General features: G+C 41.6%; 2 protein-coding genes across 3 annotated transcripts; one reads left to right on the top strand and one right to left on the bottom strand.

Annotated features, from left to right (window-relative positions):
* Positions 1–35,236: 35,236 nt before the first annotated feature.
* On the bottom strand, positions 35,237–50,557 carry cunh5orf22 (chromosome unknown C5orf22 homolog). 2 transcript variants are annotated; one of them, XM_007895465.2, is made up of 9 exons: positions 50,435–50,557; positions 48,129–48,274; positions 46,396–46,545; positions 43,718–44,204; positions 40,801–40,866; positions 39,795–39,916; positions 37,654–37,720; positions 35,550–35,689; positions 35,237–35,450 (listed from the first exon to the last, which is right to left on the bottom strand). In XM_007895465.2, the coding sequence occupies exons 1-9, from the start codon at positions 50,501–50,503 to the stop codon at positions 35,339–35,341; spliced, it is 1,359 nt and encodes a 452-aa protein (XP_007893656.1). In that variant the 5' UTR covers positions 50,504–50,557; the 3' UTR covers positions 35,237–35,338. The 2 variants fall into 2 exon arrangements, with proteins under 2 accessions (XP_007893656.1, XP_007893658.1); XM_007895467.2 differs by lacking the exons at positions 48,129–48,274; positions 50,435–50,557 and adding an exon at positions 47,603–47,701.
* A 1,687-nt stretch (positions 50,558–52,244) lies between these two features.
* Positions 52,245–134,492, top strand: drosha (drosha ribonuclease III). The gene is made up of 32 exons (XM_007895464.2): positions 52,245–52,451; positions 54,100–55,219; positions 59,509–59,589; positions 60,740–60,986; positions 62,066–62,207; positions 62,640–62,803; positions 63,986–64,066; positions 65,960–66,046; positions 66,133–66,219; positions 68,033–68,104; positions 68,433–68,514; positions 69,767–69,841; positions 71,342–71,511; positions 74,168–74,292; positions 79,643–79,742; positions 82,981–83,088; positions 89,593–89,700; positions 93,205–93,343; positions 94,226–94,286; positions 97,206–97,265; positions 98,301–98,400; positions 99,228–99,330; positions 100,651–100,721; positions 102,262–102,306; positions 107,117–107,274; positions 110,646–110,751; positions 112,023–112,164; positions 113,758–113,840; positions 115,646–115,749; positions 116,910–117,002; positions 122,655–122,701; positions 133,908–134,492. The coding sequence occupies exons 2-32, from the start codon at positions 54,108–54,110 to the stop codon at positions 134,036–134,038; spliced, it is 4,284 nt and encodes a 1,427-aa protein (XP_007893655.2). The 5' UTR covers positions 52,245–52,451; positions 54,100–54,107; the 3' UTR covers positions 134,039–134,492.
* The last annotated feature ends 9,687 nt before the right edge of the window (positions 134,493–144,179 follow it).

The following is a 144,179-nucleotide window of genomic DNA, read 5'->3' as shown; positions in this document are numbered from 1 at the left end:
ATCTCAAATATGTTATAAATAATGAGCTGATTATGCTTTGGAGCTATGATTTGATATAACCCATTGATCTGTGAAACAGAATGTAGTCTTTGTCTGAACACACACATATTGTCTGTGGAATTGCACACAATGCTTTAAAATTAAAGCAGAGTTTGCCTGGTGAAGGATCAACATATAATGTCAGATTCCTTACTGGCAAACCATCCCAGCAATGATATTCACTGTAACTTATCCATATAAAGACACAATGTATGTATGCATAACAGGCAGAATGACCTCCTTATGTCCAGAACATTTTCTTTAGCCTGTACTCAGTTTACGTTAACATCACAAGATTGATTTGGATGAAGAAGGTCCTTTGGCCCAATGACTCATCGTTCTGAAATATTCTCTCTACCATCTTCCCAGCACATTATCAAGCTGTTTTTATAAATTAGTCTAAAGTAATACTGAGTAAACCAGCATGTAGTAGCCGTGCCTCTGGACTTTAAGTGATTGAAGGGCGTAACTTCAGAACAAATCTGTGGAAGCACTTTTTCAGTGAGCAAGTAGTAATTGCATGGAACAGGTTCCTTCGGGAGATGATGGAAGTAGGAAGTGTTGATTCTTTCAAAAGCAAATTAGATAGATTTGTTTTAGGAAATAATATGTGGGATGCAGTATATAGTTTGGGACATGACATGTTATGCGACTGCCAGGATGGTGGGAGGTGAACTGGATGGACTTTGGTCTGCTTTTGTCTAGCAATTCTTATGTTCTTAAGTTCTTATGGTTGGTTCTATTCCGGGTCCTAGTGCCTGACAAATTTTGAATCTAGACGTGTTTTACAACTAGAAAAACAACAACTTGATTTATATAGCACCCTTATTTCTCAGAGTGCTTCACAGGGACAGGTTACTTGCTGAACAAGGGAGACGAGGGGAGAGGGAAGTGACTATAGACAAGTTTGAAGAGGTAGGATTTGAGGCAGAAGTTAGACAGAAAGAAAGAGGCAAGATGGAATAAGAGGTGTAAGGGTTAATTTAAATTTGTGACCGTGCAGTGACGTAAGGACTGATACAAATAATGTACAAAAATATAGATGTTTATTAATTCAGATTAGTAATAGTTATAAGTTATTAAAAGAATACATCACAATAATGCTTACATATGCACGTATAGTTCACAATGATTTAAATTGATCTAACCAAATGCTGCGGAAGAGATAGAGTAGCAATGTCCAACTTAATGTCCATTTTAATGTGTCCTTTTTAATTCAAATATAGATATGTCCATCTAAAGGTATCCAAGTATTGTTGTACATTTCTCAGTTCGATTACCCAAAATTATCCAGGTGTTATTGGATGTTCAAATCACTCGAAAGTGTCCAGGTATCATGGCACATCCAATTCTATCCCTCTCCTTCTCCAATTCTTTCTTCTGATTCTGAATTGATCTCTGTTTATACAACTCATTAGGTGACCTTTAATGAGGTGACATTTTAATGTAAACTCTATATAAAGGCAAAATAACAATAGTCAATCTCGCACGTTTCTTATGGGAGTGATCGTTTATTATTAGAATCGAAGATTTTAATTTAAATAAGTTACACTGGCTCAAAATCTCACTTAAGAACAGTATGCTGCAATGGTGTCTGCTATCTCCATTTTCTCACAAAACAGGCTCCATTCACAGTGAATCTGGCTGCAAAACCTATAGTTTCTGACAGTTGAATGTGAACAAGATGAAAGCCATCTTCCTTGGCTCCCGCTAATGTCTTCTTATAATAATAATAATCCTTGATTTGATATAGCGCTTTTTACATCTTCTCAACGTCTCAAAGCACTTCACAGAATAGACTGTAAAGTGAATTGACTGCATATTTGTGGGTGAAATATATATGTGAAATATATATGCTTATATGCTGCTCTGACCTCCTTAATCGCAACAGTTTATCCCTCAGATTTACTGAATTTGTGTGTTGGGTTCAATCCACATTTGTCCTTCCTACCCCACATCTGGTCATCTGGTCATCCAGTCCCTGACCAGGATCACTCTTCTCCACCTACGCTACATCGCCTGCCTCTGTACATACTTTACATCCAATGCAGTTGAAATCCTTATCCACGCTTTTGTCACCTTGATTTTTATAGTAGCCTACTCACTTGTCTCTGCAGCTCCACTGCTCATAAAATCCAATATTCATTCAAAATTTCGTCATCTATAATCTTAACCATACTAAACTCTGGAACCCCATCATTCTGATTCAATCCCCTTGCCCCTCCACTCTACCACTAGCAGTCATAATCTCAGTCACTATACCCCAAAACTTTGGAACTTCCTGCTTCAATCCCTCCACCTTGCCCATTCCGTGCTCATCTTCCTCCCCACGTCTTCCTCTTTAGCCACGCCTATGACCATCTACCTTTTCAACCATCCCCTCTCTCCGCAGCTCAGCGTCAAGATTCGCCACAGTTAAGCACTCCAAAATGCTACCCCACATAAAGGACATATAAATTCAAGTTGTTGTTGTTGGTCATAGAAAGGTAAGCAGGGCCTGTCTTGGAGTTGAGCTGGTTCCAAGGTGACATGCTTGGCAACAGACTGTTGGAATCGAGTCAACCCTCTGTAGTGTTCTTGGTAGTCCACTGCCAGAGCTAGGTGGGCCCACAGTACTCCAGGGCACAGCCAGAGTGTGTCTCTGGGGAGAGAGTGTCCATTCCAGACACAAGGAAATTTCCAACTGTACATATATGTGCACCTCCCAATCTGGTTTGGACACTGTTAAGCACGATGATGGGTTTCTTTATATGTCAAGATACCAGTTGACCCCAAACAACAACAGTATGCATTTACATAGTGCCCTTCATGCAGGTAGTGTCTCAGAGCGCTTAACAGTGGTGGTACCTGATACCGAGTTGTGGGGAGAGGGAGGTGATGTAAGAACGGTTGAAGAAGAAGGTCTTCAGGTGTGATCTGAAAATGGGGAGGGAAGGGGCAAGGCGGACGGATTGAGAGAGAGTTCCAAAGTTTTGGGGCATAGTGGCTGAAAGCATGACCATCGATCAGGTGGGGGGAAAGGGACATGCAGAAGGCCGAAACCAGCCAAGCGGAGGCAGCAGGTAGTGTGTTGGGGAGTAAGCAGAATGAAGAGGTATGGAGGTGCTGCGGCATGAAGGGATTTGTAGACGAGTGAGAGGATTGTAAAATCAATCTGCTCTGTGATGGAGAGCCAGTGGAATCTGTCAAGGACTGGTATGGTTGGGTTACAGAGTTTGGAGCAGGTGAGTATATGGCCAATGCAGTTTTAATTAATTGGATTTTGTGGATGTGGATCTCGGGAGACTGGTGAGGAGGACATTGGAAAAATCGAGGTGGGAGGTGACAAAAGCACGAACAAGAGTTTTGTTTGCATTGGCTGTGAGGTATAGTCAGAATTTGGCAATGTGAAGGAGGTGGAGGAAAGTGGTCCTGGTTAGGGACTGGATGTGGGGTAGGAACTTGATGCCTAGGTTACTCACAGTTTCAGTAAATTCTTAGGGATAAGCTGGGAAGGTTGAGGAGGTCAGGACCGCAGGAGAGATGACTTTGATGGGAGCCAAGGAGTATGGCTTCTGTCTTGATGACATTTAACAGCAGGAAGTTTGCGCTCATCCAGGCTTCGATGTTTAACAAGCTGATAGAATATCAGGAGACACACCTGGAGGAAGGGAATTAGATTTGGGTGTCATCCACATACTTGTGGAATAGGCGGGAAAAAATGGCTTTTTACTATCCAGCGAATCTTGACGGATGGTGCATGTATATGGACAGTAATAACAAAATCAAGCTAAATTTAACAGTTGAATAGACTGCTGACTCAATGTCCAGAATCACATTAAGCAGTGTTGCTTAGGTAAGGCATTGGAAGGTAGTTGAGTTAGCAACTATGAATTATACTTATGCAAAGAGTCAATGCCTTCAGATAACAAAAAGGGGAGAAACCTACCAAAATGTGAAAAAATATAGTTTAAATGAAATAGAAAGTAAAGATATCTCCAATGAGTTGAAGTGTTGTAAGTTATTTTGACTAACACGTGAAAAGCTCTATATCAAAAAAAGCAAGGATTATTATTATTATTATTATTGTTATTATCGTCATTATTATTATTATTATTATTATTATTATTAATACATTGATATATCATCCCTTTGGAATTATTGTGCATTCTAGTTTTGACTGTAATTTGAAATTAATAAAACAAACCTCTAAATGGAGTTCACGTATCAATTCCTAAGTATTATAAATGAGTTTAAATGAGTTCAATGAATGGCAAAAGCTTTTGATATTGATTACATTAAGTCACTTTCAAAATAGATGGAGGATGTTAATTTTGTTGTTGACAGATTAATCTATTGTTCTCATGGATAATGCCATGGAGCAGTGTTTTATTAGATAGGTTTATTTCAAGACAATTAATTGCTTATTTTTCTTGGACCATTTGTCAACTAAATGTTAATCTTTTTTTTCTTATCTATTAATATTAATCATAGTCAAACAGGTGTTTCAGCCCTTCAGACAAATTAGATTGGTTTCTTATAAGACTCTGTGGGGTGAAGAATGTGTCTTTGCTGTGATAATGGTTAGAGTCCAGTAGTACCCAAAAGCACACTCTTGGGTCCCCAAACCTTGGCTCTTGACAACCTGCACCTAATACTTTCCGGAATTAGGTAAGCAGGGTGTGTCCCTCCAGAGAGAGATTGAGCACTTCATTCCAATAATTCTCTCTGGAATTTCTATGTTTAAGTGTGATGCATGGAACGTTATTTGGTTTGGATACTCTTAAACAAGGTGATGGGTTTCCATATGTGTCAGACACCTGGCTGGTCGTCCAAAATGGAATGAAGCCAGTATTTCACTGAAGAGTGTCTGTGCAGAGCAGTGGGTTGAATGGTTCTGGCAGGCCAGCTCAATGAGCTAGCTCACACACTAGTAGGAGGCTCCTGGCATCCAGTTAGACAGCAGTGAGGAAGAAACAAAAACAGAAGTCGTTGGGAACATTCAGCAGGTCAGGCAGCATTTATGGAGAAAGGAAAGTGAGTCAACGTTTCGGGTCCACAACCCTTCGTCAGAACTGGGGCATGTTAGGAGGTCGAGGCTTTTAAGGGTTAATAGAGAGGGGGGAGGCAGAGCAAAGAAGACAAAGGAGAAAATGGGTAGAGGACAGAGGAAAAGGAGTGAGGAAGATTTCATCATCAGCCAGAAACTAACTGAGACTGAGGTCAACATGTAAGACATCAACTCACTTTGCCCATCTAGTTGAATATTGCTTTTCACTCCATATTTTATACTGTCAGACTTCGATGGCATATGGGGGAGGGAGAACTCCTCTCGGAGTATAAGGTTCCAGTTTGTTCCTATGGAGCACAGGCCTACCTTTGCCCTATTGTTCACAATATATTCAACAAAAATCATTTTAAATTGCTGTAGCTGCGCAATGTGGGAGAAAGTGACCAAGAGAAAGTAATTGAAAAGAAAGGGCTTAAGATGGGTTCAACAAGGGCTGAAGCAGAAGAACTCCAACATGGAATTCCAGAGAGCGTGGGGGTGGGGGGGCAGTGGGTCTGTAAGCTCACCCACTAATGGTGGGCCGAGATGGGTGGGGAGCCAAGCAAGCATGGGGTAATGGGTTCAAATGTACAAGGTGTGATCCAGGAGAAACCCAGCAGTCAACTACTGGGCAAATGAATAGCAGGTTGTAGTGAAAGAGTTAAAATCGCTGATGGTCAAAGAAGATGACTGCATCCACAGTCTCTGGACTGTGAAGGAGAGGTCATGAGAGTTCATGCGGAGGATGGAAAGATGTACAACAAAAACAACTTGCATTTATATAGTGCCCTTCATGCAGGGCAGGGTCTTGGTACAAAAATACAGTTTAAATGAATGACCATCTGGGTTTGGTATGTGCTTAAGCAAATGGTTCACATCTTGAAGTGGGATAATTAATAATAATAATAATCCTTCATTCGATATAGTGCCTTAAATGATGTTTTGAGACATCTCAAAGCGCTTCACAGAATATACTGTAAACTGAACTGTATTTATTGTGGGTGAAATGCGGCAGCCAATTACCTGATTAATTAGGATAGAGATACCTCACTGACTCCAATCCAAAAGAAGCTGCTGTCGGACTGGAACAGAGCTCCATCTGAGAATGTTTCTTGATTTTTAGGGTGTCATAAAAAAGTAATGGATTATTGATTTTACCTCTAAATTGTAATCATATGATACAGGAATTGGCATACTTTGGTGTAAGAACATGACTGACACAGGTAATAAATGAGGTAAATGAGACAGTCAGTGTTTTGGACCTGAGCTGGGGGTTGGGATTGGGAACAAGAACAACAAGATTGCATTTATAAAGCGCCTTTCACGTCGGGAGGACGTCCCAAGGCACTGGACAGTTGAGTCGAAACCCGAGCAGGGGGAAATGGTCAGGGAAGGGTCTGAACCAGTCAAGGACAGAACTGTGAAGGTTGAAGTGAGAGGAGAGACGGTGGAGGAGGATTAAGTGGTCGACAGTGTTGAAGGCAGCAGAGAGGTCAAGGATGATGAGGAGGCAGAGGGAGCTCTGGTCGCAGATGGACAGAATGTCATTTGTCACTTTGACCAGGGCTGTTTCTGTGCTGCGGGCGGCTCCGAATCCTGATTGGAGGGGTTCGTGAAGGGAACGGCAGGAGAGGAAGGAGTGAAGCTGGGAAGCATGACTCGTTCCAGGACCTTGCCCAACCCCCTCCAGTGCATAACTAATGAGACTGCACCACAATGACAGGCTCTTCACTGCTGCGGGGCATCTCCTACTCACTGTTTCTGGGGGAAGTGATACAGAGTTCGAGCTGGATCCCACCCTGTATTCTATGTGTAACACTGGGAGTCTGAAGTGTAGGGAAAACATTAAATTGAAATACGAAATGTCTCTTTTTTTAATCGAAGGTCATTGATTTATTTTTTAAAAAAGGTATTTGTACTTTGACTTTCTTGGGTCAGCCGGCACCTCAGCCCATTCCCCAACGAGAGGCCAAACCGCAGACATCCTCCAAAGCCACCAATGCTTTTTTACCAAAATTAGCTAGGATTAACAAAGCTATTTTTAAAACTCTTAACTACCTAAAACAAATCAATACTCAACTTTAAAGAGGCAACATTTAGGGAGCCTTTATCGACTTGGGAGAAGAAATATCCTGCTTCTGATCTCCTATGTGTCACAGCTGTGATGCTTTCCTTGGTGAAATCACCTACAACCATTTAAATACTGCATCCACATGTGAAGAAGAGGCACTTAGATGAACCTCAGAGAGCACTCGGCACCAGTGGATCTGTGATCCTACCTGAAGATTGGGGAGGAAGGGGGAGGAAACTGGAAGGAAAATTTAAGGAGAAAACAAAAACAATGAATATAGAGGAAACAAGATGTATTTGTGCTTCAATTAAATAAAGTATAATTGTATATTATATAATTAATATAATTGTACATTTGTCATGGTCACCCCTTTGTTTTCTATGCCTATCTGTTGTTTAAAATATGTTCTGCAAAGTTTATGTGTTCGATAAAAGCATTAACCAGTGTGAGTGTGGTTAGTAATTACCGAATGGCTCTGGGAAACTCGGAAAATTTTGTTTTGGAAGCCGAAGTTCAGTAGAACTGGCGTATGCAAGTTACAAATAGATTAAGTCGCCCTTTAAATACAGTTTATCCAGGAAGTGGCTTTTCTTCATGTGTGAATATGGAAAGTGATTGTTTGTAGGTTATTTAACCAGAAAATGTCCTGAAGGTGTGACTGATCCCATCCTTACGCGTGCGTGAGCCCCACGATCCTCCAAACACCCCGCCCTGTGCCCCCACATACTTTCCAAGACATTCCTTTCCAACAATCTATCTCTGGGATTTCCAAGTGGACGCGGGATGTCTGGAAATCCCATCTTGGTTTGGAGACATGGTGATTGGGTTCCACATGTGTCAGCCACCCCGCTGAACCGAGAGCATCAGGAGCCTGGCTGTTCCTACTGGTTCCTCACAGCATCATCTGTGTTGCTGAGTCTGTTAGGCACTTGCGACCGGTTTGAACGAGCCTCGGGGACCAAGTTCAACTGCCAGAAAAGCGAGGTGATGTATTTTGGAGACTGGAAAGAACGCAGTCTCATGCCCTTTGCGGTGAAGCTAAACTACATCAAAGTCCTCGACATCTGGTTCGGGGCTGCCGGAACATGCTGAAAAACCTGTGAGGAGCTTCGAGGTGTAGTGAGGAAGAAACTGGTGATGTGGCGCCAGCGGTCGCTGTCCATCACCGGGAAAAATCTGGTGATAAAGTGTGAGGCGCTCTTGGTGTTACTGTATGTGGCCCAGGTCTGGCCTGTGACCAGGAACAATGCCACTGCAGTTACCAGAGAGTCTTCCAACTGATCTGGGGATCCAAGATGGATTGTGTCCACAGAGACACAATGCACAAAACCCCGGAAAAGGAGGGACAGGAGTCCCTAATGTTGCCCTGATCCTCATGGCTACCTTTATGTGCAGCTGCCTGAGGCTGTGCCTGGAGCCCCGCTACGCCAGCAACGAATGCCGCCACGTGATGGGTTTCTACCTGCACCCGGTGCTAAGAATGGTGGGTCTGGCAGAACTGCCTCAAAACATTCCACACAGTTGGAGCTGATCCACCTATCCTATGTTGAGAAATTCCTCAAGAACACCATCCCAGAACCCCGCGCAATCTCCGAGTGGTCCTAACGGCAGGTAGTCGTAACAGTTCGAAAGGGGGAGAGGGCAGACCCGATCGGGAGGTAACCACATCCCCTGCTCACACAGTCACTGTGGGCGTTGGGCGGGGCTCCCGCCCCATTTTGGGGGCCTGGGGCAATTCCGGTGGGAACAGCCAAGCTCCCTGGCGCACCCAGTGTCTCTCATTGAATTCCCGGGGGAGGGGCCCATTCGCTTAGGCATCTTTATAATGATACATATTAATTTACAAATTGTTAATCATTGGGATATCCTCCCGAGATGAGATGCTTTACAAATGTGTTGTTGTTGTTGTGTCTTGTTCCCACCGCATGGCTTCGTATGAGTGCATGCGTACGTGCTCTCTGACTCACTATGTCGTAGCACCACTGGGGTAACTGCAGCGCAAAACTGCCATACTTGTTTGATGAGCTTGTTTAGGTCGTAGCTCATCAAAGATAGGAGATCCCCGAAAACAAATATGCCCATGGCACTCTCAGTAGCAAGACCTTTCTGATGAGGTATGAATCATGTCTCTATGTCAATCGCAAAATTAAATTTGCAAAGTGCCTTTCACGTTGAGAGGACGTCCCAAGGCGCTGAACAGTCAATCGGTTATTGAGATCTTGTTTTATTAGTACAGATAGATGCTGCATGTATTCTGTACTCTTTCACACTGCATGCTTTTCCCGGGAATTATCATTACTTTGTGTGCAGTTCACTGTGAGATGTAAAATGTAAAGCCCAGCACAACAGTCACAGGCCTATCCCCCTCCCCCCCACCCCTTCCCTGGAGGAAGTGGTCTCAGGAGTACTTCAATTTGACATCCTAATATCTGACTGCAACGGGTATAAATTTAGTCTGTCTTTGCCTCCCAATGGTACTTGAAAGCTTTCAGGCTGTTCATTGGTAGTCCAAGAACTGCCAATAGAACGTTTTTCATGGTATATTTTATATTTATATATTTTATATTTATATATTTATATACTTATATTTATAAGAATATATTATAAAATGGAAACTAACAAGAACTCATTAGGAAAGCATCTTGTACTTGCCATCCACCTAACAAGAGCTCAAATTCATGCTTGTTGGATATCGAAGACCAACTAGTGATCTTGTAATGTTGTGATCTTGTGAAGGATGAAGAGGACGAGTGAAGGGGAGGAGAGGAAAGTGATCAAGACAAATTGTCAGAGAGAAAAAAACAATTAAAACCTTAACACATTATCAGAATGAAGTGCAAATTAAACTTGACAAATCTTGCTTTAAATATTAATTGCTTTCTTTCATCCAGTGCTGCAGAGTATCGAGCACTAGCAGAAAACCCCAAAACATTCAATATTCTGTTTTTGTTTACAGCCTCTATTGTCAAACAATCTGTACAACACTAATCAAGTAATCCAAACAGGAAAGAAGACAACTCCTTAAGTGATATCGCCTCCCAGAAAAGACTCAAAGCTTCTAGACTATCTCTTTGGAGTGTTAAAAAATCAACATGCTATTTCAAAGTTCAGAAAAGATTCAAAAGCTTTACTCAAATGTACACTATATTGCCTGGAAAGATAGCTTTGGACCCAGATGATATCAGCCCCTACACTTCAGCTAAAATGCTGCAGGAATCTCAGATATCATCATACTTGAAGAACGTTAAGAATACAGAGTTCATACTGTACACACACCTTCACAAATCTAATTCCAGGCAAGACAACTATTTCTTAAGCAGTTCCATACAGATTACATTTCTGCTTTAGCACACTTGTCACTTTGTAGCCATATTCCTGCCACCCATAGTTTTCTGTGGACCTGTACTATTGGTGTTTTAACAGATTGCTTCGGAATAACATGTGACTTACAGCTAACATTCTGCACTGTTAACGGTATATTTGGGATAGGCTAATGCTGCACTTTGTAACAGGATACAAGTTCAAGTGGGGACACATTCCTATAACCTGAGGTTACGACTGCCACCTGGGTGTTTTTCCTACTGCCTTGCAGTTTGCTGGCTTTTTGCAATGCCGCTATGCGGACTTGTGGTTGAGAGTCTTGGGACATCCTCCAGACATGAAAGATGCTATACAAATTTAATTAGTTGTCGTTATTGTAAGAGAGAGAGCGTGCCCAGGAGGGAGGTGAGAGCGCAGGTGCCGAGCAGCACATGACGCAAGGCTGGCAGAGAATGTGGCAACACATGTGCAAGGCTTTGTGGTGGGAAGGAAGGTCTTCGGTTGAAAGTTAAATTAATATTTGAAATTTCCTTACCTCATGTCCCTTTATTTCGGAGTTCTTTCTTCTTTAACTATTTAAGTATTTATGTTAGTACCTGCCTCCCACCAACATTCAAGCCACTGTGAAATTCACTGAATGTTGGTGGGAGGCAGGTACTAACATAAATGTAAATAAACCATGAAGCATATTGTTTGATTGAAACTTTTTGTCACAACACATGCAGCTACAATATGAGTGAGCTTCAAACTCAAGCTCGTACAGTGGCTGCATGTGTTGTGACCAAAGGTTTCAATCAAGCGAAGTGCTTCATTTAGTACCATAGTGCTCAAGGAAATAAGTCAAAAACTTTTGAGGAGAGGAGTTATGTGGTGGCAACCCCCAGTGATTTATGTCCATATGGCCAAAATGGGCTCAGCAAGGAGGCATTTTTTGAGTTGGTGCCCATTTTTTTTACTACTGGGCTGGGGTTTTTTTTGCATCTCGGATGTGGCCCTATCTGAGGTCTATCATGCCGAGTCCTGGGAGATCTACCCAAACAGCAGACTGTACCTGCTGGAAAAGATCAGATTGAGATGAGACATTATTGCTGTTTTTAAGATTCTAAAGGGGCTAAACAATCTAGATCATGACAGGCTGTTTCAACTTGTCCAGAATAGTAAAACCAGAGGACACGGCTTGCGATTGAAGGAGGGCAAATTCAAAACGAATCTACGGAACACTATTTCAGTGAGCAAGTAGTATACCTGTGGAACAGGCTCCCTAGGGAGACTGTTGAAGCAGGAAATGTTGATTCCTTCAAACACTGATTAGATAGTTTTCTTTTAGGAAATAACATTATGGGATACAGTACATAGGTAATTCGGGACATATGTGCATGCAACCGCCAGGAAGGTGGAAGGTGAACGAGATGGAACATTTTTTCATCCAGCATTTCTTATGTTCTTATCTGATTCTCATGTATTATACATGCAGTTAGAGTAAGTTAATGATGCATTCACCATACCAATATATATTTCTCAATTTAAGCAATCTCTTAAAATACAATATTGTGTTTATTCCATGGATGGTTTGTGCACTCACCTATTTTGAAAAAAGAAATTTGCATTTTTATTTGCAGATGAAATCCACAGGAATCAATTACCTATTACTTTGCATTCAGCAGTGCATAGAGCTACCCATCCAATTGGCATTGTTAAAATTCATTTTATAGCAGATTCTGCTCACCCTATTTATCAGATGAAGCAAATACGTGTGCCATCTGTGGGCACTGACATTGAGTTCAATTTGCAAAATTTAGTTTTCTTTTGTCAATGGCAGGAAATCTATGAGTGAATAATTAACATTAAATTGAAGATATTGCATTTCATTCACATCCATCCATCCAAAGAAGTAGTTAAATCCAATGAATACATAATTTCTCAAATATTTGCATTCTATCAACCAAGTCATCGCAAAGTTAGCCCAAGCTCTAGAATCCAAAGATTTTCCTTGGCTGATATATGGTTCCAAGACACTTCCCCAAATAGTCAGATTGGGGCAATGTATGATTAATAATCCTTGCATTTGATATAGCACCACAATCTACTAATGGTTTAAAACTATGGTCAATACATGAGGTACTTACTCTGATAGCAGCACCAGGACTCTAGGAGTTCCCACACTAGCAAACCAGGATACCCACTCTCAATTATTGCCCATAAATGTCTGCTAGAAGAATCCCTGCCCCCCGTGACTGGTCTGCCCTTCCAAGTCATGCCGATGTGCCAGCTTGGCTGTATTGTCATTAGCAGGGGTCCACAGTAATCCTCTGGTCATTCACTCCATGGCTGTTTGTGGAATGTTGCTGTGCGAAACTAGCTGCCGCATTTCCCCCCCAAAATACACAGTTAATTTACTTTACGCTATATTCTGTGAAGCACATGTCACTTTGGAGCCAGTTCAGCTCCAAAGAGTCCCCACTTATCTCCCCCCATTCCAGGAGGATAGTCATTAGTTAGTCATTTGATATCTGACAAGCGCAGGTTTACTGCTAGTACATGTAATGTTACGTAGGGCAGTGGTGACCAAACTTTTTGATCGGTCAACAAATTTTTTTTTCTTTGTTGAATTGTTTTTCATTCATGGTTGTGCCATGGGTATCATGGTACAACCACAACCACAATACCCAACTCAATAACTTCTGAAAAAAGGGAATTGGATAACTACTTGAAAAGGAAACATTTGCAACGATATGGGGAAAAAGCAGGGGAGTGGAACTGATTAGGTAGCTCTTCCAAAGAGCCAGCCTAGGCACAATAGACCAAATGCTGCAATATACCATGATTCTGTGTAGTGACTGTGTATTTTGTAGGCAATCATGACAAACAATTTGCTCACAGCTGTGTCCCACAAACAGTCATGAAGTCAATTATCATTTTTTATCTGGGCAATTGTTGGTCAGGATATCAGGATAAACTCTGTTCTGTTTTCAAATAGTGCCAAGGGATCATTATTGTCCTGCTGAACTGGCAAATGAACCCTCAGTTTAACATTAATTTAAAGGACAGCATCTCCAACAATACAGTGCACACCCAGCACTGCACTGGAAGCTGAGCTCAAAGTGCCTACTAACTTAGTCTAGTCTGCGCTCATCCACCTTCTCAGCCAGTAAAGCTAAAACAGGGACTTGTAGCCTGGAGAAACACTAAACACAGAAATCCAAGGAAAAGAAAGGAGAACAAAAGACACTCAAACGCATGCAATTAAACTTTTAGCTTATTGATTGAAGCCCTATGTAAAACTATGGTGAATCAACTTTAATGTACTGCCATATATCTGAAGTTAAGATAATGGCGCATCACAAATGAAATATGTAAATCCACTGTCAAAGAAAGACTGCATTAATGGATTTCCAGTTGCAGAAATGTCCTAATATTGTGACATTGACCAATATATGCTTCTGTTTACCATGAATCATGTTTAATGGATTCTATGTCCAACATTCTCTTCAGTGAAACATTTCACTGGCCACGAAAAAGCCTTTTTGTAATTGCTTTTTATGTTAATTTGAAGATTTATTCTCTTGCTATTGTTCGAAATTTAACCTTTAAACCATATATATTAATTAATGTTGTATGTTCAGGCAAAGAACATGTCTTCGGGATGGAAAATGTATCTGATGAGACTAACCTTGCAAATACATCTTGCACACCAACCGGCCCCTCTGCCCACCCTCTCATGCCTCGCCCATGCTCTCCTCCAATGCCAATTGCAGGTGATGCTGAAATTCCTCGAAATTTACTTTACGTTATAAAGTGGGGATCCGCTCAGCTGCCTCTGCCCTTCCGTCTGACTGTGCAGGGCCTTGGGACGTTCTCCTGACGTGAAAGGCGCTATACAAATGTAATGTTGTTGTTGTTGTTGTCTATTATCCCCTCCCTATCTTCCCCCTCGCACCCCGGCCCCTACCCATCCCTCCCTCCACACTTTCAAACCTGTCTCCCACTCCTCTCCCATTACCACTGTAACCTGCTTGAAACCAACCACTTGCTCCCTCAACCCCATCCCTACCCCTCTCCTTAACGCCCAGCTCCACCTCCTTGCCCCTTTACTCACAGACATCATAAACCTCTCCCTGTCCACTGGCACTGTTCCCACCTACTTTAAAAATGGCTGTCATCACTCCTATCCTTAAAAAATCCTCCTGGACCCTGGACTCAAATTACTGCCCCAACTCCAACCTCCTTTTCTTTTCCAAGCACCAGAAAAGAATTGTTGATTACCAGGTTCGCTCCTTCCTCTCCCACCACTCCCTTCACATACCCCACCAATCGGGTTTCTGTGCCGCACACAGCACAGAAACAGCTTTGTTCAAAGAAACAAATGACATTTTGTCCATGTGCAACCAGGGCTCCCTCTGCCTCCTTGTCCTCCTTGACCTCTCTGCTGCTTTCGATACCATTGACCACTCGCTACCCCATTCACTACCTCTCCTCACCTCAACCTTCATGATTCTGTCCTTGAATGGTTCAGTTCCTAACTCTCACACCATCTCCGCATTATCTCCATAGATGGCTTCTCCTATAGCCTTCGCACTGTCTCGTGCGGCGTTCCTCAGGGCTCTGTCCTTGATCCCCTCCTCTTCAATATCTATATACTCCCTCTTGGTGACATCATCTTTAGACATGGGGTCAACTTACTTCTACATGTATGCGGTGGACACCCAACTGTTCCTCACTGTCTTCACCCTTGACTCCAGGTCCACTGCTAACAGACACCAAGCCCTGGATGAGAGCTAACCTTCTTCAGTTGAACATTCACAAGGCCGAGGCTCTCCTGATTAGCGCCCGTCAGCGACTCCTCACCACAGGCGCTGACAGCATCACCATCCATGGTTGGACACTCCACCTTACTAAGCCAGTGCGGAACCTTGGCGTTTTGTTTGACCCACAACTATCCTTCCTAACCCACATCCGTGCCATGATCCGCTCTGCCTTCCCCCACCTCCACAACATTGCCAGGCTATGCTACTGTCTCATACCGCAGGCCGGCTAAACCTTCACACATGCATTCATAACATCCAGGCTCGACTTTGCAAATTCCCCACTTGTCAGCCTCCCCAACTCCTCCTCCATAGGCTGCAGATCATCCACAACTTTTCAGCTTGTATCCTCTCCCCCACGAGGCACCCTGACCCTATCACCCCCATCTTCGCCCGACTCCACTGGCTTCCCATCACACAGAGTTCAAGTTCCTGGTCCTCACCTTCAAAGCCCTCCATGGCCTTGCTCTCCCCTACCCTCTGTGACCTCCTAAACCCCTACCAACCTGCCAGCTCCCTCTGTTCAGTGGGCTCCGGCCTGCTTTACATTCCCCGCCTCACCATTGGTGGGTGTCCTTCAGCCTCTGCCCCCACCCTCTGGAACTCCATCCCACAGTCCCTCTGCCTCGCCCCCTCCCTTGCCTCCTTCAATACCCATCTCAAGACCCTCCTCTTCAACCATGCCTTCGATCACCATCCTTCCCCCCACTGTCCGCCACCCTCCCTGATCACAGCCCCCAGCTCAGATCCGAAACACTGACTGTCCAGCACTTTGGTACGTTCTCTCGACGTGAAAGGCGCTATACAAATGTAATTTTGTTGTTGTTGAACAGATTGCCTTAAAGAATCACAAGCTCCCCCTATACCTCATTGTGATTTTATTGTAAATCCCCAAATTACTGATAGCATCGGCTTTGGATTAAGTTTATACTTGCCTTCAGGCACTGTTGATTGATGATAATTTCTGACCAGCAGTGAAGTCAGAGTCATTTGAGCATATGGCTCCATCTGAGGTATTGTGCTAATGGGATCTGACAGAAACTCTACATTTAGAACTGCACAAGGCCTGGCTGACTCTTTGGGAATGATTCACGAGTAGGTGTAAAATGTAATCAGAGTGGATTCAGCTGTTAAACAGTCCTTTGGGTGTGATATTCATCCTTAGTTGTGTCATTTTAAGATGGTTAGTTGTCCGATGATCAAGGGTAATGATATTTTAGTTCTAAAATCAAACTGTTACAGGAACAGGTACTGAGACATTCATTACTTTAAGAAAAGAGATAAAAGCCACGGGAGATAAAAATGAAGGGATTTAAAAAAAGACTGGATTGTAGTATTTTAGCAGTGAGACTCCTAGACCTGATTGTATGACTCTGAAGACTCAGGAAAGTGGATCCTACCCATTGTGACTTGAGAGGTAATGAAACTATTTCCTGTGCAGTGATTCCAGATACACTTAGCATGGAGTTGACTGCAGTATGATCAAAAGAAAAACTATGAATCCTAAGTATCTAATACAGAAGTGAACATGGCACTCGGTGCTGTACAGCCTCTGTCTGGGCATTCACAGCAAAACCTACATCGAGTGTGCCTGGAAGATCATAAACTCAGTAATTTCCAAAACCAGGTGTTCTTCTGGCAGACCAAGGGGATGGTGAGGACTTGCCTCAGGCTCACACACACTAGGGTCTGGGACTAGATACTGAGGGACAAGCTGGAGTTCAGCTCAACCACGGCAAAGGCCAGATGGGGCCTGACCCCGGCAGGATCTGCTCCGGCGTAACCTGCTCAGGGAGCACTCACCGGGTAGCCCATGAGGCACCAAAAACTGACTGAAGTAAGGGTACAGAAGGACGCTTGAGATGTAACCAAAGAGCATCCCAAAAATGTATGTACAGTAAACATGTGCACGTACGGTACACACCGGGTGCCTTCCCAAAGCGGCAAGTGCGCCTTATCAGGGTGTGTGTGGGCGCGCACATGGATGTGGTGAACATGGGGGCGACTCCCGACTGTGTTAAAGGGAAGGGATGCACCGTAAACAACAGAATGTGTTTTTGTATCAGGAGAAAAGGAAAAAATTGTAACAGAAGATGTTATGTTTGTTTTGGATTTCTGTTGTACTGAATATTATATTTGTAAATAAATATACATTTTCAAAAAAAAGTATTAGGGCATTGGAAGAGAAGAGAAGAGACAGAAGTGGGAAAAGATTGACAAGCTAGGCCCAAGAAAAGAAATGGCTGATGGGGAGGAACTCAACCACCATAATGGTTTTGGAAAAAGAGAGAAATAACTTTTTATAGCATTTTATTATGTCAAAGCATTTCACAGGCAATTTCTGTCTAATATAGTCACTCTATCCTGGGCAAACACAGCAGCCATTTGTATCAACAAAGTCTCACAAAACAGTGATGAGGTGAAGGATCATTGATCTGGAGGACAAACAGCCAGTGATAGTTTAGTAGAGTGGAGACAGAAGACATGTTTATGTTCATCAATGCTCAGTGCTTTACGTGTGAGGTAATAAGATTAGCAGAAAAACTGCAATGTTTCCAATTTCAAAATTGGGAATGCAAAAAAAATACGGTCGAAGACCTGAAGATGAGGAAGGAGGGGACAAGGTGAATGGGTTGAGGGAGGGAGTTCCAAACTTTCGGGCCATAATGGCTGAAGGCACGGCTGCCGATGGTGGAGCAGAGGATTCGGGGGACACGGAGGAGGCTGGACCCAGTAGAGCAGAGGCAGCGGGTACCTCTGTGGGGAGAGAGGAGATTTAGAGAGATAGGGGGATGCCAAGGAATGGAGGGATTTAAACACTAGAGTGAGGATCTTGAAGTTGATCCACTCTGTGACAGGGAGCCAGTGGAGATTGGCAAGGACTGGAGGAATCGGGGTACGAAGTTTGGTGAGGGTGAGAATGAAGCGGCAGAGTTTTGAATGAGCTGAATTTTGTGAATAGTGGAGGAGGGGAGACCGGCGAGGAGGGCGTTAGAGTAGTCTTCAGCCGAGAGGTGACAAAGGCATGGACAAGGGTTTCAGCAGCTTTTGGGGTGAGGTATTGTCGGAGATGGGCAATGTGGCAGAGGTGGAAGAAAGCAGTGCTGGTCAGTGACTGGATGTGGGGGAGGAAGGATAACTTGATATCCAAGTTGCACACGGGTTCGGAAAGTCTTAAGGACAGGTCGGGTAGATTGGGGAGGTCAGAATGGGACAGAAGTTGTCGATGGAAGCCAAAGAGTAGTAGGCTTCCATCTTCTTGACATTTAACTGCAGGAAAATTGTGCTCATCCAGCTTTTGATGTCATAGATAGAGAGAATATTGTTTGTGACCTTCTCAAGCACTGTCTCTGTACTGAGTGGAGGGTGGAAACCGGCCTGAAGGGGATTGAGTAGTATGTGGAGGAAGAGGTGTGAGCGAAGTTGGTTGGCAACAATGCATTGCAGAGCTTTGGCAAGGAAGGGTAAGGTTTGAGATAGAGTGGTAGTGGCCGAGATTGGAGGGATTGAGGGTAGGTTATTTTAAGGAGGGGGCTGATGGCTGCAGTTTTGAGGGTGATTAGGACTGATCCTGAGGAGAGAGACTGGTTAATAGTGTCTGCCAGCAGTAGGCAGAGGAGGGGGAGCTGAATGATCGGCAGTTGGGTGGGGAGGAGATCGAGACAACAGGTGGTGGGATTCATTGTGGTGATGGTGGATGAGAGGGAGGAAGGAGAGATGGGGGCAAATGAATATAGGATGGGGGCTGTGGTAGGATCTGAGGGCGGGGTGGGTAAGAGAGACAGAATGGGGGTGGTGGTAGGCGACATGGGGCAGAAGGATCAAGCTGTCAGGGAGATTTTGTAAATTTTAGAGGTAAGGAAATCCATGACCTCTTCGCACTTGGGTTTAGATGTGATGATTGAGGGTGCTTGAGGAAGCGCACAGAGGAGGTGGTGGACAGTGGAGAATAGGATTTTGGAGTTATTGTTGGCCTCCAATATGATGTTTGAGTAGTGCGCAGTTTTTGCTCACGACAGGGATGGTGGTAGGTGTGAAGATGTTCGAACCACAGCTGGTGGTGAACTGTGAGGCTGATTTCTGCCACCTGCCTCGAGCAACTGGGTTTGGGAGCGGAGATGGCTTTTATACCAGGGGGAGCGGGTGGGTTTGATGATGGTCCTGGATTTCAGAGGAATGAGGGAGTTGAAGATGAGGCGAGGCGATCATGGAGCAGCTTAATGGCTGCTTGAGGGTCGCTGTGGGTGGAAGGCCGGAGAGATAGGAGGTCTGAGCATGAGACCCTTTGTGAGGATCTCGCGGGAAGCCTTTTCCATGGGTGGAAAAGTATGGTTGAGGGCTTGATGGAGGGGAGAGGGATGCAAGAGGAGAAGGAGATGAGGAAGTGGTCCAAGTTGGCCTTGTCCATGATGCACAGAGGAATAAGGGGATTAACTGAGGGAATAATAATAATATTAATAATAATTATAATCCTTGCATTTGATATAGTGTTTTTCACATCTTCTAGACGTCTCAAAGCTTCACAGAATATACTGTAAAGTGAATTGACTATATTTGTGGTCGAAATTATTATTAGGTGTGAGGAGTAAGGAAACTTGCCCAAGGTTTTGCCCTGCCTTGAATTGAACCCAGGTGTCTCACTTGCAAGGCGAGTGCGCTAACTACAAAATTAATACTTGCATTTTGATACAGGGCCTTATCACGTCTTCGAGAAGTCTCAAAGTGCTTCACAGAATATAGTGTAAATTGCCTGTATATTTTGTGGGAGGAACATGGCAGTGTCCCACAAACAGTCAGGGATTGAGTAACCAAANTTTTTTAAATATTTATTTTCTTAAGGGAATATTATCCCTGGAAAAGCAATCCGCCAATCGACTAATAACCAGGTTTCTACTTACTATTGGGTAAACAGAGGCATGTGAAGTAAGGACACTTGCCTAAGATTGGAAGCTTGGGAGATGAAGGCCACCCCGCTGGCATGTTGGTTAGGGCGGGGGCTGTGGTGGAAGGTGTAGCCAGAAGGGGAGGCTTCAACCAGGTCCTTCCGCTTGTGAGGCGAGTGCTCTAACCACTGAGCTACATGAATCCAAGCTAAGTGAACTTAACTTGGAGTCCTCTAACATATAGAGTTACAATAGGTGGAACAAGATATAGACAGGAGAATAGTAAAAATAAAATTAAAACAAGAAATAGGGCAGTGAGAATTGTACATACCTGAAAAATCCTAAAAAAATTACGAAAGAGTGGTACTGTATATGCAGGTTTTAACTGAGTCATGGCTTTAGTCCTGCGATCTGAGCATAGAATGTATAATTTTGCCTGTTCCCCAAGGGGATACAAGACTCTATTGAGAACATTTTAGTCTAAGCCTTTCATTGCCTTTGCCTGATTAATTGGACTCAACAGCAAACAGAAACTACATACAATGCCTTTCCAATTTGCATATAATTAACTGGTAACACGTTGTGAATGTACAAAGCCTTAAGTGACCATTTTTCACATTCACTGTTTTGTCTGGCACAGGTGCAATGCCCCCCCCCCCTCCCCCCCCATCCGTGCAGTAAATCTCAACATTTCTCTGTAACCAATGATCCCTTGGAACAGCCAAAGCCACATCTGTTTTTTTAATGCCATACGTGAGATTGATTTGGGGATGTTGCAAAGCATGTTTAGCATAAAATGAATAATATAATGAGTTGGAAAGTGAGTGGTGCAATTGGTAAAGCACCTTTTGTCCTTACTAATAAGGTAAGATGCTATCAGCGTATAGATTCCAAATGTGTGTTTGAGCTTCCAATTAGGATCCAGTGAATACAAGCCCACAGCATAAAATGGTGCACATATTTCATTAAGTGCACTTTGTAGACCTGTATGTATTAAATGTACTCCATAGAATGTACTGTACTTCATTAAATGTACCAGACAAATCTACACTATACAAGTAGTAATTAACAGGGCTCATTTGCATAGAAATTTCAGATGATCCAGGACAGAGACATCCCATTTCAAGCAACTTGCCCAAATAGTCAGGCTGGTAACAAGGAATCAAAGTGCTATTGGAGCCTGATCTAAATATAACATAATATCAGCCTCCCTGACATTCCTGAACAATCAATATGTAGGTCAGGACAATGCAGATTGGAAGAAGTTGAATAAAGTATCAGACTTGTCAGATCCAACTTCTCATGATGCTGCTGTGAGGCCCTGGAGATAGTTAATGGTTCTGATGTGCTACTTCAGACATCCTCCCCATGTGAAAGGTGCTATATAAACGTAAATTATATACACCATCTCCACTTCATCTCCACAAACGGTTTCTCCTCTAACCCGCACACCTTCTCGTGTAGCGTTCCTCAGGGCTCTGTCCTCTTGGTGACATCCTCCGCAGACATGGGGTCAAATTCCACATGAATGACACCCAACCTTCCCTCTCTGCCTCCACCGATGATCCAGGACCACTGCTGTCCTGACAGAATGTCTGTCAGGCATCAAGTCCTGGATGAGAGTTAACTTTCTTCAGTTGAACATCAACAAGACTGAGGCTCTCCTGATTGGCTCCCGTCAGCGCCTCCTCACCTCAGGAGCTGACAGCATCACCATCCATGGTTACACACTCCACCTTGCTAAGCCAGTCCGAACCTTGGGGTCTTGTTTGACCCTCAACTATCCTTTCTACCCCACATCTGCATCATGACCCGGTCTGCCTTCCCCCACCTTCGCAACATCACCCGACTCCGCTACTGTCTCATAGCACAGGTCGCCGAAACTCTCATTCACGCCTTCATTACATCGAGACTTGACTATGCAAACTCCTTGCTTGTCAGCCTCCCCAACCACTGTGTGCCAGGCTGATACACAAATATGGATAAACTTAAAGAGACTCATTTCATCTACTGCCTTTTCATTGGTTAGCATGAGGATATTACCAAGGAGTACCAACCTGGACAATGAACTCAATGTGAGATTTGAAGCCGCAATCTTCTGACTCAGACCCGAGAGTACTACAAACTGGATAGATGCAGGCTGATAACCAGATATCTAAAGAATAATAATCTGCAAGGTTATGGGGAAAGGCAGGTAAATAAGATTTTCAAAGAGCCAGCATAAAGATATGGACAAAATACAATCTTTTGTGCTGGAAATTTCTATTATTTTATCATTATTATTTGTGGTAGCCAGCTCTCACCCCTGCCCCCAGTTAAAAAAAAACAGAGGACTAAAAGGTCAGTAATGCAGTAGAGATAACTGCATTCTGCACATTGAGCAATGTTTGCGAAGGAAAAGTGTTATCTACATGATATTTGCTGAGTTGAGTAAGAAAAAATATTGTTAATTATCAAGCTTGTTATGAAATGTCTCATTTTTCAACTTAATGTGAAACAAATATCCCTCATTCCATTTAACCCTTCCTAGATTAATAATAACTTTGAACAAAATGCTGAATATGATTCTTACTTGAATTATAATTGCAATATCTAGCCTACCTAGTCATTAATGTAATGTACATCAGACAAAGAGTGGACATGGTTTCATTGTGAGTCCATTACATATTTTGCTTTGTGCACTGCATTTGCATTGCATATGTAATATCAAGATTCCAAAACATTAGGCTAATTAATATTTTATGAATCAAAAACAATAGAACAGGATATTTCTAGTGTTGCTCCCCAAGCAATTATGTAAATTCAGCAGTATTCTGAGGAGAACCTATTATTTTAATTTATTTATTTTTAGATTTTGAACAAGAGGCTTCTACTTTTTGTTTGAGTTTTTTTCTTTGCAAGAGGGCACAGGAGAATAAAACAAAACTGAATTCTCTTTGCACTCAAACCTGTGTGAAGTACTGAGTTTGTTTTGCATTTAAATCTACAAAATGCACAATCATAGCACCTTATATTAATCCTATGAAGTGTTTTAAGACAACCTCCTGAAAGATGCTATATCAACAACAACAACAAATTACATTTATATAGCATCTTTCAAGTCAGGATGACATCATAAAAAAAGCAAATAATAACAATAATGATAATCCTTGTAGTCTGTCCTTTTGACTCCAGAAGTTTGTGGGGGAATTTGTCAGGGACTTTGAACATCTCGTTTAGGCTGAAACTGAGGATGTGCTACAAGGTTGGAGGTGTCGTCCTTTGGTGAGATGTTAAATCCTTGCATTTGATATAGCGCTTTTCACGTCTTTTAAACGTCTCAAAGCGCTTCACAGAATATACTGTAAAGTGAATTGACTGTATATTTGTGGGTGAAACACGGCAGCCAATTGTGCACAGCAGTGTCCCACAAACGTGCATTGAAAAGGACCAATTTATTATTGTTTTTTATTTTGGAGGGATTATTATCAGGCGTGTGGAGTAAGGAAACTTGCCCAAGGTTTCACCCTGGCTGGAACTGAACCCAGGTATCTCGCTTGCAAGGCTAACCACTGAGCTACAGGACTCCACGGTTGTCTTGGTTGTTTGGTTCCTGAGCCAGGTGAGTCTGCAGTACCAATCCAGTCTGCTCATTGGCAGGACTAGGAAGGGCAGACTGGTCATTGGGAGCAGGAATTCTTCCCACTCGCCCTGACAGGACAAACAGCAGGAAGTTTACACAGTAATTTCAATGTCAAGATATGGAGTTTTAGTTGGTTAAACTCTGGCAGTACGCCAACACATAACCTGGGGTCCCCAAGTCTTGATTCTTGCTAATCTACGCCTTGCGAATTCACGCAAGGATGACATGCAAATTTGTGAAGTGTTCCACATTTTTACTAGGTTGTTAGTCGATTGATGGATCCCTATCTGGGGTTAATAATCCCCTGAAAAAAATAATAGTAATTTTTACACTCAATTCACGACTGTTTGTGGGACACTACTGTTCGCAATTGGCTGCCGGGTTTTGCCCACAAAATATACAGTCAATTCACTGTTATATCAAATGCAAGGATTATTATTATTATTACTATTAATACTCTCCAGAAATAGGTAAGTAGGGTGCGTCCCTCATGGAAGAGGGTGCACATTCTATTCCAGACACGGAAATGTCCATGTGTCGGTGGCAAGCTTTCATTCTGGTTTCGTGGTGATGGATTTCCGTATATGTATCAGACACCCAGCTGACCAAAATACATTCAAAGGATGTCAATGCTGCAAAACGGAAAATATTCAATCTTTTTATCCAGAGTCAACATTAAACACTCAGACCACAAGTTCATCACATCCAAATGCACAGTAAAGCTCTCCTAACTCTTTGCCTCAGAAGATCAATTCCTTGACAATCATTGTGAATTTATCTCTTCTGGCCTTTGTACCTTTACCTTTGTAGCCTTTTTGAATGAACATTGTCAAATGTACAATAACAACACCAACAAAATTACATTTGTATAGCGCCTTTCAAGTTGGGAGGCATTGCTTTTTGGCAGAGGAATTCATGCACATATTCCTTGTAACAACAGGATCATTCTGACTGAAATGCAGATCTGTTTCATCAAAAACAGTACCACAAGCAAACAACAACAACAACAAAATTAAATTTGTATAGCGCCTTTCACGTTGGGAGGATGTCCCAAAGTGCTGGACAAACAGTGTTTCAAACCTAAGCTGGAGGTTGGGATCGGGGAGGGTGGTGAGCAGGGGGAAGGAGGATGATCGAAGGCATGATCAAAGAAGAGGGTTTTGAGATGGGTCTTCAAGGAGGCAAGGGAGGGGGCGAGGTGGAGTGACTGCGAGATGGAGTTCTAGAGGGTGGGGGCAGAGTGGCTGAAGGCCCGCCCGCCAATAATGGGTCAAGCGAGGCAGGGAACGTGAAGCAGGCCGGAGCCCGCTGAGTGGAGGGAGCGGACAGGCTGGTAGGGGGTTAGGAGGTTGCAGAGTAGGAGTGAGAAAGGCCGAGGAGAACTTTGAAGATGAGGACCAGATCTTGAACTGTATCCTCTGTGTGATGGGAAATCAGTGGAGTATGGGGCGAGGATGGGTGATAGGGTCATGGAGCCTAGTGCGGGAGAGGACACAGGCTGCAGAGTTCTGGATGATCAGCAGTCTATGGAGGGAGGAGTTGGGGAGGCCGACAAGCAGGGAGTTTGCATAGTTAAGCCATAGAGTTGATTTGTGTCTTGAATGTCAGCCCATAATAATTAAATAATAATAATCCTTGCATTTGATATAGCGCCTTTTCATGTCTTACAGACGTCTCAAAGCATTTCACAGAATATACTGCAAAGTGAATTGACTGTATATTTTGTTTTGTGGGTGAAACGTGGCACAACAAACAGTTGTGGATTCAGTGAACAAATTATTCTTTTTTTCTTGAGGGATTGTTATCAGGCGTGTGGAGTAAGGAAACTTGCCCAAGGTTTCGCCTTGCAGGGAATCAAACCCAGGTCTCTCACTTGTGAGGCAAGTGCTCTTACCACCAAACTACAGGACTCCGTGTCAACCATAAACCTATTAAGTATCCTCGTTGCTTTTATAATGTTTGTTGAAGCTTGGAGTAGAGTTTCTTTTTTTTTAGCGAGTTGTTTGCCTAATGATGTATCAAATAGCTGGTGTGAAGTTCAAATTAATAATCTAAGTTTGTGATAAAGAGCTTTGCATGAATTAATCTGCTAAATAGAACATTCCAAAGAATGCCAACCCAGATGAATGTTAAACTTAATTCATTTTATTTGTTCAGTTCCAACTCAATCTTCACTGGAGGTGCGTGCAATTGAGATAGAGTCTTTATGTGGCAGTCTTGCTCTGTTGAGTGCACTCTCACCACTGAGTCAGAAGGTTGTGTGTTCAAGCCCTATATTGAGAATTTGAGCTCAATGTCTTAAGTGTTTCACCTGAGTGAACATTTTAGATCTATGCTTTTTCTCGCCTTTGCATTATCGCTTGCCTCTGTCACTATCTCTTCCTCATGCTGCTGAGACCCTCTCCACCTCATTATCACTTCCAGGCTCAATTATTCCAATACTCCAGGTTTCTAAGAATGTTCTCGCCTAGCTATAGATAATGAGAATCTCATAAGCACTAACAGGATCTTTTATGCTAGTAACATTTTTACAGAATACAGTTTAGGGTTAGAGATAATGATATTTTCTTTATTTCCTTCTGTCCCCCCTTACTTGGTGATCCCTGTGAAGTGCTCTGAGGTTCTATACTATGCGAAGGGGGCTATTTAAATACAAATTGCTGTTATTGTAGAGACAGATATAAAGTTAGCGAGATTTAGACTAAGACTCAGTGAGAAGGGATGGCATAGTGTACTAGCACAGTGACATAAAGATTCTTGATGGTACAATATTTCAATTGGTGCTATAACTAATTTGTATTTTGTGTACACAATACAAATTTACATTTAGAATGCACCTTTCACATTGGGAGGATGTCCTAAGGCACTTAACAGTCCTGGCTTGGCACCCAAGTTGGAGGTGGGAGCTAAAGGCAGTGAGCAGGGGAAAGTTGACCGACTGTGCGGTTAAAGAGGTAGGTCTTGAATTATCCATTGATGTTTATCTATACTGTTTGTTAATCCACAAAGAAGCCAACAACAACAGCAAATTTATATAGCACCTTTCATGTCGGAAGGCTGTCCCAAGGTGCTGGACAGTTAAGGATTTGCACCCAAGCTGGGGTATTAATTAGTGTCAGTCTCTATTAGTGTGGATAACAGTTCTCTTCTGTATTAGTTATTTCCTTGGCTGGGTTTAGGGAAGAACAGTGAAATTTTGTCTCTCTCAGGCCAGGAACAAAGCCTTTAATAGGGAAAGGGAGGACATTACCAGCATGTGGTCATTTACTGTACTATACCAGGATAAGTTAGATTCTTAGACACCTTCAATTGTGGCAAGAAATAACACTGGTGTTAATTCACAGCGTCACTAATAAAGAACACGGCAAATTTGACCTGATTAAGTGCCATTCTGTTCATATATGTTCATCTTCTGTTGAAATTACTTTATGCCTCATTGGGTTTATGCTCAAGTGATGAAGAGAATGGAAGGTCTTCATGCTAAGAATTGGAATTTTGACCTTTCCAACCTGCAACCTGAAGATGTATTCAAAACTGATGATAACTAACAACTGAGATTCTTTTTAGTTTAAACAGCAACTTGAAACTTCCTTGTCAGTGCTTAACTTCAAATTGAACAGATTTCTTCAAAGCTTGTTTCATATTCAGAATTCATCCCTCAGTCTGATAAGTAAAAATATCCTTGGATAATTCTCCAAGGATCTGATAATTTTGTGTATTTTGCGGATCAGCAGTTCCAGCAGCAGATCTGTCAAAGAATTTTCAAAATTACTTGGAAAGCTACTTCTTTGATGTGTAGAAAGTCAATGATGCTGTCTAAGGAGAACTGTCTCTTTCAAGGGAAAGTAAACACAGATGGGCTGGCAAGCTGTTATATATAACATCCTTATCTAAAATTGTGTCATGAAACTTGGCTCTAATTCATTGCTTCCTTTCATATGATGCATTCTGTTTATGATAACAATACAGGGATCTTTATTTGCTCTCCCTATGCTTGTCTCCAGTAGTTTCAGTGGCATCACCTGGTTCACAATCAATGCTAAGATCATGAAACAATAATAAATTGGTCATTTTCAATCTACGACTGTTTGTGGGACATTGCTGTGCGCAATTGGCTGCCGCGTTCGCCCACAAATATACAATCAATTCACTTTACAGTGTGTTCTGTGAAGCGCTTTGGTTCGTCCTCCCGACGTGAAAAGCGCTATATCAAATGCAAGGATTATTATTATTATTATGAGCTGGGTTATAACCTTTGACTCATTTTCATGTAGATATCACATACATATCACATACAACAAGACAGTTTTATATTGAAATCTTGTTTATCATAAAACATTTCGCTTCATCAGTTGATTCACTGTATCATGAGTCATTGACAAATGTTACTGTCCCACAATTTTGATAGTGTCTCAGCCATTCCAACGTAAAATTCCTACATTCTTTACACGGACTCAAATTGTGCTTGAATCACTCTAAAGACAGTGCCTAAATACTGTATGTGCTTCATTTTGATTCTTCAAGTAGACAGCCTCCTCTGAAATAAAGCACAGGTTTTGCCTTTATTGATGGCAAACACTTCATTTATAAATGATCTTATCAAAACCTACCGCTCCTCTCTAACCTCGGATAATCCTGGAGGCAAAGAACAACCCCAGGCTTCTATTCTCTACCACATCCCGACTCCTCCGCCCCCCCGCCACCCCGCGCAGATCATCTCCTCCAACCTTCACTGTGAGGAGATGCTGGATTTCCTTGATTTCCAAAATCAAGGGAATTCGCTCCGCGGTCACTGCCCCTCTAACCTCCACCCACCCCCTCCCTCCCACACTCCTACCCATCCTCCCCTACACACTTTCGAACCCGTTTCCCGACCCTCTGTCACCAACCTCATCCTGTCCTTGAAACCCACCACCTGCTCCGTGGACCCCATCCACACTCCACTCCTTATCTCCCAGCTCCACCTCCTTGCCCCACTTCTCACAGACACCATTAACCCGTCCCTCTCCTCTGACTCTGTTCCCATTCCCCTCAAAACTGCCACCATCACTCCCACACTGAAAAAACCCCTCCCTTGATGCGTCGCAGCTATCAAGCTACCGACCCATCTCCAACCTCCCCTTCCTGTCCAAGGTTCACGAAAGAGTTGTCGCCTCCCAGCTGTGCTGTTTCCTCTCCATGCATTCACTATTTAAACCCCTCCAGTCAGGTTTCTGTGCTGCCCATAGCACAGAAACTGCCCTGGTCAAGGTCACCAATGACATCTTGACCATCTGCGACCAGGGCTCCCTCTGCCTCCTCGTCCTCCTCGACCTATCCGCCGCATTCGATATGGTCGTCCACGCTATCCTCCTCCACCGCTTGTCCTCCCACCTCAACCTTCAAGGCCCTGTCCTTGAGTGGTTTAGGTCGTACCTCTCCCACCGTCTTCATTTTGTTTCCACTAACGGCTTTTCCTCCGGCCCCCGCACTGTCTCGTGCGGTGTCCCTCAGGGCTCTGTCCTCGGTCCCCTCCTCTTCACCCTCTATATGCTCCCCCTCGGTGACATCATCCGCAGACATGGGGTTAACTTCCACATGTATGCGGATGACACCCAACTCTACCTTTCCTCCTCTACCCTCAACTCCACGACCACCGATGTCCTGACAGCTGCCTGTCCGACATCGAGTCCTGGACGAGAGACAACTTTCTTCAGCTCAACGTGCGCAAAACTGAGGCCCTCCTGATTGGCTCACGTCAGCGCCTCCGCACCTCAGGCGCTGACAGCATCAGCATCCAAGGCTGCACTCTCCACCTCTCAAAGCCAGTCAGGAACCTCGGGTTCTGTTCGACCCTGAGCTGTCCTTTCTTCCTCATATCCGCGACACAACTGGCACCGCCTTCCATCACCTCCGGAACATCGCCAGACTACGGCACTACCTCACCCCTCACGCTGCTGAAACTCTGGTCCACGCCTTTATCACCTCAAGGCTGGACTATGGGAACTCTCTCCTCGCCGGCCTTCCCGGCACCTCCCTCCACAAGCTGCAGGTCATTCAGAACTCTGCAGCTCGTGTACTGTCCCGCACCAGGCTTCGGGACCACATCACTCCCACCCTCGCTCGCCTCCACTGGCTCCCCATCCCCCAGAGGATCGAATTCAAGATCCTCATCCTCACCTACAAGGCCATTCACGGCCTTGCTCCCTCCTACCTCTCCGACCTACTATCCCCCTACCTACCTGCCCGTACCCTCCATTCCTCTGCCTCCGGTCTGCTCCACACCCCCCGCCCCAACCGACCTACCATCGGTGGCCGGGCTTTCAGCCTCTCAGCCCCTAGGCTCTGGAACTCCATCCCCCAGTGCCTTCGCCGCCTCCTCCCTTTCCTCCTTCAAGGCCAGTCTCAAGACCTTTCTCTTCAACCGTGCCTTCACCTCCCCTCTCAACTCTCTACCCCGTCCTCGCTCCCTCCCTTCGACTATATCCCCCCTGCTCGGGTCCCGACCCAACTGTCCAGCGCCTTGGGACGTCCTCCTGTTGTGAAAGGCTCTCTATAAATGCAATCTTGTTGTTGTTGTTGTATTAATCTGGTTCAGTTGCCTCTTAGTCAGAAGGTTCTGGGTCAAAGCTCCACTTCGGACCTTTGAGTTCATAATTTAGGTTGGTACTCCAATACTGTGTTGGGGAAGTGCTGCTGAATTGTCAGGGTTTCTGTCCTTCAGATGAGACGTTAAACTGAGGTCCCATCTGCCTGTTCAGCTGGATGTTAAAGATCCTAAGCACTATTCGAAAAGAGAAGGGAGTTTCTCCTGGTATCCTGGCTAACAATGACCAATAAAATTGGTCATTCACTTCACGGCTGTTTGTAGGACATTATTGTCTGCAAATTGGCTGCCTGGCTCCACTGGCTCCCATCCCCCAGAGGATAGATTTCAAAATCCTCGTCCTTGCCTTCAAGGCCCTCAACGGCCTTGCTCCTGCCTACCTGAGATCTTTTAACCCCATATGAAACTGTCCTCTCCCTCAGCTCAGCAGCCTGCTCCACGTCCCCCACCCGGCCCATCTCACCATTGGCGGTTGAGCCTTCAGCCTCTCTGTACCCACCTTTTGGACCTCCATCCCATAACTTTCACCTCGGTCCCTCCCTTGCCTCCTTCAAGGCACGTCTCAAGATCCTCCTCTTCGACTGCATCTTCGGTCACCCTCCTACCCTCCGTGCCCTCCACACCCACTTGTCCCAAACACCCCTGCTCGGGTCCAAATCCCTGACTGACCAGCGCTTTGGGACATCCTACTGATGTGAAAGACGCTATACAAACGTAATTTTGTATTTTACTACATTCACTTACAAAATGCACAATCACTAGACTTATAGAGTGCTTTGAGATGTCCTCCCAACATGATCAGTTGAGTGTTTTAAACATGAGGAAACCCATCACTTTACTTCAGAGTACCCAAATCAGAGTTCCACATATGTATGCCACCCGCACATGGGAATTTCCTGTGTTTGGAATGGAACACGCACTCTAGCCCTGGAAGGGGTCACCTTGCTTACCTAATTCCAGACAGTATTGGGCGCAGGTTGGTAAAAGCCATAAGTGAATGAAGACATCAGATTTTCTTTCACTATTAATTGGTTTCACTGCAATCTGATTCGCTGGAAGGCGGCTGAACGGTTAACACAATTTGGATTGAAGTTACATTTTCCCAGAAGTTCGGAGAACACAATTGCGTTCACAGGAAACTATTCCACATTTGATGTAATTACCACAGGTTTATATGAAAATAATTAACAAATTACCAATTATTGCACATAAACTTATAATTCCAGTAGAGAACTAGGAGTGTGTAGTAAGACGAACACACCAAAGAATTCAGATGGCACCATAAATTACAAGTTATCTGAACCGCAAGATCTCACATCTTTCTAAATTGCTCTAACTTCATTCTTTGTAATAAAATACCGATCTAATGAAGAAGTTCAGAGGAAATAAAGCTCAACAGTTTGTTCACATATGTCCTAATTTCTACGCTTGAACCAAACTTGTTTGAGGATCGCGGAGATGCCAAACTCGAGTTCCAATAAGATTTTTTTTAAAGAAGTCGGTGTTTTGTGCCCTTGTGTAACAGAAGAACATCTATGCAGAGATATTCCAACCATCATCAAGCACGCCTGAGTTAGTGAAGTTAATTAGATGTATGGTAAAGTTTTTCTACTCTGCGCTAAATGTGGATTTTAAAGATCCCATGAGACTGTTGAAAAAGAGAAGGCTGACAATCCTCAAGATTAATTGACCGTAGTTCTCATAACTGTTTGTGTAAATGGCTGCCACACTTGCCTACAAAAACAATCACTGCCTTGACAGTCTGTGATAGTATGCGTTTTAAGATGTTTGGATGTGATACATAGAATGATAGAATGATAAGAATTTTACAGCACAGAAGGAGGCCATTCGGCCCATCCTGCCTGTGCCGTCTCTTTGAAAGTGCTACGAACTAGTCCCGCTCCCCCGTTCTTACCCTATAGCCCTGCAAATTTTTCTTTTTGAAGTACCTATTGTTGGGATATACCGATCCCGAGGATACGAATAATGACTCAACAATCCTTAATAAAGGTATAATGGTTTATTATTCACAAACAGTTTATGAGTATACAGCAAAAGAGGTAAATAGTCATGCTACCAGTTCTGTGTAGTCTGTAGGCTGATTTCAGTCTTTCGTGTCGGCTTCTCAGGCTCAAGCTTTTGCAATACTCATGTTCTCTCTCTCTCTGCTTCCACACCTCTGTTCGGTGGCACCCCAATTGTACTAAATTCCCCTCTAACCTTTGCTCTGGCCAGATAAGATTATGGTCTCCAGAATTTTATTCTTCCTTTGTCCTGTCTAACCTGATCAACAAGGTTTTTTTCTTTTGGCCATCTATAATTGAGACAGGCTTCACCATATCTCAGTACTGTCCTTGAGAATGTGACTAGTTTACAAGAAACGCTTTCAGACACACATTCCACTGTCCTGGTATCAGGCTCAGGGTCTTCCATTTCAGGATGAGCCTTACCTCATACTCCAGGACTAAAGGTTGTGTCTGCTTTTCCCAGCACCTGGAACCAACAGACTCAGCGTTCTCTTAACGTTTTAAACTAATATTTTATAATTCCTATAATGTGTTATAATTTCTATATATTTTAGTCAATCTAACACTACCCAATTCCCTTTCGAAAGCTATTATCGAATCGGCTTCCACCACGCTTTCAGGCAGTGCATTCCAGACTGTAACAACTCTCTGGGTAAAAAAAATAAAGAACTACAAAAATCCCAAGTCTTTTTCTTTATGTCATGCATTACCCAGAACATCTTCTGCAGCACTGAAGGTGTTCTGGATAATGCATAACATAAAGAAAAAAACTTTTTCAGTGACATTTCTATTTCCCACACCAGGATTCTAGTTCCTATGATGACATTTCCAGTTTAGTCCCAAATACCGCTGTATGTGGAGATTTTTTTTTCCTGTGGGCTACACTCACTGGTAACTCACTGGAGGTTGCTCAAACTCATTTCAAATAGGATTCCTCCTACATGAGCAGACAAATGCAAGCTTGCAGGGCTGGGGTTTGAAGCATTGTCGGAGGTGCCGTCCTTTGGATGAAACATTAATCTGAGGTCCTGTCTGATTCTTCAGGTGGACATTAAAGATCCTGCAGCACTATCTAAAAAACGAAGGGAGTTTCTCGCCCCTAGTGTCCTGACTGCCAAACCCCCAAATAAAATCGGTCACTCACTCCATGGCTGTATTTGGGACATTACTTTGTGCAAACTGGCTGCGGTGTTTCACCCACAAAATACACAGTCACTCCTGTGAAGCGATTTACAGTAAAATGCTGTGAAGCGATTTGAGGCATCTCAACGACATGATATCACCAACAACATGATAAGCGCTGGATCAAATGCTAGGATTATTATTATTAACATGAAGCACAAACTATAAACTAGCCTCCCAGCTCCACATCGCTTGAGTGCTGGAAACTGAATTATCTAATTATAGCAGTATAAATACAGCCTGAAGTACTGGTTCCGGTATTCTAATTCACTGGAGGAATATTATTCATGGAAAAACATGTACTGTACTTTATTCTTAGTTTTTTTTTACTTTAAAAAAAGTGAAAAGGTAAAAATCAGATGAATGGAAAATATTTGCTCAGAAAGTGCCACCTAGTGGATACAGATACCTAGATGTAGTTACAGTATTACAGAGAAGGTCTGATATTAAAAGTAACCTGACAGACAACAACTCCCTCTAGTGTCCTTTTGGTGTCCTTTACAATGCCAGATGATCAGCTCATTGGTATTAAGGCAAAACTAATCCATTAAGACGAGAGGCCTCGGGATACACCAGGGGTAATTGTGCAGAAACAGGGTAATAAGGCATTATGGGAGATGCAGTAACAGGCAGGATTGGAACAATAAATCTACAGAGCCACCAAGGTGGAGCAAGGAAGAGAGATGACGAGGAGAATAGAAGTCAAGTGTGATGTCAGTCGACATCTTGCAACACTGCAACCCTCCCAACCAGCAGGAATGGTTCTCCAGTCTACGCTTACTTCAATGTCTCTGTATGGACATGCTCACATTTTACATACGCTCCTCCAACACTAAACAGCTAAAATAAGAAATGTACAATTGTGAAAATATTTGCTTTAGTGACTATTTAGTTGAAAGAACTAGATAATATTGAAGGCTCAAACCCATGCTTGTTGGATGTCAACCAACCAACTAGTGACTGTCTTCCTGGTGGTGGTGGGGGGAGGTAAGCAGGGTGTCCTTGGAGCTGAAATAGCTCCAAGTTGACATGCTTAATAATGGGATGTCGGAATTGAGCCTCTGTGGCTCTCTGTGGCAGTCTTGATCATCCGGTTCCTGAGTGAGGCAGGTCTGCAGTATTCCAGGGCACTGCTGATGACAGCATAGCCAGCCTGGCTTGTTGGCAGGACAGACCAGTCACTGGGAGCAGGGAATCCTCCCACTCACCTCCTGTTAACCCTGCAAGCCAAAGCCCTAACAGTAGGGTGGTACTAGCTGGACAAGCAGTGGGAAAGCAGTGGTAAGGCTTGCCAAACTGTGCTATCAATAGCAAACTAAATGGTTTTAGTTGGTTAAGACTCCAGTAGTATCCCAACGCACAATCTGGGGTCCCCAAGCCTTGACCCTTGCCAACCTGTGCCTAATACGTTTTAAAAATAAGTAAGGCAGAATGCGTCCCTCCAGGGAGAAAGTGTGCATTCCATTTCAATAATCTATCTCTGCAATTTCCAAGTATATGTGGGATGCATGGAATTCTCAGTTTGGAATTTGGTTTGGTTTGGATACTATTAAGCACGGTGATTGGTTTCTGCAGGTTTCAGGCACCCAGCAAAAACAAACCTTGGAATTGGAAAGGATAATTAAAAGATTTGCTGAATAGAACATTATCAATAACACGCTCACACTAGCACCATTCATTTTAAAACTATAATTTATTCATTAAATAAAATTCTACTTCACCAATTAGAAGATATCAGCAGCAGATATTTTGATGGGGGTGTGAAGATGCTAACAGTCAGTATTCCAAATGGATGTCCAAAGACCCATAGTGGGAGTGCAACACATTTAACATCTTCTCTTGAATGGAGTTTACTTGATCAGAAGGACAGTAATCATCTAAGCTGGACCTGGGATATTAGAACATTGATTAGCAATTGAGATTCACAGAACAAGCATTGTTCATCATTTTAAGCAGAGATTGTATTAAATTAAAAATTCTTTCACACCTTGCAACAGTGACAAGGATTGGCCTGGGCAAGTCTTTAAGCAGTTGTTGTATAGATAACATCAAACTGTTTATCTCCTCCTCAGTGCTAACATGGTGTGGCAGTTCAGAATAATCACAGGTCAATCCAGCTTGATGGATCTGTAAATAGAAACCAAATCAGAAGGTGCTCAATGTAAATTATACCAATACAATATAAATTTACATTTACATGGGTTCTTCCATGTCAGGAGGGCATCCCAAAGCGCTTGACACTGCTAACTGGTAACCTGAGCTGGGGGTGGAAGCAGAGGGGCACAGAGAGGGGAAAGATGTCAGAGATAAGTCGTGAGACAGATCTTGAATTAGGTTTGGGAGGTTTAAATGAGGTTGAATGAGGTTTAAGTCAGAGCTGAAAATCTGCCTGCCGATGGTGGGGTGGATAAGACAGGGCATGAGGCAGTGTTCACTGGGTCACCGCCTCCTCACCTCAGGCGCTGACAGCATCACCATCCATGGTTGCACACTCCACCTTACTAAGCCAGTCCAGAACCTTGGCGTCTTGTTCGACCCTCAGCTATCCCACATCTGCACCATGACCCGCTCTGCCTTCTCCCATGTCCTCAACATCGCCCGGCTCTGCCACTGTCTCACACTACAGGCCGCCAAAACCCTCATACATGCTTTCATTACATTGAGGCTTGACTATGCAAATTCATTGCTTGTCGGCCTCCCCAACTCCTCCCTCCACAGGCTGCAGATTATCCAGAACTCTTCAGCCCACGTCCTCTCCCGCACCTGGCACCATGACCCTATCACTCCCATCCTCGCCCGACTCCACTGGCTTCCCATCAAACAGAGGATACAGTTCAAGATCCTGGTTCTCACCTTCAAAGCTCTCAATGGCCTTGCTCCACCCTACCTCTGTGACCTCCTAATCCCCTACCTTCCTGCTCGCTCCCTCCACTCAGGGGGCTCCGGCCTGCTTCACGTTCCTCCGCCTTGCTCGCCCCATTATTGGCGGGTGGGCCTTCAGCTACTCTATGCTCACCCTCTGGAACTCCACCCCGTAGTTCCTCCTCCTCGCCCCCTCCCTTGCCTCCTTCAAGACCCTACTCTTCGACCGTGCTTTCGATCTCCCTGCTTCTTCCCCTGCCCTCCACCCTCCCCCACCCCGAGCTCGGGTCCGAAACTGTCTGTCCAGTGCCTTGGAATGTCCTCCCGACGTGAAAGGAGCTATACAAATGTTGTTGGGAGGAGGTTGTAGAAGTCGGGTGGAGTGAGACTGTGGAGGGATTGGTAGGTGAGGAAGAGTATATGAACTCAATTTGATGGGGAATGGAACCAGTGGAATGAGCAGAGATGGAGATTATAGGCTCAGGCAACCTGGTGTGTGAGAGGACATGGGCTGCAGGGTCTGGATAATCTACAGCTTGTTTGGGGAGCAGAGAGTTGGCTTAGTAAAGCCTGGTTATGATAAATGATTGGACAAGGGTCTTGGCAGCCCAAGGAGAGAGATAGTGGTGGAGACAACGTTTAGGAAGGACGGAAAGCTGAGCCGGTCAGAGCATATATGTGGGGTTTGAAAGACAGACGTTGATTCTGCCGGCGCGTGAGGTGAGAAGGAGAGCCTCTGTCTTGTCGACATTTAACTGGAGAAAGTTAAACCTCATTCAGGCCTTGCCGTCTCACTGGCAACACAATAAAGTTGCTTGTCTAAGCTTTACTCTAAAAATATCAAGATTATAACCCACGCAAGACGCTATCCCAAGATGTTTTATGAAATCTACATATGAACTACATTAGAGTTACTGAACTCGTTCCCCAGATTGGCTCAGTAAATTAAATATACTGAACCTTGCAGCCAAGCAAACTGCCAGGGTTGTGGAGATTCTGCAATTGACCGCTTATGCCTGGAGTAGGTGAAAAAAACGATCCCCCACATTCTTGCTGCTGATAACTGTCTGGTGATTCTTACTAGAAATGTGAACGTAGAACATGACGGCAGGATTGGATTCTGAATCGAATATCCCCTCCCACATACAACCTGATTACAGTGGTTGATAAAGGTCTGGCCCGATTCTGGTCTGGCTCGACCAACATAGATCAGTGAATGCAGTAATCACCATCTCATAGTCAGGCGACCCCATCCTCTCCTTCAGACTACACACCAGCGGAGCGAGCAACTCCATCCTACAAATAAAGGTGAATTAACAATGAGAAACCAAGAATGAATAGCTCCTAACGCACAGCATCAAAACAAAGTCTCTCCAGACTATAGGCTGCACAGGCCGTCGGCTTGGTGTCCTGAATTTATTTTTAAATGGAAATTGTAGACTGGGGCAGTTACATGCTCATTTTCCTCTTCTAATGTTTGTTTTTCAGGAATGATCTACTGAGGAGGGGGTTAAATCCATGCTCTCCCCGGCTTGTCACAAATTAACAGCAGCTTAGGCCCAAGGGCAACATTTAAATTATGGGCCAGTACAAGGCTTCTTCATGTGTCTGACATCTTGGGACGTCCTCCCGACGTGAAAGGCGCTATACAAATGTCATTTGTTGTTCATGGTTGGAGGGAGTATACGCAAGAAACGCATGCATTAAACAATTAAAATTACAAAACAAGGCCAATTAATTTGTTAAAATCAATATTTATAATCACAGAAGTTATCAAATTTAGACGGCTTAGCATAAGGCGTTCATGTCCAAATAAACACATACAATTATTGAAACAAAAAATATAACTGGTACCGTTGTGAAATAGAACTAATCAGATATAGAGTGCATTACAGCAGCCCTAGCAATGAAGCTTGGAATTCCAACTAGACAAATCTCAACTATATTTTTATTAGACAGTATAATTTGTTAGCTCTCGATGGGCTGCTACAGAATCATAGAAATTTACAACACAGAAGAAGGCTACTTGGCCCATAGTATCTATACTGGCCTTTGGAAAGCAATCCATTCAGTCCCATTTACCTTCTGTTCGCCACAGAAGGTTGAAATTACTCTTTTTTTTAATATCGATCTATCTCATTATCGATCTCATTTCATGTCAAAGCAAAAATGCCAAGATCCTTGCAAATTAACCTTCATGCCTACACAATCTCAATTTCTGTTACAACTTCGTCTGAAAACAAAAATAGTATTAGAAGGTTTTTCTTATGATCAATTCCATTAAATATGCAACATTTCCCATAATACTGACATCTTTTTCGGTTAACTCCATATTCTGTGTCTGAATTGTTCTTGGAATGGCGCAGTGCGACTTTGTTCAGAGCAAAAGCTCCATAAACTACTGCATATCTGTATCACAGAATATAAATATTTGTCTCCTCCCAGATCTTGTTCTCCATTGCATCTGCTCCCACTTGTGACAAAGTCAAGGATCCAAGCACAATAGTAAGAGTCCTAAGTCAGAGATCCATTGATTCTAACCCTGTCTGTCTGTCTGTCTGTCTGTCTGTCTGTCTGTCTGTCTGTCTGTCTGTCTGTCTGTCTGTCTGTCTGTCTGTCTGTCTGTCTGTCTGTCTGTCTGTCTGTCTGTCTGTCTGTCTGTCTGTCTGTCTGTCTGTCTGTCTGTCTGTCTGTCTGTCTGTCTGTCTGTCTGTCTGTCTGTCTGTCTGTCTGTCCTGTCTGTCTGTCTGTCTGGTCTGTCTGTCTGTCTGTCCTGTGTGTCTGTCTGTCTGTCTGTCTGTCTGTCTGTCTGTCTGTCTGTCTGTCTGTCTGTCTGTCTGTCTGTCTGTCTGTCTGTCTGTCTGTCTGTCTGTCTGTCTGTCTGTCTGTCTGTCTGTCTCTGTCTGTCTGTCTGTCTGTCTGTCTGTCTGTCTGTCTGTCTGTCTGTCTGTCTGTCTGTCTGTCTGTCTGTCTGTCTGTCTGTCTGTCTGTCTGTCTGTCTGTCTGTCTGTCTGTCTGTCTGTCTGTCTGTCTGTCTGTCTGTCTGTCTGTCTGTCTGTCTGTCTGTCTGTCTGTCTGTCTGTCTGTCTGTCTGTCTGTCTGTCTGTCTGTCTGTCTGTCTGTCTGTCTGTCTGTCTGTCTGTCTGTCTGTCTGTCTGTCTGTCTGTCTGTCTGTCTGTCTGTCTGTCTGTCTGTCTGTCTGTCTGTCTGTCTGTCTGTCTGTCTGTCTGTCTGTCTGTCTGTCTGTCTGTCTGTCTGTCTGTCTGTCTGTACCTCCCTCTTGAAAGCTGATATGAAAATAAAAATGAAAAATGAAGGGAAACTGATATTGTAGGAGGATAGGTGAGTATTGGTATATATTTATATTTACCCAGGCTTTCCTGCCCATTTCTGTACTGTCTCCTCACTGTCATCATCACAGAGATCTGCAAAGGCAGCTTCCATGTCTTCCAGTTGTCTGGTCCGAGCTTCCACACAATCTACCAAAGCCTCCTAGATGCAACAAACATACAGGTTCACTATTGCTTTTCCACAAAAGGTTTAATTTCATTTATCTTCCTTTCACAACTAGACTTTACAATTTCTTAGCTTAACACTAGTGAACTGGAAAAGGCAGTTTTCGTTAAAAAATTCTTGAATAATAATAACCCTTGTGTTTTGTATTGCACATTTCACAATGGGAGTATGTCTCAAAGTGTTTCACATGATATAGTGTGAAGTGTAGTGACTGTGTTTTACAGGCAAATGTGACAGTCGATTTGCGCACAGCATTGCCCCACAAACAGCCACAAAGTAAATGACCAGTTTTATTTTGGGGAGAAAAACTCCCTTCTCTTTTCGAATAGTGTCATGGGATCTTTAACTTCCACTTGTACAGGAAAATGGGACCTCGGTTTAAAGACTATACGAGTTCCGAGTCCCAACTTGGGGCTTGAACCCACAACCTTCTGACTCAGAAGCAAGAGTGCTCCCAACTGACACACTGGCACATATTCCTTCATTGTAACTTTGATTGAAGTACAGCACTAGCAACTGTGCTTTATACAAAATAGTTGAAACTACTACTTATTCCAGGACATACAGCTTAGATTTTCATCAGGGATAGTCACGAAGAACATTAGTGCCACTGGCTTCTATGGGTATAGCAGCGAGGTTACTCACAAGCAACAGTGGACCAGCAATAATTGCACTGGTGCCAGGATGTTCTACATACGTATTCAGAAAGAACATTAGAGGGCCAGAAGGTACATGTTGCTGATTACTGGCTCAAATTACCTAAGCACAGATCTTGGAACCAAATTATTCCATCGTTGTAACTGGATTTTAAATTAGCTACACATTATCAAAAAAACGTAATTGATTTAATTTCACATTACCTCATCATCTTCATCACATTCAGGCTTGGTGAAACTATATAAATGCTTAAGAATCTCATATTCCTCCTGCAGAAACAAGCACAAAGTGAGCATGATTTACTTACTATAAAAACTGCTAGTGTGGGATTAACCCAGAAATGATGCTGTTAGTCTACAAAAATACTCCACAAATAATAATGCAATTTAACCAAGGTCTGATTCGTGGATTGTGTTTATGTGTGTTAAAAATGAGCCACATAAAACCAGTAATTATATAATTAACCAATAAAAAGTTGGAGAATCATTGGTTAATTTTATAAATTAAAGGCACATGTAATTCTCTCCAGACACATGGTCTAGTCATTAGCATAACCTGTAAATTAGACCTCATTGCCATCTTCCTGCAGTACGCTTTGTCAAGTGTTGATATTTAGACCCAGTATTAAGAGCCCATATGGTTTCTGAAGCAAGCGAGAGGACCCGGGTTAGATTCCCGGGCAGTGTGAAACCTTAAGCAAACTTTTTTTAAAAGGAATTATTACCCCCGGAAAAGTGATCCACCAATCAACTTACAACCGGGTTCTTACTTGCTGCTAGGTAAACAGGCATGTGGAGTAAGGAAACTTGCCCAACATTTCGCCCTGCCGGGAATCAAACCCAGGTCCCTCACTTGCAAGGTGAGTTGCTCTAACCACCACAGTGCCTTTCACGTCATGACATCTCAAAATGTTTGTAGGTAATTATTGTCAAGGGTAGCGACTGGTATTTGTAGGCAGACACTGCACACAGCAATATCCCACAAGATGCTGCAAAGTGAATGAAGAATTTATCTACAGGATAAAAATACAAAAGTGCAGAGAGAGTTGGAGCCTACAAAAAACTCAGTCACGACACTTTTAAGTAAATCCTGCGAAACACTTTGCCACATCCTCCTGACATGAAAGGCGCTATATGAAATGTAAGGATGATTACTATTGATGGTAGACGTAAACCTGATGGCAGTAATCCTAAGAGACCCATTTCATTAAAAAAATGGAGTTTATCCTGCTGGATATCCTGACATATTCCCTCCTCTTTCAAATTCACTCTCAATTCAAATGACTTGTCCAGTCGTCTCACAACTGTAGGATATCGCTGGCGTAAATTAGAGTCTGCATTTACGTTCCCAACATTCACTTTACATCTAACTGATCTCTTTTTGTATAAAGTGCTTTGTTTGAGATGTCGCCTTCTGTGTGAAAAGTGCTGTATAAATTTAAGATATTGAAATTAAGTCCTCCAACTTGAGATGAAGGGGGCGGGGGGGTGTGGGCGGAAGTATGGAGACAAATGTGCAGGAACTCCATGTGCATCAGAAGATGGGAGGACTAGCTCAAAATCATACCGAATGACCACACTCCAAATATATGCCACATATTGCCCCCCTTCATGCAGGAGGAGGTTTACAGGGGTTATGGCTAAAAGGTCAAATGTTCTGCTTGTATGCTAGAGTCCAAAGGTAAGATTATTCCAGATGTCATAACTACTCCAACCTCAGCCAATGTTCCTTAGTACCTCCCACTGCATGCAGGTTGATGAAGCTCCAATGATCGGCAGTAAAGTCATGTCTTCATACTACAGCAAAACATAACTCCTTCCACAGCAGACGAATGAATAGACCATATGGCCCGAGTGGAAATATTGTACCAGGTAATCTGGAGCCCTTTTCTAGAGTTCCAATTGTCACAATCATCCTTCATACGTCTCCACATCACTATAAGAGAGGAACTGATAAACACAGCCAGCGCAGTGAAAGACAGTAACATCCAACCTGGAAGGGGACAAGGGTGGTCCTGCACATTTGTCTCCATTCTTCTCCCCTTCACCTAGTTAGCAGACCTACCCCAGACCCTTTCCTATTAAATCTTACCTTTCTTGCCCTGCTTACCTTTCCTATTGAATCTTAGCAAATAAGCTCCAACTTCCTAAAGCACTATGCTACCTAAGCACATACAGCTTTATAATAATAATCCTTGCATTTGATATAGCGCTTTTCACATCCCAAAGCGCTTCACAGAACACACTGTAAAGTGAATTGACTGTATATTTGTGGGCGAACGCGGCAGCCAATTGCGCACAGCGATGTCCCACAAACAGTCGTAGATTGAAAATGAACAATTTTTATTATTGTTTTTGGTTTTGGAGGGATTATTATTTGTTGACACTCTCAATGTACAATATGTAAGATACCAATGTATGAAGTATAGGATAACAGGGAACATGACTGAATCCAATATATATATAATCCTTGGACTTGATATAGCGCTTTTAAGGTCTTCTAGATGTCTCAAAGCGCTTCACAGAATATACTGTAAAGTGAATTGACTGTATATTTGTGGGTGAAATGCAGCAGCCAATCCCACAAAGCAGTGTCCCTCAAACAGTCATGGATTGAAGTGACCAAATTGATTTTTTTTAATTTTATTTCCTTGAGGGATTATTATCTGGAGTGTGGAGTAAAGAGACTTGCCTAAGGTTTCGCCATGCTGGGAATCGAACCCAGGTTTCTCGCTTGCGAGATGAGTGCTCTAACCACTGAGAGCTACAGGTCTCTGTATGAATCTGATTGTGTAAAATCAATTGGTCGTTAGTCGATTGGCGGGGTTAATAATCCCTTCCAAAAAAATAATAATTTGATCGCTCAATTCAGTCTGTTTGTGGGAACATTGCTATGGACGTCCTACCGACGTGAAAGGTGCTGTACAAATGTAATTTTTGTTGTTGTTGTGCACAATTGGCTGCTACATTTCGCCGACAAAATATACAGTCAATTCGCTTTACAGTATATTCTATGAAGCATTTTGAGACATCGCAACGACGTGATGAGGCACTGTATCAAATGCGAGTATTATTATTATCTTTCTGCCCTTTGCCAAACTAGCCTGAATAATGTAGGTACCTTGGTATACATTTCTTTAAAAGGATTTTGAACGGAAAAGAAATCCAAGTCAATATCAAGCACGTAGGCATCCGTTTCCTCCAAGACATGAAGGATGTCCTTGACGATTTCATCCTGCTGATTTGATCCACTTTCACAAGACACTGTTGCTTTACATAGGTCATTGGATTTCTGAAGGCACTTTCCAAGTGTTGTTGATGTGATGATTTGAGTGCTATTATCAGTGCAAGTTTTACATTTGGACTTTTGATCAGTCACTTTGGATGGCGATGAACAAACAGCATCAGACGAACTTCCTTCAGGAGACATATATTCCTTCTTTATTTTCTTTGCTGAGGTTTCTTCGTTCTCCTCCTCACAGTCTTGGTGCCTTTGCTCTGTGGCCATTACTCTAATGACCTGCAATTCCAATGGCTTCCTGTTCTCTAGCAAGTTCTCAGATACATACAGGCCATCACTAAGGAAGTAGCTCTCTGTGCTGGTAACCCTGATGATGATAAGAAATGCAATACTGTAAAGCAAGGCAACAATAGATACTTTTTATCCTGCAATGCAAATCAAATTCTATTTTAAGTATTTTCTTGGCTATGAAAATGACACATCACCATCAAGGGGCAGGTTAAGGCAATGTTTTTAGTTTTCTTGTCAAAGTATTTCTAATTTCCTTCCCTTCTATAGTATGGACTTTGTCCATCACCACATCAATTTGGATAAAGAAGGCCCTTTGGCCATCTGATTTCATCCCTTCAGAATACTCACCCTACTGTCCCCCCATCACAGCATCAAGCTGCTTTTTAAATGAGTTCAGTATCCTGACCTCTATCATCTTTCCTGGAACCTGTTCCAGTTATTAGTTAACCTCTGCATAAAGAAAAACTTCCTGCTACCTGTTCTGAAATTGCCCTTTACAACTCTACATCTATGTCCTCTTGTTGTACTGTCTTGTTGCATCCTAAATTATTGATCTGGATTTACTTTTCCAATTCCATTTAAAATTTTAAACACATTAATATGGCCAGTAAACACCCTCAGATTCCTCTACAAACTGTGGAAAGATGTCGAAAGGATTCCAAGTTGATTTACTCACCTCTTTACTCTCGTTTTCCTTCTGTTCCTACGTAGGACTGCCATGCCTCTACACTACTCCACAAATCAGGCTTGTAGCTAACCATGTGTGTAATTGTGAGCATGAGCCTGTGATATTTTGTGGCATATCAATTTGATAGATGGTGTACATCATTCCACTCTTACCACTGATTATTATGGAATTGAGCACTCACAGCTCTGGTGGTCAAATCAACAAAACACAGGTATCGGACCTCATGAGAACTCAGTGGGTATGATCTACGAGCATGCACATTATAACTCTGAACTATTATTCCATGAGAAGAGTATGCTTCTCACTGGAGACATAGTTATTTGTTACTATTTAGCTGAAAAAAAATAAAACACAGAAAATTCTAACTAATAAAACAAATTATGGTTGCATTATTTAAAATATAGCGGTGGCTTATTGGCTAGGACACAGGGAGAAACATTGGGGTAAACTGTGGAGTCCTGCATCTTAGTGGTTAGAGCACTTGCCTTGCAAGGGAAGGGACCCGGGTTCGATTCCCGGGCAGAGGGAAAACTTAAGCAAGTCTACTTACTCTACGTGCCTCTGTTTACCTAGCAGTAAGTAGGAACCCAGTAGTTAGTCGATTGGCGGATCGCTTTTCTGGGGTTAATAATCCCTTCTCTCCCCCACACAAAAACATTTTTGTCACTCAATCCACGACTGTTTGTGGGACACTGCTGTGTGCAATTTGACTAATCCTAATCCCTAACATTTAAAATAAATTAAATAAAAATAAATCCTCACACAATAAATAAAATGAATTTTAAATAAATTAGGCAAAAAAACAGAAATCACCACTGACACAATGCAGCCCTGTTGATGCCCTCGGCTAAACCAATCAGTGTCAAGCTGTGGGAATCATGTGGGCTGGCGGGAGGGGGATAACACAGGGTGGATCTTTGAATCGTGGCATCCCGGAACTTTTTTCCGGAGCTGGTCCGGATAGCTGGGGTTTACTGTAATGCATTCTTTTAATAACCACTTGAATAGGAAGACATGGGTCTTGATTTAATGTCTCTTCTGAACGATAGTGCCTCCAGTAGTCTAGCACACACCCAGTAGTGATGGATGTCAATCTAGACTCTGAGTTTGAAGGCCTGATGTGAGCCTTGAGCCCACAACTTCCGACCTCAGAGGTGAGAGGGCTACCAATTGAGCCAAGCTACCACCGGTCACAAGTGCTATTATTCAGATAAAACTGATGTCAGATCCTCCTGTTTATGGGTACATTAAAGATCCATTGGCACTATTCAAAAAGGGGATGTTTTTCATGTGTGTCCTGGCAACAATTCTCCAGATTAAAAAACAGTCATTCACTTTCTAGCCTTATGTATGTGGGATATTCCTGTGAGCAACATTGGTTACTGTGTTTGCCTACAAATATACTGGCAGTACACTTTACCGAGAAGCACAATGAAGGGCTTTGAGGGATTTCAATATGCTAAGGCACTTTATGAAATACAATAATTATTAATATTTATTCACTGAGGCTGTACAAAATCATTATCAGGCCCTCATGGATCGGTAGCTATGAGCATTCACGCTCAAATGGTTGCAATACCTGATTGTTTTAGTTGAAGAATCTCTGCCAACAAAGAAGCTGTGCTTTCCTGCTGTGATCTGTTCAGCCCAAAACGGATGAAGCCAAGCAACATGAGAGAAATGGCCAGCGTAAACCATGGGCATTATCCAATTCTCAATGCTTAAATCTCTGCAGATGTGAAGAAAGATGGAAACAAAAAAAAACACTTCATTTTTAGTCTGTGCAAACAAAAAATTCAGCAATAAACAAACAGTTTGTTTAAACTGGAAGGCAAAGGCAGAGATGGTTCATTGCTGGCTGTGTTACATCAGCAGACAGTTTCTCCTGTAAGATCCTTGCTAAGATCATTGTTTAGCAAGCATTGTCTGAAATGTTGTACTCTGTCCAGTGCCTTGGGACGTCCTCCCGACGTGAAAGGCGCTATAGAAATGTAATCTTGTTGTTGTTTAATACCACACTTTATATAAAAGAATTGATATAGAGACATTTTGCTTGATCTTAAGGAATGTGAGCGAGAGTTCATTTTGAGGTCTGTGTTTTTGGGTTCTGTGACATGTCTGATGGATGGTGTCATCAAGTAAACAGCATGGCGGTTGTGTTGATAAAAGCATTCTACAATCAGCTACGAAAGATCCCATAGGTCAGCATTCACATGTATTATTTCACTTAGAAAGACATTGTCTTGACTAATGTACCTTTTGGTGCCAGCCAGTTTGCTCCAACAGATTTGAAGACAAATTTACAACCTAAAGGTGCCAGACAATTAACTGTCAAAGTGAACTTTTCACACATGGTATCAGAGGCGGAGAAGATTAAACCTTGATAACCTATGGGATTACCCTGAGTAAGGAAAGATGATTGGATGGATCAATTCGGGAATATGATTGGACATCAAACTGTGGAGATGATTGGACAAAACATCCTTTGAACTCCATCTTTGGGTTGTAAGGGTCACATGGGTTAAATTGAGGTACAAACCGACAGGTAAAGTGGTTGGAATTATCGCAGGAGGAACAGCTGTGAACAGCTGGTGGACAGCGATGTCCCCAATGGAATCGGGTAATATCGGTTTGGTTGAATCTTACTGCTTTAATGTAATTTAGCGATATAATAATTGTATGTGTTAAAGCATTAACTTTTGAATTATATGTGATATTAAAAGATCTGCAATTCACAACTCCTGTATTGGGTAAAGTTTCTTTCTGGCGAACCTTACACTACTCACCTGTATCTCCTTTCATACCTCTCTTTGATCGCAAGAAAGGTACAGATGGAAAAAGGTATTCCAGTCTACTTGATCACATCTTTGTAGAGTAGCCAAACTACACATTGGACCTTCAAACACACAGGATCTAAATGAATGTTAAATCGATGTCCTGTCAGCCTGTTCAGATGGATGTTCAAGTCCTTATGGCACTATTTACAAGAGAAGGGTGTTTCTCCCAGTGACCCGGCCTAGAATCTAGAGCCGAGAATCCTTGAGATAAAATGATGGTCATTCACTTCATGGCTGTTTGTGGGTTACCGTTGTACGCAAAAGGACTGCTGAGTTAGCTTACAAAATACCTAGTCACAGAAAAACTGAAGTGCTTGAAAGACACTGACTTGTTGAAGTGCTATATTAAATTGCAAGGCTTATATTTTCAAACATAATAAAATCATCATCGAGAATACCCTTTAATCTTATTACAACGCAAAGAATAACATGAACAATGCAAACATTTGTCTGTCTAGTAATTCTTTTGCATTACCCGAAGAGTGACTCCTTGTCAAACACGTTGTCAGCAGGCATGTCGATGGGGATGAGAAGATCTGGGTGAGAATCCAGATGAACCAAGGCGAGATTTTTGACTGGCAAATGCTTTGAACCAATGGCACGGTAGATGTATGGCAGAACCTGCAGAGCATCCAAATAACAAAGGCATTAAACAACCCTTGAAAGTCAGAGGAAGAAACAAGATGTTTTAAATACTGTGAATATCAGATTCTGTCAACATCTGTCAGTCGCTCTGGAAGTTACAGTAAACCTCCAGATTATTGGACTCCGGGTATCTGGAATTCGAACCTAGCCGGACCGGGCCCGAAACCAAAACATTTTTTTAAAAAAATTCTGTGGGCCAAACATTTCCACGGCCCGAGTGCAGACTCCCACCAGCGCACTCTCCGCACGTGTGGCAAATTTGAACATCCTCACTGGCCGTCACAGTGGCTGGGAATGTCAATTTTGATTCAGATTATTTAAATCCCACAAGCAGAAGATATCTTATTCACTATTTTCTGCTCACATCTTGAAAAATGCTGATACTGACATTGTAACTGCACTTAGCTGGAAATTCCGTTTGCCAGGCTGGATCACCCCCCCATCCCATTAGTCTGGTTAGCCACGGTTTAAGTGTACTTTGTAAATACTGTAACCACAGCTCACTCAAATTTATAAAATAATTATAATCCTGATATTGAAACAATGCCGGTAACATTGAAATGTCTCAATGCACTTCACAGGTAATTGCCGTCAATTGTAGTGACTGTTTTTATCAGCTAACTTGGTCAATTTATACAGCAGATTCTAACTGCACTGAAGTGTTTCAAAGTGTCTCAGATCGTAGAGGCCGAGTCTCAAGTTCCTAACATGGGGCTTGAACCCACAATCTTCTGACATGCAGGTGAGAGTGCTGAGAACTGAGCCAGGCTGACATAATTTCCTCGCGAGGGTGGGGTGGGAAGGGAAAAGAAGAAGAGGAGAAAGATGACACAAACAAGCTGGAACAGAAGCTTATGGGCTTCCTTCACCAAACACAATTCCTCTGCTGCACGAGCAAATTTGTTGTGCGCAGTTAACCTCCCTTAAGCGTTGGTCAGGTCATTCATTCTCTGAGCATGGACGAGCGGCAGTGCTGATGCAGGGCTGTTCGAAATTAGTCAGCTTGAGGTTCCCTTCAGAATACATGGCCACTACACTTTAAAGTAAATCCCGTGATTCACATCGAGACATCTCAATGATGTGACCCAGGTGCTATACCAACTGCAACAATCATCATCATTATCATTATTATTATTACTATTTCTCATCCTCACATTAAAATACCTCACGCTATGTCTGAGAGAGAGTTCTTGTGGCTGACTGCCTCTCTTGAGTCGTCCTACTGCTGTGAGAGACACTAATACAAATACAAACTGTTGCTGAAACAGACAGTTCAGCGAATAGTAATAGCAATCTTATATCTGGTACAGGGCTTTTCAGGTCACGGTGAAGTTTCAAAGCGCTTCACAGGATTGTAAAATGTAGTGACTGTGTGTTGTCTACATCCAATTTTTGCACGAAGCAAATGTCCCACAAACAGCCGTTTCGCCCACAAAATTCAGTCAAACCACTTTAACAGTGCATCCCGTTGATTGCTTTGAGGTGTATCGACAATGTGATAAGGCGCCACATCAAATGTTAAGGATTATTATTATTATGAAGGAAAAGCGTAAAAAATCCCGACTTTTCACTCAGCGCAGCACAACTGCACAAAATCCAGTCACTCCGGAGTACAACACCGGCAGCAACGTGGATGGACATAGCGCTCTCCGCGCCGGACGGCGGCTCAAGAGCCCCCCCCAACCCCCCCCCGATCATCCCGCGCGGCGAATCGAGACGCCTCGACGATGATGCCACGAGGGACGACGACTATCTATCATCACCATCATCATCACCATCATCGTCGTCGTCGTCGGTGCAGCGCTCCACGGCTGTGTGTGTGTGTGTGGGTGCGCCGCTGCGCCCCATCGACGGGCGGCCGCGCCGTTCGCCCACAAAGCCGCACGAGTCGGGTTCACTTCCCTTTTACGGCCAATTCTGCGAAGCGCTTCGAGGCGTCTCGAAGACGAGACGATGGCGCGGCGTCAAATACGAGGATTATTATTATTATTATTATTATATTACTACACAGTGACATGGGGTTCCCTCTGAGATGACGATGGTGGTGATGGTGGAGGGTATTTGCACAGTGATCTCTCTCTCTCTCTCTCTCTCACATTCCCCCCATCACCAGCTGCTGTCCCGGGAGCCACTCACATGGTGATGGTCCTCCACCACCCAGACCGGCAGCTGCGGGTACCGGCGGCGGCGGCCGGAGCTGCTCATGGCGCCGCTCTCAGTCACTCAGTCACTCAGGGACAGCGCCGGGACCGCCCCCTCCCCCCCTCCCTCGCTCTGATTGGGCGGAAACTGTCCGACACCAACAGCGCTCCGGTCTGAGCCGAACCCGGACAGGCGGTCCCCCCCCAACACAACACCCCCACACCCCAACACCCCCACACCCCCTCACCCCAACACCCCCTCAACACCCCACAACCCTCACCCCCCACACCCACACCAACACCCTCACCCCCACACCCCTCACCCCAACACCCTCACCCCACACCCCAACACCCCCCACACCCTCACCCCAACACCCTCACCCAACACCCCCCCACACCCACACCCCCCACCCCAACACCCCCCCAACACCCTCACCCCCTCACCCCACCTACACCCTCACCCCAACACCCCACACCCTCACCCACACCCCAACACCCCCCCTAACACCCACACCCCCTCACCCCAACACCCCCACACCCTCACCAACACCCTCACCCCACACCCCTCACCCAACACCCTCACCCCCACCCCATACCCCCCACACCCACACCAACACCCTCACCCCCCACACCCACACCCCCTCACCCCAACACCCTCACACCCACACCCCAACACCCTCACACCCACACCCCAACACCCCCCCAACACCCCCCCACACCCTCACCAACACCCTCACACCCACACCCCACACCCACACCCCCTCACCCCAACACCCTCACCCCACACCCCCTCACCCCAACACCCTCACCCCCACACCCCAACACCCCCCACACCCACACCCCCTCACCCCAACACCCCCAACACCCTCACACCCACACCCCAACACCCTCACCAACACCCCCACACACCCACACCCCCTCACCCCACACACCCTCACCCCCACACCCCCCACACCCTCACCAACACCCTCACCCCCACACCCACACCCCTCACCCCAACACCCCCCCAACACCCTCACCCCCACACCCCCTCACCCCAACACCCCCCCTCACCCCCCAACACCCTCACCCTCACCCCCCCACACCACACCCCCCCTCACCCCCCCAACACCCTCACCCCCCTCACCCCCCCCAACACCCCTCACCCCACAACCCCCCAACACCCTCACCCTCACCAACACCCTCACCCCACACCCTCACCAACACCCCACACCCTCACCCCAACACCCCCCCTCACCACCCCCCCCACACCACGCCCCCCGTCACCCCCCCCGCACCCAAACACCCCCCCCCACACACCAACCCCCACACCCCCCCCCCACAGCCTCACCCCCCAACAGCCTGACCCCCACCGACACCTCCCACACAGCCCCTCACCCCCAACCGCCCCCACACTCACACAGGCGGTCCCGTCCCCCCCCCCCCACAGGGCACACACAGCAGGAACGCCCCCCCCCCTCTCTCACTCTCTCTCAATTCACATTTATTTTCATATGCAATATCCTTGCAAACAAACCCCCCCCAACACCCCCCCAAACCCCCCAGTGCTGCTGTTGCACTGAAGTCACTCCCTTTGTGGATTTTTTAAAAGAATAATAAAATAAAATCCATCAATTCGTCCCCGTGTCAGTGTGTGACTGCGTCAGTGTGTGACTGTCTCTGTGACTGTTCGGGATGTGTGTAAACCCAGAGGATGATGTGCAGCTGCAGACCTTGGCTGTGACTGGCAGGTGCCTTCACCAGTGGACAGGCAGGGCTGGCAGGACAGGCAGGGCAGGGCAGGGCTGGGCAGGGCAGGGCTGGCACTTCCGTGTGGCTGTGGTGCTGAGTGGCTGTGAGCAGCTCTGCTTCCTGATCCAGCCCCAGCCTCCCCTCCCTCCCCTCCCCCTCACTGTGCAGCAGAGGGGCCACCCCTGGCCCAGGCTGTGAGCCCTCAGTGCTGAGTGAGTGAGTGAGTGAGTGAGTGGAGTGAAGGGGCTGTGACTCCTCTCTGTGCAGAGATTGGTGTGAAGGTGAGGAGACCCAGTGCTGTGGGGAAAGCTGGAGGGAGACATGTGGGGGGTGTGGGGGGGTATCTTTAACAGCTGATGCTTTTTGTTTTGCAAACCCTCTGGTATGAGCTGCTTTCTATTGATGTGATTGTGATTGTTTTTGTTTTCTGTTGAAAGGGGTCCCACAGCAACAGGTTTGTGTACAACTATCTGTGCATATTTTTCTGGGTTGAACTGTATTAGATGCTGAGGTGGTTTGTGTTGTGCTGACAATATGAGAGAGTGTGTAGATGAGAAAAAAAGGCTGTTTGGCCCACAACCTACTCTCCTCCAGACCATGTGCTGTTTACCCCATCATGGAATCCACCCACCAATTCAACCTCGTAGTACAGTATTAATGGCGGTAATGTTTTCCATCCCTTCCCCTCGCCCTCTCGTTTAAGCCCATCTCAAGACCTTACTCTTTGACCGTGACTTTGGTCGTTCTCCCCCCCTCACTCCTCCTTGCCTTCCACTCCTCTTGATTACAACCCCAGTTGCAAACAACTTTCATTTATATTCCCCGATCCTTAAAGTAAATCCTTAAAAGTAAATCAACTTTCATTTATATTCCCCGATCCTTAAAGTAAATCCTTAAAGTAAATCAACCGAAACCCAAGAATGTTCATCCACTAAGATATGGTAACTATTCAGCCCCTGGGGACCTACCCTCAGCAGACTTAAATCTACTTGTTTTTTCTCCTCGCCCACACCCCCAATACAACACTGAAGAATCCAAATTGTTTAAAATCTTAGATTGCAATAGTTTATACTCGTTCCTGTAATAACGGTCTTATTCTCAACTACAGAGGAAACTCGCAATTGAGGACAGCTCGTAGTATAGGCTGGTTTGCCCTGACTAATGAGTTTGTATTTTTGATCATCGTGAGTTTCCGTTAAAAAAACAAGACTTTGAAAAAGAAGCCTGATCGTGAGTCGCTCTGTTACTGAGGTTCCCATGAAGTGAGGTTCTTGTCCATACACTTGGAACTCATATAGTCTAGTCTGACATACCGATTGCTGTCCTTTAAATGAGACGTTAAACCAAGGTCCTCTCTGCAATGTTTAGGTAGCTGTCAAAGATCCCGTGGCACTATTTGAAAAGAGAAGGGAGTTTCTCTTGGTGGTTTCCTGACAACAATTTCTCCCAAATATCCACACGCTCCTTTTTAATATCTAATGCTCCTGCTCGGTGATGTGACTTACACATGTATGCAGGTGACACCCAACTCTTATCTCTCTGCCTCCACCCTCGACTCTAGAACCACCGCTGTCCTAACAGAATGCCTGTCAGACATCAAGTCCTGGATGAGAGGTATTTTTTTCTGCTGCTCAGGTGAATAATCCCTTGACTATCCAGCACCTTGGAACATCCTTCTGATGTGAAAGGAGCTATGGGTGCAATTTGTTATTCTTAGTCATTTATTTCATGGCACCTTCAGTGATCTAGTGGTGGCACCTCCAGCGCTGTACAATCCAAGCCTACAAGGTGATTGCACCTGATGCTGGACAATGTTTACAGTCAGCGTCTTGGGACATCCTCCTGATGTGAAAGGCGCTATACAAATGGAATTTGTTGTTGTTGTTCCAAGCGTTTTTTAAAAAAAAGTAATCAACGTTTTGGTTTCAGATAGCACCATGTCATTTCATTCGGGAAGAGGGGGATCTGCACCCACTGGCCACGGGACGTTCCCTAAAGCTGGAGGGCCTCGGGGTAGAGGTGCGTCAGGGAATAGAATGCCTCAACAAACCTTTCAGCCTCCAAGTTATCGGCCGTCCCATCCTCAGCAGCCCCCACCGCTACTTCTGTGTGACCAGCAGGTTACTCCCCCTCCCAGGTTCACAAGCCCACAAAACACAGGCTACGCTCCTCCCAGAGCAGACTTCATGACCTATCCACCCAGCGTTCCCCAGCCAGGTGAGGTGGATATTAGACAGAATCCTATGCATCAATGCCCTGTAAGGGCGAGGGCACCATTCCCTAGCCCTCCGGTCCGCCAAGGGTTTCCTGGCTTGCCTTGCTATCCTCAGGCCCCTCCTGTGCCCAGTCCCACGCCCGCAGTGTCGGGCACCCCTGACAGGCAGGATAGTTTCCACCACTTGATGCCGTCAGCCCCCACTCAGCCACCTCCCTTGCTTGCCCCACCCCAGCAAATCAACTATCAGGCTCCGTATACCATGAGCTACTCGCAGCATTTTCAGCTGCAGCATTTTGGGAACAGCTACCAGCAGAGTTCTGCAACCAGCTCTTACCAGCAGACCAATCCCTACCAGCAGAGCTGTGGGCCTAGCATTTACCAGCAGAGCTCTGCGACTGGTGTCTACCAGCAAAGTCCCGGGACCAGTCCCTACCAGCAAAGCTCGGCCCCCAGTGTGTACCAGCAGAGCTGTGGGACCAGTGCCTACCAACACAGATCTGCGACGAGCACCTACCAGCAGAGCTCCACATCCAACAGCTGCCACCCCAGCTCAGGATCCTACCAGTCTGACCACTTCAGACACAAGCAGCACTACCCGGCGGTGAAGTCGCAAAGCGAACGGCGCTCACCAGACCGCGGCCGGCACCACGAGCATCACCACAAGGGGCAGGGCTACAGGAGCCACAGCGAGCGACACAGGTCAGACTCCCACGGGGATCGCAGGAACCGGGCCAGGAGCCCCGAACGCAGGAGGTCAGAAAGCAGCCGCCGCAGGTCCAGCCGTGATCGGGGAAGATCTCCGACCCGACACAGAAATCGCGATCACAGCAGGTAAGCAGCTCTCGCACTTCCTCACCGCGACTCTGCTGGTGACATAAGAACCTGGGAATTGCTAGACAATAAAAGACCAAGGTCCATTAAATCCGTTTTCCACCATCCTGGCTGTCGCATGCTACCATAATGCAGATGTTTCTAGCAATTAATTCTGTATGGATTAGTTTACCAACACAGTAGAAAACTTCGGCAACCTTAGATCCGAAGTTGCCTAGTTCATCGAAGCATCCGACACTTGTCATTTCTCAAATTACTCCTAAACTGTATCCCCAAATATCATTTTCTAAAAGAAATCTTATCTCATTCGCATTTGAATGAATTGACACTATCTGCTTCCACCGTCTCCTTAGGGAGCCTGCTCTATAGATTTACCACTTACTCACTGAAATACTCATAGGATTGAGAAGCAAAAGGTGGTGATGGGTATAGCTTGCCTACAAACACTACGCTTTGCAGTGAGTGCTGCAAAGCATCTTGAGACAGCCTCCTGACGGAAAAGGTGCTATATCGAATAGAAGAATTTTTATTCTTATTATTTTGGGCTCCCAATTTTCCGGGGGCAGCAGCCCTGAGAAAGCAGAGCAGTTGGAGTGCATCAAATCAGAGAGGTTGGGTGGACCTAGGGTATGAACGTATTTGAAAGTAAGAACAAGGATCTCAATGTTAAAGTGAGATCAGCCTGTAATGTGTTTTAGAGTTGAGGTGACATTATTAGTAATGAGAATGAATCTTGTGAGGTCTTTTTTGTGTTACCTACTCCCTGAGATGATTTATTTATCTTGGACTATTTTGAATATAATAATAATAATAGTAATCCTTGCATTTGATATCACGTCTCAAAGCGCTTTGCAGAAGAGTACAGTGGTTCCTACTTACTGCTAGGTAGACAGAGATGGGTGGGGTAAGGAAACTTGCCCAAGGTTTTGCCCTACCCGATATGCCTATTTATATACATATATCCTCCTTACGTGAAAGTAATTGTATTGTATAAATGAGAGATTGCTTAACCTTTTGTTTTTTGACGAATATCATGGTGGACAGTGACCAATAAACTCTCAAAATTGAATGGCAGGATGTGATAACTGTTAATCTCAGCGTTTATTCTCATGACTAAGCAGCTAATATCATAGCTTTTTTACAAAAATAATATCTAAAAATCTCTGGCACAGATCTTTGACAATGTGATAAGACGCTCTATCAAATGCAAAGATTATTATTATTATTCTACTCATAGTCATATTCCGTGATTATTGACCAAGAGGATTCCCAGCTTCAGGCTTTTTTCATTTATGAAAATGTATCCATGTGGCTTTAAATGTTTTTCGTAGGTTATACTGAAAGAGTCTAGTACTATTGACACTTGGGTACTGAGGCAGCCCCGATGGTCCAGTGCAGGGGTCTCCAACCGGTCGATCGCTGTTGGCTGGTACTCTCGCTCATGATCAAAAAGACAAGGAAGGGGCGATAGAGCTACGTTGTTATGGAGTCCATTTGTAAACGAAGCATTTCATGCAACTCGAAATAAAAATATAAACTTTAATAAACTTTAATGTTTAAACTGCAGTAAATATTGCTCCTTCCTCTTGTTTTTATTGAACTTGCACGAGACGCCACCAAGGCTCGATCGATCAGTTGGAGACGCGAGGTGTATTGCTGAGATTGCGAGTTCTCCCCAGGGATGCTTGGGAATAAAAAAAAATGGCCCTGGCCTTCCCTGGGTCATGGATGGTAAAATCAGCTGGATTTCCTGCTTCTTCGTTAGTACCTTCTGCTGCCAGAGCGCATATATAATGTTAATAATCCTTGCATTTGATATCGCGCGTTATCACGCCTTCAAGACGACTCAAAGTGCTTCACAGAATATACTGTAAAGTGTAGTGACTGTATTTTGGTGGCAAAATCTGGCAGCTAATGGCACACAGCAGTGTCTCACAGACAGTCGTGGAGTGAGTGACCAAATTCTTATTATTTTATCATTTTGTTTTTTTTGGAAGAGATTATTTCCCCATCGAAAAGCGATCTGCCAATCAACCAACAACCGGGTTCCTACTTACTGCTTGGTAAACAGTGGAAAAATACCTGAAGTAACATACTGATGTTGTTGCTCATACGTGGCTGTCAGCAATAGGGCAGGGGTTTCTGTGGGCAGTGTATAAACTGATGCGAGTGGGAATTTAAAAACAAAATGTAAAGCTGCAGCTTGTAATGACAGCAAGAGAAAGAAACTTTTCTTACTAAAAGGATGCAGTTAATATAATTAACTTGTTCCCATGATTTCTGCATGATCAAACTCAATCTATTCATGATATGTATATTGAGTAGAAATATAAATATAGTATCAGTTACAGACGGGAAAGACAAATTTATTCTCAACGAGCAGAAGTGTGTGTGAGCATCTGTTTGAGGGCTCACTGGCTACAGAACAACTTCCTTACTTCAACTTCAATTGCGCAAGTTGAGTCCAGGCCAGTGGTTAGCAGATTCCACTGAAAAACTGGTGTATTAAACTGCACAGACTATTCAACATCTGTTCAACTAGAAAAAACACAATCTCCTGGAAAGAACTACAACAAGCAGAAAAAAAACATAGAATTAAGATTTGCAAAGCATATCATGAATGTGACCCATTTGTGGTAATAATATAATAATCCTTGCATTTGATATAGCGCTTTTCACGTCTTCTAGACATTCCAAAGTGCTTCACAGAATAGACTGTAAAGTGAATTGACTGTATAATTGTGGGCGAAACGCGGCAGCCAATTGCGCACAGCAATGTCCCACAAACAGCCGTAGTTTGAAAATGAACAATTTATTATTGTTTTGTTTTGGGCGGATTATTATTAGGCGTGTGGAGTAAGGAAACTTGCCCAAGGTTTCGTTCTGCCTGGAATTGAACCCAGGTCTCTCGCTTGCAAGGTGAGTGCTCTAACCACTGAGTTACGGGACTCCTGGGTGGGGGAGAGGTCAGGCTTAATTGTGACTGGGATGACCTGCCAACACTCACTGCGTTGCTCACAAATGAACACTGGCTCCTTAGCTGGGATATTGGACGCATTTGTAGCGCAGCAAGAGGAGTCAGACTGGGAGCTAAGAGCTATATGCCAGGAGGAAGAAAATTAGAGACATTAAATTTAACCAAAAAATCATTTCTGGGGCTATTTTCCCAAACAATAAATATCTTTAGTGGTTATTATTGACAGATACTGTGATTTATACGTTTAAGAGATCATGTTTTAAATATAGTAAAGTAAAAATGAAATATCAACAAGTTAAAACAATAAAAATATTAACTCGGTTTCTGAAACTGTTGGAAATTAGTTGGAAATAAATAGTCTTGAAATAGTCATATTTATTAATTAAAATGTCACTACAGCTACGTTTGTTTCAGGCTCATTTTTTTTTGGTCCACCGGGTGTCTGACAATTGCGGAAACCCATCACCGTGCTTAAGCGTATCCAAACAGAGTTCCATGTATCCCATCTACACATAGAGATTCCATAGATGTATTTTTTGAAACATCTCTAAATCAACTAACCTGTTCTAAATTTGCCACCATCTAAAATTCAAAACTGATCCTTTTACTGAGATTTGCACTAACAGTAAACCAAGACAAGTCAATGAAAGAATGCACTGTGGCGTTCAGCACAATTTGGAAGAATTCCTCACTTGAACAGCTAACACAACATCTGGATCAATATAACGTCACATTATTCACAGAAATAATAAAGGTTTTAATCAATGCCTTGTCAACTTGGTTTGAAGTCTGCATATATTGTGTGTGCACAAACCTCAGTCACCCATGTAAAATTCTTGTGTTAAAATGTAAAATGACACATTTTGCGATATGAGGGTAACGGTTTTTGAAAAAACAAAATTGCGAACCGCAAACAACTTATTTTAAACAGAAACGAATGAATACTGTGTCCCCAACGAGTTCCAATTCCGGTGCACTTACACATTCAGTCCACTGTAGGGTAATGCACTGCCAGCAATGAGCAGCACTCAATGTTGAAGTGTCAAGCATGACAACATACAGGAAGGAGAAAGTAATTGAGTAGAATTTGAAACCAGCTAACAGTTTCTATGATTTATGATTTCTCAGATTTGTAAACCAACTTCTGAGTTATAAGATGCAGCAAGAATTTTATTTTGGTCAGACAGGTGTCTGACCATGGGGAAACCCATAACCGCGCAGTATATAGCAGGGGAAATGCACCACTCTCTCACAATGTGTTTGCTCTTTAACTTTGAAAAACGTTAATTTCAAGATGTGTATCTCCCCTCAGGGATCGACAGAAGCACCGGGACAGCTACAGGTCCCCATCTTATGACAGGCAACATAGAAGGGAGCGAAAAAGGACACGCAGGTGAGATTTTCTGAAATCTGATGCCTGGGATTGGAAAGTGATGGCTATTTAATGCTGAAAGCATTGATTAGGAATCTTGCGAGTCGCACAGCAAGCTGTCAGAACTGAAGGACTCGCTGGGGGAGTTTGTCAGTCAACAGAGATATATATGAATGGCATTGTCTAGTTTGGGTGACAGACAGAAACTTTGTTCCCACCTTGTTTCCTTTTAAACTTCCAGCAAATAGCAGTGGACTAATCCTTGAAACCTGTCAGGTACAAAATAAAGAACTTTTCTTTTTCCATTGTGTCCTATGGAGACAGATAATAATAAGAATCCTTGCATTTGATATAGCGCCTTATCACGTCTTCGAGGCATCTCAAAGTGGTTCACAGAAAATACTGTAAAGTGTACGTAAATTTTGTGGGCGAAATGCTTGAAGGAGATTGTGTATATTTGTGTTTTGTGTGCACGTGTCAGCAGATTTTCTCCCCCCTTCACTGTGATGTGCCCCCTATACAAAGACAGCTTTATTGTAATTTATAATTGTTACAACTTAAAGTGGTCTGTTCAACAATGACGGTGTTGTACAATGTAATTTTGGTCACTTTGTTTTGCAATTTTGCCAGTGTTCATCTCTGACTTGTAGATTACACACTGGGTGATGTACATTATAGCTCTAGTTATGCATTAAAACAAAATTCGAACAATAATAATGAATGGTTTGGATAACTTAATGGGTAATAAACTTAATGACCATGAAATAACACAATTACAAGTATAATCATTTCACAACATTTGTTTTTTTACAAAAAAAACTTGTAAATTGTAGTATATTTTGAAGTGTTTATATAAATTTTTGGTTAGTACATTTGAAAGTACTAATCAGAAAGTGTCCTAATTAACAATCCCCTAAATAAATTAGTTCATTGACTTCAACGCAGTTTGTGGGACACTGCTGTGCTCATAATGCTGCTGTACTCACATTGCTGCTGTGCTCGCCCACAAAACACACAGTCACTACACATTACAATATCACCTCTGAAGCCCTTTGGGACGTCATCCCGACATGAAAGGTGCTACACCAAATTTACGGATTATTGTTATGATAATTTAATTTGCAAGGCGATTGAAGAATGTTTACATTTTTACTTTTTTACAACTTGGAAGCCGTTCAAGCAGCAGAGAGAGGAAGAGGCCTCGCTGGGAGGATGAGAAAGAACGAAGGCGAGAAGGTCACTCCTCAAGCAAGGAGAAATCTCAGCCCGCCACCCGACCCAAAGAGATCGAGGAGAACTCCCTCCCTGAGAAAGTTGAAGAAGAGAAAGAGGATGAAGATGCACTGAGTACAAAGCCAGTGTGGATTCGCTGTACTCACTCTGAAAATTACTATTCTAGTGATCCTATGGATCAGGTGGTAAGGATCAGGTCGACTTCAGAATTCTCACCCTCACCTGTAAATCCTTCCATGCTGTAACTCTTCGTCATCTCCCTGCTCCTCTCCCACCCCACTCTTCTGCTCATCCCCGCCACTCAGTTAACTAAGGTTTACTGTGCATTTCCTGCCTCCTAAGTCATTGGTTCCCAAGCTGGGGTCCGCCAGATGATTTCAGGAGGTCTCCACCGAGCTGGGAGATACATGGCGGTGGCAGGAAGCGCAAAGGCTACAGAAAGTCTTGAAAGCAAGCCATTGGCCTATCAGAGATGAGCCCCTCCCAAAATATTTTCCCCCACCACCTATGGTAGCCATGCCTCGCTGCTCCACAGGAAGCCCGGTGGTACTAGTGGGACTCCACCCGGTGGTCCTAGTGGGGATGCCTAATGTCATGGGGGGCCCTGAGCCCAGAAAGTTTGTGAAACCCCATCCTAAGTGACAACAAGTTGTGCCTAAAAACCTAACCCCTCAACCTCTGCTCACATCCCCCCCCCCCCCACAATGTTCAATCCTGTCATTGTAAAGTGCTCTTGACGCATTATCCTACATGAAGGACGCTTTATAAATGTAAATTGTTGTAAGGGGATGTAATAATAATAATAATCCTTGCATTTGATATAGCGCTTTTCACGTCGGGAGGACGTCCCAAAGCGCTTCACAGAACACACTGTAAAGTGAATTGACTGTATATTTGTGGGCGAACGCGGCAGCCAATTGCGCACAGCAATGTCCCACAAACAGTCGTAGATTGAAGCTTTAAAGTTAGAGCTCATGGGTTAAACGTTTTGCCAGAAGAGTTTTTCTCTCCCCCAAACAAAGGATTGTGAGAATGTGTGCTGTACCAAGAGCCTGTAGGTGCTGTGTCAGTGGAGCAAATAGTTCTCCCTCATAGTTACTTCGAAACATATATTGGGACTTTTAGCTCACAGTCCAGGCTGACGCTCCTTTGCTGGGGCACACATCACAATAGATCCTGTGAAGCGCTTTGCGTTGTTTTTGACAATATCAATTAAGGATTATTCTAAAGATTTTGTTTTAAACCTCAAAAAAAAATCCCTCAGGGAGACTCCACTGTCGTTGGCACAAGCAAGCTTCGAAATCTTTACGAGAAGTTTGAAGAGGAACTTGGCCAGAGACAAGCTAAAGCCAAAGCAGCTAGACCACCGTGGGACCCTCCGAAGACCAAATTGGATGAAGAAATCGGTATGAGTATTACGGATTAAAAATAAATCATAGGTGCTGCGTGTTTGACCTGGTCAAAATACACCAGCCTAAACTTTGAATGGGTTTTAAAGGTTTAAAAAAAAATATGACGTGCTTGATGGTGTCCGAGAACCTCAGAGTCTCAAATGTGCCTGAAATGTGATGTGCAGCAAGTTGGGGAATGAAACATGAGCAGTGTGTGTGCACCAGTAGAGTGATAGCAGACTTGTATCTTCCTGTGTAGATCAGTCAGTTAAGTACCACCATACGTGGGATCAGAAATGAAAGACTTGAATCGCTTAGCTTTTCTCCTTTTTGATAAAATAACCCAATTTTTAAATACCATATCCAAGAGATCTTCCTGTAGGGATGAGAGGGGGTAAGAAAAGCAAAAGCCCAAGTGAAATTTAAAGGCGATTTTTTTCTATTCAGATGTCAGCTCCAGTGAGTCGGACTGTGAATCAGATGAGGAGAGTGATGACAGTAGCACGTGCAGCTCAGACTCTGAACTTATCGACGTCATTGAGGAAATCAAGCGTAGAAAGGCTCACCCGGATCGGCTGCATGAGGAACTGTGGTACAATGATCCCGGCCAGGTTTGAGAATGCTGTGACGTGTTTAGTAGCAATTACAACGAATAGTTCTGAAATGCGTGATCTTCTATAAAAATCGATAAATCTGTGTTCCATTAGCTCTACTCTTAAGAACTCTCCCTGTGTCGAAAACATTTTTAAATTTCAAAGTCTTACTTGATTTAAAAAATATCCCAAAGTCATATCTTGCAAAGAGAATATCTTAATTTTCAATCTTAGTGAAGTGCTGTGTTGACCAGGGAAGTGACTGTCCAGAACTCACGTTCACTAAGGTTTACTTTACTGGAAGGTGAGGTATCAGCACAAACTTAATTTATGAACAAGCATTGGAAAGGATTACAGGTTATTCTGTTCTTTTCATTTGTTGTCAATTGTATAACTCAACATCAATAATTCCCTAAGTCAGTAAAATGCCTGAAACCCTTCTGCGTGCCAAATTATAGTAACATGCATTGATATAGTGCCTTTCATGTAAAAAAAACCTTCTCAAAGAGCTTTACAGAATGTAATGGATTAGAAACTAAGTGAATGTTGCTATGTAAAGAAATACAGCATCTGATCTATGCCAGCATCGTCCCATGAATAACACTGGTAGCCAAGTGCCAGACTGGCTCAGCACCTCAGCTCAGAGTCAGAAGGTTGTGGGTATTTTGATCTCTCAGTGCAGGGTGACACTCCAACAGAATACTATGCGAGTGCTCCAATGTTGGCGGTGCCTTCCTTTAGATGAGATGTTAAACCAAAGCCACACCTGTTTGTTTAGGTGGATGTTGAAGATCCCATGGCACTCTTTGAAAAGAGAAGGGAGTTTCTCCAAGTGTCCTGGCCAGCAATCGTCACTCACTCCATTACTGTTTGTGGGATATTGTTGTGTGCAGATTGGCTGCCATATTTGTCAACAAAATAGTCACTAGGCCTTACAGTAGGTGCTTAATAATAGATTTGACTGTGAAGCAGTCAGGCATCTTCCTGACGTGCAGTCAAATACATATGCCCTTTCTATATTCTAATTCATAACATTTTTGGACATTTGGCCTGCAACTGGATGACTGGAGTGGCTCAGCCACCATAATGATTGGCTTTAAAATCCTCATTTTGCTTTCCATCGAGCAATATTCACGCATTGAATTATTTGGTTAGAATTTCCTTGGCTTTATTCATCAGTTTATTTTTTTTAAAAAACAGATGAACGATGGACCACTGTGTAAGTGCAGCGCAAAGGCCAAACGAACTGGAATAAGACATAGCATCTACCCTGGCGAAGAGGTGAGGCATGATAACTCATTCCTACGTTTAACAAAGCTTAAAAGCCATCTGATCACTGAATTTCTGAAGATCTGTTCTCTGGTATGGAATCCTGGTGTGTTGTTTGACCCGCTGCCCTGCTCACTGGCCTCTGAAGCTCCACCGTATCTTCCACAAGCACCAGATCACTTGATTACCGCAACCAAAATTCTTTCCTGCACTAAGATCTGTGAGCCCATCACCCTTACTCATCTGGGTCCACTGGCTCCCTTTACTCCAGCGATTGGCTTTAAAATTCTCGTCTTTCCCATCAAATGCATCCACAACTTTGTCTCACCCTCTGCGTCATTTTCTGCAACCCTCCTCGCTCACCCAACTACTCTAATATCCCCAACTAAGGTCTGCTTCATGTCCTACACCTTCTTTGGTCGATGGGTAAGCTTTAGCTACTTTTACCCCATTCTCTGAAAGTTTCTGAAATCCCTCCACCTTGCTCCTTCCCTCAGTTTTCAAAACCGAAATTCATTAGTTCTGCAAATAAATTCTTATAGACCCATTTCTTAACCACCTCATCTCAGGTCAGGTTCCCACTCCCTCCCTGTAAAGCACGTTGAGACAGTTTCCAGTGTGAAAAGAACTGCAAGTACAAATTGTTATTGTATAAGTATTTGCTGGAAGACCTGTTTGAAATTTTTTTTATGCATCCAAGAGTGAATAAGTGAAGTTATAATCTTCCAGAACTCATGAATTTGGCCATTATTTGCCTGAAACTGGAAACTCATTATCAGATGAATAACAGCAACTGGATAAAGTATTACTGTGTAAACGAAAGTGAAGTGATAGATATGTTTGCATGTCTCTCTGGTAATGTATTGCTTTATAAAAATTATATTGTTTTTATTGCCAGTTTTGAAAACTTTTAAATACTTTTTAACATTTGGAAGTGTATCTTTTGCAAAGTGTATCTTGAAGGCGAGATGTATTCCTCATCCGAGTCATTCCAGCGTCTTCCTGGAGACAATTCATCTATTTCTATATTTCTTTCTGTATCTTGCTCAATTTCTCTCATATGCATTCTTGACATTTCTTCCATACTTATCTGTAAGGCTGTATGCAGTGTTAACCTCTCCGGTGTAGTTTATCTTTTATTCCAATCATAATCTGGTCCCTGATTATTTCTTCTCTTAAGGCTTCATAGTTGCATGATTTGCTTGATCGTAGCACTGCAAAGTATTGATGAAACAATTCCAAAGGCCCTTGCTTCCTTGTTCCAAACCTTTATTCGTCTATGGTGATTTTCTGTCCACAACATTCTTGCAGTCTGCGTAGCACTCATTTGAAACACTTTAACTTGAACAATAAGGTGTTTGAGGTCTGTCTTCTAAATGTCCCTAGTTTTCACTTGGCTCATCATTAGTGCATAGATTGGTAGAACATTGGTTAAATTCGCCCAGTGAGTTGCTACTCTGTACACCAATGCTCACTCCAGCCAGAAATTAATGTTTATAGTGCCTTATTCTGGCATCTTCCTGGAGAACAATCAGTTTAACTGAGATCACAGTACTGATCAGGAACCTTTCAAGCCAAACAGATTTACTTGTGATCCGATGCACGGTGCACCCACTTGACACTGAATTCCCAGCCCTAGACAAGACTCAGTTGCATTTAAAACACAAAACAAGAGTGATAATGAGGTTGAAAAAGTGCATAAATAGCATAAAAGAGCAGAATACAGCCCCCCATTCACAAACAATCTTTACTCCTGGTAACTCAGTGTATGTTGCTATGATTAAAGATTTGGGGTGATTTTGCCAGTAGTTATGCTGTTGTCTACCTTATTTTTCATGGTCATATTGAGAACCTGGAAAAACTATTGTGATGATAACACCAATGATATGTTTCACTTTATACCAGGTCCATGTAGCTTGTCGCCCAATAACCAACAATGCAGGTCGACTGTTCCACTACAGAATTACTGTATCTCCACCTACTAACTTTTTGGTGAGTGCTTGTACAGATCTTTTCCAATGTTTTCTCTTGTATCGCTTTTATCTAACAGTTACATTGAACCCTACAATTTTTTTTAGACTGACAGACCAACTGTGATAGAGTATGATGACCATGAATACATCTTCGAAGGGTTTTCTCTGTTTTCCCACACGTCTCTTAATAACGTGAGTATTGCCATTATGCATTACCTCCATGTTTAAAGTACTGCCAAGTTGCTCTGAATTCACATGCTTTCTTTTCAATAGCAACTTTTTTGGTCAGCGGTTGTCTGACACACACAGAAATCCATTACCATGGTTTTAAGGGTATCCAAATCAGACTGAGCGTTCCACATATATATATATATATATCTCAAATGATTAAATGCATTCACTTATTTATGGCATATAGCTTATTTTGTGTCCTAAAAATTTGTTTAATTCACTTTATTCATGGAATTGGTCTCATTCTCCAAGGTAACATACTTGGCAACAGAATGTCAGATCATGCCAAACCTCTATGGTGGTTCCAGTAGTCTGGTTTCTAAACCAGGTGGGTCCACAGCTAACAACACACTAGCCAACCTGGCTCTTCACCAGGACTTAGAAGGACAAACCAGTTACTGGGGGCAGGGATTTTTCCACTCAACTCATGTTAACTTTGCAAGCCAAAGCTCTAATGGGTAGGGTGGTCCTAGCTGGACAAGCAGCGGGAAAACTTGTCAGACAGTTCCTTCCTTGGGTTGCATATAAATGTGGAATTCTTAGCCTGAATATTCTTAATTATGACAATGGGTTTCCACATATATCAGATACCCGATCAAAAAGAAAGATTTATGCCACTGTTGAAGTACAAGTAAAATTGAAAATAAAATTCCATCACTGTGGACATATGTGCACTCTCTAGTGCAATGTTTTCATTTTGAATCAGAGAAAACCAGTGCCTGCATCATTGGTGTCTTTCTCACCATTGCTAGTGAAAAACTACTTTTTCTTAAAAAAAATTAAACCCCATTTCTTGCTGCCTTCAAATCAAACTTATAACTCAGAGGTTGGATTGCAAAACTGATGCCTCCGATATGTAAATCATGAAAAATATTAGTTGGTTTCAAATTCTATTCAGTGACTTTCTCCTTTCCATACGTTGTGATCCATGACACTATAACATTGAATGTGCTCAGTGCTGGCAGTGCATTTACCTGGTGCTGCGGTACAGCTGCCCTACAGTGGACTGAATATGCAAGTACACTGCTACTAGAACTTGTTGGGAAACATTATTCATTGATTTCTGTTTAAAATAACAAGTTGTTTACGGTTTGTAATTTTGTTTTTTCAGAAAATGTTTTACCCTCATATCGCAAATTTTATTTTATATTTTAACACAAGAATTTTATATGGATGGCTGAAGTTTGTACATGCACAATATATGCAGACTTCAAACCATGCTGATAAGGCATTGATTAAAACCTTTATTATTTCTGTGAATATTCTGATGTTATATTGATCCAGATGTTGCGTTAGCTGTTTAAGAGTGAGGAATTCTTCCGAACTGCTGAACGCCACAGTGCATTCTTTCAACGACTTGTCTTGTTTTACTGTTAGTGCATATCTCAGTAAAATATGCACCGTGTTGAATTTTAGTTAGTGCAAAATTTAGAACAGGTTAGTTGATTTAGAGATGTAAAAAAAATCTATGGGGTTTCCATATATAGATGGGATACAAGAAATTCTTAGTTTGGTTTGGATATTCTTAAGAATGGTGATGGGTTTCAGCACGTATCAGACACCTGGCTGACCAAAAAAACAAATAGAAAATGTAATGTTTGTTTTTGTATTTGAGGGCAGGTAGGATGGGCTAAATATTTGAAGATCTGCTGTATATCCATTGGGTAAGTTAGAAGATAGCAACCAAGACAAATAGATTGATAGCAAACAAAATACAACTTTCATAGGATTGATAAGCTGCACATGATGCTGAAAGTCTTGTTTGATTGTGCAGATTCCTTTATGCAAAGTGATACGCTTCAACATTGACTACACCATTCATTTCATAGAGGAAATGATGCCAGAGGTAAGGACTAATATTCTTTGAATTCTTTACATTTAAGTGGAGAACATCATCTGCTGGAAAAATGTAAGGACAGGTTGCTGTGTCTAAAGAGCTCATTAAAAGGGTTACGGTGCAAATCTCTTCACTGTAAAATTGTCTTCATTTTCTAAGCTTTACAGAATGGTGATCTCGGTTTGTTGAGATCTAAGTGAAAAACATTACGTGTCACACTTACGGCATTGTTTCAGAATGAGTTTTATGAAGACTACATGTTTTTTTTATTTTTCTGAATTTTTTTGCTGCCACCATTTCAAAGCTGCTTCTGTACTTGCTTCTCTTTTCCTTTCAGAACTTCTGTGTTAAGGGACTGGAGCTGTTCTCTTCATTCTTGTTCAGGGACTTGTTGGAGCTGTATGATTGGAACATTCTTGGTAATGCAGAGCATTTATTTTACATTTACAGCTGAGCAAATGGAGTAGATGGGAAGCCACTTTTTACCTGTTAAAACCCATTTTAGTTCATATCTGATTCAAATGTCTTTAATATTAACCCTTGGACTACCAGCAGGAATAATCTCTATGTGCCCCTCACTACAATACTCAGCCCCCACCCTCCCGACTCAACTTGTTTTACACAAGCATATATTCTGAAACAGATCTTTGAGGTTTTGGTATCACCCCCTTGGATAGTCTTAAGCATGGTGATGGGTTTCCGCACGTGTCAGACACCCAGTTGACCAAAAAGACAGAGCTGTGGGCATTGCTGGGAACATGTGGTTTGTCAGGTCCACTTGTGTTTTGTTCAAGGTTCAAATGTTAAATTTGCAATTGTTGGCCATCTTCAGCAAAATCATAAAGATCCTTTTAGAAATATGTATGAAATGAAGTAAGGTTAGCAGTACAGCGCTAATGAACTGAGGTTTACAAAAAACACAGGCTAAATGTTAGTGAATTAAACATTTATTAACCACTCTGCAAAGAGTGCAAACCACTTATAATGTGTTTAATGAAACGATTACTTAGCTTGTTCGTGAAAAAATCAGATCGGTGAGCAACTAGTTTTTGCTATGCATCTTTTGAAGCTGAGCTGCTTGTATTGAGGGCTGAAGACAGCGGATCCATTAAAGTCTGGGCTTCTTTTGTAAAATGCTGCATCTCATTTGATAAAAGTGCAGTATGATTTTACTCTGAAGTAGTACACTTAAATACATGTCTTGATTTTGCACCCAATTAGTTTCCAGTAGAAAACTAAAATTGCCAACTTTATGTATTACTGCTTTGCCAGAAAATGGAGACCCGGGTATGAACTCTGGGTTTTAACCCAATCCAGGATTCCTTTCTAGACTGGCAGAGCGTAGCGTTGAACATTGAGTATGGTACTTCAGCTCCCTCTTCCTTACTGAGTAAAATACAATACAAAATTACATTTGTATAGCACCTTTCACAGCCCGAAGACATCCTAAGACCATGTGTAAACAGCTCATTGGAGCTACTTTGCGGTCACAGGCCTTCTATCAGCCTGCTCAGGCTGCTTGACCCTGGTGGCTTTCAAGGAGAGGAAATGATACGTCTATATAATAATGATACTTATATATTTTGTTTAAGTTAGCTTTGAAATGTATTCAGGATAAGTAAAGGCAGCTTTAGTATGTTTCTTATCAAATATGTTTTGCTGGTTCCCTAGGTCCTCGCTTTGAAGATGGCACTCCATCCTGCCCACGATTTCACTTCATGCCCCGCTTTGTTAGGTCTCTGCCTGGTGAGTAGTGAATAAACAGACCATCCTGAGGGATTTAGTGCCCACATTGTGATCGTATTACTACTCCAGTGTATGAACTGAACAACTGAGCATTGCAGCTCGAAATACAGATGTAAACAGTTTTTACCCCTGCAGACAGAACCACATTTTAAAGTACAGTGCGAAGGATGGAGACTTCTAGTGCTCTGTAAAACATAGAAATCTGTAGTATAGAAAGGGGCCATTGAGCTGAATTGTGTCTGTGGCAGTGAGGTGACTTAGTTATTATATGCTCTTTTTATAAGAGGTGAGATGTGCCGAATAGTCTCTCTCTGAGCGGAAAATGGCTGATTCTGTGATGAAAATGTGCTATGTTTCTGCGCGGATCCTATTTGAATCTCTGAGTGAGATGCCTGTCGAGCAGTTCATTTACAGATAGCTTCCGTCCTCTCTGCTTGTTTGCCATTCTTGTTGAGGAGAAGGTTGATGAGTTAGCCTTGTGGTGTATGTGGTTGTCCCTCCTCCTGCTAACTAGGACATCTCACCAGGGCACAATGTTGACACTCCATCCAGAGCAGCTGAGGATCTCAAGTGATGAATACTTGACGTCCATCTAACTTGTCTAAGGGTTCATATCATGGTTTGAGTTGTCTTGTCTGGCCCCGTCTCTCTATCAATCACTTTTTGTAGCAAATTTGATGTCTCAGATCTCACACAAACTCTCTTGGTGAGACTTTGGTTAGTCTCAGTTTGGCAAGAAAATCTCTGAAGATATTTCAGTTCCCCCCTTCCACTCTCACACACACACACACACACACACACAAACACACATACACAAATGTGCAATGCAGGGCCTGGGAGCCAGACTAGAGCTGAATGAGGTGCTCAGGCCTGCATTGCTCCTACAGCTACAAAAATGTAACGAGCACCGTGCGGGGAAGGGGAGACAAAAATTTCCAGCCCCGTGCAGGGAAGGGGGTGCAGGTATTTCACTTTATCACGGTGACTGTAGCTTTTAAAAACACAGCTGCTGAAACAGCATCTGGATATGGAGCCACAGGCAGCTTGCACACACCTTCACCACACCCTTTAATTTGTAAGAAGATGACGTGGAAGTCAGTCGCTGTTTAAAATAAAGAGTCACTAACTAGGACTGCTGAGGCATCAAATTTGCCGCAAAAAACAATCAGTAAAAGAGGAGGGGCCTGAAACTAACACGTGGAGCCGACGCTGATTTGGTTCTAAATGACCTTATTCTTCGAGCTTGCTGACGGTCACCTCCTCCCTCCCTCCAGCTCAGCGTCAAGCTCCGCCACTGTTATGGGCTCGAGACCCTACCCTGATTCAAGTCGTTTCGGCCACAAAATATACAGTAAATTCACTTTACGGTATTTCTGGAAGCGCTTTGAGACGTCTCAAAGGCGAGATAAGGCGCTATATCAAATGTAAGGATTATTGTTATTATTGATTGTGGATTACGTTTGCTGACCCCAGCTTGTGTTTTGCTTCCCTCGACCTCAGACAGTGGGAAGGAGGTGCTTTCGATGCACCAGGTGCTGCATTATCTCCTGCGCAGCAGCAAGGCTCTCGTTCCCGAGGAGGAGATTGCTGACATGTTACAATGGGAGGAGTTGGAGTGGCAGAAATACGCTGAGGAATGCAAAGGAATGATCGTTAGCTACCCTGGCATGGTACGTGTTGAAGTGGAAAGCCACTGTGGTAAAAAATTAAGGTGAAATTGTTTGGGAAACCTTGAAAGTTACTGGGTGACAGCTAATGAGCAAACTGTATTCAACAGAGCTGGTGGATTTATATTCAGGTGCTAGATACTAAATTGGAGATGACAACTTTGCAAGAAAAAATATCTCTACACCATCTTTGTCAAAAATATGCATGGATTCATTTGAATTATTTGGCAATCTATTACAGTTTTATTTCTATAGCGCTGAACAAGAGATCATCGAGTGAATTTCTTTGACATGGTCATTTAAAGTGCTTTCTGATGTTCACGTGAATGAAGCATATTCTTAGTCATCTCAGGATGAATATGCTGTACACGAAGGGGGTGCAGTGACTGAGTGTGCTTATTGCTGCTATATTTAGGTCTGCCAGTGGGATATTTTTACTGCTCTCTTTATCAGAAATGTCTGCAACTGGTGTCAACTACATAAGTTCGAAGCTCCGATTAATTTAACGGCTCTGACTTGACCTGGGAGAACCCATGAATTGATTAGCGTGTCAGCCTGGCTCTATCTGCCTGTATCAGTTGGTCAGAGGAGATGGTTTAGAGCAAGAGTGAGAGTTAGCCTAGTGAGCTCTCTTCAGGGTTCCTTTATCTGGCACACAAAGAATTCCTGTTAGGAGACAATAGCAGACTGTAAATGTTCACCCCATCTTCATTCCCACTGTCGGACAGTCGGTTTTCAGTTAGGTTGCTCATTTGATGAAGCGGTCCACTAATTTACTTCTGCATATTTCTTGCGAGTCTGACCAAAATATTCCAACAACAAATTGCATTTATATAGTGCCTTTCACGGTGGGCAAATGTCACCAAGGCGCTGGACAGTCAAGAGTTTTTAACCGGAGCTGGAGGTTGGATTCGGGAAAGGTGAGGGCTAAAGGTGTTGGCTGGGGGGAAGGGAAAGATGACTGAAGGTGCAGTCAAAGAGACGGACCTTGAAGAAGGAGAGGAGCAGCTTGTGGAGAGAGGAGTTGGGAAGTCTGGAACAATTAAATATCTGTTGATTTCATGTTTAAAGGCTGTACTGTATGATTTGATTGCTTGGGAATTTTTTTTTGGCTTGTTTCATTTTTCAAAAGCACTTCTGGTTGTAAAAGAGAAAGAAAACAACAACATTACATTTGTGTAGCACCTTTCACGTTATGCCATTGGAACAGAGGATAACAGAAAAGCATGGTGAGATGCACACTGTTACTTGTAGGTGCTTGTCACACATGATATGACTTTGTACCTAGGATGTCAACTACATAAGCCAATTTGTCCTACCTGAATGCTCGTCAGAACAAAGTAACGCCGTGACCGTGAATTCCTCTGTCTTGTGGAGCAAAATTACATTCGTAATTACATTTGTAAAGCGCCTTTCACGTCAGGAGGACGTCCCAAGGTGCTGGACAAACAGTTACGGACCCGAGCTGGGGGAGGGGGAGGGGGGAGAGCAGGGGAGGGAAGCAGGGAGATCGAAAGCACGGTCGAAGAGGAAGGTCTTGAGATGGGTCTTGAAGGTGGCAAGGGAGGGGGCGAGACGGAGGAATTCATGGTCACAAAGGAGGGTCTTCAATGACTGCTTGAGAAACCTCTTGGCAAAGGCGTTACTTTGTTCTGATGAGCATTCATGTAGGACAAATTGGCTTGTGTGCTCAAAGTGTCCCTTGTGTGTTTGTTTGCTTGTGGAACTGTTTTTGATGCAACAGATCCTCATTTCAGTCAGAATGATCCTGTTGTTGCAGGGAATCTGTGCATGGATTCCTCTCCCACAGAGTCCACAGAAGAGACCAATAGGGGAGGAATGCCAAGACTTTGTCATATTCAGCAGTCATGCTTTGTACATCGTGAAAATAGATACTGGAGAAGTAACAATATTAAGGTGTACTATACTGGGTTGACATTAAACATGTACACAGAGGAAATTATGAGTGCCGTAAATTATAGAATCACAATAAATTGAAAGGGATTATAAATTCATCTGTAGTACCTGTGTTTACACATGGTTAACACACTTTGCATAAGTAGGTCCTGTTATTTTGGTTTGTGTGAAATCTGCTTAAACAACAACAATAACAAAATTACATTTGTAAAGCGCCTTTCATGTCAGGAGGACGTCCCAAGGTGCTGGACAAACAGAGTTACGGACCCGAGCTGGGGGTGGGGGAGGGTGGAGTGCAGGGGGGTAAATCAGGGAGATCGAAAGCACTGTCGAAGAGGAAGGTCTTGAGATGGGTCTTGAAGGTGGCAAGGGAGGGGGCGAGACGGAGGAAGTCATGGTCAAAAAGGAGGGTCTTGAGTTGTGCCTTGAAAGAGACAAGAGAGGGAGCAATGCGAAGGGATTGTGGGATGGAGCCAAATGGCTGCCTTGTTTTCTGTAAATCTCTAACCAATGAACAATCCAGTGTGATAAGTATGTATTGTAAGTCCTTAGAAGAAAATGAAACTTAAAAGCCATTATTAGACCAGTGTACTGATTATTGAATTAAATTAAGAAGTGAATGCAATACACACACACACACACGTCTTTTCACTCCAGGGCCTGTCAGCCGCAACATAAATGTGCTTTTGCAGGTTTTCATATGGCTATTTATTCCCCACTCTTCCATTTTTATTCTTTACAGAAACCCAGCTCTGTTCGCATTGACCAGTTGGACCGGGAACAGTTTAACCCCGATGTCATAACTTTTCCGATTATTGTTCATTTCGGGATCCGACCTGCACAGCTGAGCTATGCTGGCGACCCTCAGTAAGTTCAAAGCTTTATAATGGCTATTCTCCAACTCACAACTAACTAATAGTCCCTGGACATTAAAGTTTAAAAATGTATTTTTTAATCAGATGAGTTATATTTCCAAAATACATGTGATTCATTACCAGTTTCTTTAAGATATCCTCATCGTTTAATATACTCAACTCGCCTTTCACCCCCGCCCCATCTCAGCGTCAAACTCCACCATTGTTCAGCGCTCCGGGACGCTATATAAATGCAAGTTGTTATTGCTTTATTGCAGGCGGGTTGGAATTGAAAACATAGTTAGAAAAGTTTGTTACGTAGAGATACCTAATTCAGACTTAAATAATCAGAATACTTGAAACCAAAGAGCTGATGAATGACTGAGTATTATGCGCAGTAATTCAACATGTGGTAATGATGTTTTTAGAGGAGGGAAGATTCATTAGAATACAAATACAGGACAATATATTTTTTAAAACTTTTGAAAAATGTATTTTCTGAATGCTCTCCCCCTTCACCTCCCGCCCCCACCATATGCCAGTTTGAGTTACTGAAGTAAAGACTATATTTTAGCTCTGGGACGGTACCCTGCATGAGGGGTGCTATATAAATGCAAATTGTTGTTTTTGTTTTAGCTGGGTCTGAGCGAAATTCGAATATTTAGCAACAAAAACATTGTGAACTATTTATTGACTTGAATGGATGAAATCCACCTGTTTCTTGTATGTCAGATATGCTGAGTGAAGCTGCAGAAAGTCTACATGGATGATAGTTAGGGCTGTAGATTTGGCAAGGCATTTTTGGTCAAAAATTGTAGAAGAGTCACAGTAAATATAGTGAATGTTGCGGGTGTAGGGAGAAATGTTAGGAGAAGTCATGGGTATGGAAACTCATCTGTATATCTTCATACCTCCCAACATTTCTAATGTCTAAACCGGGATGAAAATATACATTTGAAAGAACAGTTTGAATTTCCAGCATTAACCTTGAGAGAGGCTAGTGCGAGCATGTACACAACCCTGTCACTTCCCTGCTCCAATTGGATAGCGGGTTTTTTCACGGCAAGTAATAATAATACTAATCCTCGCATTTGATATAGCGCTTTTCACGTCTTCTAGACATCTCAAAGCGCTTCACAGAATATGCTGTAAAGTGAAGTGATTGTATATTTTGTGGGCGAACGCGGCAGCCAATTGCTCACAGCAGCGTCCCACAAACAATCGTAGATTGAAGTGACCAATTTATTATTGTTTTTTTTTCTCGAGGAATTATTATCAGGCGTGTGGAGTAAGGAAACTTGCCCAAGGTTCACCCTGCCGGGAATCGGACCCAGGTCTCTTGCTTGCGAGGCGACTGTTCTAATCACTGAGCTACACACAGGACTCCTGTATGTAAATAGAGAAAGCATGCTATACATGACATTTACTCCACCGTAACAAACCTGCAATCCCAATGATAGAATGTTGATAATGCTGTAAATCCTCTTGAGAATGTCACCAATTCTTTTCCATTGCTTTGGATACATCTTGTCTGCCCCCAACGGCCTTGTGACACAAAGCACTGCAAAATGCAACGCACCAGAAAACTGCAGGGTTGACACTCACTGCGCAGACTGAGTTAGCTGGTCTCAGTCAGGATACAATTAGTCTTAAAGCCCTGCTTTGGGAGGCAGAAGTCTGGCTTCTATAATTGTAGTAATTGTAGTATTTTCTCTCTGGAACGTTTGTGGGAATTCTACCCTCCCAAAAAAAAAGATGGTCTTGTTTCAAGAATTACCCGTCACAAAATTAGATATTTTGTGCCTCACTGTTGACATTTGTGTAGCGTGTAATTGACAGCATTGAGAAGGTCATTCTGCTATCTAATGAAGGACCGAGGGACTCATTATAGTCTCATTATGACATTTATTCCCTGTGAGCACCTCATGGACAAGAGCAGTGAACTATTCCAAAAATACCAAGTGGTTTGGAGCGTCTGAAATCTGTGTGTGGTATGGTCCCAGTGGGACACATACCATGCTGTGTGGATCCTTCCTTCCTATATTGGAGTTGCTGTTTTTTATTATCCTTTTATCAGCAGTTTTCGAACTACAAGACCTTCTCAGGCAGTTTCCGCTCTGTCAGTCTGTCATTGTCTTGAGTTTTAGTTGTTCCCATTCTCATTACTTGACCTCAGGCACCGCTAATTGTACTGAGATTTGCTGCAGCTCTCTCATTCCTCTCTCCAGTTACTCTATTAATACTTTTTAAACATTTTATGCGCACTTCAGCACACTTGCGATCCTCAGTTACCATAAATAAATAAAGGCAAAGCAACTTTGACTGTGTTAACTCTCAATGAGATCTCACCAGGGTTGTGGTCAGCTTGTTAACCACAGTTGTGTCCAGGCATCACAATGCTCCAGAAACAAATCTGCAGTTTTTTGATAGCCCCAGTTCATATAACGTACTGTGTGATGTTGACTGTCCAGCACCTTGGGACGTTCTTCTGACGTGAAAGATGCTATATAAATGTAATTTGTGGCTGTTGTTATGTGAGTTGAGTCCAATTCCTCTGTTCAATAGGAAATAAGTAGTATGTAGAAGGGAGCCATGATGTGCAGTTAGTTATCAATAATGCTAACTGAGTGCTCCAGTTTTATGCAGTACTTACACCATTGCTATGAAGATACAGACACGTATCTGTCTGGCTACAGTTCAGCTGCCAAGCTCCAGAATTGGCAAAAATTACCTGACTGAGGGAGTACCATTTTGACCCTCACCTTCAACACAAATCTAGCTTTTAAGCTAGTTCCTAACCTCTTATTTGGGTCTATGTAATATTTAGCACATCCTTGTGTCAGAGGCAGACACCCCTCCATCAATGGGGAATTCCAAGAAGCTGGACCTCTGGGGTTGGACGTTCAGCATTTTTTGGCTGAACAGTCTACTTTTAAGGAACCACAGCAAATTCTATAGACAAGCAGGCTAATCTATTTGCAAACGCTTTGCAGCATATCCTGTGAAGCGGTTTGACCCGCCTTCCTGATGTGAAATAACAAATGCAAGTCTTATTAATGATATATAGTATTTCAGTTTATTGATTAACTCCGATTTGATAGTGCATTTGTAGAATAAACTATGGAATCACTTTGTCAGTTCTATATATAAATTTGTACTCACAATGGGATTAATGCCTCACCAATATGCTACCGAATGGTGTTTGCAAATACGTTAGCCTGCTTGTCTATATGATTTGCTGTGATTCCTTACAAGTAGACTGTCCATTATAACATACCACTCACTACAGCTTTGCAACATTTCAAAGCCTTTGATAAAGAAGAACTGAGACATTATTAACTTTATTTAAAAGCCGAGAATTTTAGATGTGTAATTGGCTAATGCAACAAAGCATTAATGAAGTTGGGAACTTTGTGACTGTGCTGATGTGCTGGCATGTCATTTGCATAATATATACAGCAGGAATGAGGTGGAACTAATGGATTCACTGAACATTACCCTACCTGCTGCTGAATTTGCCGTACAAATAATTTGTATGAAATTCCCTATAGATTTTCCAGTTGCTTTTTGAATTGAACCATTTATGGAGGAGAAACAGAATTGTAGGTCTTTAGTGGTGCTATATTATAGTAAAAGGGATTCTGCTGCAGCCTCTGTGCTATCGGGGATATGGCTGAAATGCTCTTGGGAATTGTTCTGTGGGGCTACTGGCAGCTATCAGAGTGTACATTTGTAGGTGAAAAGGTGAACATGCATTTGGAGTCCTGGTACTGACTTGTGGCTGGAAAGCAATGCAGCTATGAACGTGCCGATAAATATTGCTGTAGCTGGAGATGCAAGTGAAGTAAAATGTGCCTATTTGCATACGATTCCTGTGGAGTCCTGTAGCTCAGTGGTTAGAGCACTCGCTTTGCAAGCGAGAGACCTGAGTTCAATTCCAGGCACAGGGCGAAACCTTGGGCAAGTTTCCTTACTCCACACAGAGCCTAATAATAATCCCTCCAAAACCAAAAACAATAATAAATTGGTCATTTTCAATCTACGACTGTTTGTGGGACATTGCTGTGCGCAATGGGCTGCCGCGTTCGCCCACAAATATACAGTCAATTCACTTTACAGTGTGTTCTGTAAAGCGCTTTGGGACGTCCTCCCGACGTGAAAAGCGCTATATCAAATGCAAGGATTATTATTATTATTATTATTAAGGTATTTCCTGCTTAGATAGCAGGTAATGCTGGATTATAAAATTATTTATTTACACTGTGGAGTCGTGTAGTGTATTGGTTAGAACTAGCATATTGGTTAGAGGACCCTGGTTTGATTCCCAGTCAGGGTGAAACCTTACCAAGTTTCCTTACTCCACATGTCCATGTTTACCTAGCAGTAAGTAGGAATCCAGTTGTTAGTTGATTGACGGATTGCTTTCCAGGAGTAATAATCCTTTCCAAAGCAAAATAAGAATAATAAATTGGTCAGTCAATCTTCGACTGTTTGTGGGATACTGTTGTGCGCAATTGGCTGCTGCATTTTGTCCATGAAATATACAGTCAATTCAGTTTGAAGTCTCAACAACGTGATAAGCCGCTATATTAAATGTAAGGATTATTATTATTTCTAAATTCCACGCTTACTTAAATAATTTTCTTCTCTTCCACTTGAGACATGTGCTTTCATCAAAAATGTGTTAGGAAAAAATATTATTACTTGCATTGTATCTTTGGAGACAATAATAAATAATCAATCAACGATCTAGCAATGAGGATCCTGGATGCTGATTTAAGCTCCACTCATGGTTTTACATGTGTTCCCTGCTTTTTAAAAAAATTTCTATAATAAATATTTTCTCAACATTCTAGTGCCCTAATCCCTCTCATTGATTGTTAATTGTATACTTGAGGGCAGCTGTAATTCCCTTTGGATACATGGTTTGTACAAGTCATAAATTGGACCCCAAAGCCTGCAGCAAAGTCGAGTTGCAAGCTTTATAAATGGTGTTATGTAACTTTGCTAACTCTTTGATGTCAACTTTCGTAAACCTCTTTCTGCACATAATAATAATAATAATAATCCTTGCGTCTGATATAGCGCTTTTTCACGATGCCCAATATTAGCCTGATGGATATTGCGTGTAACATCAGACGACTGCATAAGACAGTGAGTAAAACTGGTCAATTTCTCACTAATGCCATTGTGTTATTGACTCTTTCTGCATAGTGATGTGTTTCCACATACTGTGGAAATGGGCCGACCAAAAAAAAAAATCCTTCTGCAGTTGCATATTGATTAGGGTAGAGGAGATGTTGGGTATGTGTGAAAATAAAGGTAAGGAATGGTATCAATGTAAGCTGTTGTTTCTGTTCCAGGTACCAGAAACTATGGAAGAGCTATGTCAAACTACGCCATCTGCTGGCAAATAGCCCAAAAGTTAAACAAGCAGACAAGCAAAAGTTAGCTCAACGCGAGGTAAGCTCTGTGTGCTATCTGTACACCGCTGATGGTGTTGCTTGTTATGGTTATGGTATTGTAAAGTGGCTCTAATGTGTAAAGGATACATGACGTAGGGGCTTTAATGAAATATAAAGTACTGAGTGTTTCCAGAATCATAAACTGAATGAACATAACTAAATCCTCAGAGGGATGAATGATTCTTATTGCTTTGACTTGAATTGAAAGTAGTTATCTTTCTACAAACCTCCTGAATCCATTGGTGCATTGCCTTTACCACACCAGGTTTGTGCTGAGTTAGCTGATCTCAGATGGGGCAGAAGGGGGCAGTACAATTGGCCTCCATGGACTGGTGGGTTAGAAAAGGGTTGAATCAAAGAGGGTTCCCTCTTCTGATCTCTATCAAAACACACAGTCACTGTACGTTAGACTATATCCTGTGAAGCGCTTGGTGAACTTCTCCTGATGTGTTTATGTCCGGTCGGAAAAGGACAGGAAGAGGCTCAACCACATTTGTTTCTTTTGATGGTATCGCAGTGCATTACAAAAATGGGGAAGAAATTCCTATTGGGTCTAGATTTACTCTATTAACGGAGCATTTAAGAGCCTCCAGAATTGGCAACTTGCTGAACTCAGCCTTAGCTTTGAAGTTGCAGTTTGTACAGATCTTACCGACACCCGGCTTCAAAATTCAGAACCGCATTTAATATTTTGTGAAATTCTAGATGCTCTAAAATGCTACATTAATTGAGTAAATCTAAACCCAGATAGAATTAATAATAATAATCCTTGCATTTGATAAAGCGCCTTATCCCGTCATCGAGACGTCTCAAAGCGCTTCACAGGATACACTGTGTAGTGAATTGTCTGTATTTTGTGGGCAAATCGTGTTGGCCAGTTGACCAATTTTATTTTGGGAATTTTGGCCAGGATACCGGGAGAGAGAAACTCCATTCTCTTTTTGAAAAGCACCATGGAATCTTTAACGTCCACCTGAACAGGCTGACAGGACTTCGGTTTAACGTCTTATATCTCCCCAGCATTTCTCCCCAGTAGTGTTTTTTTAAAATACGCCGACAAAATACACAGTCAATTCACTTTACAATTTGTTCTGTGAAGTGTTTTGAGGCGTCTCAAAGAGGTGATAAGAGGCTATATCAAATGCAAGAATTATTTTTGTATTATTAAAAGAAATATCATCTACTTTTAATCACCTGTAAATCAGTAAATGATGTCCATATTGATAAAAGAACAAAGCAATATTTTGCCCTGTGTTCTGACGAAGGATCGTGGATCTGAAACGTTGACTCACTTTCCTTTTCCTTAGATGCTGCCTGACCTGCTGGGTGTTCCCAGTGACTTCTGTTTTTGTTTCATTTTGCCCTGTGTAGTTTGATTATAAAGTATACTGTATAAGACTTGGAACTGCAATCTACAAAGCTTTGTAATACTGGGTAAAAAGATGCTCAAAATGTGCTCCTTCTTATTGGACTTTGAAAACTGAAATTGATATTTGACACTATAAAGAAATTCAAACTGAGCAATTTTAATTTGAAAGCTTCCTTTTTTTCTAATGCCCATATGCTAAATATAAACTGTTAAGATCTTAACCCTTTGGGACCCAAAACAGTATTTGTAGCCCCGATCAGTTGCTTTGTAATTTTTTTTGTTACTTCACTCTATTCTTTTTAATATTCATCTTTGAAAATGTGTAGGAATATCTTGTCTTTGTCATGGAAATCCTGAACTGAGTTGGAGAGGAAGTTCAGAGTCAGCTATTCCACTTTGTTCTCTTGTATGATCCTCCTTTCTTGGAGCTTGATGAGGCAAAGTGATTGAACTTGTGGGGATGAGAGCAAAGCAATTGCATCTAATCATGCATGCAAAATAATGTACGCAGTTCAAACACTGCAGCTAGGCACTGCAAATTCAGAGAGGCAGTTCAAAGAGTATTGGCTCTTAACTCTTGATTTACCGTGTAAGTTAATTTAAAAGATAATAATAATAATAATTCATTGGTCACTCAATCCGCGACTGTTTGTGGGATACTGTTGTGCGCAATTGGCTGCCGTGTTCCGCCCACAAAATATTTTGAGATGTCTCAAACACATGATAAGGCGCTATAACAAGTGCAAATTTATTTAAAAGAGTAACATGTTTCATACCTGCTCATCTTTCTATCCAATAGTCTATACTTGACTGCAAATTTCCTGTGAAGCACTTTGTGATGATTTGATGTTATGGGTGTATTATTGAATACATGGCTGATTATTATTCCTATTCTTAATTTTTCTTTAGTCATTTTCTACACTATGACAACAACAACTTGCATTTACATAGTGATCTTCACGCAGGGTAATGTCATGGAGCGCTTAACATTGATGGAGCCTGACTCCGAGCCTTGGGGAGTGAGGAGGTGACCAGAAACGGTCAAAGAGGAAGGTCTTCAGGCGTGATCTGAAAAAGTGGAAGGCGAAGGGATTGGGGGAGAGAGTTCCAAAGTTTTGAGGGACAGTAGTTGAAAGTGGGGCCACCGATGGTGGAGCAGAGGGGATGAGGGACAAGTAGGAGGCTGGATGGAGGCAGCCGAGTGGAGGCGACGGATGGTGGACTGGGGAGTAAGCAGGTCAAACTGTAGATTACATTATTTATAAATAGGAGCAGCATCAATCTGACTGAAAGGATGACAGTTTTAGTTGTCTGTAATTCATATATTTGTACTGGTGGAGTCCTGTAGCTTAGTGGTTAGAGCACTAGCCTCCTTACTCCACACATCTCTGTTTGCCTAGCAGTAAGTAGGAACCTGGTTGTTAATCAATTGGCGGATACCTTTAAAAAAATTAAATATTAAAAAGGCACTATATCAAATGCAAGGATTATTATTATTATTCCTGGAGCTGTCACACTAAAGGAAAAGGTCAGAGAGTAAATGAACTGCCATGGTGAGATAACAGAATGCTCTCTCCTATCTTTTACTCTGGAGATTTTCGGAAATGGTGATTACTGTTTCTCATCTCTTTTGTGACTGTCGCCTACAAAGCATAGTATAATCTTGGGAAACACTTTGAGGAGTTCTTCTGATGTGAAAGGGACTGTATCAAACGTAAGGATTATGATTTTATTGCAATTTAGACCTTGGTAGGTGTTCCTCATTTTCTGGGAATAATCAGGTGAAACTGTATAATTTGCTCCAGAAGTGTCTGTGAGATCTCTGCTTGTCTAGTATTGTATCTCACTGAGACCTATTTCCTTTCAGGAAGCTTTGCAGAAGATACGACAGAAGAATACTATGAGGCGTGAGGTAACTGTAGAGCTGAGCAGTCAAGGGTTCTGGAAGACTGGGGTCCGCTCTGATGTTTGCCAGGTAGGAGTTGTGTCAGTCATACTAAGTATATTCATTTAGTACATTTGATGGTTCAGGGAATAGACAATCTGCAACATGCCTGATTGGATGGTTTGCATCTAAATAATGAAGAGTCCCACCAGAAAAATCTAAAGAAACCTCACTAGTTTTCCAAGAGCTGGCGATTCCTGTTAAGGAAATTTTGGAAAAGACTTCAATATTTTTTGAGGTTTGCTTTGATTCCTAATGTAAGATTTCTGCTTCCATCGTGGAACAAAAACAGATGGCCAGACTGTCTTGTCCTGTCAACCACAAAGCGGCCTTCCTTCCAACAGATTAATAATCATAGACATTAAAGCACAGAAGGAGGCAATTCGAGCTATCCAGTTTATGCTGGTGCCAACTACTCCACTGGAGCTAATTACACTAATCCCAATGCCTTGTTCCCTCCCCCATTCACTTTTAGATTTACTGCTCTCATCTCTTGGTTAAATGGTTCATTTTACATTGGAAGTAATCCTGGGAGGAGAAAATGAGCGTTGTGTTTTCTTTCTTGATTTGAGCGTTTTTCCTCTCCAGTGAAGGAACATTGCTTTTCTTCCCAATGTATTTATAGATTTCAGTGGATCCTGTGTCACTGCTACTGCAAGCATAGGCACCTGTTTCTAGCCTTGGCTCATGGACTCTGGCTCTTGCAGTGAGTGAAATGCCGGTGATCCATCCAAGTGTTTTTTTTCTTCCCTCTTTATAGGAGATGAACCGCCATTTCATCCGGTACTTCTGCGCTCATTGCGGCTTTAGTTGAAGTGGCAGAATCAGCCTTCCATACCTGTCTAGGCAGCAGTGCTTCACAGGCAGTGTCAGACAGGAAGTTAAGTTATTGTGGGGACAATGTGGAGCTAAGGTACTTAGGTTAAACTGGTTGAAGGACCATGAGAAAACATGAACACAAAATACCCAAGTCTCAGGAAACCAGTGAATTAGCACCATGACCTTCACCTTTTAGAGCTCTGGATTTAAATTCACTGAATAATCTGAAAGGTGCTGTTTGGTCGGGTTCAGCTCAGTATCCATTGACACTGAAAGAACAATCCTAGTTAAGCCATTTTATGGGCAGTGTTTAGAAATGGAAACTTTGTGTTAGTACTATAGGAAGTGCATGTGAAAAGTTGGAAGTAAAAGAACCTTCATCACTGATCTCGGAGTTTCTGATACTTAATGCCAGATTAGAAAAAAGTTCCATTGTTCAACATGGGAAGATATGTCTGAGATGCTACGCTGCATGAAGAGCGCTAAATATTCAGTTGTTGATGTTTATCGCCTTCATGAAAATAATTTTAAAAAATGCATATATACAGGATTAGCAACCCGTGAGCAAGAACAAAATTAAAAATCTTCCCCTAAGATTAGTAGATACGTAGAATACATTGCCACCAAAAATAGTTTAATGCTATGCCAATTGAAATCCTTTGAAACAGAGCTGAAATAGATCTGATTATAAAAGGGATTGGAAGCTCCAAGGGTAAGTATGCAAACAGATGTTCAAATACTCTGTGGAACTGTGTGGATCCTGCCCTATTGGGACTGTGTCATATGTTGAATCTCGCTCATGTGCTTCAAATAATATAGATTGTAATGTTAGCTTCATATCCTGGATTACCTTCAAGGACAGGAAAAAAAGAAAATCAGATTTCCTTTGAGTTTTAAATATAACTTTAAAAGTAAATTTGCATTTGATAGAGCTTCCCATTACAGCAACATGTCTCGGAAGCGCTTCATGTCATGATTTGCTTTGAAGTGCATTAACTGTTGCTGTGTAGGCAGATGTTGCAGCAAATCTGTACCAGCAATATCCCACAAACAGAAATGAGATGAATGATCAATTAATCTGCATTTTTGGTTTATCTGGTACAAATATGACTAGGATAACAGGAGAACCCCCTGTTCTTTAAAATAATCCCATGGAATTTTCACATCCATTCGAGTGACCTAGATTATGATGACTGGGCTAGATGCTCAAATCATTTTAGTTTGGATTATTTTGGCTTTTTCAGGAGTTTGGGAGGAAAAGTCCATCATAAATTATATATAATCCACCATAAATTGTGTACAGTTCATAACTAATTGTAGATAGTTCTATCATATATTGTCCATCACACACTGTACATAACAAAAACAGAAGTCGCTGGGATCACTCAGCAGGTCAGGCAGCAACTCTGGAGAAAGGAAAGTGAGTCAACGTTTTGGGTCCACGACCCTTCGTCAGAACTGGGGCATGTTGGGAGGGAGAGGCTTTTAAGGGGTGACAGAGAGGGGGAGGCAGGACAAGGACAACAAAGAAGAAAATGGGGTAAAGGACAGGGGATGATGGGTTAAAGAGGTGTTAATGATGCAAAACAAAGGGGGGGATTGCAACAAAACAGGGGAATAGATGTGTTAATAATGCAAAATAAAGGGGTGGGGGGGATATTGCAACAAAGCAGGCAGACCAGAGAGAGAAAAGGTGTGTCTGGGACCCAGATGGTGTGGTAATGGTCACAGAAGATAGGGAGGGGTTGAATGTGAGCTGTTATGTTCTGAAATTTTTGAAATTAATACTGAGGCCAGAGGGCTGTAAGGTCCCTAAGCAGATAAATGAGGTGCTGTTCCTCGAGCTTGCGCTGTGGCTTATTGGAACAGCATAAGAGTCCATGGATGGAGAGTTCAGAGTGCAAGTGGGTGGGAGAGTTGAAGTGGCAAGAAACCGGAAGCTCGGGGTTGTGCTTTCGGACAGAATGGAGGTGTTCAGCAAATCAGTCGCCCAATCTGCGTTTCGTCTCCCCAATGTAGAGGAGATCACATCGTGAGCAGCGAATGCAGTAAACTACATTGGTGGTATTGCTTGTAAATCACTGTCTCACTTGAAATCTGGGGCCCTGGACAGTGGTATGGGAGGAGGTGAAAGGGCAGGTATTGGATCTGCTGCACTGGCATGGGAAGGTGACAGGGGGAGGAGAAGAACTGTTGATGGTGATGGAGAAATTAACCAGGGAGTCATGGAGGGAACGGTCCCTTCGGAATGCTGAGAGGGGAGTGGAGGGAAAGAAATGCTGAGTGGTTGGATCACGCTGGAGTCCTGACCCAACTGTACAGCGCCTTGGGACGTCCTCCCGACGTGAAAGGCGCTCTATAAACGGAATCTTGTTGTTGTGGAGATGCCGGAAATAGCAGAGAATTATTTTTTGGATATTGAGGCTGGTGGGGTGGAAAGTAAGGACTAGGGGGACCCTACCACGATTCTGGGAAGAGGGGGAAGAGGTGAGGGCAGAGTTGCGCGAAATAGAGCGGACACGATCTACTACAGTGGTTGGGAATCCTCGGTCGAGGAAAAAGGAAGACATTTCAGCTGCTCTGACGTGAAAGGTGACATCGTCAGAGCAGATGTGGTGGAGGCAGAGGAACTGGGGAAAGGGAATGGAGTCTTTACAGGAGGTGGGGTGGGAGGAGGTGTAGTCAAGGTAGCGGTGGGAGTTGGTGGACTTGTAAAAGATATCTGTAGATAATCTATGCCCCGAGATGGAAATGGTGAGGAAGGGAAGAGTTGGAGCTGGACCATGTGAATGTTATGGAGAGGTGGAAGGTGGAAGTGAAATTGGTGAATTTTTCCATTTCACTGCAAGAGCAGAAAGTAGCCTCAACACAGTCATCGATGTATCTGAGGAACAGGTCAGGGAGTGGACCTGAGTAGGCCCGGAACAAAGAGTGTTCCCGGTGGCCAACAAACAGGCAGGCGTAGCTGGGACCTACCCATGCGGGTTCCCATAATGACACCTTTTACTTGGAGAAAGTGGTTGAAGTTGAAGGTGAAGTTGTTCATTATCAGAACATGTTCAGCCTGGCGGAGGAGGGTGATGGCGGATGAAGACTGGTTGGGCTGCTGTTCGAGGTGGAAGCAGAGGGCCTGCAGACCGTCCTTGTGGGGGCTGGAGGTGTAGAGGGACTGAATGTCCATTGTAAACAGGAGACGGTCAGGGCCCAGGAACTGGAAATTGTTGAAGTGGCCAAGGGTGTCAGAAGAGTCATGGATGTAGGTTGATAGGACCTGGACAAGAGGAGCAAAAATGGAGTCCAGATATGAGGAGATCAGCTCGGTGGGGCAGGAAACAGGCTGAAATAATGGGTCTCCTGGGATAATCCTGTTTGTTTGATCTTGGGGAGGTAGAGGCAGGCTGTGCAGGGCTGGGGGGCTATAATAATAATATTCCTTGCATTTGATATAGCGCTTTTCACGTCGGGAGGACGTCCCAAAGCGCTTTACAGAACACACTGTAAAGTGAATTGACTGTATATTTGTGTGCGAACGCGGCAGCCAATTGCGCACAGCAATGTCCCACAAACAGTCGTAGATTGAAAATGACCAATTTATTATTGTTTTTGGTTTTGGAGGGATTATTATTAGGCGTGTGGAGTAAGGAAACTTGCCCAAGGTTTCGCCCTGCCTGGAATTGAACTCAGGTCTCTCACTTGCAAAGCGAGTGCTCTAACCACTGAGCTACAGGACTCCAATGAGGTTGGAGGCTGTGGGAGGAAGCTCCCCAGAGGAGATGAGGTCATTGACTGTCTCAGCGATGATGGCTTGGTGTTCAGTTGTGGGGTCATGGTCCAAGGGGAAGTAAGAGGAGTTGTCAGAGAGTTGGCGTTCAGCCTCTGCCAGGTAGAGGTCCTTTCGCAAGATGACAAGAGCGCCTCCCTTGTCAGCAGGTTTGACAGTGATGTCAGGATTGGTCTTGAGACAGTGGAGTGCAGCATGTTCAGAAGAACGAAGATTTAAGTGGGGGAAGGGAGTGGAGAAACGGACATGGCTGATGTCATGTCGGCAGTTCTCAATGAACAGGTCCAGGGAGGTTAGGGGACCTGGTGGTGGGGTCCAAGTGGAAAGGGGCTTCGGAAGACAGGAGGAGGGGTCTGATGTCCGGGGGGAGGCCTCCTGGCCAAAAAATTGGGAGCGGAGGTAGCGGAAGAAGAGCTCAGCATCATGCCGGGATCGAAATTCATTGAGGTGGGTGCGTAAGGGAATGAAGCTGAGGTCTTTACTGAGGACGGATTGTTCGGGATCAGAGAGTGGGAGGTCAGAGGGGATAGTGAAGGTAAGGCAAGGAGTGGGACTGGGCGGGAGGGATGGAGTCAGAGGAGGGGTCAGTAGAGGGGTTGGCATCCACGAATCATTGAAGTTTGTGATCCTTGCCATCTACAAGAAGGAAAAACAGTTTTTTGTTAAAGCGCCGAATGAGGCGAAGGATGAAGGCAGTTCTGAGATAAAGTGTGCTGGTGCTGCTGAAGGGAAAGGTCGAGAGTATGCATGTGTTGGCACGTGCTGGAACAGTACGTCTCATGAGGCGATGAGAGCAGTGATCAGAAGAGCACTGAATTTTATGGAGGTATCTGATTGTGGGCGGATTGAAAGCAGGAAGGGTGGAATTTACAACAGCAAGATTACACTTGTATAGTGCCTTTTACGTCGGGAGGACGTCCTAAGACGGAATCCACATGGAATTAGTTTAAGACAGTTACTGAGGACAGGGATGTGGCTGTGAAACTCCAAACATATTGCACATAGTTGAATATATACGCATAGTTCAACGTGTACATAGTTTCATCCACACATATTGTACATAGTTTATTGGAAAGAACAAGCTCAGTGAGCGTGAGGAATGAACAGCGAGATTTGGTGTATTTTTGTTAAAGATGAGAAATTGCTGTACGAGTACATATAATTCATAGAGTCCATTCAACAATCTTGTTAATCGCTGGCCTTGTGTGACCAAATGCAAGTAATATACACCATGTAAGACGTTTCACCTTTTCAGACTGGAGACACTGATGGATTATAGAATTCCTGAAGATATGCTTAGGCTGTTAGCTAAACTAATGAAATATTGACCAAAGGCTTTTCCTTGTCAGACCTGTCAGAATACACAAGGGTAGGTTAAAAATCTACTCTTGTCTTGATGAATTTAGTCAGAGTTGAATCAATGTAATTTTATTAATTAAGCAGAAATGAACAAGTTGATGTACGCTTGTAACTGGTTCTAGGGTATCAATGATTTTCCATTTCGACATTAGAAAATCTGAGCGGTGATGAGCGGTTGTAGATTGTATCTTTTTTAAATATATCTATATCAATGTGTTTTAGTTACTGTAATCTCTTACACTGCAGAAACCTTTTTTTTCTCCTTGCTATTGTCACAGTATTTCATCTAGTAATCAGTGTAAGATAGACACCAGGGTATAATAGTGATCAGTGTAAGATAGACACCAGGGTATAATAGTGATCAGTGTGAGATAGACATCAGGGTATTATAGTGATCAGTGTGAGATAGACACCAAGGTATAATAGTGATCAATGTGAGATAGACACCAGGGTATAATAGTGATCAGTGTGAGATAGACACCAGGGTATTATAGTGATCTGATGTGTGTGATAAACAGTAGGACATATCGGAACGAGTCACATGTAACCTTTCAATATGAATGTTTATCTTCCAGCATGCCATGATGTTGCCAGTGCTGACTCACCACATCCGTTACCACCAGTGCCTCATGCACCTGGATAAGTTGATAGGTTACAAGTTTAAGCAACGTTGTCTGCTGCAGGTAAATGTTTGTTAACATGCCTAGTTGTATTATTAGATCGTTACTGAACAGCAAATAGAAAGCTTCCGGCACAGACATGATGGGCCGAATAGACCTTTTGTAAATTTCTATGGTTCTAAACATTTCTGGTTTGTAGTTATTTCTGTTGTTTTCGATGGCATATAACTGTTCTCTGAATTAATTTTGAATTAAATGAGCGTGTAATTGATTTGACAAAAGTGACTGTGTATCTGAAGGCAAATGAGGCAGCCAATTTGTACACAGCAGTGTCCTACGAACAACTATGAAATGAACGGCTTTCACTTAATCATGGTCCAAATGTTGAAAGCCTGTCATGCATTTTTGTCTATCTGCTCTAGATATTGATGTCTAACCGTTTAGACTTCTACAGATAAGCCTTTTGTATCTCACAGTATTCTGACATGTTGACTTCTCATAATCTGGTTAACCTATCCAAGCTTATATTAGGTTTCTGTTGTTGATTTCCCGCAAGTAGGTAAGAGATTTAGAAGATCCTAAATCAAAATAAAATGCAAGTCGGGTGTGTAACATTCAAAGGTGACCTTTTACAGCTCTATTTGTGCAATAAATGTCACAATAACAGATAAACTTGCAGGTATCATTGCAGTTGACAATTTATGCTCAGCCTATGTACTCCTCTCCACTTGTAGTATCCATACTTGGCCAGTAGATGTCACGTAAGTTCCTTCTTTGTTTCACGCCGTGCCATAGGAGACATGGTGTAAGCTGATTATAAAATCTCACTGTTTCAGGGCTTCCTGGAGTCTAAATTTTCTGATGTGAAAACTTGAATATGCATGGTGCTCTTCTCTGGGTTCCGTATTGATTCAGCTGCCAGTGCAGGGAGTTGCATTTCCAATTTAGGATCTTCTAAATCTCTTATCTACTCGTAGAAAGTCAACGACCACAACAATTGCAGGGAGGAGAGATGGTAGAGAACTATGGAATGATCAACCCTGTAACACGCGTTTCCCTCCCTTCCCCCCACCCGCGCACACATTGATAAATATAATCCTCGTATTTACTATAGCATCTTATTGGAAGGATGTCTCAAAGCACTTCACAGGAATTACTGAAATGGAGTGACAGTGTCTTTGTAGGTAGCAAAATTGCCCACTGTAATGTCTCACAAACAGCTATGACATGAGTGGCCAATTTTATTTGGGGGATTGTTGGTCAGGACATCAGAAATTCATGTGGAATTCTGTAAAATAACGTGGAGTCCTATAGCTTAGTGGTTAGAGCACTCACCTTGCAAGCAAGAGGACCTGCATTCATTTCCTGGCAGGACGAAACAGTGGGCATGTTTCCTTCCACCACACACCTGTGTTTACCTAGCAGTAAGTAGGAACCCCGGTCGTTAATCGATTAGTGAATCGCTTTTCTGGGGTAATAATCTCTTAAAAAAAACTTGGTCACTTAATCCATGGCTGTTTGCAGGACACTGCTGCTTCTGTAATTGGCTGCTACGTTTCTCCCACAAAACATACAGTCAATTCACTTTACAGTATATTCTTTGAAGCGCTTTGAGACATGTTAAGGCGCTATATGAAATGCAAGGATTATTATTATTATTATAAGTCTCTTCTCTTTTCAAATAGTGCCACGAGATCTTTAATATCCATTTGAACAGGCAAATGGGACCTTGGTTAACTGGCACCTCCAACAATGCAACATATAGTCTAAGCTGACACCTACATTGGAATGTCATCTTAGACTATGTGAGTTTCAGCCCTGATGTGGGATCGTGATAAAGATATTGCTGACTTTTGGGCCATAGCTTTCTCAAATAGTAATAGAATTTGGTCAGGTCTGCATGATTTTAGTATTTATTATAGCGGATATAACTTCCTTTTTGCATATAAGGTCCCAAGTTTCCATTATCTCACACAACTTTGAATGAAAAGCAGCAGGAGCTTTACCTTGCTCAATTTTCTTCATTCACTATTGGCTCTTGATTCGTTTATGCTTTCTTTATATCAGATACTGAGGACATTCAAGTGGTTGGTTTTAATGCGGTTCTGAAACTTTGATTTTTTTTTCTCTACTGTATGTCTTGAATGTTGAAACTGTATTGTACTAAATTACCTTAAAGGCTTGACCTTTAGAGCAGAAGCTGTCATCTTATTAGCCATAATGAGGTGTATCTGCATTGGGATTGGGTGCAACTGAATAACCCCTTCATTTACTGTTATCTCCCTATGGCCCTTGTACCATGGTTTGTTTCCTTGAAAATATTGCAAGTGTCTATTCCTGGTTTATCTTGCTAAGTATTCCTGTGTTGTTAATTAAAATCTGCTGCGCGTGAGAGATATGTTCCCTTTTTGAAATATAGGGTGATTTAGATAAATTTGAGTTATCTATTACACTGGTGTCCTTCTGAAAATTTTCTCTTGCAAAGCTGATTGGAAGTGCCTTTTTAAAAGCTTCAGATGTACGTTTCTTATCAGTTTGCCTGAGGGAAACCATGCAGTATAGAACTTGTCTAGATAGCGCCTCTCCAGGACTTGAAGGCTTTGACTCTGAGGATTCGTGATGTATCTGTACTGCCAAGGCTGCCATGGAACTCTCCCCAGAGTCAATTCAGCCCAACAGAGATCCCACCAACTCTTTCCTTCCTTCCTCCCGATGATATATCCATGGCACTCATTTTATCCTTAATAGGACTGAGTGGATTCACTGTAATTGAACTTAGAACCTTACATTCCTAAGTCTAGTGCTCAAACATTCGTAATATAGAAAGTTTTCTTTCCAGATAACATGTTGCTAAACATGTTGACACTCAAAATCTGAACACCTTCCAATGTGACAATACTCTTATGTACATCTTTAATCCAATGCAAATTTTGATTTGTTTTCTGAGGATACAGTTTTTACTCTTTCTTGCTAGAGTGTGCAAACTGGCTCACTTTTGTTTCTGATTTTCCTCTGGTTTTCCCTTTTCACCCTTCCTCAATCTTTGCATGTTACAACCAATTATTTTCTATTCACCGTTCTCTTTTGTTTTCATCAATAAATCTTTCCCTTTGATCTATCCTTGTACTGCTGTTTCTGTTTTGATCGAATGGTTCATTCTTGCCTCTAATCTTTCAATAAGTCTTTGGCTTACTGCCCAAATCCAGGCGCTATTCACTTCCTTTTGATCACCTTGTTAGCTTCAAGTACTTCATTGACTTATTAACGATCTTGTTGTTGTACCATTGATAATTCTTACTTTATAAGTATTTTTTGTGGATTTAAGCGATTTTAAATACATTTCCCTGTTTGTGGCCAACAATCCCACAAATAAAATCGGTCAGTTATTTCATAGCTGCATGTGCAAATTGGCTGCCAGGTTTACCTACGAATATGCAGTCATTCTGTTGTTATTGTACGCTTTACAGTAAATCCTGTGAATTACTTTGGGACAGTCGCCTGTCATGAAAACACTACCGCAAAATCAAGGATTATCGTTATAATTTTGTGTTTATGATTTGCCATTAGCTTGGAATGACTCACCCGAGCCATCACCTGAATTTCGGGATGAATCCAGACCATGCAAGAAACTCCCTGTCCAACTGTGGTATCCGGCAACCCAAGTATGGAGACCGAAAGGTCCACCACATGTACATGAGGAAGAAAGGTACATGAGAAACCGAGAGGAGCAATTGTGGAGAAAATGTTTACCTAACTAGGGGGAAGGAAAGAAATTAAATTGTGTCTTTCACAGTTTGTTGAGGAACTTTGCTATGCTTTTCCATAGTTCTTGGCTTTTGGGATGAATTAATGTTTAAAAACAATAGGACAGAAGATTTTAGTTGCTTGAAGGAAAGTTAACGTTATGATTGTCCTGAGCCCCTCTGGGTTTGGTGCTTGATAATATCAACCAGGACTATTGGTGTTATTCCTATCTTAGACACCTCGACTGGAAGGTGCACTTATTTGGGTGTCGGGAGAGGGCAGAATCAAATTTCGATTTAATTCTCAGTGCATTGAATAGACTGCTGTCAGTCGCTGACAAGGCTGATATGTTAATAATGGTGATTGTTACCCAAGGTTTTGCATTCCGGTGAAGGAAGAAATATCAAAACACCTTTTGGGGAGAGATCGGAAAATTTGGCGAGTTTAAAACATAATGATTTTTCATAGAAACCTAAATAAATAGTAGGTATATTAGCACATCACATTTCAGTGATTTGTAAAAATATTGTCCTCATTGCAACTAGGCATAATGTGAAATTGGTCTTTCAAAGTTTAATTTCTGTACAGTCTTCTCTACATCCATGAGTATGGCCATGATAGGACAATACCATTGAACTAATCAGCTTCATACCTTGATATTCTGTAACATTGGATTCTACCTTAATATTCCAAAAGACATTGTAATTCACCATCCTCAGGGTGTCTTTAAGTACTTCCAATAATCCTACATATTCAGTAGCCACAGTGTATTGTATCCAGCATTGTGTACCTTGCGGCTGCAAGTGAATCCTCTTTATCATTGCTGTTTCTGTGTTTTTCACAGGCATAAATACCTTAATAAACATCATGTCACGGCTCGGTCAGGACGATCCAACTCCATCGAGGTGCGTGATGGATTCATTCATTAACTTGTATTCTTTTAGAAATAGGCCTGAAATTGCCTCGAAAGCTGCTTAAGTAGTGAACTAAATCCTGCAGCAATGCTTAATCGCCATCTTAAATAAACATTATTTTTTGTTCCATTGCAATGACTCTGCAGTGACTGGAAGATATGGCAGGCTCAGGTTAGGGCTGTGGTGTGCTGTGAGTTGATGAATGCTGTGTGTATAAGTAGCCCAATCTGCAAATGCTAGCAACTTGATAGAGGTTTGCCTCTGTGTTTCAGTCGATAGTATAATATAAGCTTTATATTTACAATTTTGGCACAGTGGTCTGTACAAAATAAAAATAAGTAATGCCTGCATAAGTGTATATAAATGGAGGTCAAAAGAGGAAACTATTGTACTTTGTTAGCAGGTAGGTTTAAAAATAATAATCCTTACACTTGATATAGTGCCTTATATCAAAACATCTCAAAACACTTCGCAGAGGTTTTTTGGAAAGTGCAGTATCACTTTTAGCCGATGAACAAGGCCAATTTGTGCACAACAATGTCTCCGAAACAGTCATGAAGTGAACAGTCAATTAGTCCTGGCAATAGTTTTGGGGATGATTGTTCTGGACATTGGGAGAAACTACCTTTTTTCAAGAGTGCCATGGGATCTTTAACAGGCATGGTATCTCATTTTATATCTCATTCGAAGGACTGTACCTCAGACAATGGAACGCTCCCCCAGCATTGCATTCAAAGTCCCAATGTGGGCCTTGAACCAGAGGTGAAAGTGCTACCAACTGCTACCATATTTTTAAAACAAAAACAGAAGCCCTGGGAACACTCAACAGGTCAGGCAGCATCTATGGAGAAAGGAAAGTGAGTCAACATTGCGGGTCCAATACCCTTCGTCAGTTCTGACGAAGAGACCCTTCGTCAGTTCAGTTCTGACGAATGTGAAAGGGCACCATTGTTGGTAACGTGCTACAAACCCACTCAGTTTATATACATTTAAGATGTTCATGCTCTCACTTGAAAATGTCTCATCTTTCCAGTGGCGGCAGTGAGAAGCCACTTATTAAGTTTGGTTGCTGAAAGAAGAAGAGCTCCCTGGTGCCTTTTTAGGTTAAACCCATTAATTGGCATACAAATAAAACCATTGCAGGTTTTAATCCTGGTCTATACTGCGTTCACTGATCTGAGCTCGGGCAAGCCTGGAAGAGCATAATTAGCCTTAGTGTCGCTGGACCAGGGAGTGAGAATAGATAACCAGGTAGAGTTTCCCCTCAAAAAATGTAAGATCATGCAGATTTATGGAAAATTGCTTCGCTGCAGTTTTATTTGGAAGTCAATTCATTTTAAGAACTGGAAAACCAGCTTCCAAATTAAGATTGAAAATTGGTGAGTTTTCCACAGTGCTGCATGATCTTAAATTTTAAGACAAAAGTATTATAAACAAACACCAGATGGAATTTTGAGGATAGAATCAGTAATTTCTCTGTTTCCCCCTCCCCTTCTCAACAACAAAGATTTTACATTCACATAGCATCTTTCACGTCGAAAGGACATCTTGAAGCGCTTTCACCCAATGACACTTCTTTCGTGTGGCACGTGTATATGATCCATTTGGAGAAGCTATTGGGGACAGCTGGCATCTAAAGAACCATAATGTAGCAAGAGTGGTGACCATCAGGAGAAAGGGAGAGGAAAACACTTGGGGGAAAGTGTTTTTGATGCAGTTATTGAGATCCATTAGCTGTCAGAGTGGAATGCCAAAAATGAAATGTAACTTGTTACCAACACTATTCCTCACTTGTGAATAAGTGAAATAAACCCCAGGGGTTGAGTGGGTAGCTACCGCCTTGTTTCGAAGAGAATTTGTCACTCTTGAAAACTAGTTATGATGAGCTGTACTGTTAGAAAACACGTAATCTACTGTGAATCATGTTTTTCAAGCTGCTTTTATAATAGGATTGCATTGGAAAATTTAAGCGGTGAAGGCATCCTATGGTGTATAGCACCACAGACCTTGTACCATCAGAATCAGACACTGAGGTTCTCAGTAGATTTCTGCATTCTCAGTATCCAAGTGATCCATGTGTTCTGACTGATTTGCTTTCTGTACAATCTGATCATTTTTGCCGGCACATCCAACAAGGTTTTTCCTAAAGTTTCATCAATAGTAGGAAATGCCAAGGCTGGCAAATTTCTTGACAAGTGGAAAACAAAAACCCTCTATGTTTCTAAATTGAGAATGGTCTAATATGGTTTCTTAATTTACCCAGATGGTAATGGTGTAACTTTTTATTGTTATGTAGTCACGTTTCAAAGATTGATTCTGTGTGTGTTTGTGTGTGTGTGTGAATTCCAACTTTTGCTCATTGTACAACTATTCACCACTTTAGATTACCGACACTAAATCATTGATGGGCTGCAATTGTGATCGCTTTTCTGGGAGTAATAATTCCTTCAAAAAAAAAACAATAATAATTTGGTCACTCAATCCATGACTGTTTGTGGGACACTGTTGTGCGCAATTGGCTGCCGCGTTTCCCCCACAAATTATACAGTCAATTCACTTTACAGTATATTCTGTGAAGCGCTTTGTGACGTCTGGAAGATGTGATAAGGCGCTATATACCAAATGCAAAGACTATTATTGTTCTAACAGAATATCCTGTATTGAGTCTAACTATTTTCGTCAATAATCCAGGCAACTGGTCCTTCAGCTGATCTGGTATTCACTATTGGGTTCTACTAAAGTGTGAATGTGATTAAGATAACTGAGTATTCAATGACTGCTGTGTCTAATTGTTTTCAGGAACAAAGCCGTAATAAAATGAATTTTTCAGAAATGAAGTTTGGTTTCACTTCAACATAGTTTATATTCAGTTATACATTAACTAAAATCTCAGTTGTTGCTTTACTCAAGGATCAACCACAATGAAAGACTGGAGTTCCTGGGAGACGCAGTGGTTGAATTTTTAACAAGGTGGGAATTTGGTGTGCATACGTTTTGTCTTAGTTTTGTAATGATTTTAATTTTTCAGCAGGGCTTGCATTTTTAATGAACATTTAGTACATTTGGCAGAGAGTTAAGTGCGAGGATGGAGTGGAGTGAAATCATGAAATTGTGGGTGTGACCTCCCCACTCCCCCACCACCAATCTCCTCAGGCCCACTTTCTGGATCAGTCTTTTAAGTGCCTCCCACATTATGGGCGTGGGGATGGGGGGGGAGTCACCCACACAAGTATCTCTGGATAGCAGGTGAATAGTAATATTCAAAAGGCCTGGGGTAAGATCACCCCTCAGATGGAAATGGTGCAAGGTATATAGAAAAGAAGAAAGTTTTATGTTTGCAGGAGAACTGTTTAAAGCATAGTGTTTTACTTCTATAAACTTACACACTGTGTACTGGGTTTCCAAGCCATGGCTCTTGCCATCCAGCACCTAATACTCTATAGAGGTGCATCCCTTCAGGGAGAGAGTACACGTTGCATTCCAGGCAAACAGATATTCCCCTCTGTAGAACTCTCAGTTTGATTTGGATACCTGTAAGAATGGTGGTGGGTTTCTGCATATGTCAGACTTAAAACAAAAGATGAACTTGCTCAGTGGTGAGTCATTTGTAGTGGGTTTGCCCTTCAAAGGCATCCAAAACAATGCCATCACCCAAAATTAAGAGAGAGACTCAGGAGTGAGCCTGGGATCTTACAAAGTCAGTGACTTGCAGTATGATGGTCAAAACTTCTGGGTCAGTCAGTTTATTCAATGAGCTATTTAATCTTATTCAGGAGGAGAAGAGGTAATAGGTGAAAAATGGGGGCGGTGGGGTAGGGGGGCGCGGGGGGAGGGAAGTGTTTAATACCTCTATGAATATTTGTCCTATATTTGTCCTACACCTTGAATCTTGCATGAAATCACAAGATTATTTTGGATGAAGATGGCACTTTTGGCTCATTTGATTTCATCTGCTGGTTTGTGGCATCTTCCCCCTCCCCCGTGACTCTTTATTTCTGCTTTCAGTGTGCACTTGTACTTTCTGTTTCCAAACCTGGAGGAAGGAGGCTTAGCTACGTACCGCACTGCTATTGTTCAGAACCAACACCTTGCTATGCTGGCCAAGGTGAGTGCTGTGGATTACTAGTGTGGGTAAGCATCTCTTACTGTGGATTCCAGCACTATGAGGCATCCTCCTAACATGAAAGATGTTGTATAAATGTAAATGAGTTTGAATTACGGCAGGGACATTTTGTAGATACACAATTGGTGTTCTAGGACGCTTTTTTTAAATTGGATTTTTCTCCCTGGGTTTCTCTCAAAAATCTCTTTCTTCGGGTTTTCACAGTCTTAGCTTTGTTTTAATAAGAATTAAATTATTTGTCTTTGTTCAGCAATTTTTTTCCTCCGACTCCTCTCCTGAAGGCACTGTCTTGTGCTGCAGGACAATTCTGCGCCTATCACTTTCTGCCTAAAGTCACTCAGTCTCTGGTACTTCATGCAAAGTGGTCATTATGTGACATGAGACATTGAGTGTCCCTCCGTACAGCCACACATCATCCTGTTCTCATCTGATGTCCCTACACTCACATATGTGTGTGTATGTGTGTGCTTGCTTTGAAGCTCCTAATAGGTCATTTCAAAAGGGACGATAACAGCTAAGTTTCATACAGAAACAACTCTTTCAACAAAACGGGTTGTCTTTCCTGTAGGGGCCTCTATCTAGTGGTCTGGAGCTTGAACCCTGTCTTTTTTTCCCCCTTCTCTAACCCCAGGGTACCAAGGCCAACCAAGGCTGCTTCAGTTGAGATCCACTAATTCACACTTTCATTTCCCCATCTTGTATAATAGACCCCATTAGTTCACAAATGTCGAGAAGATCTTTGAGATTTCCATTGAGGAATGTCCTATGTTTGATATAAACATGACCACACATGTACATTTTATCTACAGAAACTTGAACTGGACAGATTCATGCTTTATGCTCACGGACCAGACCTCTGTCGGGAATCAGACTTACGTCACGCTATGGCAAACTGCTTTGAAGCTCTAATAGGTAATTTATAAAATAAATAATCATCCTTGCATTTGATATAGTGCTTTTCACATCTAGACGCCTCATAGCGCTTCACAGAATATACTGTAAAGCAAATTGATTGTATATTTTGTGGGCGAAATGTGGCAACCAATTGCACACAGCAGTGTCGCACAAACAGTCGTGTATTGAAATGGCCAAATTATTATTGTTTTTTTTCTTGAGGGATTATTATAAGGTATGTGGAGTAAGGAAACTTGCCCAAGGTTTCACCCTGCCGGGAATCGAACCCAGGTCTCTCGCTTGCGAGCTACATGACTTAAAAAGTGACCTTAACAGCTACGTTTTGTGTAGAAATATCTATTTCACCGAAACTGCTTATCAGATTGTCAAAAGAGGCAATGTGTGGAATTTCAGCAGTGACCTCATTTGGCTTTCGGCACGCTGTCCGCCTTCTCATGAAAAGCTGTGATCTGGCTCTTTGGGTTGCTGCTGGTGCCACTTCCTGACATTTTGTTGTGCTACCATTTTAATGCATGACCATGTGATTTCCAGCAAACTAGTCAGATTTTTGAACATATTTGGTTACCCAATATGTTTTGTCACCCAATACAAAACAAAAGTAAGAAGAGGAAGGGCACTTTATTCAGTTATTTTAATGAAATAAAAAACTAAAACTTTCAAAGCACAGAAAATGCTGGAAACCGATCATGGGTCAGTCAGCATCTGAAAGCGAAAGATAGATTAACATTTTGGGTGGAACCTTTCATCCATACCAACATTTTAAAGAATAGCAGAGAATTTCAATTTGCACTTCAATTGACAATACCATACAATTTAAATGTAAATTGTATTGTAGATTGAAGTGGTTCAGTGGCACCAAGCATGGACGATGAATGAAGGCTTTAAATATTATCTGAATGTAACTTGACAACTTACTAATTCATTACTTAGCTTAACCCGTGGAAGGGCCTGGAAGCTGATGACACAATTAAATTCAAGATAGAAATTTTTGAGTGATTCATGTAGACTTTGCCTTGTTTATTAGGAGATTGCTTGAAGATAGCAAGCACAGTTTATTTGGGAAAGAAGAGAGCAGTTTATGACTTACTGTGATTTATCTTGTGAATGTTACAAATCTCCTTGGTGAAATTGATTTTTCAAAAGTAGAAACCATATGAGGCTGTTTTATTTTTATGTACAATCTGCAACACTTTTTTTTCTTGAATATATCATCAATTTTGAGCCCTGCTGATATTTCTGACTCCTTTTGCGATTGAATCTTGCACTGTGCAGCATGTTGCTTTTATTGCACTCCACTTATTATATTTATTGTTGCAGGTGCGGTCTATCTAGAAGGTGGTCTGGAAGAAGCAAAACACTTGTTTGGTCGACTACTGTTTGATGGCATGGTAACCTGTAACCTTTCTAAAGTCCATGCCTCTGTTCTGATCATATTCTCACTGTACAAGATTGTTGAGATGTCAAGTTGTCTAGATTTAGCAAGAGAAGGATCAACACTTGTTCATGTTGCACTTGTTTTTATAATAATCATCCTTACATTTGACGTAAAGCCTTTCATTTGGAGGACATGTTTAGTAGGGTTAACTGTAAAATGTAGTGACTGATTTTGTGGTTGAATGTGGTAGCCAATTTGTACACACCAATGTCCCACAAACAGCCAGGAAGTGAATTAACAACACTGTTTGGGGGGATCGTGGGCCAAGATACTGGGAGAAATTCTTTTCGCCATGGGATCTTTAACATCCACCTGAACAGGCAGACGAGACCTTGTTTATTAACATCTCATCCAAAGGACAGTACCTCCCACAAAGAAGTGCACTCTCAGCGCTGCATTGGGAAGAACTCATAATCTTCTAATAATGAATAATAATAATAATAATAGTAATCCTTGCATTTGATATAGTGGCTTGTCATCTCATCGAGACATCTCAAAGGACTTCACAGGATATACTATAACGTGCAGTGACTATATTTTCTGGGTGAAACGCGGCAGCCAATTGCGCACAACAGTGTCCACAAATAGCCAAGAAGGCAAAACAGAAAGGGAGGGAAGGAGAGGGAAACTCTGACTTAGAGAACCTCAGCTACCAACTGAGCTTGTTCTATTCCAAAAGAACCTCAAAATGATTTTTGTCTGATTCAGAATGTTGATAAGAGCCATTACTTTTCATCCTACAATAGTGAGCCAGTTATCCACACCAAAACCCTGTTGGAAGCTTTCAGCCACTTTTAAGTAGAAGTTCTGCAGATCCTTCCTTGCAGTAGATTCCATAAAGGAGTTAAAGTCCTTCCCGTCACACAAAGCCTGAGGTCCCAAATTCCATCTCGTCATCGCCTGTAGAACCAATTTAGCTTAAAATGTAAGGTTATACAAAGATATGTGAATTTCTTAAATTCAGTCTTCATTTGGTTCATTATAAGAACTGTGGTAAGCCAGTCTCCAAATTAAGTTGAATTAGGCATTTTCTACAGTGCTGCACAGTTTTAAATGTTAAGTCCAAATGATCCACTGGCCTCATTTTTCATAGTTTAAAACCCCCAGTATTCTGAATAACAAGGAGATTTCCAACCAGGACAACATTTCTGCGTTGAACTTTTAACTTGCCCTTTAAATAACTTGTGAATAGCTGAAACAGTCGAGAGGTTACAATTATTTCATTGAGAGAGACTTTGGATGCTTTCTCCAATAACATAATTTGTCACCAGGATTTTGACACTGCTACTAATGAAATGTACTGTAACTTATTCAACTGTGCTTTTATTTTCACTGGATGCTGGTTTGTTTGTTAGTGGTGTTGAATTTGCAATGGAATGTTATCGTTTTAAAAATCATGCTGTACCCTCCTGTGTCTATTGTTTATTTAGCAATGTAACATTTGGAAGCGAGTCCCCAGAGAACTGACTATATATCTTGTTTGTCTTTAACAGGACCTGCGGGAAGTTTGGCTTAATTATCCTCTGCACCCTCTGCAAGTAAGAACTGCTTTTATTCTTTGTTAATTCTTTCTGCAGGCTGCTCAAAATGCTATATGTTTGACTCAGTGTGCTTCCATCTTATTTATAATAAATCATAGTCCTTACTTTTCTAATGGTTGTTACTTTGATTGCCTTTTTTTTCCCCTTTGCCTTATAATTATTTTGCCTCAGTTCATGAAGCGGCAGATTTATGAACAATAACGAGAGGAGTAAACCTATTTTGTAGATTATTGGTCCCAGACCAGTATACACCTAATAGCCACTGATTCAAGCCTCAACCTCCTTGATTCTTGCACATGATATTAATAATAATTATCCTTGAACTTGATACAGCACCTTTCATGTTGGGTGGATAGTGTTTCACAGGGTTTACTGTAATGTGCTGTGACTATATTCTGCAGGCGAACTTTTATATTCGATTTCTACCTACTGCAGCTATTCTGAGCTGAGTGTAAACTAGGTGTAAATACCAGCTTTCAAGAGGGAATTAGATAAATATCTAAAAAAAGGAGTAAACTATGGGGTATGGGAAAAGGGCAGGTAAATGGGACTGAGATGATTGTTCTTAAAAGAGCCAACACCGATACGATAGGCCGAATGGCTTTCTTCTGTGCTGTAGATTTGAATGGTTTATACAGCTGAATATACTATATAAAAACAACAAAACATGAAACAAATAAAATGAAAGGAGGGAATTGTAGGTGCCCTTACTTGTACAATTAACTGACAAAAGGGTTTGCTAATTCTGTAATTAACTAATCTGACTCATGCAATGTCAATTGAGTGAACACAGGTCTGTTGCACATCCTCTAACTTCTTTGCTTCACCATTGGAGCTTCAGCCACAACACCCCTAATCTCTGGAACTCCCACCTTTATCCCTCCTCCTGTCCCCTCTTTATATTTAAATCCTACCTGAAGACCATATCTTTGATCATGCCCCTCTAGTTGGTGTCCAACCTCACCACTGTGCAACAGTTTAAGGTGTTTAAGGGTGATTGTTTTTAATTACATAAAGAAGAAAATAGACTCAACCAGGTGTGTCACCATTTAACAAACTATATGTTAACCACAGCAATTAGCTGTGGTTTCGCTGTAGTTTTCTTCTTTCTCCCTCTGCGCCCCCCACAAACATAAACACATACACACAAATTCACATGTCGCCTTTGGAATATCTTTTTGAATTATGAGTTCTGCTTATTTGATCTGTCAGCAGAAAGATTTTGAGCTGACCAGTAAGAGCGAGCTGAATTAGCCTTTAATGTTCAAGTGACAAGATCAGTGAAGCAGCCTAGCTTAGAGATTTACAAAGAATGTTCTCAAGGAAATAGGCCACTAAGCCCAATCAGTCCGTTTTGGTGTTTATACTCCACGCATTTCTTATTCTCTCCCACACCTATTATAAAAAGATATTCCAAAAGCCGACGTGTGTGTGTGTGGTTAGAAGAAAAAACGAAAACCACTTGACTGTGTGTGGGACACTGCTCTGCGCAATTGGCTGCGGCGTTTCGCCCACAAAATACAGTATATTCTGTGAAGTGCTTTGAGACACCTACTGAGAAGAACTCAAGAAGGGCTGCTTCTTATTGTTGCTAGACAGTACTACTATTGCAGTTAATGCACCAAAATAATATTTTGTTGGGTTTCAAAGCAGAACTTTCTGCTGGTCTGTAACTGATCACAACTCCAGAATCAAGTGGGTGATTTGATCCCCTAATAACCATTTGATTGTATTTCATAAAAGCTTAATGACTGCACACACTCACCGCGTAAAGGATAATGAGAAATTGGAAGGTTGAGAAAATTGTACTCTTGTGATTCATTGCTTTGTGGATCACAGAGAACAATATATAAAGTATTTTAACTCATTCTTTTGTAGGGTATGTGTTTTTTCACACACACATCCCACCATAAATCTGTCTTGAAATTTCACAAGTTGTTAATGTTTGGTGGTTAGTACAGTTTCATAAACTGCCCTAACCATATACTGTGTAACCTCAATTATGTGCCACAGTGGAGTGGACACCAGTTGGATAATTGAAATTAGATTGTGCTGAATGCTTCCACAAATAAAACCGTTCTTATTCACTGGATTAAACTATGTTTTCAGTAGATGACCCAGGCTAGAGGGAGGTGGGAGAAGAGAAGGAGGTGAGATTAGGGTCGAGATAAGGCTTGAAAGGTTTTGTGTTTTATAGGCATGCCCATGACTAAGTGCTCTTGCTTAGAGGGCATAGTGGGAGCTTGAGAAAGTGTCTATTTCTTGGATTGATTTCATGTGATCTTGGTACAATTTAGAACCGTTAGGTGCTCAGCGACATGATTTTTAAAGAGGGAGTGTCGCCATTATAAATCCATTTAACAATCGCTGTGATTAACTATGTGCAATGTCCTGTGTTTTTGTTCCTTCCCCCACACACACTGCCACCACCTTTGAGATACATTTTTTCAATTGTGAATTCTGCTGATTTGGTCTGAGAGAAAGTTTTCGAGTTGGCCTGTGTGACCGAGCAAAATTAACCCACAACATTCATACGACAAGATCGATGAAGCAGCTGGAAGACCATATCTATAGATGTTAATTCAGCTCCCTCACACACCTTAGCTCAGTCACCCTCAAAGCCAGTTCCCAGTGGATCTCATCAGTTGACAGTAAAAATTGTGCGTGGGACAGGAAAGAAATCACTGCAGTAGAACGAAGCAACAACAAAAGGTGTTCACGTTAATCTCAATTACATTTTAACAGTTTAGGTTTTGGAAATAAATGCTACTGTATTAGTAAAGTGGGTTTCATTCTACATTTCTTGTCAGAAAGTGTGTGGTCTTATTTGATGTTAAAATTTGTGCTGCTTTTTGTTAGGTGACAGATTTTTTGGAACAGAATGGCGGCTGTAGTAAAGCTGGCTACACTGGTCAAATATATTTATTTATTCTGAATTCTGTTGATGTGAGTTATAGAAATGTTGTTTTCATTTTACATTTCAAATGCCGTATTCCCTTAATTTTATGCAAAACAGCCAAACAATTTAGTGTAATAATAATGCTCTTCTAAATGATCACTTGACTGTCCAGGGAAATCCCAACCTTTAGGATATTGTTTAGTTTGCTGATATGCTGTCTTGCCTCTATCAAGCTAAATCTCTGTTGCTAATGTTAAGGAGCTTGGATTTTTTTGCCCTACCTGGGTAAATAAACTACAGGTAGAAATCCAATCTACTTCCACACCACTGCCGTTTTTCAGTCTCTCTCAATCTTCCGCAGAATAGACAAAACGACAATAGAGGTTTTTCACCCTAATGTGATGCAGTAATCTTCAGAGAACCCTTCAAAACTAATGTCTCTGTACTAAACTCATCGTGGAATTAAAATGCCACATTGTGGCAACTGTTCCCTTAATTTTGTTGAGACTTTGATCTCATTCCTATTTAACGAGAGCTCCGAAAACTTCTATCCAACTGATTTAAGGATAAGCACAGCAAAGACTGTTCAGTAACTTATTGGAGAGAGCAAATCCAAATCATACTCTCCGATTGTTTGTCTTTGCTATAACGTGATTTGAGTCCCACTGCTCTTCACTAAAAGATTATTGCTCAACTGTCTAATCTTCATAGAATTCAAAACCAATACTAATCCCTAAATAATATCCAAGCTTTATTTAGGGTGTGTAGAATTGGTGTGTAGAATTATTTTTGTGCAGAGACAATAGATGAATATCATTCAAGCTTCTCAGCTTTGAACAGAAATAACTCCAGACTGCAGGCTGCTTTTACATGTATAACAACAACAACAACAACTTGGATTTATATAGCGCCCTCCACGCCGGGCGGTATAAGCTGTGTGCATGTCTTGTAGCTCTGTGATGGGATTACAAATGCAGCTACAAATGTATGTGAATTGGGAATTTTCAGTAGCTTTATTTAAAAAAGAAACTAATAGATTGGAGTTGATATTAATGTATTGACAGCATGGCAAATAAATGTGCAATCTATTTGAGCATCTCTATGAAATAAAGACAGAGAGAAAATTATGGTAAATGGTGGTGTTCAATTCTCTGATGGTTGAGTGAGTTTATTCAGTGATGAGCTAACATATATAGACTGGAAAGGTTTGACCCCAGTCTGTGCTGCTAATTGATCTAAGCCAAGCCAACATTAGGAGCAGTACAATGGATTCAGAGCTCCAGGTTATTGAGAGGAAATTCAGCCAGTTTCCTCTCTGCACCACAATGCAGTGTCTCACTGCTGGAAGGTATGTGTTTGTGTATATATATAATATATATATATATATATATATATATACATGTTTGATAAAGACAAGGTGAGGTTTGGCTCCAAATCCTCTATGGCAGAATTGCCTTCCAACTATGATGATTGTCATTTGAGCAAGGATAATATCAAATGCCGATAAATCGCTTCCACAATGGAAGGAAAATGGATTTTAGGAGAGGAGAACGTTGGGAGCAGTTGGGGGAGAAAAAACATCCATATGCACTAATGCCCTTTATTTGTCAACAATATTAGGCAAAAAATTTTTGAATCAAAATTATTTTTTTTTCTTAGCTTACTGTGTGTGTGCGCGCGCACAAATGTACATTACATTTGCTTAGCATCAGATATATGTGTGTATACATATTCAATGAAGTATAATCAGAATATAAAATGTGTACCCGGGCAGATATGTGTGTGACTGTGACTGGATGGGTGTGATTGACAATTGGTGTGACTGGAGATGAATAAATAAATGGTTCCAATCTGTAAAGTGGGATTGTGAAATATTAATTGAAATGTTATTTTCTCCCCTTGAATCAGCTGCAGGAGTCACATTCTGACAGACCCCTGATCAACACGTCTCCTGTTCTAAAGAAACTAACTGAGTTTGAAGAAATAATTGGAGTTGATTTTACCCACATACGGCTTCTGGCTCGAGCCTTTACCCTACGCACTGTTGGATACAACCATTTAACTCTGTAAGTCCAGACTGTACCATGGTAACACATCCTTATGCCCAGTGCAATGTTTGTATTATATTGAATCTTAAATCCAAATGTAGAGGGCTGAAGCTTTTTTTTGTTTGGAAACAAATTGTCTTATTTTGGGGTCTATTATCTGAGTGGTGCAAACCATTTCTGCTGTGCAGGTTGTGCTAATCTTGTGTAGTGAAGGAATTGCAGAAGCCCATAATTGTACAATTAACAACCAATACTAAATTTTACAGAGAATTCTTCAATCGTTCTCAATTATTCAATACATCACATCTCATGTAATATTCCCCAGTGCCAACTTGCTGAGATTTTATTAATTTTATGCATTTATTTTTAAAGTGTTTGTTTTGACCTATTGATTTGAGATACCTTTTAATTGGGTCTAAACTCCTCTGCTTGCTCTCGCCGCTCGGCTAACTCTGGTCTGTTGTGAGTCTCCCCCCACTCTCTGTGCCACCATCGGCCAATGAGTTTTCAGATCCAACTCCCCTAACATCTGAAAGCCCCTCCGTCTTATACCCTCTCTGTGTGTCTTTAAGTCCTGCGTTAAAACATATCTCTTCAAATGCATTTGTGGCCACCTCCCCCTTTCCCCTCTCCCTTGCTCAGCATCTGACTCTGTTCTTGTAAAGTGCTCCGACATGTGCCCGGCATTATATAAATAGATGTTTTTTGTAGTTGTCCTGTGTTTTCATTTATTATGAGACTCAAAGGCTAATTGTTAACAGGACTAGATCCAATTTACTAAATAACACAATGATTTTAGGAAAGCTCTAGACGGTGTTAATTGAATTGTGCAGAGTAGAAGCAGGATGCAGTGGGTAATTTTCACAATAGGTTTGTTTTGACATATTGATTTGAGGTACCTTTTAATTGAGTCTAAATGTCTCTGCTTGCTCCCTCCGCTCGAATAACTCTGGCCTTTTATGCGTCTCCCACACTTTCTGTGCCACCATCGGCCACTGAGTTTTCACATCCCACTCCCCTAACCTCTGTAGTGAATGTTTCGTTAAATCTGCTATTATTTCTGCCTGATGATATTAGAATCCCATTTAGTGTTGTAAACAAACATTTCAGATCTTGAAAATAGCATGCTACAAATCTGCTACAATGCTTTTTCTAGTCACAAGTGTGCATGTATGCAGCAGCTATTGAGTTAAGATCCTAAGGAATAAGTTGTTGTTCCCAAGTGTACTTTAATCCCTTAGCCCCAGTTGTAGGCTTATGGATCTCAAGTCAAATCCATCAACTTCACTCCAGCAACGTAGAGCAATAAAAGTTAGTGCACATGCGTGACCCTTCTTTAGATGACTGCAGCTCAAAACCCTAAGAGAAGATGTGAGCAGCTTTTATTTGTAAAATGTTGTTTCCTGTTTGAATCTATTAGAAAGTATGCTTTCCAATCCTCAGATATTCTGTTAACATGTTTTATTTCAGGCTGAAATCCTGTGTGCATAATGGCAGTGACGGATGCTGTTTATTCTACATAGGAACATAGGAACAGGAGGAGGCCATTCAGCCCTTCGAGCCTGTTCCGACATTTAATTAGATCATGACTAATCTGTACCGCAACTAATCCTTTCAATTCCAATTTCTCGCTTTCTCCCCATATCCCTTAATACCTTGACCTACCAAAAATCTATCAACCTCGCTCTTGAAGGTGTGGATGGATTCACAGCCTTGTGGGGGAGAGAATTCCAGATTTCTACCATCCTTTGAGTGAAAAAATGCTTCCTGATTTCACTCTTATATGGCCTGGTTCTAATTTTAAGACTCTGTCCTCTTGTTTTGGATTCCCCCACCAGAGGTAATAGCTTCTCTATATCTATCCTCTCAAACGCCTTTATCATCTTAAATACCTCAATCAAATCACCCCTCAACCTTATAAACTCAAGGGAATACAATCCAAGTTTGCGCAGCCTTTCCTCGTAACTTAACCCTTTTAGGCCTGGTAACATTCTGGTGAACCTGCGCTGCACCCCCTCCAGGGCCAATATATCTTTCCTGAGGTGTGGTGCCCAAAACTGATCGCAGTACTGCATGTAGGATTTGACTAACACTCTATACAACATTCTACAACTAGTCCAGTCTGGCATTATCAAATATCAATCCCAAATACGTGGATTTGTTTTGTTTTTATGACAATTGTTCACTGCCTTGCAAATGATATTCTGACTCCCAACAAAGGCCGTAATCCCAGGCATGATTCACAGTTATCGTCTGTTTGGCAGTACATTCACTGACCTTTGTGATTGTGTGCTTATAATGAGCAATTCCCCATTTGTTCCAGCAAATATTCAGTCTGCTAAGGGGACAATGCACTGCCATTTTTCAAGTGCTTGCTACCGTGAAGCTTTCTGTACTATCAGTCTACGATCATTGGGGTTGAAAAATCGTTCATCAGGAACACTTCAATATAAAATGGGTCCTCGTGTCAAAAAAGGCATCCCTTGTACATCATGCTGACTCACAAGAGCTCAGCTCCGATCTACACGGAGCCCTGTGATTCATTGTGGTGTACATGAGGTTTCCTGAAGGAGCCACATTTTATCTCCCGAGGCAGCATTTACATAATTTCCTTTGGCCCATAAAATATACAATCAATTCACTTTATATTCTGTGAAGTGCTTTAAGATGTCTCAACAACGTGAAAAGGCGGTACATCAAATGCAAAGATTATTATTATTTCCTGACGAATCCCTTTTCAACCCCAACTTTGCTCTTTTAATTTTGAGGCATATTCTTTGCATGATTGAGAACGCCAAAAATCACATTTACTCTTGTCATGAACTTTTCCGCAGGCAATTTCCTCATATGGAGCGCTTGGGGTCTCTTCCTGTTCCACAGACATTCGGAGAACTAATTTCATTGTTGACAGTGTTTTCTATGACTGAAAGACATCCCACAATCAGAGACGGTACATTTTTGCTGGTTTGCTGGAAGACAGCTGCCAAGTAAAATTTCCACAAATGCTCCCAAATAACATAGTTGAACTGAATCAAATCATCTTACTTAATACAGTATAATAATCCAACGTCTGCAGTTGAGCTATAAAAGCCTCTCAGTGAATCTTTACGAGGACTGTTTCATGCCAAGAACAGCAGGTTAGCTACAAAAGGGAGCTGTTAAGTCTGAAATTGTAATGTAAGACTGGGTATATACACTGAACGGGACTATTACAGAAGGGACCGCTGCTGATTGGGAAGTTAATGCACAAAAATCAGTTTGGATCTTGACTGCAAATGCTCTTTGGTCCATGTAATTACAGCAAAGTAACGTAATTTGAGTGCCTTTCAATTTAATTTTGTAGCTTCCAAAGTGCTTATTGATTGTAACAACGTTGATCTCTTTTTTAGAGGTCACAATCAGAGGATGGAATTCCTCGGTGACTCGATAATGCAATTGGTAGCCACTGAGTACTTATTCATACATTTCCCGGACCACCACGAGGGGCACTTAACGGTGAGAGACGAGCGGGCATTGTCCATTCCTTGGTGATATTTTAGTTGAGAGATGAGTTGTTCGGGAAGTGGCTGTGTAATGGATCCAACATTCCTGTACTTACTAATGTCAGCCTCAATTTAGGGGGAAACAGGAGATGGAACCTCTGGAGTTTGGTCCAAATTGTCCATCTTCAGAGTTCCTATCAGTCTTCCTATCAGACACCCAAGGTGAAATTTGGAGCGAATGGGAGGAAAGTTCCCATTAACTTGTTAAAACCTTAAAGGACGTTCATGAGATCTCTCAGAGCACTGCCCAATTGAGAGTACTGCACATTGAACCAAGAGTACTTCATTTGGACTTCAAAGTTGTGTATACCTTGTAGAAGTGAAAAGGATGGGTTATTGACATGATTAAGGGCACTTGTAATGCCGCTGTATACACATTTTCCACTAGACACAATAATAGCCATGGGTTTATAATAGACTTGCATATGGGACATAATGTATATTTTTCCACACACAGTTTACAAATGAGACATAATTCACATATTGGTTACATATGGGGCATAATGTATGTTTACATATCAGACCTAATCCACAAGTCTACCTATTGATTACAAATGAGACATAATGCACATATTTACATACGGTTTACATGTGGTGCATAATAGGTCCTTTACTGGATTTAAAAAGGGGAAGATTTCATTTTATGATTAATGAGTGAATCTTCCCAAAGGGATTATTGTAGGAACTGTTGGTTGATATTTAGTGCATTTTCTGTCACATTATATTTACAACCTATCTTTCCCAAATTTATGCGCATGTCATCCTTTATTCCTGAAAGCTATAAACGAAAGAATGTTGGACCCATTATTTGCCATTGCTAAATTAAGTGTCTTTGAATGTTTATCTATTGATGATTTAACTAAAGGCTTTCAAACATTTAAGTAGTTTGTAAGTATGACTATAATTTAATGAAAGTGTGTTTTAACAAAATGTGAGGTTTTTAATATACGTTTATCAATACGAGCAGTGGGCACAATAAGGCTACAGTAATTAGTGAATCTGTCCCACTTGCAGAACAATTCTGAATAAATCCAGGATTTTAAGGATACCTTAGATTAAAAAAAAATGTTTCCCTAACGATTGTTCCTTTTGAAATAAAGTGTACTTTCAATGAAATCTAATCTATTTCAGAAATAGCGATATTTCACCCTTTGTAGATTCAATTGAAGGTGCTTTAATTAGACTGAAAAGCTACAGTGAGTTGTTTGCTCTGTTCTTTTGCAGCTGCTACGAAGTTCTCTGGTGAATAACCGTACTCAAGCCAAAGTGGCAGAAGAACTAGGCATGCAGGACTTTGCCATCACTAATGATAAAACCAAAAGGCCAGTAGCACTACGAACCAAGACTTTGGCTGACCTGCTGGAATGTAAGTGTAGGCCACCTTCTTATCATATCATGTTAAATAACAGCAAGAGGCTCCCCTTCACCTCATTCTAATATATCACTGATTTCTTTTGTCTGTTGCATTATTTTACTTTGATCTTTTTCGCTTTCAATCCATCACTGAAAACAGTCCTTCCGCCTTGCCCCTCCCTTGTCTCCTTCAAGGCCTGTTCTCAAGACCTTCCTCTTTGACTATGCCTTTGGTCACCCTTCTACCCCCACTCGTAGCTTTCCACCTTTTCTGATCCCAACCCCCAGCTCGGGTGCACATCCTTGACTGGCCAACGCTTTCAGAAGTCCTCTCGACTTGAAAGGCGCTCTACAAATGTAACTTGTTGTTGTTGTTGAAAAGCACCATCACTGAACAGTGGCGCCTGTATTTTTAGGTGAACTCTAAAACTAATTTGCATACAGCAATGTCCTATAAACAGACATGAAGTGAATGACCAGTTTTATTTGGTGGATTACTGGATAGGACATCTGGAGAAACTACCTTCCTTCACTTTTTAAGTAGTGCCATGGGTTCTTTAATGTCCACCTGAATAGGCAAACAGTACATTAATGTCTCATCGAAGGTCAACAATGCATGGGAGTGTCAGCCTGGACAATGTGAGTTCAAAGTGCCAATGTGAGGCTTGAACCCCAAATCTTCTGACTTGGAGTTGAGAGTGCTACCAGCTGAGCTAGGCTGATAAAACTCCCAGCGAATGGGAAAAACGTTTCTCCCAGCCAACAATCCCCCAGATAAAATTTGTCATTCTTTTTGTGACTATTTAAGGGACATTGCTGTGTACAAATCGGTTGCCGCATTCCCCTACATAATACAGTGGTTACACTCTTAAGTCCTACAAAGCCTTTCAAGACATTTTGATGACATGATAAGAAGTTATATCAAAAACAAGGGTTTCGTTATTATAAAAATATGGAGGTTTAATGATTTCTCACGTATTTATACTGTATTTGGGTCTAATTTTTTTAAACAATTTGAACCAGAGTGATTTGAAGCTATCTGGATTAAACATAAAACATAGCATGCCAAATACCTGTCATAACATTTAATAGCGGCAATTTCTATGTTGAGAGTTGACTAAGAACCAGAATTTGGGGGAGGGGGCAAAAGCACGGTTGAAAAGAAGCCTTATGGTGGTTTAGTTCCAGAGAGCAGGGCAGAATGGCTAAAAGTCGCACTCTGATGATTGGGGAGATGGGCAGCGACACAGATCACACCAGTGTTTGCTCTGTGGCTTGAGCAGTAGAGTCACAGGCTAGAGTTGGGTGAGTGATGGACTTAATAATAATAATAATCCTTGCATTTGATATAGCGCTTTTCACGTCTTCTGGACGTCTCAAAGCGCTTCTTAGAATATATTATAAAGTGAATTGACTGTATATTTGTGGCCAAAACGCGGCAGCCAATTGTGCACAGCAGTGTCCCACAAACAGTCATGGATTGAAGTGACCAATTTATTATCGTTTTTTTTTCTTGAGGGTTTATTATCAGGCGAGTGGAGTAAAGAAACTTGAAAGTAAATTATAGAAAATAATTTAACAGCCCAGCTCTAATTACTGTTTTCAGCATTCATAGCAGCACTTTACATCGACCAGGAGCTGGAATTTGTCCGTACTTTCATGAATGTATGTTTCTTCCCACGATTGAAGGTTAGTATGCGCTGCCTCACTTGTTTACTTTTACTCTGCGTGTTTAGCTTTATTAAATTCTCTCTACCTGTGTTGACTATTTTCAGTTGATTGTGGGTTTTGCAGCCCGGAGATCTTTTTGCAGTTCTCATGTGTTAAAAGCAGAAACCTGTCATTTCACTTAGTTTGTCCTATTGGCAAACTACTAATACTTCAGTCCATTAGAAGTAGTGCTAAACAGCTATGTAAACAATTTAACTCTGCAACATATTACTACAATAAACAAGCCACATGTATAGCTTCACGTTGGGATTTAGAGCTCACAGTCTAGGTTGACACTCAAGTGCAGTATTGGGGCAATGCTGCATTGGTTTCTTCCACTTGATAGAATGCCCCGTCCTGACCTAACAGTGGAGAAACACATATCAGGCTCAGACGGAAAGACAAGTTTTTTTTTTGTCCAGCTAGGAGCAATACCTAGCTCTCAGAGCTTTGACTTGCAGAATTAAAGCCAAGACTATATCCTAATTTTTATTGATGAGTCGGGAAGGTCAATCAATGGTCTGGATACCCGCATAGTCCCTAGCTTTCGCAGGCATGGAACCAATGGAACTCCAGGGAGACCTCGTTTAGCTGCCTTTCTCCCAGATGGATTTTTAAAAAGATGTAATACACTTTTTTTTAACCTGGAAAGAGCGGAGGGCTGAGCAGGGCTACAGTCCAAAGACTGATGCGCAACCTACAGAGCTGCCAAAATGGCCTGAGGTATATCCCTAGTCGCTCAATTCAAACAATCAAGCAATAGCAAGTCAAACATTAATAATTTATAAGTTAAAAACAAATGTTGCTCAACATCACCAGTTCGTCCTGGAATGAAGGTGCTATTGCTACCACTATCTAATTCACTAAGACACCGAGTCCTGCCTCCTCCCTCGCTCTCTCTCCCACTCGGGTTCAGATTTCATTTCTCCCTTACTCCACAGAATGTCCATGCACTTAATTAAAAGACTAGCGCCTGTCTCTATTCGTGCTGACTCCACCAGAGTTGTCATTGTTTCTCTTTATTAGCCATCTTGCTCTACTCAAGGAAAACCACAGTTAACCACCCACTCTTAAGACGCCCACTCTTATCTGCACTGTTCTCTTCCATCTGATAGGGTGCCCTGTCCTGACTAACAGTGGAGAAATGTATGTCAGGATGAGATGGAAAGGCAAGGTTTTTTTTGAGCAGTGCAGCACTGCGATGGAATTTGTGGGCCAGAGGAAATTCAATTGTGTCGCCGTGTGAGAGAGCTAGAACAATGTGGTTGACATTTATCTGCCTGACTCATCAATAAGACTTGAGATACAGTCTTGTCTTTATTCCTGGAAATCAAACTGAGCTTTTCTTTGAGCAGAGCAAGATGGCCATATGGTACAGAATCTCTCTGAAAAACATGTTAGGCTTTGTGCCGAACACAGAGCCTGCCTGTCTCTCGTAGTGGACATTTACCATCAATATTATGGCAGTTAATCAAAATTCCACTGTTGTGTAAATCCTATGCTATGTTGAGCTCTGTGTCTGCTTCTAAGGCACGTGTGGGAAGTTTTGCAATAAGTATTTGTTGACCGATGTATATTTCATTCTGAGTTTCCAATGTCTGTCAGAATGTTCAATGATTCAAGGGTCGAGGGAATTATTCATGCAAAGGATTTTGCCCATAAATACACACAGCCTTTACAGTATCTCCTGTGAAGCTCTCTGTGATGTCTTGTTGACATGATAAGGTTCTATATCAAATACAACATCAACTTGATTTGATGTTTCATTTTTGTTGCCTGTGCAGGAGTTTATCCTAAACCAGGATTGGAATGATCCCAAGTCTCAACTTCAACAGTGTTGCCTGACCCTTCGAACAGAGGGTAAAGAGCCAGACATCCCTCTGTACAAGTGAGTCTCATCTTTGATGAGATACCTCTAATGCTCAAAATAGTCATTGTTCGCTGTGTATTTATTGGACATGTGCTGAAAGCTTTACGCGTCTCTCCACTCTCATATATTTTAATTGATTCAAGAGTTATAATCATATCGAAGCATACTTGCATTACTTTCATTACCTTATTAAATTAATTGATACCAGAGCTGTTTATGCAGAAATTGTATTGTATATTCAGTGAATGTAAAAGGGATAAATAACCCCTCTTCCTCTCCCTCTTCCCCTCTCCCTCTCTTTCACCTTCCTCTTTTCTCTCTCTCCTGCTCTATATCTCTCTTTTTCTCTCAGCATTTCTTACCTAGCATCTCTCATTATACAAATACACAGTATTGTCTGGTTATCTATAAAACCCATGCCGATTTTTCTAGCTCTGTTAATAATCTTTCACTATATTTCCCTGTTTGTCTGGCTCCATGTGTCTCTGACTTTCTTTAGCTTGCTCTCTGTGTCTTAGGCTTGGTATACTCACTATATCTTAGGCTTTGTGTGTTGATAACCTTGTGTGGCTCTGTACTCTGTGTCTCTACTTATAGGTGTCTCTCTGTCTTTTATCCTGTGTGCTTTGAACTGTCGATACTTTTCACTATTTCTGTGCATGTGTTATTTTGTCTTCAAGGTTGTTTCAATGCAGCAGTGCCTGGAAGCATTTAATTGCTTTCATTTTTCTCTCTCTTTTTGAAAGGATTTTTAAGTACTGTATTGGGAGAGCCTGAAGAAGTCCGGTAACAAAATGTAGTTCATTTTCAGGACAGGACAGAGCAAACCAGAGCTTGATAAAGATTTTGTTTCAGGAATTTGCTTCAAGGAAAAAAGAAAATTTCTGTTTTCGCCCCTCACCCCCCTAAAAAAAAGCACTTTCCTAAACTACAGAAGAAAATAGCCTTGTAAATCTATTTGTGCTTCACATGCAGAGAAATGTTTCTTCTTTTTATAGCTAAGGTGAAATAAGTGCTCTCACTGGACCCTCTGTTCCCACTACATTTTTTGGAAGAGGCTGTGGTGGTGTAACCAGCGTCATACACAGCTGGGCAGTGCTCTACAGTTTATTGCAGGATCTATGAAGATTTCAGCATAGTTATTTTTTATAATAATTAACCCCTTATTATTCCATCAGAATTCTTCAGACAGTGGGGCCATCTCATGCCAGGACATACACTGTTGCTGTGTACTTTAAAGGGGAGAGAATTGGCTGTGGCACTGGTCCAAGGTATGTATCTTTGGAGTAAGCATAAGTCCCATCTTAAAGTGTTGCTTTGATACCATTTGGGCTGTGCAGGAGATTTGCAAGCAATTGTGATCCAAAATGGTGTTACCCTTGACCATTTGAATGATAAATGAGAGTTGAATAGATTTACGTGGAGGGTAATAAATAATAATAATAATATAATAATCATAAATAATAATGTATTTATTTATGTATTATTTGAATGAGAACTTAGGGTCAAATAGGTTTACGTGGAGGGTAATAAATAATAATAATAATATAATAATCAGAAATAATAATGTATTATTTATTTAGTTATTTATTTATTATTATTTGAATGAGAAATGAGAGTGGAATAGGTTTACACAAAGGGTAATTAACATCTGGAACAGATAACCAGAAAGGGTGATTGAAACAATTTAGGAAACGGCTTGTTACCGTGTTGGATGGACATTCTAAGATACTGACCTGCATGAAGGGTACTAAATAAATGCATGTTGTTGTTATTGTTGTTGTAGAGTGGGCACTCTTGAGAGAATGTGATCAAATAACCCTCAAAATTTGTGCTGTTGGTTCAGTAATATATTTATGTTGCAAAATCCATTTGTTACTGTGGGACAGAACTTTTATGAGGATTTTACTATTTATTGTTATGGCTAACTTATGGGCCAATAGAAAATTGTGGAAATGTTTGCCAAACATTGCAGGGAAATTTGAAAACATGAGGAAATAACACATTGCAATTTTTTAAATTCATTTCTTCTTTAACAAAAAAATGGGTGTCTCATTTGTCAGGGGGGGGGGTGGGCAATGACACGCTAGCGCAGGCCCGAAGGTCCTGGAGATCCATCAAAACAGACACTCAGGACCAGGGCCTGAATGCGGGGCTACAGGAGCTCACCATCTAGAGACCCAGAGAGAGAGAGACACACACACACACACACGACAGACAGAGAAAGAGACACACACACACACACAGTAAGACACACACTCAGAGACACAGGGAGAGACACATGCCGGCACAGAGAAACACACATACAGATAGAGGGGAGAGAGACAGGAGAGAGAGACACACAGACACATTCACACAAAGACACTCATAAATACACAAATAGAGAGAGACACACTCAGTCACACAAAGACACTCACAAACACACATAGAGAGAGACACACAGACAATTTCAACAGGGGGCCTCCAAGTGTAGTGAAGCTCATGTCCCGCTTGCGCCTCACCGCGCATGCATATCCGGAGCTGCTCCGCTTACAGTAGTATCGGACAAACAGCGAGAGAGGCCCCGATGCCAGAAACTTAAATTTTTTAGTGATTTTAATACAGAGGGTGCTGCTGACAGCGGATTACGCGGAAAAATTGTGGCCACACTTTTCTATTGGCCCAGCATATGAGTCATACAAGTGGTCTCGAGCTCCATGGTTTATAAACAGCATTAATAATAAAGCCTTCTTCAAAGAAGATGTCGTTAACATCCCTCTGCTGATTTAACACTTTGACTTATTTTTTTCATTCTGATAAATGGATATGGATATTACACTTTGGTTTAATGCTGTTAATGACAAAATATTCTGTGGTCTATGGTAACAAAGTATTTTTTGATGTAGTCAGCTATGCGACTTAATAAGCAAAATAACCCTGCAGGGGGCTGCACTGATATCTCTGCCAACCAACTGCCCTTCCCTGAGCCTTTCAGAGATGAGAATTATAAAGCAGTTTAGCCACAAACTCAATGGTTTTGTGCTCCTTAATTGTAATCTTCACAGCATTAATTGTAATCTAAAATAGCCCGTCTTAATTTGCCTGTGAAAGTGAACCGCTACCGTTAGGAGAGATCCTTGCATTAAATTTGAACTGCGGCTCCCAAATGTGAGAAGTGGAGATTGAAACAAATCTTTCAGCTCTGCACTGCCTCCCACTACTTCCCTCTCAATTAACTTCTCCTGGGAGGGGAGCACTTTAGATGCTGATGCACTGCAGATGAGTTTACTGTTGGCTGCACTACCAGTGAATGTGAATCGGAGTTGGAATTCTGCTTGCTTATTCAGCCTGCTTTTCGTTATCTTCATTCTGTTCACTCTGCTCCAGGTAACTGCTTTCAGTAAACTTCATCACCCACATTAGAAACCGTGGTGAATTCAACAACAAGATTGTGTTTACCAAAAAATACCATTTTTATGTCACTCCTCAGTATACACAACATTCCCCTAGCTGAAATAGAAACCTCATTGCAACCTTAGCCTCTGTTATTGTTAGCTGCTAATGTGCAGCCTACATTTATGCTTGCCTACAAATGCACAGACACCTCATTTGACAGCAATTCCCTGTGAAGCACATTAAGCTGTTTTGATTTTACAGGCCATATAACAAATGCAAGGTTTATTATTATTATATTATTACAAGAAGGTTGAAAACATGTGCCAGACTATTTTGAAACCAAATTTTTCACAGTATCACTGGATTAAACCTAATTGTTTCTTGATAGGATCGCCTAAAACAATAGGGGGTTTCAGCATCTTGGGATGTTCTCCAGACATGAAAGGCGCTATACAAATGTAATTTATTGTTGTCTAAAAACAAATAGTCTAGCAACACAATCATCCTATGGACTTTGGCAGAGCAACTGAGATAAGCAGCATTTTTTCCAGGTAATCCCCAGTACAGTACGGTAGCAATAGACTTCAGCTTAGTTGATATTATTGTGTATTTTGGCCCCACAAAATGTTTTATAGTATATTTTGTGAAGCGCGTTGAGACGCCTCAACAAGGATTATTATTATTATTAAGAGTCTTAATCGGATGCTGAGACAGCAGTGTTAAACACTTTGAGACATGCTCCTAATGTGAAAGGCACTATATAAATGTATATTGAATTGAATCTCTAAGCAAGCTCGGCATCTGGGTGGGGGGGTTTGGGGGGAAACGACAAAGTGGGGAGAATGAGGAGGACACCGAATAGCGTACAGGCCTACACCTCAATGCTGTCATTTACCAAAACATCTTATTTTAGCCAAGTAGTCAAAATAAATTGCCCCTAGCATATTTTGTTATGGATCACTTATCACAGACATTGTGATAAAAGCATCTCTTTTTTGTAGTCCTGCAGCATTATTTGTGCCATCAATCTAAACTTCTCCACAAAGTAAAGTGTTTTGAAGTCTGATTTTTGATGATTTTTTTTCCCCCCCGACTCGTTTCAATTACATACTTGACAGCAGAAAGAGATGCAATCTCTCTCTCTGGGTTTCTGAACTACCATTAAAGAAGATTATTAAAGAAAATGCCTTATTATTTATTTAACAAAGCAATGTCTCAAGAATCTATAATTTGTGTCAAAGCAAAGGTTAAATTGCCCAGGAAATTGCGTGCACCCAAATAACTTGTTTAATTCCTTCATTCTGTTGCTACACAGCACCTTCACATGCATTCTCCTTCACTGCTATGATTATAGTTATTTCGTTTTTAGATGTATTTTAATAAAGGACAATTACATATTTTCAATTTCTCCACTTAAAATGTTCACACTGTAGTTTCAGTACTGTCCGGTTTCAAATTTTGTTGGAATACTTTGAGCATTTTACTAGTGAAGCAACACGCTGCCTTCGGTCTAAACACTAAATATGTTTTTGAAGATTTCAAAACGTGGACCAGTGTCTGCATGATAACTGTTTTGCAATTGTGTTCGATCTTCCCTCCCATAAATCTACTGCCACCTGACTTAAGGAACACTGATAAATGAACACCGTGGAATGTGTTATCATTAATGATATTAAACCAAACTGCATCCACTATCCATTTATTATGATGGTATAAATGAGTTATTAAAGTAAAACAACTTTACAAATGATACAGCTCAGAATGTTTGTCATTTTCATTAATAATAAAACTGCCGTCATAGATTTTTCTCATTCTATCCCAGAGTATCAACTGTATATTGCAGCAAAAATAGATTTGCGAGTCAAGGCAAGAGATGGATATGGGGGGCGCGGTGAGGGGGGGAAGGGAATGAAAAGATGAGGGGAATAAATTTACTGTATGTAATATGAACTACACTATAGTGTTATGATCATCCTCTTTGCTGATGGCAGATCAGAATGGAATAGATATCCTACATTGTAATTCAAGGGCAGATTCTCAATAGATGGACACTTGTGGCTTCTGAGACCTCTCAAAGGCTTGAATTATATTGTATAGGAATTACCAATGGTCACATTACAGACCTTCATGTTTCCTTCCTTATGCTCCAGCAATCCCTGATCTATAGGCAGTGTTTAATTTTGCATTCACCCTGCACGCCAAGAACAGGTGCAAGGATATTGCTGTCTAGCAGAGCTTTCCACGGGAATGTGAAACACTCGACGCCGAGGACACATATTCACGCAGTGTTCTGGTGCGGCTAGTGTACACAGGCAGGTCTGGATTAACAATGTGCTGCCACAGAAGTCATCCTATTACAAAGGATTAGCCGCATCGCCTCAGAGCAGATGCCCAGTTGGACAAAGAAGTAATAATGTACTCTCTGAAACCAGAAGCTAGGCATGCAAAACTGGTTTCTAGGAGTATCTAAACACAATTTGCTTCTCAAACCAATGACTTCCCTTCTCCCTTCTGGAAAACATTCCATCTGAGCTGGGGGTGGGGTTGAGGTGAAGTGAGGAAATAGAGGAATGATGCGTAGTTCATCTTTGGTTAGGTAGTGACCTCAGGCTGCTGTTGATGTAGCTCTCACTTCCTGGTGCCCACTGTCTCATAAACTTCTTTCCTGTTCGTTCGTATTTTAGTTTTGAAGCACTCAGAATAAAAGGAGGTGCATTGAATTGTGCTAGTTGGGATTCAGATACAGTAGGTTACAAATCTGTTCTTCAGCCTTTGAGACCTGGGTTTCTAATGGGGGTGAAAGTCTTTTTTTCTCTCTTGTCTCTATTTCTCAAATATCAGCTCCATTCATGAAATTAGGTTGTACTGTCAATGCCACCAGCAGTGGGTGCGCAGCACAGAACTGTGTTTTCTCTCTCTCCCTCTCTGAGAGGTTTTGAGGTACGGAAAATGGTCCAATAAAAGATGCTTTGCTGATGATTGGTGATAAGGTACATTGTTAAAGCGAAAAAAAATAGTAAAGTATCCCCTTTGACGCTGATACAAAAGGGTAATTTATTCCATTTGACAGCATTGGTATTATACAGCCTAATGAACATGAAAATTTATTCAAACATATAACTTACATACATTAAAAACAGTAATAAATATTCTTTTCACTACCATCCTCTCTTTAATGGGTTACATCAAACTGGAAGTAATACACAGATTCTTCTGTGTAATGTAATGCTTTTTAAGACCTAAATGTATGAGCACTCATTCTGCACCTCTTTGACCTGAATAGTAGCACTGCTCTCTCCTTTCGCCCTAAAATTGTTAGGTTAGCACCTGGAGGGGTTCCACAGGATTAAAATTGATAACTTATTCAATTGAGACACTACAGTATTGAGAGAAAAGAGATGTTCATTTAGCCCCTTTTTGGACTGCTTGTAATGGTTGTATGTTATATAACCTAAGTGTTTCCTCACATATTGTGCCACTGAGTCATATTATGATTCCCTTTGCCTGGTTTTCTCATTATAATACAGTAATGGTTTTGTTTTAAATAGCATTCAGCAAGCAGAGATGGGAGCAGCAATGGATGCATTGGAAAAATGTAAGCAAATTTATTTTGATCATTTTTCTTCATGATCTCTCTTTAATTTCAGGAAGCTTCATTATTTCAAACTTGCAGTGGGACTGATGAATAGGCAAAGCACTCAAACATTTTGGACCTCGTTCCAGAATATCTGTGTTCAAGATTCTTTATTAGGGTTGAACAGAAATCCAGGCAGAAAATCAAATCCATCCAATTGCAAATCCACACAAAGCTTTTGCTTTATAAACTCTTTTTTGCCCTTTAACTCAAGAATTTTACTTTTCACTCTTGAACCAAGTGAGTTAGCTTTTTTGGAACCCAAGTTTTTAGCGTTTTAGCTATCCTCTTAGCCTAAAGAGATCTCCAGAAGTACAGCATCAGCCTAGTGTGAAATACCTAACCAGCTTTTCCATCACTGCTGAAAATACTCATTGAAACACTATTGTGGAGTCCTGTAGCTCAGTGGTTAGAGCACTCGCTTTGCAAGTGGGAGACCTGAGTTCAATTCCAGGCAGGGCGAAACCTTGGGCAAGTTTCCTTACTCCACACACAACCCTAATAATAATCCCTCCAAAACCAAAAACAATAATAAATTGGTCATTTTCAATCTAAGACTGTTTGTGGGACATTGCTGTGCGCAATTGGCTGCCGCGTTCGCCCACAAATATACAGTCAATTCACTTTACAGTGTGTTCTGTGAAGCGCTTTGGGACGTCCTCCCGACGTGAAAAGCGCTATATCAAATGCAAGGATTATTATTATTATTATTATTATTATTCCTTCAGTGACTCACCCTTGTTGTCCAATGCCTCAGGCCTCTGCAGACATTGTGGCACTGGATAGATCTCGGGCACTGATTATTCACAACCTTAAGACTTTTATGTTTGATTCCAATACTCTTCTTGAAGGCAATGTTGATACTTGTAAAGAGGTGGCACTCTGTGTCATGGTTTTTCAATATCTACCATGCACTCTTCCAAAATGTTAGAAAATTACAGTTATGTTTGATTCCAATACTCTTCTTGAAGGCAATGTTGATACTTGTAAAGAGGTGGCACTCTGTGTCATGGTTTTTCAATATCTACCATGCACTCTTCCAAAATGTTAGAAAATTACAGTTTCTGTTCACTCGAGAATGAAAGGTTATTGAATAATTTTGTGTTGTAGCATGGTAAATTTGTGCTAGCAGTAGGAGACTTCGCTTTAGAGTAAATCTCCTTATACATTTATAAAAGTACAAGAAATTTAATTTAAAAAAGAAATTGTACTTGTCTTTTCCCCCCACCTATTTGTTTTACTGAAATTTACAGAACATGTAAAATGTTTTTCATTTGGGATAGCTTTTCCTCATGTTACTAAGCTCTCATCAAAATGTAGAGTAGTGAGATTTTTACTTGAGTCCTTTTATTCATATAATACTGCATAATCTATATAAGGTTTGAAACAGATTACATCGGAATAATTTGTACCATGGTTTCAATCAATAATCCCATCAATTTGTTTGAAAATCTGTCTTTATTACTCGCAAGATGGAAATAAATCGTATTCGCTGATCTGCAATGAGCAAATTGGCAAGACTCACAAATTGGGTCAAGAAATATTGATTTTGCTTGCCAACTCTTTTTTTCCCCTTCAATTTGCCAGATTTCGCGATTTATAATCCTTGCATTTGATGTAGATTTGTAGTTGTTTTGTAGATCTCGCAATTGAAACTGCTTCTTATGTTTCCAAAGTTTTAATTCGGGCATTGAATCAATAGGTTAGCACGGTCAAGTAAAACTCTTTCTCACTCCCCAATTGTGTTCTTTGGGATCTGAGAATTCTAATCAATCATGCAGTGATTTTTCTATTCCATGAACCAGAGGGTGAGTGTCACTTCCTTGGCTCCAAGAGGAGCTCAATTAAACATATTGAATATAATAAGATCCCAAAGGGGAGGGAGAAAGAGCAAGAGTCTTCTTTGACCATGTTAATATATTGATGGAGAATTTGGTGGAATTTGAGAAAATGATTCCAGCCTATCTTTGTCAGTAGCAACAAAAACAACAATTTGCATTTATGTAGCGCCCCTCACGCAGCCGTAGTGTCCCAGAGCACTTAGCGCTTTCAGCTCTGAGTCAAAAGGTTGTGGGTTCAAGTCCCGCGGTGGGTCTTTGAACTCATAGTCTAAGCTGACACTTCAGTGCAATACTGTCGGAGGTTTCATCATTCGGATCAGATGTTAAACCCATCTACCTATTCAGGTGGACGTTAAAGATTCCATGGCACTATTCGACAAGAGAGTTTCTCTCAATGTCCTGGCCAACAATCCTGCTGATACAATTGGTCATTCACCTTACAGCTGTTTCTGTAAAATTGGCTGCAGCATTTCATCTACAAAACACAGAGTCACTTCACTCATATATATTTTGTGAAGAGCTTTGGGACATCCTCTTAACAGGCCCTGTACCAAATGTAAGGATTATTATCAACCTCTGCACTGATCTTAATTTTGTTTTACTTTAAGCAATCTGGTCTTACAACACTGATCAATCAATCTATTCATGAGGAATGGTAGTTTTTGCTATATAATGGTTATTGCTCAAGTATAATGGATTGTGGATTTTCTTTTTCCATCACAAGTCTGCATGCCACTCAGAAGCCAGAAGCAGAGCACAATGCATTTTTAACCACATTAATCAGTAGCAACAGATCGTGCTCCTTCTTTGTGGAATTGTGTTACCATGGGAACGCGTAAAGCAAGCGGCTTTCGTATAATTAGATTATATGGTGGATGGCAGAGCAATGGGTTAAAGCCTAAACAAGCTGTTCCATTGAGTTGCAAGCAAGTTATCCCAATCAGCAATAGAAAAAGACCACAAAGCCAATCATGCCAATCATCTTTTGATGGATCTCACCCCAGGCTGCCTGCCCTTGTGATACTCCTCAGTTGTTCAAGGAAGTTGTTGAATGGAGACAGTTTATTTTCAGGTGGAAATACAATTTATCCATCGCATTCTCATAAATTTCATGAAAAGAAAATCAAGGCCACAGTGTACTTTTGGTTTTGCAGGGAATCACCTGTCTTTCTCCTTGACTGGAGCATTACACATGGTGGTAGACTAATAAGAGAAGATTTTCTACAGGTGCAATGGAAAGCACCTCATAACCTGCTGACACATTTATAAGGATAATAATAATAATCCTTGCATTTGATATAGCGCTTTCCATGTCTTCTAGACGTCTCATAATGCTTCACAGAATAGACTGTAAAGTGAATTGACTGAATATTTGTGGGCGAAATGCTGCAGCCAATTGTGCACAGCAGTGTCCCACAAACAGTCCTGGATTGAAATGACCCAATTTATTATAGTTTTTTTTTCTTGTGGGATTATTATCAGGCGTGTGGAGTAAGGAAACTTGCCCAAGATTTCACCCTGCCAGGAATCGAACCCAGGTTTCTCTTGCAAAGCGAGTGCTGTAACCACTGAGCTACAGGAATCCATTTGTAGATTATATACAATAAGAAAGCCTTGGAACAGCAATCGGCTATTGTGACAACTGCAGATCATCCAGAACTCTGCAGCTCGTGTCCTCTCACACACGAGGCTCCGTGACCATACCACACCCACCCGGCTCTATTGGCTCCCCATTCCCCAAAGGATAGAGTTCAAAATCCTCGTCCTCGTCTTCAAAGTCCTCCACGGCCTTACTCCTTCCTACATCTATGACCTAACAACACTATATCAACCTGCTCGCTCACCAGGCTCCAGCCTGCTCCTCGTCTCCCACCCGGACTATTCCACCTTGGTGGTCGGGCCTTCAGCCTCTTTGCCCCCACCCTTTGGAACTCCATCCCACATTCCCTTCACCTCGCTCCCTCCCTTGCCTCCCTGACGGCACGTCTCAAGACCCTCCTCTTCGACTGTGCCTTTGGTCACCCTCCTACCCCTATCTCCCTGCCCTCCACCCCTCCTAATCCCAACCCCCTGTTTGGGTCCAAATTCCTGTTTGTCTAGCTTCTTGGGACATCTTCCCGACGTGAAAGGCGCTGTACAAACATAATTTGTAGTTGTCATTCACACATAATTTCTGCACTGGTTTTCGAGACGCCTGATATAATCCCACTCTCTTGTTCCCTTCCGCATACCCTTTTACTGTTCCTCTTTTTCAACTCATATCTAATTTCCTTTTTTATAAAATAGTGAATAGACTTTGCCTTAACAATCAATGGTGTGTGCCAAAGATTCCCACATTCTAGTTACACATTGGAAAGATTAATTATTTTAGTGATTATCTTAACTTTATAGCCCTCTGATCACTTGGCTCAAGGCACTCGTAGGATATCCAGTGCCTTCTCATCACATACTTATTGACACTGGGTTTTTTGGGGTGAAGAGCTTGCAAATTGAAAGAAACCATTCGCCTGAAATGAGAACAACTCCTTCTCTTCAAGATGATGTGTTGTTTTTTTTCCAAAGCAGCACAGTCACTTTGAACCATTTTGCTAAGTGAACAGATCACTTTCTCTTCAGTGATTCCTGCTGAATTCTTGTGAAGATTTCGATTCCATTGTAATTAGAGTGCGATATGCATGCTTTGATCTGATAGCTGTGACAGAAAAATTATAATGTCTGTGCACCATCGCGTTTTGTCCTTTACTCACAGAAAGTGACAATAGACGGAAATTGACAACATTGATAATAAAATTATTATCATAAAATATTAATGAGTGGCTACAGAAAACAATTGGGGCTTTAGACAAAAGGAGGTGACAGTAAAGCAAATCACTTCAAATAAATCCTCTAATAAAAATTATATTCACATTAATCCAATTTCACAGTTGTGTGGTACTGTGAATGGTGTTCGCATGAGCAGACAATTTCAATGAGCACTTTATCAAAGGCTCTATACAATGCGAAAAGAAAACAAATTAGTCAAATAATTACCTAAGTGAATGTAAAATGTAACCTTTCAATAGCTCAAAGGTACTGGTGTTCTAAAAGCTTTCCAGTAATTTCAGTTTAGAGACTGGGAGTAATGGGGACATGTGCATTTAAGGTCTAAAAGTGCTTTGAGACGCCTTCGAGACATGAAAGGTGCTGCATAAATGTATATTGTGTTGTAAAATTTCCCCAGTAATTCCAGATTACTAAGAATTAACTCTAGCATGTGTTGATAAAAATATAGGCTGCATAAGAAGCATGTGACGATAATTTCACTTGCCCATGTCAATAGCAAAATAAGTTTTTATGCAAATTTAGGAAGCAAGTTTCACTTTCTCACTAGAAGTTCATATGAAGATTACAATTACAGTTTGCATTTAGATAATATCTTTCACATCAGGACGAAATCTCAAAGAGCTTTACACAGTTCACTGGGAGCTGGGGGTGGGGGAGAAAGTGGCTGAGAGCATGGTCAAAGAGGAAGGTCTTAAGGTAGGTTTTAAAGGTTGGGATGGAAAGTACAAGACGGGTGGACTCTGCGATAGAGTTCTAGAGATCAGGAGCAGAATGGCTGAAAACTTGCTTACTAATGGGATGAGGGGCATGAAGTAGTTTGGCATTTGCTGAGTAGGGGGAGCAGGCAGGGCAGTAGCATTGCAGGAGGTGGTAGAGATAGGGTGGGGCGAGGGCATGGAGGCATTTGAAAGTGAGAACAAGGTTCTTGAATTCAATCTGCGTGGCTCATGGACTAGTGGGGAAAGGATGCAGGCTATAGAGTTCGGAATGTTTTTCAGCTTGTGAAGGGAAAAGCTGGGAATCTTGTGGGCAAGGCATGGGAAGCCTGGATGTGATGAAGGAATGGATAAAGATCACGACAACCGCAGTGGGGGTGTGGGGGGAGTGTCATAACCAGGCAATGTTGCGGAGGTGAGGGAAAGTCGACCATTTGAGACCCTGGATATAGGACTTAAAGGAGGTTGTGAGTCAAACAAGACACCAAGGTTTTGCACTGGCATCCATGCCGGTTGATGCGGAGGTGAGAAGGTGCTGATTCGAGCCAAACAGAAGAGCCTCAAACCTATTGAAATTGAATTGTGGAAAGTTAGAACTCAACCAGGACTTGATGTCTGACAGGCAAATGGTTAGAACAACTGGGGTTGAATTTGTGAAAGGAAGGGTGTGGTTCCAGCATACTGTTTGAGCAAGTAGCTTCTCCCAGTTTCTTGGCCAACAACCCTTCAGATTAAATTGATCATTCATCTCATTATTGTTTGAGATTTTTCTAGTGCAGCCAGGTGATTATATCAAGTGCAGCAATTATTATTATGATAGGTGTTGTTATAATAACATCCTCAATAACCTTCAATCCTATTTGTAAAGAAATATTCATCCAGTTTATTTGTAGAGTTGTTGATCGCTTCTAATTCCATAATATTTGTGCTCTGTTGAAGGGGAGAGGGATTCCTCCTAATCTCAGAATGACTTGAGGTTTCTTAGTTTTAACTCGCATCCTCCAGTTGTCTTGGCCAAGGTTAATCTAATTGCTTCTACATGATCGATTCTTCTCAACATTTAAAACAAAGGATGGGTCACATCTCCTGTCATTGGGAGTCATTCTGCTCCATGAATTATATGTACTGAATTTGTTGCTCTGGGCTAGGTAGGTTTTTTTGCAATGCCATGTTACAATATAAATGAAGAAGGTAATTTGAAAATGACATTACATTTCTACTGCACTAGATCTTGCCTTGTTACCTGATTCTTATTTCATTGAACAGCATATCACCACAGGAGCTTTTTGGTTTGGAACTCCACTAAATTGGATTAAGTTGATACGTTAGCCTTCGATATTCTTTTTTTGGAATCAGCAGAATGCAGTACACCTCATGAGCATTGCTCATTTGTTCCCTGGATAACTTCAAGTCGAATGGATATTTTCAAGGCTCTTCAGTCTTGAGAGAGGGAACTCTGAGGTGTATAATATTTTAAATATGGTTGAAAAAGTAAACCCATAACAATACTTTAGGATGATCCAAGACAGTAGAACAAAAGGACAGAGGTTTAGAGTTGCAAAGGGCAATTTCAGGACTGATACTAGGTGGTGCTGTGAAGGGAGGGTGGGTATTCTGAAAAGATTAGATCAGATGGGGCGAAGGGTCTTCTTCATCAAAAACAATTTTGTAATTTTACTAAAAGTATAAACTCATAGAATCTGGAATCCTTTCCATTTATGTGCACTGAATTTAAATTTCACTGCATTTTCAATTATTACATTGAACAATTTGTCAGCAAGCTTATGCGATGTAAACGTCCTCTTGTTAAGCGTAGCAATTTTGACACGTAGCAATTTTGGTCTAATTTGCGTGCTAGGTTTTACAGGTTGTGCTAACCATATGCAAATATGCATGTGTACATAGAAATTACAAGTGCCTTTAATTCTGTAATTAACAACCAGTGAAAAGGATTTCAGGTGGCTCTATAATCCATTACATTGGATGTTAATTAAATAAACTACTCAGCACTGCTCCTTTACATTCCCACGTTGACTTGTTCCCAGCTATACTGCTGACAAATTTGCTGATCTGTGAGTTATACAAATATGGTATAATTATTATAATACAAAGTTAATGTAACTAAAACGCTGTTTCATAATATTACCAAATAATTTTGGTTGATGAAGGCCTTTGAGTCCATTTAATCTCACCATTCTGGAATCCATCCTCCCATCACAGTATGTGAGATGTCCTCCCAATATGAAAAGGCGCTATCACAAACCCAACGATTATTGTTGTTGTTGTTGTCACTTTGTATAAAGAATTGTTTCCTGGCAATGTAGACGAGCATCCTGTTTGCCTTGTTTATTATCTCTACACAGTACCTACTTAAGAGCAGTATGAGCCAGCAACACCAAGGTGTACCCCCAACTTTGCAATGCTTTATACTCCCCAGCTAGCATCTGAATGCTGGTGACATTTTTATAGTGTCAATGAAGAGTCGTTGGGATTGCTACCTTTTTGTCAACGATAAAACTTAAGGGCGGTCTAGCAGACTACCTGCTTCTTTGTAAACGACATCCAGCACAGTTAGTACTTGCTTGAGGTGGTCTCTAGTTCTTCTGTTAAATCAGATTGATCTTGGACCCCGAGTGTACACCTACAATTGTACTGCTGATTTTGCAGTCGTTCAGTGCGATTCTGTTGCTGAGCTAATGCAAACCTGTTCGTATAATTGGCCTATCAGTAATTCAGGGAAACTGACTAATGCAGAATGCTGTAATAGGAGAGTAAGCTTAACCTTTATGGAAGCAAAAATGCTGGAGAGTTTCAGTGAAGCATGTTTCATCTTGTGCAGATTTCACACTTCCCACTGGCAATGCTGGCAGTTCTTTGGAGCAGACGGATGATGCAAAATGAGTAGAGCAATATTCAACCAAATCTAACTTTCAGCTCCATGTTTTGCATCACTTGCATTTTCCCTAAAATATATTCCTATTTATATCCCACATACAAGTCATATCACTTCACCTCAATGCCACTTTCCTTGCGGTGCTACTTAATCCTTTAAATCAAGCACTTGTTCTCGCTATCTCTTTCTCTAATCCTCTACTTTTTCACTTTTCCTTTCTGACTGTTCTTGCAGTATATTTGTTTTCTTTCTTTCCCCTCTCTGTTTCTCTCTTTCTCTTCCTTTATCTCTCTCTCTCCCTCCATTCCCCCTCTTCTTTCTCAAGAATGTCCACCTTGCTGTGTAGATTTACAGTCATATTTATTCAGTGGAAGTGAATAATAGTTTTATTGCCGCAAGAAATAATTGTTTACTCAAGGAAAACATAACAACAGTAACAGTCCCAGTGAATAAATTCTGTACCATCAGTCATGTGCAGGTTTCATTGAAACCCTGCAGCACTTTTGCTTCCATAAAGGTTAACCTTCCTCTCCTATTTCAGCATTCCGCATTAGTCAGTTTCCCTAAATTACTAATAGGCCAATTATACGCACAGGTTTGCATTAGCTCATTCCTATTTATTCCTATAAATGCTCACTGTAAAGGATGTCCACGTCATCAGAAGAGGGTGACTTTTCTCGCACTGTCTCTAACTCCAAGTGTGATTATTCTCTTCCCTGCTGGAATTGTGGAGTCCTGTAGCTCAGTGGTTAGAGCACTCGCTTTGCAAGTGAGAGACCTGAGTTCAATTCCAGGCAGGGCGAAACCTTGGGCAAGTTTCCTTACTCCACACGCCTAATAATAATCCCTCCAAAACTAAAAACAATAATTAAATTGGTCATTTTCAATCTACGACTGTTTGTGGGACATTGCTGTGCGCAATTGGCTGCCGCGTTCGCCCACAAATATACAGTCAATTCACTTTACAGTGTGTTCTGTGAAGCGCTTTGGGACGTCCTCCCGACGTGAAAAGCGCTATATCAAATGCAAGGATTATTATTATTATTATTATTATTATTATTATTGTAGCCTTTTGCTGCTGTAAAATGTTTCATTTTGAGATTTTTCTTGAAGAGAGGCACTCTCTGTGGTCTGTCTATGTGGTCTGTCTAACCTATTCATAATTGGCCCTCCAAAAACACTGGGATTTGAGAGCAATACTCGAGAGAACAGCAGGTGGCTGCTGTTGTGGTATCACTTTCAGAGATTGGTAAACATCTCGAAACTGAAATGTGATCTATTATTCTGCTTTAATCCTATTCATTCTTCACCTTGAGCAATACATACAGACACTGTGGCATTTTAATTAGGTTTCATCTCTCCAGCTGTGAGATAACATGATAAAAAACCTTCTATTGCACATGTGTGCGCCACTCTCAGTAATTCTGAAGATGTATGGACAAACCAAAATTAATTCATTTGGTTGAAACTTTGAAGTGACTAAAATATGTAAGTTATAGGATTAGGCTTCAGAAAGCTGGAAGTGTTCTTGTTCTTTTTTATTTTGATGAATGAAAGCGTTTTAATAATATGTTACAGTATTGATGTTTTATACTGCTCACACTGAACCAGCACAGAAGGCTATGTCTGATTTTGTAATGCTTTTCTAATTAATTTAAAAAAGAGAAGTTTTTTTTTACCTGAAGATGTATGAATCTTGATGTACAATACAAATTTACACATATATGTGTAGTGCCTTTCACATCCGAATCACATCCAAAAGTGTTGGACAGTCCAGGGCTTGCATCCGAACGAAGTGGGGGGCAAGGGCGATGTGGGTGGAAAGATGACTGAAAGCAATCGATTAATGCAGTCTAGACCTGTGAAAACAGACCTGTGTGCTGCAGTTGTGATCACTCGTAGCTTTAATTCTTTCATAGGTGCCCCCCCCCCAACCCCCGCATCCCCCGTGTGCATATAAATACAGCTGCATGTTTATCCTTTGCTGCTGCTGATTTATTGGTTCACCTTAACACAGGAAAAGTGTGGAGTAATGCTCAGTGCACATTACACAAACAAAATTAATCCTTGAACACCTCACCAAATTCCTCTTCGACTCCCAGTACTTCAGCGGACTGATTTAAGAACCTTGTCCTGATCTTCCAATTCCTCCACCTCACCTATGTAATCTTCTCCAGAGTTATTCTTGCAACTCTGGTCTACGCTCACTCTCTGTTCCCTTTTGTTTCCGAGACACTATTCTGCTTGAAGGGCACTGTATAACTGCAAGTTGTTGTTATTTTCCTGTTGGTGGTCAAGCCTTTAGCCATCATGAATCCACCTGTCTTCTAGAAGTCTCTTCCAAACCCCTTGTTCTTGTTACCTCTCCCCTGCCTTTGACATTCTTCCTAGAATGTATCTCTTTGACTGAGCCTCTAATTACCATGTTTAATCCTTTCATATCCCTGCTGAATGTTGACCACTATGTTTGCCAAGCAATTTAGAGATATCCCTTTACATTGGTTGTGCAATATAAAGGCAAGCTGTTATTCCTCAACAGTTGCAATGTATATTACTCATTAAAACGTTTAAAATTGAGTCTTGAAATACATTTGAAATATAGGAGCGGGGTGGGAGGGATATGTTATCTCTTCATATGTAACCTTGTCACAAAAGTCTTTCCCCCAAAAAAACTGTCCAGCTGTTGCTCAATTTTTGTTAAATTGTCAATACGGCATCCATTGATCTCCCGACAGTATAAAGCAATCTTGAGCACAAAAAGATTGCCCTAATTTTTGTTTTACCTTTTGGATATCTAGCTGCGTTTTTGTTCTTTTTTAAAATTCCAGTGTAACTTTCTTTTTGAAGCACCATGGGGTGTAGTTCATTAATAAAATATTTTTGCCTTGTACCAGATAACTTTCCCCAGATGGCTCATCAGAAGCGCTTCATTGAACGGAAATACAGACAGGAGTTGAGAGAAATGAGGCGGGAAAGAGAACGACAGGAGAAGGATCCCGATGAGACTGAGGAGAGCAGAAAATAAACGAGTACATGAAAACTGTGGCATATTTACCTTCTTAAAAACTGCAATTCTAGCCACGTTGGCCTTTGGGGACTTAACCTATTTTTAATGTGAAAGTGAACGAGGAGCCATGAAACAAGTATACCAAGAATGGGATACAGTACCCACTCTTTGTAATGAGGTATGAAACACACTCTTGCAGAAGAGGCTTTGCATTGGAGACATTGCTATTTGTTTCATGTTATTTAAATATTCTCTGAGTGGGCTTGATTTTTTTTTAAAGTTGTGTTTTTAATTCTTTCATTTCAGTGTCGTGATTTCTAATTGTGTGGTTTTAATTTTGTTATAGTGCAACCCTGTTATAATGCGCTTGCTGGGTCCAATCTTTCATGCCCCACGTTTTCATGGCACTAAAAGTGCCATGGGTTAAAATAATAATAATCCTTCCATTTGATATAGTGCTTTTTACATCTTCTAGACGTCTCAAAGCGCTTCACAGAATATGCTGTAATGTGAATTGAATGTATATTTGTGGGTGAAACGCGGCAGCAATTGTGCACGGCAGTATCCCAAAAACAGTCATGGATTGAGTGACCAAATTATTGTTGGTTTTCTTTGAAGGATTATTATCCCCGGAAAAACGATTAGCCAATCCACTAACTTATTGCTAGGTAAACAGGCGTGTGGAGTGAGGTAACTTACCCAACATTTAGCCCTGCCAGGAAAAGAACTCCGGTCTCTCTCTTGCGAGGTGAGTGCTCTGACCACTGAGCTACAGGAGTTACTGTCTCTTAATCATGACAAGCCTAAAACCAAGATGAAACCATCTGGGAAGTGACATTAGGTTACTTCTAATGTCACTTCCTGTTTGATCCGTGCCAGTGTCCTGCACTAAAAATAGCCAACTTCCGTATCATTGGGTGCCGGAAGTGATGCCAGCAGCCTGACAGCCTGGAAGTTGGCCATTTTTAGCACTGGGTAGTCAGCCAATTTTTGTGCTGATTATGTGGGTTCACAGGACACCCGCTTATAAGTGAACCCATCTTATGAGGCCGCCTTATGACAGGGTTGCCCTGTGTCTACTTTCTGCAAGACATTTTGGGTATTGCTTCTACACTCTTGCTCTGTAATGTCTTGCTATTGTCAAACCAATAAAGTACCTCGTTTTTATTGACCAGAAGAGGAAAACAATCTTTTTTGCATCACAGTCTCCTCGTCTGCTGAAGATTTCTATAAACTGAAGGAAAAATAAGACACATTTTGTAAATCTTGGCATCAAATCCCATTCAGTCAATAACTTGAACAGTCACAACAGGAAAGGCTTCACGAAAACTTGTGGCACGCTTAACATAACATAAGACTTTGAAGATGCTGTGGTGTACCTCCAGGTGAAACTCGACAGTCAATTAAATATATTATGTGTGTTGAGGATAATTATGAAACATTTTCATACTGAGACCTTATTTAGTATTGTTTATGTTGCATGTTTATCTAACATCCTACCCAATGTGAATGGGAAGCATGTTACATTGAAATGGACTTATATCAGACTGGATTAGTGCTGTAAGACCTATCAGACCTTACACACATTTGATATCTTCAACAAGCTATCCAGATCCTTTCTTCAAATACACAAATGTCCTCCTATCTTTCAGATCTGTGAATGTTGACATTAGTTTATTCAAGTTTTGTTGGGCAAGTTTCTGATATTAATCGACAATCTTGTCAAAAATTTAGGACTTATACACCAACCTTATGCCTTCTCTCAAAGGATTTCAAACAGTACGATGAACATGCCCCAAGCACACACCAGTCCTACACAAGCTGCTTTTAATAAGGTTTCCTGTGAAATGTCTCATGTTGTCCCAGTTTTTGACAGATCTCAAAGATATGACCCAATAAGGAAACTAACTTGCTAAAATGTTATGCACATGATAGCTTTTGGTGTAAATTGCAGGGATTTTTTTTTAAAAAGGAAAAGGGTAAATATAGAAGAAGAGAAAGAAACAAACTACGCTGGAAAAGAGCTGGATACGGCTCATCAGTGGCCTAGAAATGTACATAAACCCATCTTATTTCTTTGTTTTATGATTAGTGACATTTGATAATTGTGTATCTACGCCTTAGTTAGGTTTGAAATTTGGAGATCTAAGCCAGTATGTACAGGGTGCAGAGTGGAGAAGGTTTTGTCTTAAAACTGATAAATGCTGAGTATGAACACTGGGTGAGACCCGTTGACTCTGAATATGGTAATCCAGCAATTAACTGTGCATGCTAACAGTTCAAGGTGGCTCCATTTTCATTCTTACATGAGTTGCAAGCGCAACTTCAGACACATATTAAAACAATCTGACATATTTGGCATTTCAAACAAACAAGATTTACACATAATCCAGATGAAGACATTTTGCTTTGAAAGTCATTGCTGTTAGTAACCAAAGAGCATCTTTTTCCTCGCTAAGATGCTGAAACTCCGATATGCATAAACCAAATTCCAGGCTTACATTTTGCAAATGTCCGATTGCGAGATTAATGAATTGTGTATACCAAACCTATAAAGTCTGAAAGAAGGTTGGTATTAAGCAATTGCATTTTGCTTGTCAGCTTTTCTAACTGAATTACTGAATCCCACCACAAACTTGCAAACTGGAAGTCCTAGTTTAAATACAAGAATTTGTTAGGCGAAAGAAGACCAAGGTCCATCCAGTTTGCCTTCTACTATCCTGGCAGTCGCATGACATGTCGTGTCCTAAACTATATATTGAACCTGTTCCATACGTTTACAACTTGCTCCCTGAAGCAGTGCTACAGCAGATTTGTTATGAATTTACTTCCCTTCAAACGCAGGTCGTGTTCTCCGGTTCTATTATTCAATACAAGATAAAACACCTTATCATGGTTCAGCGACTCGTAATATGGTTTGTGAATATTGCATTTTTGATCCCCAATACCACATATTAAAAGTGATGCTGTTAAAGTTCCACGCTCCAATTCAATAATTTTAATTGCAGTAATTTTAAAAATAATGCGATAATACAAAACAATTTACATTTATATGGACAATTTTCATTTTTAGCATCTTTTCTTGAATTTTATCTGGAATGTGTTCTCTAACTCTGTGACCTGCTGTCCCCATTATCAACCTGTCTGCTCAGCAGGCTCTGCCTGCTCCATGTCCCCCGTCCTGCCCCCCCTACTATCAGCGATCGGGCCTTCAGTCTCTGCCCCCACACTTTGGAACATCATTCCACAGTCTATTTGCCTTGCTCCCTCCTTTACCTCTCTCAAGGCACTCCTCAAGACCTTCTCTTCGACCATGCCTTCGGCCACCCTCCTACCCCCACCCTCCCTGCCCACTACCACCCCTGATCCCAAACCCCAGCTCGGGTCCAAATCTCTGACCATCCAACGCCATATGATGTCCTCCCAACGTGAAAGGTGCTATACAAATGTCATTTGTTGTTGTTGTTGGAAGGGCAGACCAGTCACTGGCTGAATAAGCAGCGGAAAAGCTTGCCAGGCAGTGCTTTCAATGGCAAGTTATGCAGTTTTAGCTGGTTAGATTTCAGGAGCACCCCAACACACAATCTCTTGCCAATCTGCAACTAATACTCTCCAGGATTAGGTAAGCAGGATACGCATTCCATTCCAATAGACATCTTTAGAATTTCCACATATAGGTGGGATACATCTCAGTTTAGTTTGAATACTCTTAAGCATGGAATGGATTTCTGCTCGTGTCAGACATGGCTGACCAAAACAAGCCACGTCTTTCACAAGGAAATCTCAAAGGGCTGATTACTGCTGACCGGGTACTCAAACTGGAGGTGGGAGCCAAGGGGAATGAGGAAGGGAAAGAGCTAAGGTCAAAGAGCCAAGTCTTGAGATGGTCTTTGAATTAGATGAGGAAGGGAGTGAGTTGGAGGGATTCCGGGATGGTGTTTCAAAGAACGGAGCTAGATTAGCTCAAAACCCAACCACCAATTATGGGGCTGATAGGCTGGAGACATAAAATTGGAATTCCCTGCCTCAAACCCTTTATTTTCCACCTACTTGCCTGTCTTCAGATCACAGTTGAAGACCTTCCTCTTCGACCATACCTATGGTCATCTCCCCTTTCTCCCCGGTTCAGCGTCAGGTTCGCTATTGTTAAGTGCTCCAAGACACTCACTGCGTGAATGGTGCAATATAAATGCAAGTTGTTTTCAAGGCGAAAAATGTGACTGGTGATGTGAAAATTATCACTGATAATAATTATCACATCATGTTGCACTTTACCGTCTATTTCTATATTGTCTAGGAGAATTTTGAAGTTGTCTGGCTTCAGTGTTAATCTTGAGCCTGACACATCTGAGCTGCTAAATATTAGTTGACTTCATTGATATCTGCTATCACGATTCCCAGTTCTTGTAACATTAAAATGAAGTCCCCCATATGCTCTGTTAAAATGTTAATGACCACAGGGTACACCCAATCCATCTGCTATACTCCAAACAGCCCAACCTTTCCCCGTGCTGTTTGTAGAAACAGATTATGGATTTGGTATTAAAAGAATCTAAGATCATAGAACTAGCACCCACAGGAGACTAGAAGATCTAACAACTATTTAATATCAACCACAAGAAAATTTGGCTGACTCACCAATGTGCCATCTGCACAGGGCTTCACTGCCATGCTTTGGATTGTTAATGCTGTCTTGACATGAAAAGTAAAAGGATGTGAACTTATGTCTATAGAGCTACAATATTGTTAAGTAGATGACTGTCCACAATCTTTAGTGTGCGCTGAAGTAATGGGGCAAGGGGATTCTGTCGCAGCGTTTCTATTTCATAAATTATTAATGCTTTTTGGCCATGAAAAGTATGGTTGTTTCGAAATTGGCTTTCCCCATATAGGTACAGTACTGTTAGCCACAGAAAAATTCCAAAGAACATTAGTCACATGTAACTCTCCTTTGCCGATCAGTTATTTACCTATACCAAAGAGATTGCCATCAAAGCTGTTTTTCATTTCTATAAAAAAAGGCTTGTAGTGTCACAGGCAGGCCATTTCACTGCAGGAAAAGCTTCTTCAAATAATTATAATAATCCTTGCATTTGATATAGCGCCTTATCCTTATTATTCAGATGTCTCAAAGCGCTTCACAGAATATACTTGTGAGTGGATTGCCTGTATTTTGTGGGCAAATTTACAATAAAATTTACAATAAAAATAGAATTTACAATAAAAAAGAGAAAACAATCAACGTTTTGGCATCTTAACAGTATTGATTCTATGTCGTGCAAAATGGAAAAATTCTTGTAAATCGAGTGCTGTCAAGCCATTAAGTGTTGGAAAGAAAATTGTTTCTAAATGTTTTTGCTCAACTGTAAACATGCTGAGAGTTAGGAATGTCAAGGATATTGTACCGAAGACATCAATAAGTTCTTTCACATCTAAAATTGACTAAATTCTTTGAAGCTCCAACCTGAATTTCATTAAATGGTTTGTTAAGGCCTTTGTCAAGGTGTGCGCAGACCTCAGAAATGATTTAACTCTTGAGGCTCTGGGCCAAAGAGGGAGATCTGAGAAGAGGTTGTAAAAAGAGAAATAGAGAGGGAGAGAGAAAACCTGATTTCTTCTTTGTTTGTGTCCTGTACCTCGAAGAAAAAATGTACCATTTTGCAAAACAAATCCATTTGTTGGTAAAACTTTGCTTTTTTTCCCTACTGTATTGATTCTTCTACTTATAACTTTTAAAGTCTTTGTGTATGCAAATAAACATAGTGTTTGTTTAGTTTTAATTACATTTGTATAGCGCCTTTCACATCAGGAGGACATCTCAAGGTGCTGGATAGTCAGTGGAATTAAAAGCTTATTTTTTAATTGCATAAGGAAATGGGGGGATATTTCTATCCTTATTTCTTGGAGCCTGAAGAGTGATTTCCCATTGTCGGCCCAATTTAGTTTGAACTTAATTGATCACACTTATGTGAACCGGTCATGCCGTAGAATATGCTTGGAAGGAGCAAACCAGGTGTAGTTAAAATTAGTAGTAACCAAGAAAGGAACTACAAAGGGCATTTGATAGACATAAGCCAGACAGAAATGAAAATTCATGACACAATGAGTGTTGCAAAAATACCTTCAGTACCTACTGTTTTGGATTTGACCCTCTCCCCCATGTTCGTATTGCACTGTTCCACCTTCTCTTACTAAAATAAACTGGAGTGTGAACATGGGATGGGGTTGTACATGGTGATGTACAATGGTGGGAACGACCATCGTAATCCTTTTGGACAGTTCCAAAGAAAAGAAAAGTGTACAAAATATATTTTTGTACCTTCCATTCCAATCATTTGATTTATTTGCCAAATAATTTCCCTTGAAATAAATTGATTTATTTTCCTCTTGAATTTGATGACGCAATGTGCTGCCACCGGGTCCATCAGTTCTGCCAAATTGACTGCTTGCTATGTAAAGTAATTATAGTATAATAATAATAATCCTTGCATTTGATATAGCGCCTTATCGTGTCTTCAAGACGTCTTAAATAGTTGCACAGAATATACTGTAAAGTGTAGTGACTGTGTATTTTGGGAGTGAAACATGCCAGCCAATTGCACACAACAGTGTCCTACAAATAGTTGTGGATTGAATGGCCAAATTATTATTTTTTTTAAGGGATTATTACCCCGCAGAAAGCAATCTGTCAATCAGTTAACAACCAAGTTCCTACTTACTGCTAGGCAAACAGGAAATTAATTAATTAAATTAATTCAATTCAAACATTCTGTTCATCTTCTCTCTTATAATCTCAAGTCTCTAACCTCTTGTTTTAGAGTATGTTACTGTGCTAAATGTATTATAGTATTGTACTGGAATTCTGCTTAAGAATTCAAAAGATCTTTTCTCTAGTGTGAGCATAAGCATGTCTGTTTATGAAAGAAGCAAAAGATTATTGTAAACAGATCAGTGGCTTTAGCTGGTTGGAATGTGGACTTGTCCTTGAATAATTCAATATAGCAGTCGCTTGTATCATTCTGTGTGACTATCGTCCATGGGGAAGGTAAGTGGGATGCTGATCTTGAATCGAGTCAGCCCTCTGTGGTAGTCTCGGTCTTTTGGTTCCCGAGCCAGGTGTGTCCACAGTACTCCAGGGCACTGCTGATGACAGCACAGCCAGCCTGGCTCAGTGGTAGTACCTGGAAGGGTAGACGAGTTACTGTTAACACTGCAAGCCAAAGCCCTAATGGGTAGGATGGTCCTAGCTGGACACGCAGTGGGGAAGTTTGCCGGATAGCAATATCAAAGGTAAGCTATGTGGTTTCAGCTGGTTATAATCTATCAGTACATCACTGCACACTCTGGGGTCCCCAAGCCTTCGGTCTTGCCAACCTGTGCTTAATACTTTACAGAATAAAGTAAGCAAGATGTTCCCTCCAGTGAGAGAGTGAGCATACCATTCCAACAAACTATCTCTGAAATTTCCATGTATAGGTGGGTTGCATGGAATTCTCAGTTTGGTTCAGATACTCTTCAGCATGGTGATGGGTTTCTGCATGTGGCAGACACCTGGCTGAGACAATAAAATAACCTAACCTGAGCACTTCCCTCAATGTCATCTATTTCAGGAAACTGCTACTGCTCCCTAATCCCAGTTCACAAAAAGCATAAAGCTAGGATTTGATATCATGCCTCATAACCTCCCAATGTTTTAAAACACTTCAAAGAGTCTTCAGGAAAGTGAGGTATCCGTCTATTTCTATGCAAATGCAGCAGCCAATTTGCATTGTGAATTGACTGTGTATTTTGTGGGAGAAACGTGGCAGCCAATTGCGCAAGTCGTGTTCCACAAACAGTCCTTAAAATGTAAAATTCTGTGAGCCAAAAATGCATATGCAACCAATTCCATTTTTTTATTTATTCTATTTATTTAAAATTCACCTTTATTTACTGCATTGTTTTCATTATAATAATCTTTAAATTTAGTATTTGTCAAAGTGATAAGCTAAATTATTATACAATCATTTAATTAAAACTTTCAGATGTATTTCTTTACTACAGTACTACATTATTTGTACTGTTTATTTATCAATGCTGTCACTTTGCTAAAGTGTGTTAAAAATATTCTATGGAGTGTTGATTTCTGATTTTCAGTCAGGATTTGTCATTGCATATTTGCGCTGTGCTTCCTTGTTCAACTTTCTATCATGAAATGACAGTATTTCTTGTTGTAAATTATCAGTAGCAAAATAGGAGTATATAAATTGTCACACAAAATTCTTGTTTGGAGTCATTCAGTTTTTGTCCACAGGTTTGAATGCTACATTGCAATTTTTATTCAGATCTTAAAAACAGATAGCATCTGATTCATGTAAAGTGCTTGTCATTCCTTTTGAACTGAAGTATCCTTGAATTTCACAAAGGGATGAAAAGGAAAGGAGAATGTTGCATAGCACTTATTGTTTGGACTGAATTTGGACTGACGCCCATCAGGCTTAGCAATGAATACTATTTTTCCAATGCCTTTCTAAAAGGTCTTTTTTCTCTTGTTGAATTGTTATGAATCTGTCAAGGTAACTGCTCCGTTGTACTCCTATTTTGTATTATTTTCATGTCACCATGTCCATCTCATCCAAATATACAGAGCCAAGGATAGAACTAAACAATTTCCACAATTCAGCTTTGTACTCATGTTAAGATTGCCTTGAAGCATCAGTTCCCCTCTCCAGAACCCTCCTGTTCCTTTTCTTGAACCATTCAGACTGCATCTTATACATTCACTTCTCTTGCTATAACTTTCAGTGTCTCTGCTTTCATTGTTTTGATCCAAATTGTTTTGTAAAATTACCAGATGTGCATATTTCTGAATGTGATAATAAAAAAAATTGCATTTTGTTATAGCTCCTTATGTTGGTGTCAAAACGCCGCAAAGCGTTTCCCAGGATACAGTGTAAAGTGATGTGCATGTGTGTACTTCCTTCGGGATGAAAGTGGCAGCCAATTTGCACAGAGCAAAGTCCCATCAGCAGACAATGATTGAATAACCAATTTCTCTATGTTTTGAGGGATTATTTGGCAGGACACAGGGAGAAACTCCCTTTCTCTTTTCAAATAGTGCCATGGGATCTTTACCTTCCAGTCAGGCAGGTGGGATCTTAGTTTAATGTCTCATCCGAAGGTTGGCCACCTCCAACATTGCAACTCACCCCCAGGACCGTATTGGAGTGTCAGCATAAACTATATGGGTTACCTCACATTTTCTGGAGGCAGAGGTTAAGAAATGAGATGATTAGATCATCTTTTGGGTATTTGTATTATTTTTAATGAGATGCATCCAGTTCTTTTTCATGATTGAACTTTCAAAGTAGATACAGATTTGAGAGGCAGTGTTTTCTAACCAGATTCCCTACAAAATCAATCTGCAAATGATAAGTGCAGCCAGAACTGCATTACATTGGCACGCGGGAATTCCAACCCGCTAATAATCTAACTCCACGGCAGGTCCAAATGACACACCTCCAGTTACCAAGAAGAGTCTCTGTTTAGACAGTCCACAGAAGGAATACCATAGTTTGACCCCATTGTGTCTGCATCTGTTTTATCACAGTACACTTGCAACTACTTGAAGAATCTGCTCCTATCAAGGAAAAAAACATCCAGAGGCCATGAATGGAAGACTATTGTTATGCCCTAACCAAGATTTTAAAAATTCAATTGAAAAATGTATTTTCCATCATCAAAGGCCCAAACCAAGACCTTACAGTGTATTATGGGATTGACAAATTCCAAAGGGGGAATCTTACAAACATCCTGAAATGCCTGAAGAAGATCATTATAAAGGAAGTAGCTCAGTGTGAACACTGAAACACTGTGAGGCATGATACATTACATCACTCACAGGAAAATATAAGTGCAGAAATTAAATGACTATAACTTCGCACCTGCATATCTCCAACAAAAATCAAAACACAAAACCATTTCAATCATAAACTAATGCAGCAGATTAAATGACAGATGTCAGAAATGCATTACAGTAGCAAGATGCTCTCTAATACTGAACTACCTTGTGTGAACTGAAAACAGCACCATAAAATATCACAAAACCTGTACATCTGATGTTGGTCTAATTGAGATTTAATCAAGCTCCAAAGTCAAAGAAAACGTTATAAATTCCAAC

Source organism: Callorhinchus milii, unplaced genomic scaffold (genome assembly GCF_018977255.1).
Source record: "Callorhinchus milii isolate IMCB2004 unplaced genomic scaffold, IMCB_Cmil_1.0 Scaffold2, whole genome shotgun sequence".
NCBI classification, from domain to species: domain Eukaryota; kingdom Metazoa; phylum Chordata; class Chondrichthyes; order Chimaeriformes; family Callorhinchidae; genus Callorhinchus; species Callorhinchus milii.
The sequence above is the reverse complement of the archived record's forward strand: the minus strand, read 5'-3'. Positions and strand labels throughout refer to the sequence as shown.

What these genes read in the sequence shown, in the direction of transcription:
- drosha (XM_007895464.2), top strand. Translation starts at nt 54,108, where the DNA reads ATGTCATTTCATTCGGGAAGAGGGGGATCTGCACCCACTGGCCACGGG. An exon ending in CATGTACATGAGGAAGAAAG is followed by an intron (nt 93,344 to 94,225) that starts GTACATGAGAAA and finishes TGTTTTTCACAG; the next exon opens with GCATAAATACCTTAATAAAC. An exon ending in CCAGACATCCCTCTGTACAA is followed by an intron (nt 115,750 to 116,909) that starts GTGAGTCTCATC and finishes TTATTCCATCAG; the next exon opens with AATTCTTCAGACAGTGGGGC.
- cunh5orf22 (XM_007895465.2), bottom strand. Translation starts at nt 50,503, where the DNA reads ATGAGCAGCTCCGGCCGCCGCCGCCGGTACCCGCAGCTGCCGGTCTGG. An exon ending in GACAAGGAGTCACTCTTCGG is followed by an intron (nt 46,546 to 48,128) that starts GTAATGCAAAAG and finishes TCACATCTGCAG; the next exon opens with AGATTTAAGCATTGAGAATT. An exon ending in AAATGGGCAGGAAAGCCTGG is followed by an intron (nt 37,721 to 39,794) that starts GTAAATATAAAT and finishes CTTTATTTGTAG; the next exon opens with GATGGAGTTGCTCGCTCCGC.